The sequence below is a fragment of the Tubulanus polymorphus genome, chromosome 7 (genome assembly GCF_964204645.1).
Source record: "Tubulanus polymorphus chromosome 7, tnTubPoly1.2, whole genome shotgun sequence".
Taxonomy (NCBI): domain Eukaryota; kingdom Metazoa; phylum Nemertea; class Palaeonemertea; order Tubulaniformes; family Tubulanidae; genus Tubulanus; species Tubulanus polymorphus.
In genome coordinates, this window is record NC_134031.1 from 3,936,902 (window position 1) to 4,049,801 (window position 112,900).

Consider the following 112,900-nt stretch of genomic DNA (forward strand, 5'->3'; position numbering starts at 1 on the left):
GGCTATCATATAATTCCAGCATCCGTTCTTTTGATGTTAAACATTCTCATTAGTTACACGTTACTCAGTTTACGATGGAAAAGTGATGACTGTCAACAGCCGATAAAACGACAAGAAAAACTGATCAGTATTACTCTAATGGTTGTTTCGACTTTTTTTATTCTTTTCACTTTGCCACTAATATCGGGTATGATTTACGGACATTACGTTGTTCAAAATCCGCACCTAGTCACCAAACAGGACATGCAAAATTTGCTAGACCTTTTTTGGTTATGTTCATATGTTAATATATTCAATCATACATTAAATTTTCCGGTATATGTAATAAGGCTGCCATATTTTAGAGCGCATCTAAAGGCTATATTTTGTACGAAGTGTAGATTTGGGGTACCTGTTACCACCATAAAGACCGGTTGAATATCATGAATGATAATGAATTGATGGAAAGTGAAACTATTGTCCCACGAAATATGTCTACCATCAGATTTTTACATTCTTATAGTTGTTAGAAAACCGACAACCATAGAAAAGTAGTCAGTCACTTGTTTTTTTTTCTTTTAAGAAAATCAACGTGTGTAATTATATCTTGTTCATCCACACACACACACGCATATCGAAAAGAAAACAAAACCTGTCCCTGTGATGTTGCTATTGATAGTGTTTTGATGTAGGACTGCCTATTTTACATATTTTTATCAACTGTTAATACTAAACGATCACAACCGATTTTGAATTCGTAAACAATGAATAATTAGACTCAGTCACCTATTAACTTATCCCTCTTTGACTGTAGCATGATGACACCTAAATCGTTACGTTTTGAGTCATGATTTTAGATACAATTTTCAATAAGGATTAGTACGTCACATTGGAGTTGATAACTAGGTGGTTCAAAACTGCTGAAATCAAGAATACTGGGTTTCTTCCTAGAAATCTGCGAGCTTGGATAAAGAAACTTCTCGATGCATTACTGGACCATGTTGCGTGCTATGCCGCCCTGTCTTATATCTCTTACATGTTATAAGCCTCCATCGCGCGTTGTTGATAAAATGTATTCAATAGATCCGGTTGTGCGAACTCTTTTTGAAATTTCGCGTGATGAGCAATGCTCAAAGGTATCTATCATCCACTGATACATTTTATGTATCAAAATTCATTTTTTTGTACTTTACCTCGGCTCGATTTTGTAAGCGCTGTCTGATAGAGCGCAAGCGGATGCTCCGGGTATACTACAATATGTAACGTATTTCTAACAGGACACTTGCCACATCACAAGGTTAGGAAATAAACATACAGTATCTCCGCTGGTTGAGGTAACTGTATAAAATTTGTGCACTTCAGTGCGGGAGTACGCTTAATATTGGATTTTTGGACATCAAAAGTGCTCTTTTGGGACTTGACAAGTCGTTCAAAATTGGCATCTGGATCCACCCCTGCAAAATGTAAAAACAGAAATTACATTGTATTAGAAATACAGGGCCGGCCCATATCCGACGGCACGAGGCGTTGACCGCGCGAAGACTTTGCGCCCCATTTTTCATCTATTAACTTATCCCTCTTTGACTGTAGCATGATGACATCTAAATCGTTACGTTTTGAGTCATGATTTTAGACACAATTTTCAATAAGGATTAGTACGTCACATTGGAGTTGATAACTAGGTGGTTCAAAACTGCTGAAATCAAGAATACTGGGTTTCTTCCTAGAAATCTGCGAGCTTGGATAAAGAAACTTCTCGATGCATTACTGGACCATGTTGCGTGCTATGCCGCCCTGTCTTATATCTCTTACATGTTATAAGCCTCCATCGCGCGTTGTTGATAAAATGTATTCAATAGATCCGGTTGTGCGAACTCTTTTTGAAATTTCGCGTGATGAGCAATGCTCAAAGGTATCTATCATCCACTGATACATTTTATGTATCAAAATTCATTTTTTTGTACTTTACCTCGGCTCGATTTTGTAAGCGCTGTCTGATAGAGCGCAAGCGGATGCTCCGGGTATACTACAATATGTAACGTATTTCTAACAGGACACTTGCCACATCACAAGGTTAGGAAATAAACATACAGTATCTCCGCTGGTTGAGGTAACTGTATAAAATTTGTGCACTTCAGTGCGGGAGTACGCTTAATATTGGATTTTTGGACATCAAAGTGCTCTTTTGGGACTTGACAAGTCGTTCAAAATTGGCATCTGGATCCACCCCTGCAAAATGTAAAAACAGAAATTACATTGTATTAGAAATACAGGGCCTGCCCATATCCGACGGCACGAGGCGTTGACCGCGCGAAGACTTTGCGCCCCATTTTTCATGGGGTTCCACGAAGAAATCATTTCTAAGTGGTTGCATTTCGAATGGTCTGGAGATATTTGAAACCATAATTTTCCGGTATCATGATTCAGGTCGATTGTGTCACTTTATTCATGATTGTTGCGGACCATAATTTTCTCAGCGCGTCTGTTTCATAGTCGATCACAAATACGTTTTCAGGGATGGAAGCAGGCCTAGCTTAAGTTTTTGAATAACCTTCAGCAAAAAGAAAACATCATCGGAAAAATTATTGGCCGCCCGGCTCTGCTGGCCCTGAAATAAGGGACTTGGTTTTAGGCACGATCCCGTGTGATTTCCTAAAACGAAGACCTATACACGCAGGAAAACCCAAGGTCTTTATTGACTAGGATCTCTGATCCTCGTTTGAGGCATACCCACTGTATAGGAAAAAATTTTAGTCATCATAGATCAAATTTCCATGTTTGAAAATGAACGTGTACAACCAAGAATAAAACAATAAAGAAAAAAGAAAAAGAGACAATCTGTAACGTGACAAATACAATATATATTTGTCACTTTATAGATAGTATATCTTATTTCTATTTTTTCCCCAGTAAACATGGCGCAGTTCAGACGTTGAAAATACATCTTTTTACGACGTCGTGTGGATCTCATTTTCAGCATATGTAACACTTCTTCGTCGAGAAATTTGAAAATCGCGATTGAATCCGTGTCAAATACAATACAATACCTAAATTTCGCAATATTCAGAAAAATTGACTGATTAGCATCAATGAAGGCCAAGTGAAAAGTATCTAGGTTTCGCTGTTGCTGATTTCAGTCAGTGATATTTTAAAGTTAGTAAATATGATTCTGGTTCTAACACGATGTTGCTATTCTCCTCGTTGGCACTTTCATACTGGCTTTGTGGTTGTATTTGAGCATATTGCGTGCATGCGATGGAGACATCGGATATGTGCTGAGTCGTGTTTGTAGCAGCTGAACGCAATGAACAACAGTAGTACTGCTGCTGATGTTAGCCTTGCCACCCGCTTTCACGGACTGGATCATGTACGTGAAGCCACCGTTTTTCTGGAGCGATTTGTGTATCTGCCCATGCTCTTGTTTGGTTTGATCAATAATGCATTGATAGTGGTGGTTTTTTTGCGTCACCGCGAATTCACCAAACCAGGCATCATCTATCTTTGTTATCTGGCGTGCATCGACTGGTTGATTATATTTCTAAATGTTCTGTTCTGGTTTGATCGTGGTCTATCGTCTTATGGTTGGAACAGCTTTGACTTCGCTGGTTTGAACAACTTCACCTGTAAACTCACCTATTTTGTGTATTATTTTTGTTTATCTCTGTCCGCATTTGTGACAATGGCGATGACTTTTGAGCGATTCATTGCAATAAAATTCCCGTTATTCGCGAAACGTCATTTAGGCCGGACACGATCACGGCTTAAGTATTTAACTGGCTCGAGTTTATTTTTGGGTGTTCTAGAGATCCGAGAAATCTTCCTGTATGAAGTAGCTCCCGAGTTTGATACAGCAGGAAATAAATTAGTTTGTACTGAAAGTCGCTCAGTAGATTTAGATCTACTTTATGCCGTGACATTCATGGTTCCTCTTATTGTCTATTACATTATTCCAGCATCCGTTCTTTTGATGTTAAACATTCTCATTAGTTACACGTTACTCAGTTTACGATGGAAAAGTGATGACTGCCAGCAGCCGATAAAACGACAAGAAAAACTGATCAGTATTACTCTAATGGTTGTTTCGACAATTTTTATTCTTTTCACTTTGCCACTAATATCGGGTATGATTTACGGACATTACGTTGTTCAAAATCCACATCTAGTCACCAAACAGGACATGCATAATTTGCTAGACCTTTATTGGTTATGTTCGTATGTTAATATATTCAATCATACATTAAATTTTCCGATTTATGTAATAAGGCTGCCATACTTTAGAGCGCATCTAAAGGCTATATTTTGTACGAAGTGTAAATCAGAGGCACCGGTTAAGACTGGTTGAATATCTATATTCGAATTGATGAAAAGTGAAACTATTGTCCCACGAAATATCTCTTCCAACAGATTTACACTTTGGTAGAAAAACCCACAACAAAAGAGAAGTAGTCACTCACTTATCTTTTAGAAAATCAACGTGTGTAATTATTTCTTGTTCCATCACACAAACATCGCATATCGAAAAAGAAAAAGCTGCCCCCTGAGCATGATGACACTCGTCTCGTTCATGACTATGACTACAATTGTAATAGGGATTAGTACGTCAGATTGGAGTTGATAACTAGGTGGTGTTAAACTGCTGATGCTGGGTTTCCTCCTAGAAAAATACGCTCGTGTGCCCCTACCTTTACTGGCCCATGTTAAGTGTTATGGCTATACCCTGTCATAAGCCTCCATTGCGTGTTGTTGATGAAATTAATTCAAGGTTCAGTTTTGCGAACTCTCTTTAAAATTTCGCGTGATAAGCAATGCTCAAAGGTATGGAAACGAAAGAAATCCCACAATAACGAAGCTAAGATTGAAAAATTCTATATCAGAATGATTATATTTATATATAATGATTATTACGAAATGAAGTTATTTTTCTTGTGGGGTCTCAACACGACATCAGGGTGGCGTAGGCATGGTAACAATGTTCAAATTCAAGAAATTTCACAAAATGGAGGATTTTCTCTCTCATTCGACTGAATTAAAGGAGACTTTTGAGCAATCCTTCTAATTGGTACAGAACTGGAATAATATCGGATATTCAGTTGTTGTCCGCGATTTTTGACATTCTGTTAAGACATAAATGAGGTATGTACCCCAAAAAGTAAGCAAAATATCCCAGAAAAACAGGTCTCATCAATTAATAAATAGACATTGATTACTAAAAAAAGTAGATTGTGTTAGATCAGAAGAGTGGAGCAGCGTAATAAATGATTAATGTAACTTGATGAATGAGCAATGATATTTGTATTTTCCTACTTTTGATAAGATGTATCGCACTGTCTTAAGACTCAACAAAGTTTCTTGTATCTTGTATCTTGTGTTGCCTCAACTGGGATTCGAAGCCTCCCTTGACGGTGCACGGAATGCACTGTGCCCTGCTTCATTGTGGCGAACCGTCACCTGTATGCCGCAAAATGGCGTCTGTAAATACCCCGAACAGAATACTTGAAATTATCGAGCATTTGCCGCAATCTGACGACGTTATTTCAGACTTGCAACAATTGAAAATCGCAGTATCTAATACTTCAAACGGCTGTCTTAAAGATATCGTCAACAATACGTCGCTGAACTCGCTATATGAGCTGTTAGATTCGCAAAACAGGTAGAAAACTTGAAAAAGACCTGATCAATCTAAAAATCAGCATCATGACTAATCATTATTGACATTGTATTTTTCACTCTCCTTGGCGAACACTATTACAAATCCTGAGCAGTAGGAATCTGGGTAAAAGAGCAGATCCGCACCTCTCGTGATTGACGCAATCTACTGAATGACAGAATCCAGGTTAAATCTTGCCAGTGAAGATATAGGCCTATTATTAGAATTAACCAATGGCAATGTACTGAATTGCTGATGACATTTCGAATCTGAAACAATGATATTTAGTGTAATTGATTGAACTGTTTACGCGGAGAGCTGCGGATCTGCACTTTTACCGCAATCTGTAGCCTGTAGCCGTGAAGTACCCAATAGCGGTCATCCTTATTACCGAGATGACGTATTTTACCGAGATCAACCGAGATGAAATGAAATATAACATATTTATTTATTCCTTATCGATTTTAACAATTGAAATCATATTATATCGGTAATAAATGCCTGCTGGAGTCATATTTTACATATTTTGTCGGATATTTTTGTAGAAAAATAACTTAACTTTACCGAGATGAGATCGTCGATACAATCAAATTCAATGAAATTTTATTGCTAACCGAGTTTACGTATTTGAAGTCAAAATTTTTTTAAATAAAAAAAATATGTAAAATATGACTCTAGAAGGTATTTATTACTGATATAACATGATTAAGTGTACTCATACAACATGATTAAGTGCTAAAATCGATAAGGAATAAATAAATATGCTATATTTCATTTCATCTCGGTTCGTCTCGGTTCATCTCGGTAATAAGGATGACCCCCCAATAGCTTATCATTTTCATCAATTTTGTTTCAGCGAACAGGTCGAACTATGCTGTCAAGTTTTGTCTCATTTAATGTCATCGGTCGACGCGAGTGTTATACTCGTGCAGTATCAGAACGTATTATCAGATGGATTGAATCATAACGCACCATCAGTTCGCCTTCTCTGCATTCATCAGGTTAGTTGTTAATCACTATCAAGCAGGTTATTTCTGTTTCAGCTCGGAATATCTGTCATAGAAACTTAGTTTCTGACTTGTCAACCCGGGTCCTTTACTTAACCGAGTAGGTTGCATCCCGCAGAGAACGGGATAGAAATAAGATATAATCTAGGTCCTGGAAATCATATATGAACACAGTGGCCACTTACCTTGAAATCAGAGACATCGCTGAAATGTGTGTCTGTCACGATGACAAAATTGTTAGATAAGGTTTATTTCTATGAATCTAGGGACGAACAGTCCTACCAAATTATTAAGTGAAGGACCAGGGTTTCTATTTGTAAGTGTAATTAATCATCAGGGGCAGGTGGTGTAGTCACAGCTTAAGATTTAAGACCACTCTTGGACTGAAGCCACTAAATAGCAATGAGCCCCTGAAATACCGATATTTAAAAAACGTGTACATCAGTACTTGAGTGTTGTTGAATTGTTATATCCATGTCGTTTTATTCATGATGTTAGGTTACCTTTATCGTATTACAGCTACAAAGAGTTTGTGACGACGCGATTCAACAGATATCTTCATACAAGGATATCCTCAATAAAGTGATCAATCTTTTAGGAGATGATGTACTGTTAGTTGCCAAAGAAGTTAACAAACTGCTCAAACAGTGGTGTAAGTAGACAAAGTGCATGATCAGTTTAATCCAAATTTTTGATTCGATCCATTCATTGTTCCTAAAAATATCTAGCTTTTTGAAAAAAGGGGCACACGTCGAATATTGGGTCTCTACTTACACGCGTGTGTGGCCTGTGATGACAAATTATCAGCAAGTGCCGCAGGTGTAAGGAACCAGAAGCTGGGGTCCGCCTCAAGAAATTTTTAAAAAATTAGATGCAGTTAGGTACATTCTGAACACTGCTGGTTGAAATAAGGTATCAAATGTGCTCACAATTTCACCATTTTGCTGTCTGAAAATACTCATTTTTATCCCCACTGGATTTAATGAGGAATCTATGCTATGAGATTAATGTTCATATTAAAAAGTTGATTCAGCTGAACCAAGATCTGTCTCTAAAACATTCGAACCATTTTATCTTAGATTTCTAACTTGTAATGCTGTTGTTTTTGTTCTAGGTGGTAGCCGGGAAACCTTGGATATGTTGTTGAGTGGTCCGGTTTTTGAAACGATGAATTCATTGATGCAGAAATCGGATACTATTCGTTATCGGGTATATGAGGTATGAAATTCAATCATCTCTGAAATAGGGACATCTATTTCTTTTTCCGATTTATAGTACGGCAAACTAGTATTCAATTCCTTAATGATCCTTCAAAAAGTTGGAATTAACACATATTTTGAGCATGTTCGGATCCGCATGGATAAGCCGCTAAGATGAACATATGAGATAGACTTTACTGGAACCACAATAGCAATGCGATGTTTGAAAACGTGATGATAATCTGTATTTCCAACAATTTTTATAATCGTATATATGTTGATATCAGTTCAGTCTATATTGATAACATACTATGTGCATACTGAAATATTATCCTAGCCTACTAGTAGAAAATATTGAAAATTATTTAACCTTACAGCTGATAGTAGATTTGGCGAATGGATCCGAGAGTGCCATGCAGCAGTGTCAAGCCAGCGGCGTTCTGGATCTGTTGATCAATGAGATTTATAAGGATGATTTGCTCGTGCAGCTGAACTGTTTGGACCAGCTAACGGACATCGCAATGACAGAACACGGTCTGCAATTTCTTATCAAACAAGGCATCGTGTTGAAACTCGAACAAATGTTAGAAATACTCGAGACCGATCCGATGGTTTCATTCCTGCTGCCAGGTATGTTTAATCTCATTTGGAAGCTCTCAATCATCTGTCATCAGATATGTAGTTCCATACTGAATATAAAACCCCTGGATCCAGTTCCACAGTTGTGAGTTGAGTTAACTCTGAGTTAAGATTAGTTCATTTTCAGAGTTAACTTAGAGTCAAATCTTAACACAGAACTTCGGAACTGGGTCCTGGGTTTCATGAAGCAGTTTAAGCTTATTGTGGTTAAGTTTGTATTGTTGACCGCATGAAAAACATGAAGTAACCAATGGCAATTAAACTAAAAAGTTGACGAAATGAACCCTGAAATTCATTGTCATGAGTTCTATTACACCTTTACTGTGATGAAACCTAGATAGATTACGATTATTTCATTTTCAATGTTTCAACTAACAAGTGATCTGCAAAGGGGTAGACTAAAGTAGGCTACCACACTATGCTATATGTAGAATTTCAGCCTATATGCACGTTCGAGTAACTGGTAACTTGACTCAAGCATCAATGCATTATTATCATCATTAAATTTTGAAAACGGGTAACTCTGATGCAACAGTTTTTGGTACTGCTTTCGCTTTGAATTCAATTTTCTCGAAATCTCAAAATATTAAGATGGACTAACAACCTCACAGTGGCTTGACTGTGGAGCTGGCACTCCGGAGTTCTATAAATTGATCATGTTTTTATAGGTCTGATCAAATTTTTCGGTAACATGGCTCGACTTCACCCGAAAGAGATGTTCGACCAGTACGATCTGTTTTTGAAAACGGTGTTTTCCGTGCTCGATAGCAGTGATGTATCCTTGAGCATTGTCGCCATAGAAACTGTAGGATTCGTCGGTAGAACAGTTGAAGGGAAGAAAGCGCTTGAAGATCACGGTAAGGAGAGATATGGAATGGAAATGAGGAGGAACGTTTTTTCAGTGTACTGTACAGTCGGTATTTGTTGGGATGGATGAAATCCATGCGGTATTTCCTTCAATAAGGTCCCTGTAAAATAATACATTAGCCGGCTGTGCCCGAATACACAACTTTTCAGTAACTAGGCTGTGGCGCCCTCACTCGATCTTAAAGAGCTGGCATACAATGCTAGTTTGTTAATTTTCTCAACCAAACAACCTTTTCGAGTTGCTCAGCAGCCACTAGTCTATACATACATGTATATTTAGCCAAGCAGATGCGTTGTATTGATTGAGCGAATTTGCCGGTGAAAAACAACTCATCTGACCCTGATTGGTTTGATACATGGACTGGTGGGAACTATGGCCAGGGTTTGTGTTGTCGTGAGCTCTGGCGGGAGGCAATCAAACCTTGGATAGCGAAGATGAGATAAGCAAGCGTGGCATAAACTTAAAATGCCACCCCGATGTCGAAACCCTTGAGGTCAGGATAGTCAGTCCTATTCTTGTCCTAGACGAGGCTTATATAGCACTTATATCCAGCTGGGTTACTCTAGATAAATATACTGGTTGTTAGTTGATTTTATTACCCCTGCCTGTATAACTAACAGTGCGTCAGTCATCTCTCCATGGTAACATACGAGTGACTACTCAATGCTTAGGAGTCATCTCTCAGTACGGACACCCAAGGTTGTGAGGAAGAGTGCCTTGCCCAGGGACACTACAGTAATATGCGGGATTTGAACAGTCGATTGCTCTAACCCCACACCTCTTTAGCCCACATCTAATGACCTAGCTTGTGTATGGTTAACTTTTTAGGTGTGAACACATCAGTCGCCGTGCGTCGTCTGGGAGCGTTGATGAGAAACTCACCGCAGGAAATTCGCGGCCGTTGCATAACGTCGATCGCGAATCTCATACATCTCGAGTTCGAGGAGCAGACGCCGCATTTGCTGTCGCTCACCGAGTCGTGGTTCAACCAGATACAAAAACCGATGGAGTTCGTCGTGTCGATGACGACGCAGCCGTTCGAAGATCTACGCGCGCCGTTACTGACGCTGATTCGGTCGTTGGCGTCGTTGCCGTGGGGACAGCGCCGGATTAACGAGCATCCCGGATTCAACGAGTACTTGTTGAATCGGTCGACCGAATTCGACAAACGCGGCAAGGAGATGAAGTACGCGATCGTACGAACGTTGGTCGATTCGCCGACCGCGCAGGAAATATTTGGCAATCCGTTTTATCTGCGACTGCGCGAATACGCGAACGAAGGGGCGTTTTACGTACGAGCCGAAACGCAGGTGGCGCTCGAGTCGACATAGATTACGCAACGCGGTTTGATGCTTTTTAGAAGTTTTTATTCAGCGTAAAGAATCTTGTAGGCGCGCTGGGTGATTTCTCAGTCCCGCGAGATTTGAGTTCAGCTCATCTTGGTTGTTCGAATTTTTTAGTGTCGATGGAAAAGTCTCAACTATTCTGTCTGTTGGCACGAAGTGATTATACTATCGGTGTTACCTTAAGCTGCCAACTCGCTCTATACCAGTTACTGATAGCTGAACTTCCTTCATGAAAAAATCCTGGTCTGTTCAACTATTTTGTAGAGACTTAATATCTATAGGAAAATGTTATATTTTTAATATTGTATTTTGTAGTATATTTATGGTGGGGTAATTGTGACATGGTCATGTGTGAGGGGCCTTTCAGACTCCGAACTGATGATATAAACCCTTAACTCAATTACACGAAAGCGATTTGTGATAAACATTGAACAGTGCTGTGCATTACGACTTCTTGCATTATATCATATTAAGGACTACCCCAAAAAATGTGTGCAATGGGGGCCTATAGCTAAGCATACATTGACTGGCATATGTTATTCGGAGATAACTTGTTGCAAGGCAGTTTTCCGCCTCCGTGAGAACTGGCCACATACAATCTGAATCAGTTGCTGGAATCTTATCAATGTATATGAGCTTACAACTGTTAATATATTAAACGATCCCCTGTTGCGGTCTGTTATTTTTCGGCAACTGGTTCTTGGATTCGGTGATATCACCCGATCTGCACTCTCCATTATCTCAATAACAGACGGTCATGTGACTAAAACTAATCGAGATGATACGTGGCTTAGGGATGGCCTAGAATTATTTTGCCAGATAATAGATTCTGGTTGCTGTTGATGATTGCGCTGTGGATCTCGAGGCTGGCACGCTACAACTGCTTGAATTTCACCAGTTTTTTCATGATGCGTGCGGGGTTCTCGCGACTGATCCGATTAGTTGTTAGTCCGATGTATGCCTAGCTTCCCTCGGTGATGTTTGATTGGACTGTAAAAATTTCACAGAGTTGACCGCATACCGAGTCAACAATCGGTGAGACAAAACTACGGTTACCGAAGCGAATCTTCGTACAATTCATTTTACAATTCGTGCTCAGAGCTTCCTAGAGGAGTATTAAATCTTAACTGCTGCTGCTGGATAACTACTTGAATGAATGAAATATGGCTAGTAATTGACATTACTATGAACCATGATTTCAAATTTGAATCAAAATATTGTTGAACCAGCTTAATCCGGATTTTGGTCATATCTGGGCAAAATTTTCAATCCATTTGTTCTTTAATAAATATACAAGAAAATTACTTTTTACCCGGATTTCCCGTAAACCGGATGAATTTTGTTGGTCCTTAAATATCCGAATTAAGCGGATTCTACTGTACTGTCAATGTAGTAAATGAAAAATCTACAAGACTCTTCAACCGGAACCCTATAACCCTGAATCCATAAGTTTTTCAAATTTAGATGTAATTAATATCATACTAAAGTATCCATCTTATTGGAATCTGCCTTTTAAATTTTAGTCCCGTTAAATTTAGGTTGGTTGAAATGTTACATCCCTACAGCTCAATGAGTTGAAAAAACGCTTGATTATATTTTGGTATGAGAATAAAATTCCAAAATCGATGGTTTACAAACCTAATTCTAACAGACCGGTGGGGCCAATGGACACTAGCAAATATCCGAAGGGGGTGCTTCCAAGCAACAGATGGTTTTACTTGCATTTAGATATTTTATTAAATTAGATGATTTGAATAAACTTCGAAATTCATTTAGTTTAACATGCTCAATGATACAATATACCATTTCTGGTCTTCTAGATAAGTCTTTGTCGTATATTTGTCACTCGTTTGTATGGTATATGAATAAATATTGTTAAAATAATTGACATACAGGCGTTATTCTTATCATTACTGTATTTTCCAGCCAATTTTCTGTGGAGAAATTCATTCCGTGGTGAAACAGAAAAAACACGTCACAAAACATTTACACAAAATAACGTTTTTTCTGCTTTATTACATATATTACTATTATAACATAGAAAATAGAATTTCGAGATAAACAATATAGAACCAGTCGCCCGCTTTAAAAATTACAATCTTACTCTTAATCAACAAATTTTCATTCCAGCACAATTTGCCCCACAAAATGCAGCAACCAGAACAAGTCTTTTCCGTTTTTACTATAAATTGATCGAATGGGTACTCCAGCGGGAATATGTCATCACACCGGTAGCGTTTTACTGACAGTTGTAGACGCGGCTGAATAAAATATTTTTGTGAAGAATTTCATCCCCGTGTGTCCGCCTGGAATATAGCTGACCATATACCTGAAAATAGATATCGAAAGATAATGCATTTTCTATCAATACGAGACCTCGCAGTTATCACTTTTTAAGGGTGGAGACTTCTTATACATGTACCTATTTATCTATGAAATTATGTTAATGATCTTGTACATATTATAAGTAAATAAATCATTCAATCATCCAGATGAGAGCACAATTTCTTAGTGCTCCTGTCAGAGTCTGCCCCTGGATACGCCCCTGCCACTTGAGTTTGAAATCAAGACAATCGCTAAGAAATCATCCATGTTCCATACTTACCACACTAAGGAAATCATTTGAGCCACAGCAAATACAATCGTTAGAGCAGTTGACTTGTACTACAAAATTAGGATTAAAAAATTTTCAATTTTTTGCAAATATCCATTCATAGGGGCCTTTATGTAATAAGCAGTATGCTATGTAAGCTTGCACAGTTGCCTGTTTTTTGTATTCTGGAAATTTTAACATAATCAGGAGCCAGATCTACAGGTTCAAGTAAAAATGACGTGATGCCAGGGTCAAATACTATTAAAGTTACACATATAACTCCTCAGTTCCGAAAATACAGTGAAACCCGCTTAATTCCGATGATTTAAATCGGGTCCATTTACAGTCCACTTCATAAATGTATGTAAAATATGAGGTTTAAATTCACATTTTAAACCACATAAACCTGGTCAGTTTCATCGGTCCAAAGTGGTCTGAATTAAGCGGCTTTGACAGTAGTCATAATCAATTAGGTGTATAATCAACAATGCGTTCTAAAGAAACTTACCCATACAGAGAAATATATAGTCGCGAACATGGTGCCCAAATAAGCAGTTGTAAAAGCTATTCTTGGCCCCGATAATAAATGCTTCACATGATTCATTGGTCCCCACAGTAACGAAAAACTAGCGATTAGAAACAGACTTCCAAGTGTGTAGAGCAGTGCGAATTTCCTGGGTTTCACAACTACCATCGGCAAAAATAACCAGGCCTGTAAAAAATATAACATTAATTCTATAACTTTCATGTGATTTGCCATGATTCAATTGCAATTAAATGTTCATTGACTGACAAAGTTCCAGTTCGGCGAGTCAAACTTACCAAGACAAAACAGAACAGTCCAACCGCGATACAACCCATGAATCCTAATATTCTCTGTTTCTTTGACTGTCAAAGAGAAGATAAAATATTTGTTAGTTATAAGCCTAGAACATCATCGATACCATTGTTTAAAACATGCATTTATGTATTACGGTGCAATAAAGATTAAATTGAATTGAATTGTATAAAGAGTACGGCTTACCAGTGACGGTAAACAAGGATCCCGATTGGCTTCGTTAAACCAGCCATTAGTCCCGTCATGACTACTAGTAGAATTATCATCCTCAGGATTCGGGGGTTTCATGAAACTAGGGAGCCAAGTTCTGTTTCCATCTGTTTCCAATAAGGAAGACGTAGAACTCGTCGAGGATTTGTCATTTTTCTGCAAATATGCTTGCAATTTACTTCCAACACCGGCCATGATAACATCCACTTGAGGGTGGCTCCGAGAATATCCTAATAAAACTCCATGTAACCCAAACGGCGGGTGCCGGCGAGAGTCATTTTTTTCCGAGAGGAAAGGGAATGCTTCTCATCGAATAAAGACGGGATACTTCATCAAAAACCATTGGTAGACTATTTTTGGATATTTAAGTATTTAAATACATATCACCGAAACTAGAGCCGCCAAAATGCCCGCTGCGGTCACCGATTCGGTCCAACGAGTACAAGTCCATCCGTTTATATAAGCTTACGACCCGACAGATGATCGATGTAACTATACCTAACTGAAAAACTGAGATGTCTAGTACAGTGTATTGGCACACTCCAGTCGTTTTGTAGGCTTGTCCCGGGTTCGAAAACTTCGCACCGTCGTTTTGTCTTCACCAATACTATATACTAGTCAGAATTGAAATTCAATTACCCACATTTTTTCTGTTTAATCACTTGAATAAGAATTGTTGATTAGCTCAGCTAAACGTTTGATTGAGTTTTCTGACAAACCGGACACTCTACGTATTCGTCCCTTTCGTCAAAAATCCGACAAAATACTGATTTGAGTAGATTGGAGAACAACGGCATGATTTACCAAAACGCCACACAAAGCAAATGACATTAGGCGATTACTCTACTTCAAATAAAGAACAAAGATGTGGGGTTATAAATTTGTATATTTCATAAATAGTGTATTTCATCCACATTTTCTTCAGCAAGCACAATCATTCACCGTAAAGCTTGACTGGGTTTGATTGCTGCAAGTTAGTTATATTCGTTTTGATAATGATGACCTTCCGGTGACGACTTAGGACTTTCATGAATAACCATTCGATGAAAGATGTGGTCACGTGTTATTGGGCTGGTGTCGTCCGTACTGGAAACGCTCCCTTTGCGAACTCTAAAACTTCCGTGACGACGCCACAAAACGATTAACAACACAACTATGATAATTCCGACGAAACCTACAGCACCAGCTGAACTGTAAATGATAATGTTATTGCGTCGGTCCATTGATGCAATAACCTGACGATGAATATCCGCCGATTCAGATGTCTTTACTGTTACTGTCGTCGACGACACAATTTGCGAAGTCGATGACTCTAGTTTCTTATGAATTTGTTCAGTAAAATTTAGTACATCAGAATTCTGCGAAGTTGATGATGCACTTAATTCTATATTTTGAGAGGTTGTCATGTTAACGAGGTCCACGTCTGATATAGACGTCGTGGTATACGATTTTTGTTCTGAAGTTACCGATGTTGGCCTGACGACCATCGTCGTCATAGTTTGTTCAACTGTTGTAGTATTTATAGTTGTTGAAACTCCGTCAACGGAAATATCACCAGACGATTCAAACTCGACATCAGAGCCATTACTGAGAACATGAGATTTCGAAATATCTGAAAAAAGTTAATTCTTCTTATTCAGTACGTCAATATGATGATAATGTATTTACGGTATATCAGGCCCGTGCCTAGCTTTCTTGAGCGGCAGTTTTATTTCAAGAAAAAGGCACTTTTGACCGTGGAAAGGGGCACTTTTCACGGTAGATTTCAAATATGATTTTTTCAAGATTTCAAATATGATTTTTAGTACCTGAATAAACCATTTGAGAAAAGATAACCTTTCATTTTCGAAAAAAACATAAGAATTGTATCCATCCAAATTTCGAAAATCAGGACCCGAATTTTTGACAGTAACTTTTTGGAAGAGGACCTTCAAAATTCTAGGGGGTTCATTTGCTACCCCCAACCCCATCTCAGCACGGGCCTGTTTATTTTGAATGTTATTTGCTGATTAAATGGGTATTTTGGACGAACGCTATATTCATACTTACTAAGTCCTGGACAGGGTTTCAATTGGACATCATCAATTGCGATATCAGTAAACTTCGTGGTTCCTCTCACCGCTTCAAATACTATCTGAAATTTATATTCATCAATTAGGAGTAGAGAGTTGATGCTGGGCTGATTAATTTAGTGCGATATATGAAGGGTTACCTGGAATGATCTACGTAGAGGTTCGATCGCTATTTCTGCTCGATTCCAAACACGGCCCTGATTCCCACGTTTTGTGAATCGGCTATCCATATTGCTCGATCCAGATGTCTTGAGGTATACGTTCAGCTCACCCACTATCAGGAAAGAAGGTTTCATTTATTAGTAAAATCCAAGCCTTAACTTTCCGGTCATTATACGATATTTCAGGGGAGGGGGGGTGCACAGGTGGACTAATTTTGTGATCGTAGTAAAAGTATATAAATTCACTTACTTCCTACCTGTCCGTACATGTAGTACCAGAATTCAAAACATTGTCCACTAACGTTTGCCTCGTATATCGGAGACAACAGTCGAGTCTTTTGGCCATCGCGTCGTGGAAATGATGACTCGGCATATAGGTAACGACCTGATAATATAAACAGCATTATTGATATCGTCATATTGTATGGATATGGCCATTTGTTTTCTCGTCAGTTCTTCGATTGATGTTCTGAGTATCCAGCCTTTACGACGGGTTGGCATGTTTTTTTTTGGAATCTCAAAATAGGGATTGACCCTATTATCTATTTGGTCGGTATATTCTGTTTGATTTGGTGTCCTTACAGGCCAACCATACCTGCCGGGATCGAAACAGGGGGTTTGATTTTGAAATCAGGAATCGATACAGATATAGTTGTGTGATGCGGCGGTCGAATTTTACAGAATTCTTTGTTCAAATCGAAGTACAGTTTAATTGGGAAATTCGGTTCCGGTTCGTTCAAATAAACTTTTAACCAATCTGAACCGGTAAGTTACTGATTGGGGTTAATTTTGTTGGCTTCCTAATTAATATATCGATTTTGGAAAAAATTAATTACAAAGTTGAAGACGAAGTGTTTTATCATACGTACCATTCCGTCTTAAACCTTTCGTGTGATCAGCTGTTGGCCCAGTATTATCCGTGGACGTAGGACCGGTATTGACTGACCAATCGAAATCATCCGTCGAATCTTGCACCCAGCCACATGTATCATCGTCAAAATTACATTCCTCTTTGCTAGCTGAAACGGGATACGTTAGTTTTAATCAATAAGCAACTGTATCGTTAATACCATTGTTATTATCACGAATACCAGTACATCATGATAATTCATCGTACAAGTAACTCGCCAACGACACATTATTTGAGGAAGGAAATTCCAACATAACACATTTTGATTATATCATAATACAAATCAATAACTTCACGGAAAGTACCCTTACGCGTATGTAAGTTTCAAATTCGGATACTTTATCCGTGAAAGAACTTACATGCTACGCATTGCGGTATTGTCGCATTCCATTTGCGCGTGTTACAGTAGATAACTGCCGAGCCTTTCAGCTGCCCATTACCTTTACACGAAAACTTCGTCAAATATCCACCGAAGCCTGTAGCTTCGAGTCCAGGTGATGGTAGAACAGGAGGACATCCCGTGCCTGTAGAAATCAAAGATATACGCTAATTTTCCAACAATTCTATTTCAACAAATGACGAAATGAAAAAGTTTCATTAACGCGATCATTGATTCACCTGCGCAAATTGGAGGAGGTTTCGACCAGTTTCCATCCATACACACGGCAACTGCAGCTCCGATACGTTTCAGATTTCGCCTACAGTGAAAATATACCAACCGACCAGCATTTTTAACTCGCGTTCTACCACCTCGAACGCGTGGTTTTCTGCAACGGCGGCTACTGGTACCTGAATAAACAATTGAAGAAAGATATTTTGTAAAGAAACTTGACAAACAGTTTCAATCCATACGAATTATGTCTAATCACCAAATTTTACTTTCTCATTTTCTGCATGGTCAAAAAGAAATTCACTTTTAAATCCAATTTTGTAACTATGAATTCTGCAGAAACGTTCCCCTTACATGATATACTTCGTGGTATTAGTAATCATTCCATATAAAGTGACTTATAAGTCTAAATTGGGGCTGGGTACTATATCTATTCATACGCAAATAATATGTACTCCGTGTTACTTTAATGTAGATAAAAATTAGACAATAAAACGCAATAATCTGAACCCTTTTTAGTTGATACACATTGACTACTTACCAGAGGAAGTACCTGCCAGCAGCAAAATCATATGTAAAATGATAATTAACTGAATTAGAAACTTCATTTTTGCGAATATATAAGGCTTGCACGATTAAACGACTTTTCGGCTGGAAATCTCGGTGAGAACTAGCAAGTATATCTCCTTTAAGTTACTGCATCTTTAACTGTTAATATAACCGCACACAGATAAGAAATCATTGTCTTTTTCTCCAAAGAGCATAATGTTGAGTGTTAGTCCGTTATGATAAAACGGTCAGCTATATGATACGAACAGCGTTTATGAATTAGAGTGCTGTGAACTCCAACTCCGGATGCTGGCTCTTATCAGCTCAGGAGGAAACAGACTTTTGTTTTACTGGGTTATACAAATTTTCTCGCCAAGCGTTCATCGAAACATTTCGAGGGTGACTTTCCGGATAATACTCAAGGATAAAAGAAAACTGCTTAGTTAGAATTGCTTAATTATAATGGATATCGTTTTTGAGACAGTCAGCAGGTGTCATACACAGAAAAGTCATTACGTAAATACGATATATTCTCAAGGTAGATTATAACTGGACTATCTCTTAATAAATGATATTCAAAGTTTATTTGAAGGTTTTGGCATCTATCTTAAAATCCAATCTAATTAGAAACAAAAGTTCAGTCGGAAAAATGACTAATGTGAAAATTGCACGGCCGCAAATGAATATTCTAAATTCCTTACTTGAACAAAAGGGCACTGGCACATAATTCAATTATGCTAGAAAATACGAATCTTTATCATTGGACAAAAATATTTTCCGATGCCGTTGCTCTCGGCGAACTGATTCCCCGCGCTGGAGAAATCGCCAGAATTTTGGATTCGAACCGAATCGAATTCGCGCCACGGGTTTGCAGTCTGTGATCAATCCAATACGTCGATGCAGCTTAACAAAATGGCCGACATAAACAAATGGGTTGAAATTGCCAAAGAATGCAAATATTTGCCAGAAAATGACTTAAGAGTGAGTTATATACTCGTTGAAATAAATGAATAATAACTTCATATATAGCAGGCCAAGTTTAAATCTAAAAATTTGGTTGTTTATTGTTATTTAATTGCAAATCATCGAATTAAGTTTAGCGTTTTGGACGTTCCTTCCCCGAACTGGGGGTCCGAGAGTAGATAGAGAGGAAGCAATGCAATCATGACAATGCAAGTGACGTAACGTATTAAACGTAGGCAGCTTGGTCGGGCTATGTTTATAAAGCTAAACTTAAAATTGTTTTTCTTAACAAGTCTCATGTTGAACCCTCATCCGTGTTATGTACCCTGTGCTGTGGACGCAGGTAAGGCCAAGTCCAAGGCCAGGGGCAGGGTGTTTCCGAAACTAAAAGCTTATTGACTATACAACATCAGGCCCCATTCAATTCAAGTCCTGTTATTGTATTTGCAGAAAATTTGTGATTATGTTGCTGAATTATTACTTGAAGAATCAAATGTTCAACCAGTATCGACACCTGTAACAGTTTGTGGTGATATACATGGACAGGTAAGCATACTTATCACCCTCGGGCCTACATCTTTTTGGCCATTTATTGATATTGTGGGAACACCATTCTTCGGATATTCCAATGAATTCACGATGAATTAAATTTCTGTAATCAGCAATTCCAAATTTTGGCAGAAGGCTGAGGTCGGCAGCGGATGATGGAGGATTATCCCGCGCGAAGGATTTGCCCACTAAGCCATTTACCTAATTTTATTTCATTTCTTTTCTAGTTCTACGATCTGAAAGAATTATTTCAAACTGGTGGAGAAATTCCCGACACAAATTATATTTTTATGGTAAGAAAATTATTCCAAGATATTATGCTGGTTAATAGCCACAATTAAACACTCATTTCTGACAACGATATTGGTCGTTGTATTTTTTAGGGTGATTTCGTTGATAGAGGATATTACAGTTTGGAAACATTTACACTTTTGATGACTTTGAAAGCAAGGTAAGGGCTTCCAAAATCAGTTCCAATAATCAACTTTGTAAATCAATTTTATCGGAAATTTTGAAAATGTTTTCAGAAATGACCATTGTTGCTTACGTTGTTCTGTTCAGCCCTGAAATTTTCTTACTCCTCAGGTGGCCGGATAGAATTACTTTATTACGCGGCAATCATGAAAGTAGACAAATAACTCAAGTTTATGGATTTTATGGTAAGCTCATTGAAAAAACAATATGTATTATGATGGATTTTGACAATTGAAAGCAAATGCAGATACATGAAAAATGAGTTGAGTTCAAAAATTGATGCATTGATCATCAAGTTCCAATCCTTTTACAAAAGGATTGGAACTTGAACAAAAGGATTGCGGCACAAAACCTCTTCAGCAATTGTTTTAAAATGGTTCTTCTAATGTAGATGAATGTCAAACTAAATATGGAAACGCAAATGCCTGGAAATACTGTTGTCGAGTCTTCGATTTACTCACAGTTGCTGCGGTAAGTATCTTTATGGGTTTCTGCTTTCGTCTCATTCTTGGGCAATTTATTTCTAAGGTTCACCCTTAAATATGAAGTGAATAGTCAATCACACTGTAATAAGCCTTGCATTAGTTAATCTCGCCTTGATCACGTTATATTTCAGATAATTGATGAAAGTGTTTTGTGTGTTCACGGCGGTCTCTCTCCAGATATCAAGACCATCGACCAAATACGAACTATCGAACGCAATCAAGAAATTCCGCATAAAGGTGCTTTCTGTGGTATCCTTTTCTTCAAAATATGTGTACAATAGAATCTCCGTTTAGTGCGGATCATTTGGGACCAACAAAATTCATCCGGTTTATCGGAAATCCGGATTAAGAGTAGTTTTCTTGTATATTAATGAACAAATAGACTGCAAATATTGTCCGGATTAGACAAAATCCAGATTAAGCCAATCTGGATTAATAGGCCAGTCATGTGACTGGACAAAACTGGAATAATGGCGGCCAATTGTGGGTGACAAGAGTTTCAGTGAGGGGTCCGTTTATGTATATTAGGTCAAATGGTATTTTTAAGAATTTCACAAAAATTATGTCCTTCACTCGATGTTGTAAGATCTTGTATGGTCCGACCCGGAAGATGTCGAAAGTTGGGCGATAAGTCCTCGAGGAGCTGGCTGGCTGTTTGGTGCTAAAGTCACGAATGAGGTAAGTTTTCGTATCAATGTCTCATCAACTCTAGGGTTTGTGTGAGATTCTATGATCAGTTTGTGCTTTCCTGTATCCGGTTTATGATTCTATGACTTTTCACAATTTCAGTTTGTCCATATAAATAATATAAAACTGATATGCAGAGCTCACCAATTAGTACATGAAGGTATGTTTCTAGAGTTAGTATGTCCTATGATTGGCGGTTTGAACTAATAAAACTAATTAGTGCACCCAATGAACTAGCCAAAGTTAGATCTCAGTTAACTAAGAAGCTTCGTTTGCTAAAACTGGTCACACTTGGTAATATTAGGCTAAACAAAAATGATACCTTGTTTCTCCGCAGCGGCCGGGTCATTTTTGTAAGATATGATAAAATTTATAAACAGTTCATTTCTATAGCGGCCGGGTCTGTTATAGTTAAATTGATCACGATTTAAAAAAAAAGTAATGTATAGGGTAGATAGGCGGCCGGCCGGGTCAACATTTAAGCTCAGCAGAGCGGAGAAACAAGGTATCAATTTTTTTTAGCCTTAAGCTTGACGAATTTTCGGATATTAGCGATTCCAAATAGCCAGGCTCCATATAGTAGGCTCAACTCAAGTCGGATTTTCTGACTCAACCGAAGTCGGATCTTTTTGAACCATTGGCATTTGTTTGACTTAAGCAATATCTAAATTTGAAGATATATGAAATGTACAGTACAATATATATTTCATATACCGGGTCAGAAATAATGTTTTCTAAATACTATTTATTTGAGTCGGTATTCGAGTTGGTCAAATCCGTCTGGAGCAGTTGGCCTACCAGCACTTTACGAGGACCGTTATAGGGGATCATCATAATAAATCATATTACCCGTACTTTTTTTTAGGTTATAAATATATGTTTGAAGAGAAGCTAGTTACGGTATGGTCGGCTCCAAACTACTGTTATCGATGCGGCAATATAGCGGCAGTGTTAGCATTTAACGATGTCGATCATCGCGAAGCAAAACTTTTCAACGCTGTTCCGGATTCCGATCGCGTCATACCGCCAAGAACGACCACTCCATACTTTTTGTAATATTGTTAATTGATTATCATTAAAGATTTACTTTTAGAAAGCGATGAAAAAATTATTGCAGTTTCCTGTGCTTGCTGGTTAATTGTGTATCCCGACTATATTCTTCAGCAGATGGATCAGTAGGTTCTTGGCAACAATCATCAACCAGCAAAGGTCATCATGCCCAACGTTCTCGGGACCGTACCAGAAATTTTGGAAAAGTGTCCTTTTTGCAAATATTTTTCATATCGGATAGAAATTTAATATAGAATCCTTCACTTGGGACCGTGACAAGCATTTTGTTTTAGGCCTAACATAAGTTTTTGTTAGGGCATATCAGAAGAATTCGTTTATCAGATTGACTTACGGTAACTGCACTTTTTCAGGTTTCCCCAGAATTCAATTGCTAGGTACGACCCGCTTTCTATAATAAATTCAATCCATTTGAAACGAGTGTAAGACAAAGCAAAACGGGAAAATGGAGACGGACATTTCCTCAAGTGTTATCGTTATTCAAATAAATGGAAATGCTGACACAAGTATGATATGTATATATTTATACACAAGAAAATATACGAAAAAAGTTTTATAAACAAAGATCATTAAACCGAGTTATTCAAAGAATAATATTCAAATACGGCAGTCGCTACACTGTCTTTTTGTAGTTCAACCGAGGGCAGGGTTACGCGTGAAATCCCTGGAGAGCGACTGTTACGTCTCCGACAGCTGTATCTGTAATTGGTCGTGATTCAACCGACCACAACAAAGGGCTGAAATAAACTAAAAATAATATCGATGATTAATTGAAAACAACTAAAACAAAGGAAAACGATAATAATCCGAAACTCGCCGTCATACCACTAGTTACCAAAATGGAATAGTTTAAAAGCGAAATCCTGAATATTAAGTCACGCCGCATTGCGGATACGGATATTTACGAGATTATATAGTTTTGGTAGTCTAGTACCGTCGTTCCAAAATCAATAGGGAACCGTAACAACGACTCGTATTCAGAGTAATAGTTTTGGTTGCTCAATGCGGGCAGGAAGTGGCATGAAGGAAAGAGTTGACTATATCCTCCCCCCCCCCCCCCTAGTGACTATACATTACGTGTATCTAGCGCGGTCAGTTTTGTGGTAAGTTGCGTACAGATGTGTGAACACGGCGTCATCGGTGTAAGAACGACTTCTCTAGCGCCACTTCCTAATGTGTACCAAGACCCCGAAACGTCTTCTCTGTTCAGCTGGAAAGAAACATATTCGAGATACGAATATATACGATGTATTTCCAGGGGAGGCCACTTACCTGGAAATCGGGGAAAAGTCGGGGAATTTTCTTTTCTTTAAAAATGGGGAGTACAGGGATTTCCGTAAAGAGAAGCTTGAAATCAGGGATATGTGTTGACTACTAGATTGCGCGTAAAATCAAAAAGTCTTCGTCGAAGTCTTAAGTATTTGACTTTGTTAATTTAGTGGATCCTTAGCAGATCTAGATAACGTGAATGAGGGGATAGGAGAAAGGCAAGTGGCCACTATGCATGAATAAACATATTACATACATGCATATTATACATCGAAAGTCTGGACGCCATTGGAGCCAATATAAACAAGACGTTATAACGAATACTATATCAGAAAGCACTGAATTCCCATTGATTTAGAGTTTAAGACTGGCATTCGATCGTGGTTAGCGCCAAGTCGTGAGCACTTACATTAAAAGGATGACGTTGTAACGGGCATGGGCTGCGTAATTGACAAAAAAAACTTACTAAGGTGTAAGGCTTTGATTCGATGCTGTCTACAAAGATTTTTTTCTCTGGTAAAATCTCGATATCTGGATTGATGAGACGGGACTTCGGAAACATCCGTCTGAAAACATGGCTCGCTGACACGCCTATCGACTCCCTGTGAAATCGACACATTCTAGTTTATTGAATTTCCATCTCATTGAAAAATATGAAAATGCCAACCAATTACGTACCAGCTAGCATGGAAATGTTCATTTGCTATGATTTCGTTCTCCGTTAAAGAGAACAGTAACTGCAACGACTGAATGGTTCGGTTCGTCGAATAAACTGGTGCGTGCACGGCTTGTAAAAGGTGTTCTGGATGTTTACGATAAACTAATTGAAGTGCTGAGAATGACACCGACTGTTCCTGCGACTATACAATGCAAATATATATTTAAAAAAACGTGTTTCAACTTAAAAATGGTATAGATGCACTGAAAAGTTAAGGGCACAACCACAGATGGCCAATCATAATCGAGTCCGCGGCCCGTTGGTGTATTGACCAGGCACAAAATCAACCAGGTGTGTGGAAAACTTCTACTATGTAGTTCGAAGACCATGGACTCTAAAACATTTCTCGATCATCATTGTACAGGCTTTGGTTTGGACAGAGATTTTGGGTGCGTAGACATTTTTTTGTAGGCAAACGCAACTAACCTTGCGTAAAACGAGAGGGAATCCACTGCCCTCTATAAGCGTGAAACGGTCCCAACGTTTCTTATCTTTAGCGCGACCGTCTGCTTCAAATATCTGATGGAATCGGGTGCATTGGTCGCATAATTCTAACAGGTTCGTGTCAACCGATGGAACGTACAATGGATTGGATATCAAACAGCTTCTCTCCAATAAATCTAGCATACAATAGAAAAAAATGAAAATAAAAACAGATAATCGCAAAAATAAAAAGCATCTTTGTTTACAACAATTATACACATTAAACGGGGTACGGGAACATGCAGTTCTAAACTGTTTTTACAGAAGTAACTGTGGGTTTTATTCGTTAACTCTACACTGAGATTTACATCAGTTCACAGCAGTCATGCAGTTTTATCATAGATCTATCATTAAACTAGCTTTTGTAAAGACCTGCTTAAAACACATACCCGAAAGTGGTAAGAGTCCATGCAAAGGGAAAGTATGTCTTCGCAGGAATTTCGATGCCGAAATTGCAAGAGGTTGTATATGCTTCCTTGCGAATCTATCTACGTATGGATTTCCCGTACTTATCAAAGCGAATACAATCGAAACGACTAAAAGTCCAGCTCCAAGTAATAACATACATAACTAGAAAAACAGTTTTGGATAAAAAATAGATATTAAGCATTAAAAAAGATACATTTGATATATCATTTTAAATGCTTTTCTACAATGAAGGGAATCCTTGCACAACCCACAACTGCCACAGAATTCAACTACTTTCGGTTTTTGGATATTTTCTAAATATTTTTTTTTCTTATTTATTCTAAAATTGGGGCCCTTGCACTGAAAATTCTTTTAGCCGTGTTTGAAAATGTGGCTGAAGGTTAAACGGCTTTAAAAATGAAAGTAATTTCAAAACTGTGGGGTGTTGTCCGATGTTGTCTCCATACACCGTAAGGTGCTGCCGCTATACTCATCGTTAGCGGATTTTCCGTACACTAATATGAATCGACTCTGGCAATTAAACGTGGGATTCGCTACACCATTGCCAGAGGTGGTTTGGTGTAAGTGTATGAAAAATCCGCTAACGATGAACAAAGCGGCAGCACCTTATAGTGTTGCCGCAAGTACTAACAAGGCAGAACCTCCATCGGCAGCTGCTCCTCGGACTGATATTGTTAGTTAGTACTTCGAAAAAACCCGTGCCATTGACGTATCGTATCCTATATCGATCTCTTAATAAAATGAGATCTTAAAATAAATTGCTGTAAAATTTTACTAACTTTAATCAACCGGTTGATCTTCCTTGAAAGTCGTCTATAGTTCATTCCCCGAATAAGATCCGCATACGATCGTCTCGTGGTCAGTATTTGTAAACTATCCTCTACTGCTTGTCTTTGCAATATCGGTTCATATTTTTTCGTTAGTTCATCTAGGCTAGCGTAAAGCCTAGCTTCGTTAGGCGTCATTCTCGTAACTAATAGTATAGAATACTACAGTATGTATACTAGTGCCGGTGCTATTTAAGCGGGTGCTGGTTTTCCCATTACACTAGATAATAGTATTTAACCTGACCTACAAGTGTGTAAACACGAAGTTCCCTGAATGATATATCCGTAATTTTATAGTGACTAGATTATTCATCATCATGGGTATTGAAAAATAGCGTTGGCCTCGCGATGTACATTCCACAGTTATAATCAGTTCATTTCCAATTATATGGATATTGGGGCGTACTAAAACAACCTGCAACTCAGTAACCTGTTTGTGGTTTAGTTTCGGATATTTTCACAAACCACATTGGCACATGTATAAGCCAATCCGATTAACCAAAGGTTAGGTAACTAACTAGGGTAATCCCAAACGGGATCAACTGGACATCGAACTGTATGGAGAGCCATTGATCAGGATGGATGAGGTGACGGTCAACAAAAATTGAAATATCTAACATCCTGACTAAATGCAACGATACCTATTGAATTACAAATGTATGATCATTTATTATATAAATGCCTTGTAAATGATTCAAATTGAATTACGATCATTTATTACATAAATGCCTTGTAAACGAATCAAATTAATTTATGATCATTTATTAAATAAATGCCATATTGTAAATGTATTATAAATTTCGTTTTAAACTGAAAATAAGTTACTAACACCAAATAACTCTATTATTCTTCGAATCAAATTTAACTTTGCCAGATGCCAATAATTCCAATGCTTTCGGATACGCAATATGCTCTTTAGTTTTCACACGCTCTTGAAGCGAGTGGATATCATCATCCGGTTCGACTGGAGCCGCTTCTTGGACAATGATAGCGCCAGCATCGACCTCGTCCTGAAAATAACCCCAAATTAGGCTTTTCTTTTACAAAATATCGTGCTCATAGGTTAACGGTAAACGTCAAACAATCAAATAGATACAGTGAGGTCGAATATGGTGGTACTGTATCAATACTTACAGTTACAAAATGAACGGTGCAACCAGTAATTCGCACTCCAGCTTCGAGTACCATTTTATGAGCGTTGTGTCCTTTGAATGATGGCAATAATGACGGGTGGACATTTATCAAACTTCCCGTCCATTTCCTTGTAAATTCACCTAAATAAAACACAGCGCGAAAAATACATTAGACTCCATCCACTTCGATACGAAGCAACTCGGCAAACTTTCCCGAGTATTTCCTTACCGCTTAGAATACGCATAAATCCAGCCAAGCAAATCAATTGCACGCCAGATTTTCTTAAAGCGGCATCGACGGACAAATCAAAGTCCAAACGACTCTTGAAATCTTTATGGGAAATGACCTAGAACAACAAACGAGAACCATATTGACGGTTTAACTAAAGAATAACCTCACTGTTAGGACCAAGAAAATGATTTACGCATTGTAACAAATTTGGTGTTGTTAAGAACGTTATTATCTTCACTCGTTTTTTATAAATCTAAGTTCGGTATGGGTATTTGTTCCTTGGAAAATTATGGCATTGAGCATGGCATTGAATGGAAGGCGTTACAAGGGACTTTGATAGTTGGGAAACATTTTCGAGCCAAGTAAAGAAGAACATTTGAACATACATTTTCAAAATGTAACTACGTACTTTAGTGGGAATAGAAGCATCCTGGGCTCTTTTTAATCCTTTTGCATCAGCTCGGTTAGAAATAACGAGAACAATTTCCGCCACACTGTCGAGTTGAGGATTTTTCGTATGATCTATCAGAGCCTGCAAATTCGTACCTGAAAATCACCATTTGAAAGTACTGGCGCGTTAATCAAACAGAAGTAGTCACGGCAGAATGTAACAATAACAAAGTATAAACAATAATTTTAAAGGGTGCTGTTGTGGGCATTCCATAATGTTTCTACATTCTGAAATGTTGTGGCATGGTTTCATTAACTTTTTCAGATTAATTTAAATCTCAAATGAATGCATGTTGTTTTGGATCATAACAGCTGAAGAGCAGACATAAACTTAACTCCAATTCTAGGTATGAATTCTTGTTTAGGTACTCACCTGACCCAGATATCAGAACTCCAACTTTAACCTTATTCCTTGGAGTCGGATTTTGACTTGGCATACATGAATTGCTGGACACTGGACAATGTCGTCCCATTTCTTTTTCCAGGTTAGCTATACACACTTGTTCCCCATCTAAAAATTAGAATATGCAAGTAGTACTTGACAATCAAGAAAGAAATGTGCATTATAATAACTGGCATTAAGAACTGCCAAATTAATAGACAAAACATTTAATTTAGTAGTTTAATTTTAGTCTAATTAGTAGTCTAATTTTTGAAACTTTTAGGAAAATAACTTGTGCACTCACCAGCTGGATTTTCAAAGACCTTTCCAATGACCCACGCTTTTTCACCGGACTCCTTTACTTGGGATACAACTTGATTTGCCTCGTGTTTGGGACATATCAGGACGGCGCCGATACCACAATTAAATGTTCTGGCCATTTCACCGGGACTAATGTTACCCTAAAACACACACATCAAACAAATAAACTAGACGATGAACTAGTAATTTTCAGATGCAAATTCAGACACCGCATTCAACCGAGGAATACTTTAGACCATTCAATTTCTTCATTGGTAGTACCAAACAATCGAAAACAACAAGAACTAAATGGATCCTGCAGATTAGGCTCACTACAAACATAGCAACTTATCATTTCCAACTGATGAAACACTGATACCTAGTACCCTCCAAGAGGGTACTAGGTATTGTCTAGAAATCCATGCAGAAAACTCGAAGATTTCACTCTTATTCAATAAAAATTTGTTTTGCAACAATGATGAAACTAAAAGCGCAGCAACTTAAATTGATTTTCAGTATGCACTTTGGCCATACAACCATACGGCTAACTGTAGATACTTAGAATGGCCTGGAAATGCTTCTTTTTAAGTTTTCTCTCTGAAAGAATGAAGATTTACCTTTTTCATTAACCAGCCAAACAAAGGTGGTATTTGCCACGATGCGGCATCAATGCGAACACCAAAACATTTTGGAAGCACCCGAGGAATATTCTCAAATAATCCTCCACCCGTGATGTGTGCGTAGGCTTTCACCAGGCCAGATCGTAAAACTGGCAACAATGACTTCGAATAAATTTTCGTCGGAATTAAAAGCACATCACCTAAAAATGATATGACGAAATTGCATTAACAAATTGATAACTGTGCTTCCATATATGTCCTAGATTCAAATTTGGCTGGCATCGGCGGCTAGTGATAGCAATTCAATAAAATAACTGCAACTAAAATGACAAATCATTATTAGGCTCATAAGCTCTGAAAACAGATCAGTGGAATCAGACATATGCCAATGTAAGGATTTGGCCATTCCCAACCAACGCTTTATGGGACAAAAACCTCTGGTATGATAGAGGAAATGGAATAAACACAAAACACAAGACAAGAAACAGATTTTCAGAGAAACTAGAGAGAATACAGCAAAACCTAAAAACAAAGCTTGTTACCTATTGTTTTTCCCTCGGTGAACGGATATTCCATGTCGTAGTCGATACCTTGAAGACTCATGATTTTCCTCACTAAACTGAAACCGTTACTGTGAAGACCGCTGGATGCAACACCTATGATAACATCGTCTGGGGTGATGTCACCTATACGTGGCAATGTATGGTGTCTCTCCACAGCACCGACTGTAAATCCAGCCAAATCATAATCACCACTTTCATACATGCCAGGCATCTCGGCAGTTTCTCCACCTAAAATTCGCCGCGCGAAGGTAAATGGAGAAATTTCTTGGTCTAAAATCTTACAATCAATTAATTTATTTTTCATGAATCACAGAACCACATATCAACAAACGTTTCCAATAGCATATCTAATTACCCTTTTTTACAGGTTTTTTCTTTTTACGAAAATTTCCCAGATTTTTCTGATTCTGTGAGCTTTCCAGGTCATTGGCCACTGAACTACTAACTCGATCAACATGAAAAACTCACCTATAAGAGCGCAACCGGCAAGTTTACATCCTTCCGTAATTCCAGAAATGACACTTTTAGCCAATTCAACGTCAAGTTTACCACACGCAAAATAATCCAAGAAAAATAACGGTTCGGCACCATGAGCGAGGACATCGTTTACGCACATAGCGACTAAATCAATACCAACGGTATCGTGTTTATTGCATATCTTTGCAATCTAGAAAGAAGAAAGAAGGCACAAACATATCGTCCTGTGAGTTTTTTACAGGGGGTTTCATCAATTCTTAGATTCCTAACAACTGTTCAGTATTCTAAATGATTCATGCATGTACAGTTAATCTGCCGAAAAATGAAGAAACAAGCATTTCTGACATCAGGGTACAATGACCATAACCTCCATCCCTTAACAGACAAGGCTTTAAAGCAACTTAATATAACGTAGAGTGGAGCAATACCTTTAGTTTTGTACCAACTCCGTCAGTACCAGATACAAGTAAAGGTTCACGGTAACCGGCTGCTTTCAAATCAAACATCCCTCCGAACATACCGAGCTCAACCTGACAGCCTGATCTGGACGTCGAAGCTGCCATAGGCGCGATTGCCCGCACGAGATTATCCCCCGCCATTATGTCAACGCCTGCATCTTTATAGCTCAATTGGGAAAACCTAAAAATATATCGTATGTTGGCAATGTGTAAAACTAATATCAATTCAATCGTCAAAATTCTTCAACATAATCAGACATTTTTACCGCCATTACCATTCCAATGTGCATGTAGGTACTAGGTCTAATGAATTTCATTTGATACATTTTTCATATTTTGTTTTAATGAAATAGGCCCCGAGGATACAAAAACGGAAAAAGCATGAGACTGGCAATGTGTCATCAATTTGCGCGAAATAATCAAACTCAGTTGAATAGTCATCATTGTACAAGTCATCACTATTTTCTAGTCCAAATTCCTAAGTCTAAATTATAAGTCAGTGAATTTAGTCATAACTTCGAAAATGTCAGAATAGATTATGAAATCATTAACCGTGGGTTTTGTTTGCTTATCAGCCCTGAATACTGACATTAATTTCAAATTTCAAAGTGTAAGCCGTCATTTGGCATATCAACGGTCCCAGCTACGATGACTAACCATGAACACTATAAGTTCCGATACTTGCTAAACCAGGCAATATACGGTAAAAAGAAATTCAAGGATTCATTGCACTGAACTTTATTCAATACTAAAAAAATTCAAACATGCTTTATTGTCACATGCTATTGCGTTTATACATTGCTATACTCAGATATAAAAGTTTATACAAAACAGGGCTGCCAACCTCTGAAAAGGGCTATCAGTAACAAATTGGATTTTTCTCAATAACATTTCTTTAGAATATGAAAGAAAATGTTCAAATTGATCAGTGATAAACAGTAAGACTCTCAGTAACGTTTTTCATATTTCTGTAGCATCAAACAAAACAAATCAGTATTTCTCATTATAGAATAGTAACAAATACTGAAAATCAGTTGGCATCTATGCAGACATTCAGTCCTCAATCTAACATTTGCCGCCGGAAACCTGTATAAAAATCTTTATCCTCATTTTGAGAGGGAAAATGAGCCCGGATACGCGAAACAACGCAAGATGGTAAATTCATTCGATTTTTCCTGCCGCAGTAGTGCCCCAACCAACAAGTAAATTGTCTATACGCCATATCCCTGAATTTCTCGTCGATAGGTCCTTTAAATGCTTTTTTGCCATATTGCTGTTTGAAGTCAAACCAGACGACCTGCAACACCCACTCATTCATGCAAACAGAAGCAAATGCTTTGGTGTCGGCGATACATTTCGGAATGGCCTCACCATGCTCCTGGAATTGCTCTATTCGGTCGATTTCTGCCATTTTTTCTACAACAGCTTCATTTTCTTGGCAACAGCGACATTCTGGCTTCGTCGGAAATACCTTACAATTATTACAAGAGCAGCTGTAAAACAGAAAATAATCATTGTCATTTAGTTTTGAGAGATTAATATGTCATTAAAATCAATTGTTTGCCATAACTGGGACCTCTGCTGCGATTTTGGCCGATAATCGATATTTCAATTCTGCTTAAATTACATCATAAAATGATTATTAAACGCATGAGAAATCATTTGTACATTACGGCAATTTAACTAGGAATCGTTCATTTATTGGTTAAGCACGAAATTTGAATTTTCCATGTCCCTTTTGTACGCAAAATCGGAAATCTTTTACTTAAAGCATTATGATACGCAAAAGCACTTACTTCATCCCTCTCCCCTAATGCCTATTTAATAAATGAAAGATGCCCTAGAACATCATGCGTGGTACGAATGAAAATAAACAAATATTGAACCCACCACTCATGTAAGCTATCCGGCTTCAGCCTATCGAATGTCTCCTCCAGCGGAACCGGTGTCTCATCAGAGTCCGTTGCGAGCGGTTCAAACATATAAGGCTGCGGAACAAACAGTCCGTTGTTGAAAGTCATCTCCGGTCCATACATGTAAGGCCCGATATCGAGCACTTCATCTGAATCTCCGGATGTCGATGTCCAGAATTCTTCCTCGGAATCCGACACATCTGATGAGTCCGAGTCGGTATAACTACTATCCCGTGACTTATCCGATGAACTGCTATAAAAGTTATCGGAAGATTCTGTGTTGCAAGTTTTTATTGTTATTGACGTTTTGACGAAAAGCACCCGACATACAGTACTAATATCAAGCTTTCGAGGGCGCAACAAAGAGATGGTCTCACGTTTAGTCATAATTACCGCTACTGCTTTCAACTAGCATTGAACTGGATTTTTAGATTCCAGAACCCAAAATGGATCATACTTTTCGACTCAAGGGTTTTGTGTGCTTCTTATTGATAATAGATTTCTGAGAAAAGTTGATTTAATTCACCTCTAAATATAGAATTTATTGAACGCGGAAAATCAATTAACGAATAGCAAACGCTCAGATTGTATGATCAGAAAATTGTCAACAAGAGCGAGAGCTATTATGGGGAAAATATAGATACACTGAACTCATATGAATTCTTTTTCATAGCCCTTTCACACCCTAAACTGTTCAATTGGGAGTAAATTCCAATTTCTGAACATTGCACAGCGATGCGGTGTATAATGGAAATATCCCAATACATGTATAGTGCCTGCGGTGTACCATTAGTTGCTAAGATTTCCCAATCTTGGACGGTGTTACTATTTTCAATATTTTTTAACAATAAATATATGGATACATGGCACAGCAGGGTAGACACAATGGAAAAGTTATACACCGCATAGCGGGATTGATGCAATAAACAGGTTTAAACTTCCTCGTACTAGAAGTTGTTAAACTTCTAATTTTCATATCTGTCGATTTAACCTGTATAGGATTCAACTAGGAAACCTTTCAAAACAAATAATCATTTCAATGATACTCACTTCAAAGCGTGATGTCCGATGTCTTTCCGAAAGAATGAATTTTTAAACCGGATTCGGCCAGCCATAGTTTGGGACGTTTTTATTGTAGCAGTTAAATCATTGTCAACAGCAACGACAGTTAAAACCCGGCCACCAGATGTGACAAATTTACCTGTACCGTCTACAGTTGTGGCACCATGGTACAACAAAATATTCTGCCCACCTTTAAGTAGTTCATCGAAACCTGTAAAGAAAAGAAGCTTAACTTGAAAGTTCATCGACACTTGAAAAAAAACTATTGTATTGCTTTATATTGTCGACAATAATCAATATAAAATACGCAATATTAAGGATCAATGAAGTTATTTTCAATTTGAATATATCAATTATTGAAATGAATTGACCGGCAACCAGTCTAGCCCGATGTATTGATGAAATAGTGCACATCCTCTCAAAAATAATTATCAAAATTTATCAAAAATAAGACGGCATATTTATGACATAAAAACGTATGAATGCTCTGGACGGTACATGAACTATGATGAGCATTTTGAGATCTTTCAAACGACACAACTCCACCTATGAAGGACCACCCAAGGTACTAGAAATCATACAAAATTGATAACCTACCTGAAATTTCGAAACCCTTCTGGAATGAAGTGGGATAACCTCCGCTGACTAAAACAACTCCGACGGCAAAACGATCTTCATAAAATGTCGGCTTGTTACTTTCAAGCGTCCCGTTAATGCAGTGAGTCATAGTTTCATAAAGATCTGATGACAACATTGGCATAAGAACCTACAGTCAAAAAATATATGTCACATTAATCTAACTCTTCCATTTCCGGTAGGAGCAGCAGATATTGTATAAGGGGTGGCTGATTTTTAGAGGGGCGCATGTAAAAATGAAAGGGGTGGGCGCACATCTAAAACCTGTTGTGGAGAACACTGAAAGCAATTTTCACAATTTATCAAAATCATGACTTTAACTCAGTGCATTGAATTGCAAATACAAAATGGAACTAGAAAATAGAGTCATGATTGACAACTTATCCAGTGACCACTTAGGCGAATTTGACTTACGCCCCCAGTAATACTATGTAAATCCATTCATACAGACCTGCGTTTCTGGATCTCCAAATCGACAGTTGAATTCGAGTACTTTTGGCCCATTCTTCGTTCTCATGATCCCGGCGTACAGCACACCTACGTATTTATTTCCATCTTTATTCATTCCGTCGATAGTTGCCTGAACGACGTTCTTCTCGATCTCTAACAGTTCCGCTCGAGGCACGTGAGGGCACGGGCAGTAAGCTCCCATTCCACCGGTGTTCGGGCCTTTGTCACCGTCGCAAAGCCGTTTATGATCTTGCGCTGGTGGAAAGCAGGCATACGTCTTACCATCAGTAAATGCCAATACCTGTTAGAATTATTCAACTATTTATGTCAACAAAGGTTTCAGAGATAAGCAACTGTAAGGCAACTGCATAAATTATTTTCACATTGTTCCCACAGTTACAGGAAAAAAAAATTCCCCAAGTATTTCATGGGTGATTTTTCAATTTTTCCAAATGGACAACAGGGCCTTTATAAAAATGGACAGATACCATCATACTACATTTTAATGGTGACTGAGTGATAAAGGTGATTTTCAAGAGAAATTGCTGTTGAAAGTTGCCCTTGGCAAATGAAATGTAAACGAATTTCCCAATATATTCCCCTGACTAGAGGAAAATTTCTCAAATTCCCAAATATTTCCATACTGGGAATACTATTTCAAAATTCCCAAGTTTTTCCCAATTACCCGGTACTGTGGGAACCATGCTTCCAGAAAATTAGAACACCTGGCTAATATATGAATACGGATAAATGTCATGTGCGACAAATTTTGTTTCCATGATGGAAATTTTTCTACGTATTCATCTTACACGGATATTGTGTATACATATCTTATCGACTCGTACTTACAGATATTTCCTCTCCTTCTAATCGTTCTTCTATGACGACAGTATCACCAGCACTACCGAATTTCTTATCCTGAAATGATAAAAATCATACCATTATTCGTATCCTCGCCATATCTAACTCAGGGATCCATTCATTTATTACGTACGCATAAAATTTGAAATTTTCAACCCCCCCTCGCCCTCTGTACGCAAAATCAGCCATTTTTTCATATACATTAAGCATTACAGTACGCAATTGCACTGACCCCCCCTCCCCTAATGCGTACGTAATAAATGAATGCTTCACGCGTCACGCGTCGGATGAAGAAATAATACTAAATCCTAGTCCAAAGAAAATAAGCCTTATACTAGGTTTTGTAAAATAAAGATTTTGGAAATGTGTGATTTTTAGAGTTAGCTTTATCCAGCTTAAAATTAATTCACATTGAAAATCCAAAACTTCAATTGTTTGAACCAATTTTCATCGGCCAACAAAAATATACAGAACGCACATACCTGAAGTATAAGTTTGACTGCCTGACATGCTTCTTCTCTAGTTTCGGCAACAATAACCCCCTTACCGGCAGCAAGCCCACTTGCTTTTACGACTAACGCAGGATAATCAGCGCTGAAATGAAATACGTAACACTAAAATCTTTCATACCATCTTTTATTAGCCTATCCACAGGATGCATCTATAAACAAGGGTAATGTTTTTAAATGAATTCAAGGGTAATAGAAATACATGGGATAACTGGGACAAAAGCTGGGCTGAAGAACTCACCAATTTATGTGGTTGCAAGCTTCATCGGCATTAGAAAATGATTTCCAACGTGCAGTCGGAATCTTATATCTATCCATAAAATCTTTAGCAAATGCTTTGCTGGCTTCTAATCTTGCGGCTTGAACACATGGTCCAAAACAGTTAACACCTAAATAATGTCAGAAAGAAATTCAATTAGATGCAGTAATAAAACTAGAGCCAATGAGTAGATCATTGTCACTTCTAATCACTTAATCATAATCTTATTCTATTCAAAATACTCTCAAAATTATGAAAATGAAAAAAGTCAACAGAACGCCTCACCTCAATCTTAGGTTGGCCTTGAAATGATGGCAGTGAAAAAATCGAACTTACCACTTTTAAGAAGATGATCTGTAATGCCATTAGCCAATGGGTTCTCAGGACCCACGACAACAAGGTTGATGTGATTTTCCAAGCACCATGTTGATAAATTGTTGAAATCATTTGTATCAATACCTATAAAAGATGATTCTTTTCTCAGATGGATGAAGAAGATTGACCCAAAGGGTTAGAACATAGGAAATGAACAAAATTTTAACTCCAGATTGAAAGTTAGCCCACAGCCGTAGAGCTAGGCCCTAAGTTTTTAACATCCACTCAGGAATTCATGGGTACAAAGTTCATCAAACCCACCCAGGTTGGAGTTCAATGCTAGATTCCATTGCATCAATATTGTGGCATATGAAAGTGAAGAAATACTTGAATTCAAATTACTTTAATACCCCTACGGTACTTACAGATGTTACTGATGTTATTGGAACAATTCATTGTCCCTCCATTGCCCGGAGCTACATAAACATGTACAACTCTGTTAGATTTGATAAGGTTTACAGCGAGGGCATGTTCTCGTCCACCACTTCCGATAATGAGAACCTTTGCCATATCTGCGTATATAGTACTGATTTCAGGTTAGCTGTAAAAGTAGAAATATAACTATCAAGGCTATAAGCCCTCGATGCGAAAGTAGCCAGGATCCAGTTCCGCATACGCTGTATTTGTCAATTGAGGGAATTCTTAGTTAAGATTAGATCATTTTCTATGACTTGACTTCGAGTTAAATCTGAACACAGTGTAGTTAGTTACCCAGGCCCGGTTCCACTGTGAGTTAGAGTTAACTGTGAGATAAATCAATTCATTTTTGAGGATGTATCTCGAGTCAAATTCAACTGTAGAACTGGGATCCAGTTCCATGTGAATTAGAGTTAACTCTTGACTTAACATCAGTTCATTTTCAATTACTTAACTCTGAGTCAAATCTTAACACAAAACTGTGGAACTGGGATCCTAATCTTTGGTGGTAAGCACAGGGGCCTGACACAAAAAGTTTTTCACCCCAGTAGGCCTATATATAAAAACGACTTTTTATATATAGTACCTAGGATACCGGGGTCAAAAACTTTTTGTGTCAGGCCCCTGTGTTGGTGAGCTTTTATAATCGGATGGGCTTTTGCGAAAATATTCGATCGTGAAACTAAACCACAGACAGGCTACGTTGACACTGTGCGTGCTGGGGGAGACACAACAAGATTTTTTGTGGGCAATGTAGTAAAATGGATTGAAATCAATGTTTCCGTACAGCTGCCCAACCTATATCAGGTATGTAGCCTGATATGGAAACTGCCTGAGCTAGGCAACCGGACGTCCCTCTCTCCGTCCCCTTCTCTGGAAGCAATCTCAAAAATGTTTTTAGCCTAAAAAATTGGCGGTTTTTGTTATACGTGGCTGTGGTCGTGGAACTAAACAAAGTCACTGCTGACTAAGACACTTCGTGATCGTGGCCCCCCTTTTTGGTGTCACCATTGGCTGAGCTTCTATGTTATTTACCAGTTATTCTTTAGAATGCAGGACAGGTAAATTCAAAGCTTAGCGAAAGATTTCAGATTGTCCAGAAGGCCCCGCGAGCCACCATGTCATCAATACAATTCAACGACCGCTTTATTGGACAAATTTTGCATCACTAATTCTTTAATCAAAATGAAACGAATAGGAAATTTCTATATCATTTCATACCCGTGGGCTAGGGGAGTTTTACTGCCATATCGAAAATGTGGAATAAACGCCTAACCCTGGGATTCGACACTGCGCTTAATATGGATCCATACTGAACTTTCACCATTTTTAGAGGGCACCAGAAAATCGAAAAACCCAAGCATTTCAATATAATTCAATTATATTTTATTGATCCAAATATTGAAAGAGTACAATAAAAGGGATGAATTATTATTACAGGATCAGTGACCATTGAAAGGCTTGATACTTGATGTATGTTTCTAATATCCAGAGTTAAGTCAGTAAAATGACATTAATTAATCAATTTCCTGGATAGAGGTGATGTACATTGATCTCAATCACCAGGGACTTGTCACTGGTGAATGAATAAAACCAATATCAATGACCAAAATATCTCTGTATTATAAAAAAAAGATTTTTTTAATTATACAGGGATACTGGGGTTGGTCATTGGTACTGGTTTTATTCATTCACCAGTCAATTGTGACAACACCCTGTGATTCTGATCAATTCTGATCGATCAGAATGTACTTCTGAGCGCATACGAAGCAGATCCTTACTTATTCAGTGACCTGTCTGTGGTTTAATTTCATGATTGGATATTCTCACAAAAGCCCATCCCATTATAAAAACCACCATAGATCAGGTAACTAACAAATCCTTTACAGATATAAAACACTCAGCTTCATTGAAGTTACTCAGTAATTTTCTTTTCAAATTTTAAGTTCACAAAAAATGTGCTAGCTTATGATATTTCATATATGTTTTAATTCTGTCAGAACACTATGGAATGAATAAATCAGCACCAGTTTCATCGAGTACTGCGCCCTTCATATATGCAACAACACTCGGCCAAGAGAGACAAACTGCTGAAACATGTCACGAGATGTCTCATCCTGCTTTACATATAATATGCTAGTTTATCCATTCATGCTTGCGAAACTACCTTCAAATCAAGGCGTTTTCCGATCATTAGAACAACATCTGTCGAAACAATATCACATAGAAATAATTCTCACATTGCTTGATTTTCAATTTTGAGTTTTTTAATGATATCTGCACGGTCACACTTCCGTAGTGCTTGAGCGACCATTGAGACAGTAGCTTCTCCTCCCTCCCGTGTCTTCCTCCAAAGCAACAGCATTTGATAGGCCTGTTCTTTCGTATCACCGCGATAGTCCTCGCTGATACATTTTATATCGCTTTCATCAATTTTAAGGTAACGCCCTGAAAATGAAATTTGCTATGATTGTTAATTCAATGATTCTCACTTTCACTGAAGAAGGAGTTTTCAACGAATCGAGGAATTTTAGGGACCCTGTAATCTCGATTCGAGATTTTATACGTCGTACATAAATAAATAAATGATCCCTTAGTAAGGCCTACCTAAACGCTTCCAATCTATTCCGATTAGACCCTGAATCGCAAGAAGATCGTCTTGTTCTACTTCCTTAAAGCAGCCTGTAAACATTAAGCGGTCAAACTTTAGAGCATATTCATCACTTTCATATCCCAATTACGGTAGACTCCCCCTACTGTTTATCTTGGTAAACCATTAATTCAGTGGTTTTGTAAGCACATTTTTTCCTACACACTACCTTAACATGGTTTTTAATTCAGCAATTGCCTATGGTAATTGGATAAAAAAACCCTGGTCCAACTATATCAATAATTTCTCATTGCCTATATCCCAAAATTGAAGGAGTTTTAAAGTAGTTTCGAGCATTTTGCTCAAATTAAAGGAGTTTATTCAAGCACCTTTAAAAGCAATTTCTATTTAGAAGGAGATTTTAAGTAATCAAGGAGTTCAGCCGTAGGGACCCTGTTTTAGATCAATCAATACTTACAAAATATAGGGTCATCTTTCGGCAGTTTTTCCTCGGTGGATTTACATGGTCCTTTCGAATATTTGTTCGTTTTCGATTTACCCATATAGACCGTTGCAAAATTATTGTTTCCGATTTGAACATTCTTACATTTGTTGACATGAATAATTCCAGGCTTTAACGATGTGGCTGAAATAAAAACAAACAAAATAATCCAAAACCAATCCACGATTATACCCATCCTCTAAATTGCCTCCTGCCATGCTAACACCAACATACCCTTGCTGTAGACCCTTTATTTGTATACTAACACTACTCTTATTTTTCTGGGGGGGATTTGCTTAATACATAGACTGGTGGGCACCGAGCAGTAACGTCTCCGCCCAAGAAATCTTCGGTGGTGTATTAGGTCAATGAAGGGTCTGTAACCAGGGTTAAGTTGGTCTTAACTGAGATTTGTGCAAAGACCTGTCTCTGCAAAAGGCAAAATAGACCAACTTAGTGAAGACCAAAATAAATGGCTAAGACCAACAATTGACTTAAGTTGGTCTTAATTTTAAGCCACGACTATGCAACCGGGCCCAGGCTTTAAGTTGACGCAAGTTTCGGCGGACATAATCTTACCCTGGCAAGCAAGGATGGATGATACCGTATTCATAAAATGTATGAAAACACTGCTTGAAATGGTATAAAAAGGCACCTACCTATGGCCGTATTAAGAGAAAAGTTCATATTTGTTTCTACCGAACATCCATCCTGAAACGAACATCCATCCTGAAAATAGACAGGTTTATGAAATCTTAAATTCATGAATGATTACAAAACTTATTCATATCAAGTGAAAATACGGATTTCTTCATCCAGATCCGAATCAACTAAATATTTCGACATTAATGATTTGAGAACTAGAAAATTGCGACATTCCGAAAAGGTGTGGAATCATAAATATTACGAATAAAAAGGATCCAGTTTAACTGCAGTTGGGCTAAGTTGACAAAAACACAAATCTATAGACATACCGTCATTCATATGGCATAGCTCACCTCAGCTGCCATAGCACAGTTTGACAGTTGAGTAAGTACCTGCTGGCTTTGATCTTTTATATCATCATCATATTCAGTCTTTGATATTTCCATGGGTCTTTCATTTGTATCATCTGCGGACTCAGAAATTGCTAATTTATCAGACATCTGTAAAAAACAGCAAACCTAATTTATTTCTTGCCTTAATAAATAAGTGGTAATGATCGGATCGAAAAAAGGCAGGTGATTTTGCCAATGCAGCATTATTCCTGTTTAACACTATTTTGCCAATGGCTCGTTCTGATTGGCTAATTGACGCTGTGCATGTGGACTGAGGTGCGCGTATTAGAAAATCCAAGGAAAGTGTGGAGTAAATTACTAGCATAATGTCTTTCCACAAGACAACCGGGCTCACTGCAATCCAGTTGTAGGTTGTTACTACATATAGCCTCACCTTACCCTAACCCTAACCCTACCCAGACCCTTGAACCTCACCCTAACCCTAAGGTTATCCCTCGGAGACCCTGACCCTATTGAAACCCTAAACCTAAACCCAATATAATGATTTTATTGTTATGTCGTAATTTATATAGCCATTGGCAAAATAGCGTTTACTAAAATAATGCCGCATTGGCAAAATTGATAATATACACACTGTGACGACGTCAACTGAACTATCACTACCGTTCCTTTCCTTTCGGTTTTCCTACAAAAAATTAATGAATAATTTTTGAATGGAATTCATACGTTATAATAACGTAGTTTCCAAACCAAAACTTAAATTTGAACCTACCTCTGACCTCTAAAGAACCGATGCTTAAGTAACACGATTAATTACGGCCATTAATTACATCATTTGAGGAGAAAAGAGTGATAAGCTCTAAATTAAAAAAGAACACGGAAGTAAATAGCGAGGGGTTATTTCGTGTCCACCTGAGCCATTTGTTCAATTAAATTCAATCTTTATTGTACGTATTCTCAGTGGCCGGATTGAACACTGACAAATTGAAACTTCGGTTTACGATCGGTCTGCGATTAATTCGTCCCGGTTCCTGACGATCCGACATGATCGGGTTAAGTCGACTGAGCTAGTGGACCATCGAGTCTCCCCGTGTTCCTGTTTTGTACATGTATTTGTTTTAATCTTCTGCTTGCACAAAAACTTGGTGTAGTTTGGATCGGATTGATCGGATTGACTGATGGGCCGGGGCTTACAACAAATAGAGCGGCGCGGATATGTTGGCGCCAAGCAGGGCCAGGGGCGGATCCAGATGGGGGCACAGGGGCACGTGCGCCATTTTCCAACGGCAATTCTTTCAGGCTGAGTTTTTCCAGAGAAAGCAGCAGTCCACCGCCCAAGACGTAGCGCTATACACATCACTTGGCTTTATATCTAATCACGGAAATGGCATTAAAACGCACTGAAACTTCACAATCGGGACCCCTGTTTTGGCGGCTTTACGAGGACACAGGCACTTGCCCCTTTTTATTAGCAGCCCTTTTCACTGCCTTGTGCTTCGGCCAAAGTCTGAAAATGTAAATCCTCCTGCCATACTCCAGCCGACAAGAGTAAAATCTCGCAAGTGGTTGTCTATCAAACTGTGATACAGCATTGGCACTCTATACGACTCACTGGGCACTTCCGCAGTGTAAAGAAATAAATCTATTTCAACCTTTCAGCCTTTTTCGCTTGAGCAAATAAGTTACTTTCTCAAGCGTGTTTGAAAATAGACAAAAAGAGGAGATTAGTCTTATGTAACGGCAGATTTTTACTACCGGTACGTGTATTTGATACTGGAATTTTATACCATCGACAGATATGATTACTTCCAGAAATTGCAGAAGAAATTGCCAGTGGCCAGTTTTTAGTGGCAATGGTGAAGTTAATCTCTACGTATACATTTGCTGATGTCATAGTTTAGTAAGTAGGTGTAATTCACGGTTCTTGGGTAGCTTATATGATTAGCCGGTATTCAGATTCCTGGGTGCAGTGCCACAGTTCTGAGTTAAGATATGACTCTGAGTTAACTCATTAACTAACTCAACTCACAGTTAACTCTAACTAACAACTGTGGAACTGGGATCTGGTGTTGTGGATAGTCTTCACTCAAATAGAATGTCACAAACTTGGCAAAAAAACATGTTCCACCAAATTCTACCGCTGCTTTCCGTAGAATTATCTCAATATCTTCCGATGTCAATAACTGTTCGAATGCTACAAGAGACCAAAATAATTAAAAGCGATAAAGAATAATTTGGCATTTCACATCTTTTGGTTAATATGTCTATACCATTTTCCTTCTACCAGTCGTTTAAAAGCGTCGTTGATCTTTTCCAGTGGCATATGACCAGTTATGAACGGATCTATGTCAATGATTCCGGCAACGTACTCCTGGCTTAATCGTTTTATTCCATCGTGAACCTTGTATCCTAGAAATGAAGAGTGCTTATTATACCCTCTCTATTTGTTTGTGGTTTTATACATAAATCTAATAAGCATTCACAGGAAAAGGGATAAATGCGTACCTCCCAGAATAGCGGACATCAGAACTCGTCCTCCGAGCATATCCATAGTACAGATTTCTATTTTGTTATCATCTTGCGGTGGAACTCCAACTATCATTGTTACACCTACGCTAGGATCCGACGAGCGGAAAGCTGACTCCTATAGAAATATGTGTGCAAATAAGTGCATACAATATAACGAAGTTAAAACACTTAATAATTAAAATATAAAAAATGGTCGCGGTGGGGACTTACGATAACTTTCCTTGAACCGACACATTCAAATGTGAATTCACATCCACCATCCGTCATTTCTACTATGACGTCTTCGATTGGCCTGTCGTACTCATTCGGATTCAAATAATCAGTGGCTCCCAACGATTTAGCTGTACGTAAAAATAATCGACATACGTATCGACCATGAATAGGATTACTATACGTCCTTTGCTCACACAAGTATCATTATTCTATGGTTACCTATTGGGAATTTATCAGGATTGGTGTCAACTGCTATAATTCGATTGGCTCCGTTATTCCGACATCCCATCACCGCGGCCAAGCCGATGCCCCCTAAGCCAAACACCGCGCACGTTGAACCTGACGTCACAGCTGCTTTGTGGACAGCCGAAAAATAGCCGGTCATTATACAGCAACCAAAAATACAAACCTTTTCGAGAGGTAACTCATGTGGAACCTGAAAAAATACGCCAGTAAGCAATCGGCGTTTTACGCTTTTCGTCAAGGTACGAATTTGGATGTCGACCGAACTACCTTAGTAACCATAAATTTCGGAGATACGGTGTATTCCGTATACCCGGATACTCCCATGAAATGGTGTAAATCAGTGCCGCCACTACTAAATCGTGTTGAGCCATCTAGGAGATTTCCTTTCGAGGGCACATTGACCTCCTTCCTACGAAAATGAAAATGTTATCCTGCGACTTAAAAATAGACGACCTTGCCATAAAAGGGTCAAACTGGTTTTATCAATGACTAGGTTTGATTTGGTTTGCATTTGTTTAAAGGATTCATCACAGTTATTTCTTACGCATTCCTGCAGTTGAAATTCCCAGTTCCATTACAGACTTTACAATTTCGGCACTGTGCGATCGCAGTTAAGATAACATGATCGCCTGAAATGTTTTGAAATACATATCGATTTACACTTTTCATTTCTTGCTGCCCTGTTTTGTTTTTGGAACCGGACCGAGGACTGTATTCAGTTCATTCCACGTAATGCGGATAACCGAGACGTATACGTACCTTCCTGAACCTCGGTTACTCCTTCTCCGCAACTTTCTACCACACCAGATACTTCGTGGCCAAGTATTATCGGCAGTTGTCCGCTAATATCTCCGAGCGATCCAGATGCATAATTACAGTCACTGTGACACACTCCACACGATATCACCTTTGATAATAAGAATAACTAAAACTAAGGCTACTACTACTACTAATAACAATAATGATAATAATGATAATGATAATGATAAGGACAATGATAATGATAATGATGATGATAATGATGATGATAATGATAATGATACGCCATTTTTCTGTGATGGTGTGCGTAGAAGTGGATTCCTGTAAACTTTACCTTGATTCGCACCTCCCCAGATTTCGGTGGGGCGACCTGGATCTCTTCAATAACCAGTGGTTCACCATATTTCTGACAAACTGCCGCCTTGCAAGTTATTATCTACAATGTATTCGGTATTTGCACATTGAAGGAAGTATTGTCATAGAAATCAAGCATTTTCCACTTGTCGATGGACTTATATAGCATAAATTCAAAATATGAACAAGGCGTTATCATTCCAGTCATATTCATATTAAAAGATCATCGATCAAAACTATCAATCTCAAAAGAAACGGATTGTTTTTTGCGATACAGCCCATTTGCGTCGAATCAAACTTCCAAAAGATCCAGGGAAGATATGACTTTTTAGTTCTAAATGTACATACTTCGCACAAGAGTCCCGTACACTTCTTATTAAGTAAAATAAAAAGATGAACCAACTAGCACATTCGTTTCAAAAGTAAAATTGAATATCCTATACTTTGATCAATCGATTCAAAATATTCGTTTGAAAATACAAACCTTTCCAACGGTCGACATTTTGTCGAATACTTCTGCGACCTCGCCGAATAAAACGCCCCAGTGAAATACTGGTTCCGCACAATGAGAATCTCGTCGAAAAAGAACGTAATTCATGTCATGACAAATACCGAGTACGAGGTATTTTTGGTTCACATGTCAAAGGATGGGAATTAATGGCTGTGTGTACAGTGTTTTATGCTGCTCTATAAATGCTATAATAATCATATCAGTATTTATTTCGCCATGCATACAAATTCACGTCGGTGCATCGCGACCTCGGGTTTGAGGCAAAAATTATTTATTAGGCTAACAAAAGCATTTATTTTTTGCTTATCTATGCAAAAACATTTTTAAAAAGTTGTGTAAACAAATACTGTTATTCTTCTCAATTTTAGTGGCATGATGCTACATGTACCGCAACATATTAGTTACCTTGAATACGATATCTTCGCGAAAACAATTTAGTATTTTTTTCATGTACATGCACTACTATGTTTATAGGGTGTGCTTTGTAAGTCAATGACGACGAAGAGCCCGAGACTAATTCACAAATTTCTAAATGCTGGATCCCATTGCGACCTTACCCCATTTCATCAATAGTCTGAAAATTTGGAAGATATGTCGACCGATGGTACAAACCGATTCGGCAGTCATCATAGTACAAATATCTGCTAGATAATGTGGAGTATATGGATTTTGATGGAAGGCGTTGTGTCACCAGAATTTGTGGTTACTAAGGTAACTAATTGAAATTTCCATATTGAACTAAATACTTTCGATTCAAAACGTTTTTATTTATCAGTTTTTCGATGGTTAAATCCATGATTTAACGCAAAATAAATTCAAACATTCGACGCAGCGATGCCGAAAACGTAACGGTCGGTGAATAACGATTACAATTACGATTACGATTACGATTTTATTTACACTCCAACCATTTCCATGGTATATGGAGGAAAACTATTACACATTTATATACAAATATTTACAAAACAACATTGAAGTGGTTAAAATTTAGAGAATGAAAACGTAACGAAATATATATACATCAACTATTTACAATACTATATATACTATTGGAGGGATCTATATACATCTAAGCCGGTCTTAATGAATTTAGCTAAGTTGACCGTTGGGTTTTTCAGAATATCAAGGGTATTAAAGGTATTCAAATTCAAAAAGTTTTTGCGTTGTTCGTTAAGTAAGGTACAGTCAAACAGAAAATGGGATTCGTCACCTAAAGTATTACAAGTGGGGCATATTCTATCGGCTCTGTCTAAATGAAGGTTTGAAAATTTGTTCACAGGTAAAATACAGGACCCGACCCTAAATTCAAATAAACTAGTTCCTTAGTCATCACCAAGTTCTATTATATACTTCTCTAACCTTATATCATTTTTATATTGCCTAAAGTTAGTGTATATCGGATTAGTATTTATGGCAGAACCGAGTTGCGTAGCAGCGCCGCGGTGCGGAATAGTACGCCGACTCCCCATTAATACAGGTACCAGATGAGTAACCCCTCGAGAAGGTTAGCATTTGAGGTTACTTTATACAATGGCAGGTAACTTTTCTTTTGTCAACAAAGCAGCTGTAACGTCAGGTTCAATGTGCGAGATATTTGGCCTCTGATGGCTGCGGTGATGAGATGTCGGACAGTAAATAACGATGCCTGATCGCGGCCAATTTGCCCCGGCCCAAATCGTTCCCGTGTAATCGCGGATTAGATTTATAGGAAAGAAAAAGATTAAACCCTTAGGTTATTAGATTATTAAGCGTTCTCTCTCCCTCAATCCTGTTGCTCAGTTGATCCAATTATATATAGCGGGCCACTAGAAAAGATCTGCGTACCTTGGAGTTATAATTTGACAAATAACACTTCAAAGATCAACCAAGCTTTTAACTAATTCCATGAAGGAAGTAGTAGAACACGGTGAAGATTTCTATAGAGAGTCACAAAGAGTATCTGTATATGAACGATGGATTTTATTTCTTATAGCATTCGAACTGTGATCGACATAGGAAAGTATTAAGAATTCGGTCAGAATATTTTACAGTATAAACGAGTTGGCGGAATTGAATTGGTCTTAAAATCCTTTTAGCACATCATTTTGTTCCATCGAATAAACTAACGTTATATTTCATGAAATATTCTTTATCTAAAAACATTTATTATAATCTCTTAATTTCGTGAATATAGAACATCGAATACGAAATACACTAAATACAGAGCCAATTATTTCAATGGATTCTCCAGATTCTAACAACTACAATATATTTTAGGCCCCATACAACAATTCAAGTAGATTTGTGACTGAACTGGCTCGTCATGAGAGATATTAACATAGCCATTGTATACGATTCTTGAAACAGAGGTCTTTGCACTTCGTAGCCGCCAGAGTTTGGCCTTCCTTACAGGATCGTACACATATTTGTCTTTTTGTCCGTGTCGTCGTCCAGATACAATGATCGATATTTCATAAGTCCCAACGGACGGCGTTTATTTAGGGCCAAGCCTAAGCATTTTACTTTGCGATAAAATTGGTAACATCCATCGAGTTCTTCTAGCGCCGTTTGCGGGATGAATTTCACGAAGATGTCGCAGACAGTGATACCTAACTTGGCTGACGAGGCCGTGGACTCAAACCCCCATCCGTAAACTGTCCTGCGCATATTGCTGAAGGCATCCCACGTCAAGTACAGGTCGATCTTATTCGCCACCACGTATATTTTCGGCATTTCCCTCACGCTCAGAATTCTGTCTTTAATAGTTTGAACTTTGTCCAACGACAACTGATCGCCGATGACACACACTAGTATGAAAACGTCAATGGCTTCGAGATGGGTTTCATCAAGATGTTCGGCGCTGATTTCGACGATATTGATTGTAAAACGCGAATGATGACCTACCTCGCACGCATGACTGCTTCTACCAATTGTTGGACGGTACGAATCAGAAAACTCATCACGCATAAAGCGGCAAATAAGGCTGCTTTTTCCGACGCCTGCCGCACCTAAGAACGCAACTTGCAACGGTTTTCCACGGTTCGACATCGTTTACTGTTGAGATATTTCTCGGATCGCGCTGGAGATGAGTTGCAGCACAGCTTTATGCGCCGATACTTCCCTTCACTTCGGTTTAAATAAGCGCCGCAAATGAAAGCTAAGTAGTCGCGAAATACGTAGAGCCAATCACAGCTTGTCTTCGTTATTCGTACGTTATTGGTAGACGCTTTTATTCCCCTTTTCGAAGAACTACTACGGCATCAATATATTTATGTATATACGTAAGCATATCAAAGTATTTGTTTCACTCTAATCCCTATACGATTCACAAACTAATAACTAACGCTCTTCGGACAAAACGTTCATAAAACAGCAGATTGAATAACCTTCACCTCAAGACCACCCGATTGATGTATCTTTAACTTGGATTCAGTGTGCCATTGTCAAACGCACCGAGTTATCCGGAGGATTCCTGTTAGGAGGTTTCGTTTATTGAAAGGTCGTACGGGTAACGCTGAACGAAGCCAGGATATTCTTCTCGGTGTAGCATTAACCCGTTGCGACTTATTTCACCCATAAGTTGACCGTGATCGAGAACGGCAGCAGGCGACCATCCGGTTTCTGATTCACATATGCTTGTCGGTCCATCACCCGGAAACCAATGCCCTAATCCATGCGCCATTGTATCTGAAAGACAGATAGAAATCGAAAATTATGATATACTGGTAGATTAGATTAAAAACAATATTTTCGTAGATACAACGACTGTGAAATAAAGGAACTCCGATCTAAATGGAACGAAGCACCATTCAGTAAATATGTTACGAAGAAAACATGATCGACTGGCTAAGGAATGCTCCGGGAGTGTTATGATTAACGCTTCAGTGCCTTCGGAATGGTTTTCCGTCACCAATGGCTGCATTTGACAAGAGTTAATTACACAAATCGGTAATCCGCTAGGTTAAATCCCAGATTCCGTGCCTAATTAGCCTACAACAAAACCACGAATAGAAACTACGCACCGTCATGCTTTTGAAATATGGCTTCGTTGACGACCATTACATCATTTGCATGTTTGCCGGTGTGAGTGGCGAAGCTGTAAGAGGTCCAACGACGGCTGGCGTCCCGTTTCAGGCGTTTTTCTTTCGCACGTCGATTTTGAAACCAAACCTATCAAACATAACATAACATAATCAATTTTCAATGAGATGTGGTTCATTAATCATTTCAATATCTATGATTCTTCATTCCCTGATTGACTAAGAACGATTCTCTGTGTTCGCGATGAATGCCCAAATCGGACAACGACAACGACAACACGAATACGAATACGAATATGGATACGATAACTCCATGGTATACGGAGGAAAAAACAGTATTTAAAATCAATCACAAGAATGGAAATAAAAGCATTTCAAAACTAAACAGACGGACCACACACTTATATATATCTTACAAACTGATCAGTTTGATTACTCTAAGTATGTAATGTACCGTATACAATACACTACTGGAGGGATCTATGTACATCTAGACCTCTTTTGATGAATTTAGCTAGTTTTGAAATTGGATTCTTTAATACAACAACGTTCCGAAAGGTAGTGTTCATAGAATTCGGTAAGTAAGCTATAATCAAATATGTAATGTAGTTCATCTCCTAAAACGTTGCATGCGTGGCAGAATCTATCGGTTCTTGATAGAGGAAGGTTTGATAAGCTATTTAGAGGTAAAATGTAAGACCCAATTCTGAATAAATTGGTCATCAAGCTGATGAACATAGTTTCAACGTGTCAATTGTTTTGAGAATGTCACCGAGTGTGAACTAAAAACGCCTTGATCTACCTTCACTCTAAAAATAGGTGTAACATCAAAAATGAAAAAAAAAAACGACAAAGCAAAACTGAGAACTGAAAAACGTGAGGGATGGGTTAGGACAAAACCTGGATGGATTATTCCAGTTCCACATAGTTACTGGATGGATAAACCTCCACCCCTCTCTAATCTATTACGTCGGTACAACAACATATCTGCATGCCGTACTTGAACGACCCTCATATCGAGCCCGGTTTCCGAACTGAGTTGTTCTCGAACGTGACGCGCCGGTTTTGGAGTAGATGTGTATGCTGCTTTTAACATGTCCAACTGTTTTGCCGTGATAGTCGTCCTCGGGCGTTTATTGGACGATTCGCTATCGGAAGACGAGGCTATATTCGGAAAGTTTAAAAGACGATGATTTTAATTTATTGGCACAAATTATTGTTGACAAAAATATCCGGCGCTCAATCATTGAAATGATAACTCATTACGCAGTTTTCTGGTTTTTGGTAACAATGAATGGCTCTGCGGGCCCTTCATTGAAATGACCGCCTCGCAAAACATAATGCTTGATGGCACTAAACTCATATTTTTGTACAACTTGTCGTAGCACTCAGTGACTCTTCACATCATCCTAAGAAGATTAACTTATTTATTTTTCTGCGGATGGTTTAGTCTCTGATGTGTTAATTAACAGTCCAAGATGTTGCGTCAGTGTTACCATGGAGGAACGAACTGGCATGTCCGGGCGTCATCGGGGAGGTTGAAGAAAACATCCCACGTGAAAGCCATGCACGTGTGACACGAGAATTCCATACATGAACACTTAAATTACTTAAAGATTGCCTCCGAGGATCGGAAATTACAATCCCGCACTGGAGACAACTCGATTGATGTGGATCACGCTGACCTCATTACTCAGTTAAACCTCCCGTCCGAAAGCCAAATAGTTCGGGTTTATTCGACCGCAAATAAGTCGAGCATAAGGGCTATTTTCACTCTTTGTGGAACCCGCTTTATAGAAGCGCATGAAAATGTAATCTACAATGAAATTTTTGAAATATGCTGCTACGTGATTTAATTTCTTCGGAACTTATAGGACTAGATGAAATTTTTAAATGTCATAAATTTTCTAATACCAGGCCATTAAATCAGTGAATAATCATGTATGAGGCCGTGTAGCTGCTGAATTTTCATGTTCATACTAAACACAGTTTCTCACGACAACGCGTACCACGCTCTTGCGATAAACGGCTGGCCGAAAACCGTTCGTGAAAATCAGGTTTTCTAGTATTCAAGAGAAGTTCCATTCGTGTGAAACTAAGTTTCGTGAATGAAATTGCTATCCAATGTATCCACTATGTCATGGAAAATTACCTTTATCTTTGGCCTCCTCGTAATCAAACTTACACCACAGCTGTTGATTATCTGTTAGGTAAAATTCATCACCCGTTTGTAATTGTCTTTGGCACAATTGACACGAAAAACAGTTAAGATGAAACACTAGATCCTGAACACGGCGCACAACTTCCGTCGGGGCGATACCTTTCTCACAACACGGACATTTTGTACCATAAACGCTGGAAATCATTATAAACATCATATTTGTTAATATCATATTCATACAACATAGGAAAATACTATGTGCGTTATATTACCTTACTTTAAAGTAATGAGCTTGTATACTATAAGATTATGATATAATTGGTTGTTTCCGAGACCAATAATAGAACCATAAACATATCAATTTGGATTTACAGCAGAATAAACTTTATATACATTAGAAAGAACGATAGCCATAAGAGTCTCCTTGCTTTTTATTATGTTTTTAAATGTCGATTTTAGTTCCTTTTGTGAATTTTTAGAAATTCTAGGTCTATTGCGCTATCAAATTTCAATACACTGAAAATAAGAATTTTTTCAATATATATGCTTAGATAAAATGTAGTAGAAGTAGAATACATTATAAACTAATATATACAAAATGTCATAAATATAACATCGCAAAGACAATGAAATGCCAGCATGTGTAAAATAAAGTCGATTATTCATTTGCGGTATATATAATACTTAAATGACTTACTCGAAAAAGTCCATCGGACAATAAACTTTGTTTTCTTTGGTGTAACATTTCTCGTTTAGCGGGATAGAACAAACGTCGCAGCGAAGACAGGTCGCGTGCCATGGTTTATCGGCAACCCTCAGAATAAACTTATCAGTTATGGCCCGTTGACAACCGGTACATATAATTATACCTAAAGGAGAACGGTAATACGATATAATTTTTATCAATTCTACTACGAAAAATGAGATTGAAAAATTGAAAAGGCAAATACTCATACTGCCCTAAAACACCCCATTAACAAATTACATCATATACATGCATCATGATTTTACTTGGTGTACGATATTGCTTCATTTCGGATACCTCTCTAAAGTCTAAATATTCCAGAAACGATTATCTTCATATTCGCGATACAACCTATAATTCTCTTTGATAGTTCTTTCATGATTTTTTAAGTGGCGTACGGAGATTGCTTGATTTTAGATACCTTTCCAAAGTCCAAATATTCCAAAAATTATTATCTCCATATTCGCGATACAACCTATAATTCTATTTGATAGTTCTTTCATAATCTCCCTCTTTGAGATCTTAGCACTTACGAGCAAAATTTTGACGAACTGAAAGAAAGCTTTTTTATTCATTTTTCCTACCTGCTTTTAGTTCTTGTTCGTTTAATTGTGACGGCGGTAAAGAACCAGATTCACCCAACGAAACCATCGTTGATAATCGGGGTATTTTTCGCTCATTTCCCTCCTTCTTTAGCGCACTTGGTCCCATCTGTTTATCGTATGAAATAGATTCAGATACCGAATCAACTTTCTAAATCACTTTTTAAATCACTTAATTTTATCCTTCGCGTTAAATCCACTTCTTCAAATTTATGATCGGAAAGAAGCTGTAATGTAGAGATATTCGACTCTCGCTTTAAGGGGCTCCTTTCTGTTCAATGTCAGAGTTGAAATGAAGCTCTTTTGGAGATTTGACAGAATGTGTTGTGTTGTGAAGTTGTTGGCCCAGACAGTTAAATTACCGCGCTGAACGGAGGCACTTAGACCGTCTGAGTTATTAGGTATTAACCGAATCCAATCATACCAACACCGAAGTGATTAAGTTATTGTTTGGTTAACCAATAGTGCTTGGATTAAGAGAGCTTTGTTGATCTGTTAAGCCTCGGGGGCCCGTGTTAATCGTGTCACATTGTCAAAGTCATCTTGTGTATGCCCTATAGTCGCATTACTTCGCAACTTTAATTCGATTGCGGCAAATTCTTGTGCCGATTGGAATTTCGATCCAGGAGTAACCGTTCAACAAATTCCGCGCTCATCCATGGGTGAATAATGCCCTATTTTCCATAGCTGACGTAGTAGAATTGATAAATCTTGATAAGGTTGTATAATAAGTATATATTTATACACGTTTGTATTATAAAAACGAGACTACAACAAGAGAACATTGCAAAGACAAGATGAAAGGCCGAAGGGCCCGTTTATGAAACGAACTCATTTGTATATGGATCATTCTGAGCACCCGGAACAACCCCTGCGGGTATTCACCATGACGTCACGAAGTCGACGTTACACAGGACGCATATTTTCTGATCTTGAAATTGACTGTGTTATTTATTTGATTGGGGGATTGCGTTTGATTTGTTTTGATTAGTGTCCCTTACAAACCCATCACCCCCGCCGGGAACTTAGCAGGGGGGTTTGATTCCGAAATCGGACATCGAAGTACATTTTATAGCTGTGTGATTGGCGGTCGAAAATACTGAGTTTTATTAAGTACATAATTGGAATTTTAGCTCCACAAAACGTTTATTAGCATTCAATACTAATTGAACCACGTTTATCAATACGCAATGAGTTATATCTCACGCACACGTAAACAGATTTAACAAAATAGGACGTGAATGTATTATCTGTGCATCAACACGTGACATCTCATGGCATTTAATCGTATAATCCCATCGAATAATGCTCCATAATCCAACAAAGATGATAAGGAATTCAGTATAAATACCAACAAATAAACATCGATAGCGTAGTAGTTCTGGTTTTGTGTTTCGACATGTGGGTTTACAGCGTTTTATTTTCTTTCTTGTGCTTTCCGACACTTGCAGTCTCGTCTCAGGTTTGTATACAATGTTAGCACTTGCGGCCGAATAAGGACCATTCAAATTTCAGGCCTATGAATGGTATACACCGAAATACGTTCTCAGTTTCAAATTTCCCGTTTTTTTCGTTACATTTCATCAGCAAGTTAGCAGTGAGGAAATGGAACGGTACAAAGGTGTGTAAATATTTGAGCTGTAATAACCTTATTTGTTATAAATGCTCATTTTCTTTTCAATTTCTAGCTTACTCATTAACTTTCCTTAAATCTACGAAATTCATCAATTCTCATTCCTTTCCCTTTGTTCCTATTCATCTTGGGTGCTCGCAACAACGGCATTTAGGCTTTGCTTGACCCACACAAAAGCTGCTTTTCTTTTATTCTTTCTTTTTTTAATAGTTGTGCTTGTTGAAAAATTGTAGAATTTATTGTTTGTTTGTCTTTTTCTCTCAATCTCTGTATAGAGCCTGTCATATGCTTTCCGTGAAATAAATTTGAACTTGAACTAGAACTGTTTGTCGATATATTGTACCGTTTATCTCTTTACACTGATCATACGAGAATGCTCCTGCGAATGTTTTTAATTTTTCGTTTAGATGAATGGCCGGAGGAGTTTTCAGGAAAATTCGAAGGTGACATCCTTCTGGACGATTCCAACACGGTAAGACATCCATATATTCCAATGACGTATGGATAGATACCCTCAGATGGACTAACCGTCGGTTTTGTCACTTGGATGTCATGGATTCTAATAAAATTAGTTTTGGGTCCGGCCGGTTTAAGCATGGACTCTAAAACAAACGGTCCATGGTTTTTTAAGTAAAAATTCACTTCAAAAAGTCTTTTTCAATGAATGTATGAACTTGAGGGGCTTTTGAGAGGCGATTTGATTCACGTTTTCTATTTATAAAAAAGCATTTATTGATGCAATAATTTTCGTTCTAAATTCTATTTCACACATATATAATACTTCTTCAGTTTTATTTTTCTTCAAATTAATTTCAGTTTAGAAATCATCTGTTCAACGCCAGAAAATGGACAAACAACACCGTCGTCTATGATGCGAGTCGCATGCGTAAGCGTTCATACCAGTACTCATAACAGAGGTCCGGCTAACAGCCTACTCGTCGTTAATCAATGAATCGTTCTGTCATATCCTTTCCAGCTCCCTGGGCCCAGAAGAAAATTCGTAAAGTTTTGAACAACCTAGAGATGAAAGTAGGTAATGGTTGCGTGCGATTCGTCGAGAGAACTGGTAATGAGAGAAATTACGTGCGCGTTATCAGCGGAACGGGGTAATTTTCAAGGTTTTGGAATTCTGCCGAATAAAATGTTTCATATGTTGCTCACAGACTATACACGCGTCCACCCAACAAATATGATGTAATAACATAATTCATATGATCATTGATGGCGTTCTGACACGTTGAAGATCACTAATTTCCCCCAAATTGTAATGTATGTATGAAGCTTTGTTAATCGGAAATTTGTGCCAGAGAATCATAAAAAATGTACTGCTTTTCCCTTATACGCATCCTTTTTGCACAGTGCACCAAGGAACATTGCACATTCTGCACTGGAACATAAAATATCTGATGTTACTTTCCTTTTTAGTTGTTATTCTTATGTTGGAATGACCGGTGCTTACGGTGGACAAGTGTTGTCATTGAACCTGGCCACTTGCCTTAGAGAGGCTACGATTCAACACGAGTTTCTTCACGTACTCGGTTTTGCTCATGAACATAATCGCGCCGATCGTGACCAATATATCAAAATTAATTGGAACAACATCAAACCATGCAAGTAAAAATAATCAATCACGCTCATGTAATTTACGTTCTGTCGATTACAAAAATGATACTTGGACGTACTAGTACTCAATATAACAATGTATCAGAATTTACATCGATACAAAATAGCGATGATAGCGAATGAACAACACGAAGGATTTTAACATCTATCGTATTTCATGAGATCGAGGATCACTTTATTTTCAGCGCAAAGACTGAGTTTCCAAATACAGAACATCCATAACCTCATGTCTAACTACACATACGGCTCTCTCATGCAGTACGGTAGATATGCATTTAGGTTCGTAGTCTCGAGAAGCTAAACATCTTGGACAGTTCAAGACTTCATTTCATTTTATGAGGTTTTATGAGGTTTCTCGCATTAACATGTTGTTATTCAAATGTGTATTTTGTTCATTCTAGCGCGAACGGCGGAATGACGATGGAGCCGTTAAAGCAGGGGGCGAAATTGGGAGGTCGCAGGCTACATCAAGTCGACATTCTGCGAATACGTACTCTGTATAAGTGTCCAGGTGGTATAGTAAATCCTGGTACGTAATTGCAAGTGGAACTGTAAAATTGCGTTTAATCCAGATTATTAAGGTGGAGCCAAAATTAAGACATTCAACATCGGTATTTAATGAATTTGTTTTCCACGCGCAGCCAGATATCTATTTCCATATAGCCAGCATTGATATCGACACTTACCTTGAGTTAGAAATACTGTTCATGTAGGCCTATGAGTCAAATTATTCTCAGGGTTGAATTATTGGTTCGCGGGCTTCCGCGAGAGCCTCCCTTACTGTCAGTGTGTATCTGACGTTCGGCGACTTAGCTTCGTTAATAGTGGGTCGGTCTTGATGAAACTTGGGTACAATGTTAGCACGGGGTCTAGTTGTGCAGTGCGCCACATAGTGGCAGAACTAAAAACTCTGTTTTCAGTGACACGACCTTGAAGATGACCTCGTAACTGAGGAACAGGCTTTAAATTTAAGAAATTGTCTTGACAAAATTCAGCTATTGGCCATAGATACAACATATCCAAAATGCAATGGTGACTAACGCATGGTAATCGAGTTTGAGTTCGAGTTCGAGCCTGAGCCTGAGAACCGTTGTCGCCTATGGCTTTTTCTTTCGTTGAAGTGTCTTCGACGGGTCCTGTCCTATATATTTTTTGTCATCATTTCAGATTGCGTCGATAGAGTCAGCAACTGCGCTGCGTGGACAAATCGCTGCAACGATTGGACGGTGGCATATTACATGAAAACTAACTGCAAGAAAACTTGTGATTTCTGTTAATCGATCTTCAATGAGAAAGAAACCTTAAATTAAAAAATTGAAAACTAAAATTGTGAAATTAAAACTTATATAGATAACAGGGTTCGTATTTTAAGTTTGGGGTGAATAGTAGCTCAGAACTCCCAGGTACTAGATATGAAATAGAAAGAAAAGTTATTGGAATATTGGACGATCTACGCTACCCCCAAACCTCAAATACGAGCCTCTTTCATATAAATATATGGTAAATAAACGGTATTGCAACTTAAAAACGAGTGATGCAGATTTTCACAAACTTTGTCATTTCAAACTTAAATTTTTTCCGGTTTTTTAGGACTTCATTCATAGCAATGCCTGGTCATGAATATGTTTCGTCGTCGCAGCGGGATGCGACTATATGTTGGGCATATCTTGTAACACTCGCTGGGAGAGGTAGATCGTTGTGCTGACGTCACATGAGTAGCACTCAATGTCACTGCCATGCATCGGTAACTTAACCGAGGAACGCCAACGAATCAAGAAGATGCTTTTGTTCGCGATATGTCATCAAATTTGCCCGTATATTAATAACGAAGATTACCCATCCCATTTAATGTCCCTAGAAACGGCACGGGTAACTACCGCTTGTCTCTTGCCCTCCACATTCTCGGCAAAGGAACTTTCACATTCGAACAGGGAAAATAATTCTGCCTACGCAACATTTGGGGTAAGCTTATTTACACTGCGATGATGCTTTTTGTGTGGTGAAATACCAGATATTTTAGATGCAAATTTCTCGACAATCGATTCATTAGAAGATTTTTCGTCCCATAGATTCGCTCAAGAAATTAATTTCATCTGAAAACAATAACGATTTCGATCCAATGTGTAATTCGATTATGATTATTAACATTGATATATGCAGTATCAATAAATTGGGAAATTGCATTCATTTTCAAATCGAGAAAATATGTTATATAATTGATATCTAGTTTTCTATGCACAAGTCTCATTTTACTATCTAATTATTTTACAAATCAAACGACAATGGTATTTGTGTACGAATTGATTCGTACAACTATTATGGACGTATAAACTAGTTTAGTTTTTTCCGGGCATTTCTCCGTGTCGTGTGTATTCGATTCGGCCTTTGCCAGATTAGACCCTGGCCAATCACTTACACTGTTATCGAATACGGGTGAATTTCTGTTTGACACTGGTCAAATTTGGCTCGATAAAAAACATCGAACCACGCCAGTGCCAAATATGGGCACGAGTATCATCACGAATCATTTCGTGTGAATACTAAATGGTTCTTGAAGTAACTCACTTCGCTTTCTACATCATAGTCTTGATAGTATTTTAGTACCGGGTAAGTGGTTTGCTTGTGAACGCGCTCTCGTATTAGCCACTGGTCAAATATGACTTGGGTCTAATCCGGGCAAGTTTGACCCGGGCCAAAATACCTTGTGATCGTGGCTGTGTACTGATATATCTTTTTTACGCGAGGTCAGATGAACACCGAGGAATTCAGACAATATGGAAAAGAAATGGTTGATTACATTTGCGACTATATGGAAAATATCCATACGCGACGCGTTACACCGGACGTGCAGCCCGGTTACCTACGTCAGATTTTGCCATCACGCGCACCTAAAAAGGGCGAAGATTGGACTGAAATTATGAAAGATGTCGAAAGGGCCATTATGCCTGGGGTAATAATTTAATTATCAAGCACAACTAATTTTGGTAGCACGAAAAGAACCTTTTAACAGTGACCGTATAAAACATTTGGTGTTCGTCCTGGGATGTTGATTGGATTGAATTTTTTCTAATAGATAACCCACTGGCAACATCCACGGTTCCACGCTTATTTCCCAGCCGGTAACGCCTACCCGTCAATGCTCGGAGATATGCTATCAGACGCTATCGGGTGCGTCGGATTCTCATGGGTAAGTCTGCACGTGGACCAACGTCAACGATACATTTTTTCATCATCAAACACTTCAATTGTGGAAATTATTCCCCTTAAGTGATATAGACTTTTATCGTATTCCCATTTTAAAAAAGTTAACCCCGTACTGATAATTGATATATCAATCATCGATTGGCCGGTTACCTACTAAATGCGATGGAAAAGTAATGATATATGTATAGCATACTCTTAACAGAAGAGATATTTCCAGTTACCTCTTTGGGGGAAAGACTAACAGACCAAACGAACTTCCATTCCAGGAATTAGCACTATAAAATGGACGTGGAAATTAGTTAAGATAACTTTGTTCACACCTTTTGAGTTCCACGTGGAGTTGAGAGAAGAATATTACATCCTAACAACGTCATCATACGCGTTAATGAGTGTAAGGGAAGGTGGTGCGTGGTTGACGGATTGGTTGATCTCCGGGCTAAAACCGATCGATCGTCGGCGAATTTGAACCGGCGCAAGTTATTAATTTTGAAGGCTCGGTTTTGTGTTAGTGACAGCGAGGCTACTAGACACGATGGCTTATCTTAATTGCATATGGTCGGGTTGAGATAGCAAATCAATTTGAACATCATATGGTGCTATATAATGTCGTGGTTGATACGGGGCGTAAGCCGACGCACTTTTGAAAGTCTGATTTCTAGCCTAAGACGCATAACCTCTTCAAAACGAAAATCAATTATGAATACGTAATCATTCATTAAGCATGCAAATTCGCTAAATGGGATAAGACTCACTGATCATTGGGTAACATTTTTTCAAGGGACAACCATAAGCCATAGTAACAAAAAATGAAAATCATTCCAATCAGTTTATCAGTTTAGCACCATAATGCAGGTATAATCAGGTATCAGCTCCTAAACGATTTTTGGCATCCACTAATAATCCGAAGATGCGAAGTATGATACATTCAGTTATCATATAATCGCAATTATCTTGAGTACAAGTTTTTTTTTCAAATCCTTAAAATATTTTATTATTTATTTATTCAGGTGTGTTGTGATATCTTGCGTGGGTGGTTTCCTGGCCCCGACGCCTCCCTATAGCATACGAAAAGTCGTGATATCCCCCGTTGGTATAGTGACGTTTGCAAATCTGATTGCATGCACGTCATCCACGCGCAAATCTACAGTTATTTATAAGCGTCGTTATAAAACTGTGTAAAAAAGATCGGCGACGGCCCCTGATATTAAATCATTAATAATCGTCTGGAATGTTCCTCCCAAAATGAGAATGAGTAGAAGAGCAAGATTTAATATCTTTCGCGGAAAGGAATGTCTGTGTGAAACAAAGCTCCGCGAAGAACTGCAATTATCTGAAGACCAAAGGCTCGACATTCCTATGTAAAACATGTTTATTAATTTTCTTAATCTAGCTCGTGCAAGAATCAGTTGGGGAGCAAATTGAACGACGAAGCTTGAATACTGTCATCACGACTTTTAACTATTCTATTTGGCACACGCATTCATTTACAGTAGTTTGTATATTTATATATATATATATATCTACGTTCAAATTGTTTCCTATAATGATTTAATTTCAGGCAGCAAGTCCCGCATGTACGGAACTGGAATGTCTCGTGTTAGACTGGTTGGGTAAATATGTACAAAATCATGATGACAATACAAAATTTCCACGGGTTATCAGGATTCGTTTGTGGTGAAAGTGGTACAAATTTGATTAATAAAAGACCATCTCTTGTTGTGGAAATTCTCTAAAATTTAATATATATAGCGGCCATATATATATATAGGATCATTTTTTGGGTTTTGGCCGAAAGATCATATGAACTTAAACGATTAGATAGCTTAATCAGATGCCACGATTATGTTTAGATCCCGTTTAGAGATCCCGTCTTATTTTTTTCACTAATGAATGAAATTTCTATTTGTAGGCAAGATGATTTGCCTCCCGCCGATGTTCCTCCACGAAAACGGCGTCGGTGGTGGTGTCATTCAGGTAAAGTGTTCGTGAGTCGTCGATAGTCTTAGCGCAGGAAATCATAAAGGAATATCAATGCAAACCAAAACGGATTGGGAATGCTCCACAAATAGTTAGTCGTCCTTTCCCACAATCCAAATCATCTTATCTTTCAAGATGTTAGGACTTATGTCAGGGTTTAATGTGTTGGTATTACGATTTTTCCTTTGGGTAGCGTCTTTTAACCAGTCCGTGAAATTTTTAAGTTCGCATTTTCTTATTTAGAATTCGCCAAACGGTCTACGGAATTGTACAGCTATCTCTATTGCTATTTCAGGGATCTGCAAGTGATTGTGTTTTACTTGCTCTACTGGCGGCTAGACACGCAGCTTTGAAGAACCTAAACAACCAATACCCGTTCGTCGACGATGGCATACTTCTCTCAAAACTGGTGGCATACTGTTCAGTTTTAGTAGGTTTTATTTCTCAAGATGCAGTTCGCATGCAATTTTCGTAGTCGCCCTTATCGCATCAGTCAGTTCATTGCGAGGTTAATTTACGTGTTCACATTTGACTGACTAAGGCGTTGGCCATTTACCCTCGAAAAGTATCAGCGGCCCTTCCAACGTGACCCATACCACGTCAAATAATTTTTGTATTTGAAATAGAAGTATTTTGGCTATTGCAGGCACATTCGTGTGTTGAGAAAGCCGGCATGATAGGTCTGGTGAAAATGAGACAATTGGATACCGATGACAACTATTCATTAAGAGGACATCGACTTGTTAGAGCAATAGAGGTCGGTGTTTCTAACTTACGAATCAACTATTTTCAGAATTTAGAGAAATTTTCGATATCAAAGTGATTGGTGACATGACGATTTATTTTCTAGGAAGATAGAAAATTGGGTTTAATTCCGTTCTTTGTAAGTATACACTAATGACTATAAGAAGTAGCCGAAATGGCCAAACTTTACTGGGAAAATGTTCAATATAAAACGTTTCATATTCAGGTGGTCTCAACGATTGGTACAACTGCGTGTTGCTCATTTGACAATCTGGGAGAAATAGGTCCGATATGTATCAAGGAGAATATATGGTTACACGTTGATGGCGCCTACGCCGGCAGTGCGCTCATTTGTCCAGAATTTCAACCGCTATTGAAAGGAATTGAGGTTCGTGTAATTAAGGCTCATGCGTCAGAAAATAAGGAATGGAATGGTTTTTCTCGGAGTAATCATTTGTCAAATGATTACTCCGAGGTTTCTGGAAGCATAAAAATAAGACTGTGCTGTACGCCTTTAGTATCACACTCAAGGAATATTCAAACCCTTCAGCCATGTGTGGCACCACCAGGAAAGGAACACGAACGCAACAGTATTTTGTATATATTCAAAAACCGAAAATCTATATCCCCGTAATTCAGTTCTATATTCCAGACTAAATTCTCGCATAGTATGATTTTTACTTCTGGTTATTCATTACATTGACAGAGTTTTATCTGCCAAGTTACACGATAAACGTTATTATGGAAGGTAACAATTGAAGGATAGCCTAACTAGATCAGATATGGCCAGTATTTCCCGACAATCCCCAATTGAGAGTTCTCAATTTCATTCTGCAACTTAATAGACACTGTATTATGTCACCGATTTGGAGAATTTGTATCACTTTAAATCGCTTTATAATCTTACTGATCATTTATGTGTTCTTGTGTTCCATCCAGTACGCTAGTTCAATCAATATGAATCCCAACAAATGGCTTTTGACGAACTTCGACTGCTCAGCTTTTTGGTAAGTTAACCTGACTATGAATAATAATGTAATCAACGTTTGTCAAATGAGATGATTTCAGGAATACTTAGCACTGAAAGTCAAAGTACGCATCATATATTATTAGCTTATTGTTTTCTATGTATAGGGTAAAGGACCGCGATGCCCTAACCACGGCGTTAACCGTCGATCCACTTTATCTACAACATCATCATGGAGGTAAAATACGTCACAATGCATTTTATCTGAGAACCTTAAACTCGATTATAACATTTGATTTTATTCGCTTCAGAAAGAGCTGTGGATTACAGGGTAGGGATTTTATCTTTTCTTCCTATCATACGTGATTCAGCCGTTTCAATCGTGTTTTGTCAGTGTGACTGAACCCCACTTTGGATATACAGCTATTATGGCTCTGCTCAGGCTCATGTCATCTGTATGTGTACCTCATTATAATGTTACTGTAATATTACTGATGGTGACAAATAAACTACTACTATACTAGTGAATCATTATTAACCTCATCCAGAGCACAGTGTCTTCGGTTTCAATCGAAAGAAATCTTCATGCAAAATTCTAAATTCGTAAATCTTCTCTTTAAGCACTGGGGTATCCCTTTGAGTCGTCGATTCAGGGCTTTGAAACTATGGTTTGTCATTAGAAACTACGGTGTAGAAGGACTTCAAAATTATATCCGCGAGGTAATTGAAAATATCCGTAATCTTTCAGCGACAAAAAGAGTATTCACCTGTAAGACAATTGTTGGTATCAATGATTTCAGCACTGTCGATTGGCAAAAAGGTTCGAAGCTTTAGTGCGAACGGACAAACGGTTTGAAGTGATCGGTAAAGTTACTATGGGCCTCGTGTGTTTCAGAATTAAGGTATGCTGTTTTCAATATTAAGACATTTATTGTTTTATTATTTTGATATGACAACCATAACAACCGCTTTGGATAATTTGTCATCAGCCTTATTTGAAATATTCTTAAAAGATGGGGTTTGAGAAATATTTGACGTGTAGGTTTCACCCTAGTGAAGTATTAAATTTTCATGCACGTTGACTGGCATTCAATGACAACACTAAAACGAATACGATTAGGACGATTGATCCCTCCCTTGCTGTGGTAGTAGATTAGATATCTACCGCATCGTGGGATGGTCAAGTCGTCCTAGCCTAATACACTAAAGAAAGAGGAATGCCCTCTAAACAATTGATAATCACGCAGGTTTTGATAGTTTAATGCGATTGAAAGGGTCGATTATGATGTTCTGTTGAAAACTTTATATTTGATCGTTTGGGTACAACAGGACCCGATGAATAGAACTGGCATGCATGAAATCCCATTACATATGAATATCTGAAAACAAATAAAGCATTCAGGAATCAAAACGATGCGAAATTTCAGTCGCAAATGGTCTCTAGTAAGAAACAGAACATTGGACTCCATGGAGTACATGTTTGATGTACAAGTTAATTCTCGTTGGGGAATTTGATAAAGATTCTAATTTTCTAGCTCTATCAGAAAGTTCATTTTGCCATGATTTCTGTATTGATTACTGGTATAAATGTTCGTTGAAATAAAGAATGCATCTGTTTTCTAGGGGTCAAACAGCATCACTCAATGTTTACTGCGGTCTGTAAACGACTCCGGAAAGATTCACGTCGTTCCGGCGCAAGTCAACGATGTTTACTTCATCCGGTTTGCCGTCTGCGCCCAGAAAGCTACAGACGACGACATCACATTCGCCTGGGACACAATTCGCGAAGAGGCCGACAGCATTATCGACCAAGACTCGTCGGAATTCGAAAAGGGCTCATTGACTGAAGCAGACGATAGCGTGTTCAGTCTGTCCGATGATTTCGATCTAAACGGTAAGGATTTCAGTGAGCCGAACAGTCCTGTTATGGAGCCGATACGAGCCTTACAAGCCACCAGCGAAACAAACATGGCAAAACTCAGACGTCAAGCCTTCCTGAAAATGGTTTCAGACCCTAAATGTTACAACCCAACGGTTCTCAAAAGGCTGGCTTTCCAAGATAGAAGTCGAAGTTTATCGTATGATTGTATGGGGTATTCTAATCGTGGTCGAGACGCCGGTACTCCTCTATAGTGTGGGCATTCGTTTCCACTGACGAGTGCCTTACAACCACAGATATATAAACGAAAATTAAATCATATCGCATATTTTATAGTTGATAGATTCGTAATTGATAGTAATTGATGTTAAGATGAGGTTTTGCTTGTTAAATGTTCATTCAGGTTATCATTAACTAATCGTCGTTGTGTGAGGAATTCAAAAATGTCCATTACAGAATGCTGGAATCATAGTCACGAAAGAGTAGTTTTTATATCAATCTCACGATACAAACTTTATTTACAAATTATATCCATGTTAGAATGTGTACAGAAAAAAAGTGACGATGAAAAAATAAAAGGCGTATCTTCATAACAAACAGATTTTCGTACCTTGTTTTTTCAGGTTCGTCTTTAAAATTCTACCAGTTCTTCTTGCACCCCAAGTATGCCTGGTGCGTCAACAACCGCGCAAGAATTCCTATCAAACGAAAGAAGCCCAGTATAAAGGAGGAAAAACTATACAAAGAAAGCTAGGCCGTTATCATAGTTGTCCACTGTTCGGGGTGCGTTTGGAATTTGTCTAGGCTCACACCTGCCACTCCATAATGTACAGAAATCTTCATCAGTATTATACAGATTATCACGGTACTGAGAAGCTGAGCATATAATTCTTGTTTTGGTCGAAATATCAAATTCATTGACAAAAACAAAATGGACATTAACACGTATACCAAATACTTAGAAATTACGAACAACACTCTCAAAGAAATATCAGTCAACCAAAAGCTTATCGAAGACTCAAAAACTGACTCGTTCTTGTTACTTATTCTTTGTCCAGATGCATCGTATATTTACAACATGAAAAATTGATTGAAGACGGGGTATACTGTACTTATTGGCAGCAAATAGAAGTGGAAGCTTTAGTTCTCAATTGTTTAATCACCAAGGCGTGGAAATTTCTGACTTCAAAATAGTTGTTCGTTGTTCGTTTAAGTGATATTTGTCTAACTACGCATCTGGTTATATTCTACTAGTCAAATATTATGGTCGAATGTCACCACACAAATACAAATGTGCATTATTCTATTGTCGTTATTAAAATGGTGAACGAAAAAAACTCGTTTTAGTAGATGCATTCGGGAGCTGAAATCAATGTTTTTCTTGCGAGTCGACAATCGTACGACCACGAGAGAAATCGGACTAATCGGACGCCGAAAAGAAAATACATTCTACATTTTCTAGAGTAGTACCAGACATTGTTATACCATCCATCAATAGAAAGAAAAACATTCCACATTTTCATCGATCCGATGAGAAAATTTTGCCTTAATTAGAAATCTCCCCAAAAAGCCATAAATAAATCCGCTTGAGTCGTAGTTTGGACGATTAATATGTTGACGACTTATTCAAACTGCAGAAAATGAAAATTGCAACTCGAAAATGACAAGAACGACTTATTAATGATGCGACTCAAGCACGTTTGACTTTATGATTTCGTCATTTAACCTTCGCATTTTTGCTCTTGCTCCATGGAACATTCCTACGTACGTTGTGGATGTTATTCAACAGATGTCTTAAATGGTCACGATGACGCAATGTCCCGAGAAGATATCGCACTCACACCTTTATTTGATTGAGATAATAGCTAAAATAGCAATAACACGTGAATAGGTGGCAATTTGCGAGACGCGCTAATAAAAAGTATCTCATGTTCATAATGTTTCTGTAGTTCCTATTCCGCATGAATTCAATGACGATGAACGCAATTTTAAAGGACATAAATTCAAGCTGATTCCAGATGATTATTGGTTATGATCAGGCAAAAGTGTATTTAAAGCGGCTGATGTTGAGTTACTACGGAACGGGCAGCCAACTGAAGACAAAGACAGAATATTTTTCTAGGTGGATGGTAAGTGGTATGACTTCGTCGTTATTTTTACAAAAAGTTGACAACAATTCAGATTTACCTTAAACTTTTCCTTGAAACTTGGCCCCGGACTCAAATCACGCTATTTTAAAATTCTGCCGCGTGAATCAAACCACGTTCTGATACCATTTTGTCTAAAACAACCAATATAACAACTTTGCATCACTCTAGATACCTCTTTTTAGGCTTTTTATGGTAGAAATTGTTCTATATACGGTGTTTGTTGCATATTTCCAGTTAACTATGTTCAATATCATTTCGTTGAGTATGCTTCTTGCCTCCGTATCAGGACATGGTAAGTCACATTTTGTGAATGTGAAAAGTTTGTTGGCTTTGGTAACGAATATCTTAATGACAAACCCTCTTTCAATAACAGCATTCATGCAGCATGGGTGGGGATGGAATCCAATGATGCTACGGAAGCAACAACCAATGACAAAAGTTGAAAAATGTAGGTTTAGTAATGTGGATGAATTTCTATCTTCATGAAGGAATTGACAGCCATATGAATAATTATTGATTAACTTTTTCAGGTTTCATATATGAACGACCTTGTAGACTAAGCACCGGACAGTGGTTCAGCGAAGGTGAAACGTGTTTCTTTGTGGGTCAGGATGCTAAAACATTTGACGATGCTGCAAGTGCATGTAAAGCTCAGACAGATGACGCCCATCTAGCTATCATAGACAACCCTTTACAAAACAGAGCAATAGCCGGTGAGTTTTATTTTAAGTCAATGAGTTATCTAAAGTCCATTTGATATGAATAGACAATCAACCTATTTGCACATGTACAATATAAGCCAACTGGCTTTCCCTAATTCCTCGCATAATTAATTGGTCTCAGTTTTTCTTGAATTATGTATCGATATGTAAACTTTTATGAAAATGAAAATCATATCATATCGTATCAATCCTTAGAATGTGTCTATATTCTCTAATCGTTTTCACGATAGCTGCTCTGAGGGCGTTCGGTATTGAATCGGCGATATTCGGATATCATTACCAGGAACAGGATCAGATATACGCTTATGGTGTAAGCTTACGTTAATTTACAATATTTTTCAATTCCGCTTTTACCTTCCATAACTTAGATAATTTGATCTTAACAATAAAGAAAGTGCACTGCTTTTACTTGTTTATTCATCAGGAAAATGACTTTACGAACTGGTACGACTCTGAACCTACTGACAGTAAGTACCATACATAACGAAGTAGCACCAATTCTTCATATATTCACAGACGTCTTTTCAATGAAGGTGGTGATAAGGGATGCGTGAGAATGTCCGAAGATCGTCCATACAATTGGTACGTTACGAGCTGCACTAATGTCGGTCCTTATATATGCGAAAGGCCCGGTAAGTCGGATGGGGAATATCACGGATAACGAACACGTTATTCACTGCAAACAAAATAATGTTCCATGTTCATCCCGTATAAAACCCACATGAATTCAAAAAATATGCGTACATCGGTTTCTTATAATAAATTACGTCTTAACCGCCTAAAACAAAAATCCTTTGTTTCCCGGTACGAGAATTATCTGTTTTTCCTACACGAGAAAACAGGTTGTTTTAAGTTTAATGTGTAAATTGATGTCGATGAAATAGTTTAATGGACTAACAGGACAGAATTTAGAAATTCGTAATAAACAGATTACTGAAGATAGCAACAAAATGTTTGTCTATTTCAGCCACACTCACGGATGCTCAAGGTAAAGACATTAAAAATGAATGATATTTTTGTGGAAGGGGAAACATACACGTATTACAAAATCTAGAAGAAAATTGAAAAAGTGAAAAGGGATTATTGTTGTTGGTTTTACTTTAATATATTTCGAAAGTCTTTAATGGAGGGGGCGGGCGAATCTTCGAATACAATTTAGAAAGTGTAACTTTTGTAAAATAGTGATAGATAGAAAAATCCATCGTGTCAATCACACAGGAATTAAGACTAATACATGCTATAATGAAAAAATACATGTAACACGAATCGTGAATTCAATGCATTTTGTGTACACGATTAGTGACATGCGATGGATGGGAAAGATATGGTAATAAGATGTTGAAGCAATTCAAAGAGGAAGATACACGACAGGATGCATCGGATAAATGTAAAGAAAACAACGGAAAATTAGCAGAAATACGTAGTTGGGATGAGCAAAAGTTTGTCGCAAGTAAGTTCCGGCAGTCGAAATACGAAAGTCGTAGTCGAAATACGAAACTGTTTGAATTTGGCAATCAAAATAGACGCTATATTGCGCTTTTGATCTAAAATTCTATTTCGATTTAAGAAGTGTAGTTACTATGCAGCGAATGAGATTACTGTTTTCTTTAGAAAATGCATTTAAATAAAGTATTTATGCTAGTAAATCATAATTTTGACACCAGGATGATAGATATAAATGGACCCAAATTTTGAATGTTAAGCAGAGTCTAGAACAAGCTCTCTGGTGCAGAATGAGAAATATTTTATAAGCTGCAGTGGACAAAACATAAAAGATTGCTGAAATATTGAACGCTCTATAATAAATTCTTTTAAAATAATAAAGACTTTTACTTGAATCCTACTGGTTGATCTGATACGGAAAGTACATCAAAATGAGTGTTGTTACAGATATTAAAAAATCTTATCTCATTTTATTCCATAGAGCTTTTAAGGACAGATAATGATCCCTACATCGGTTATCGTCGAACTGACTACGATTCATCACCGACTCTGATCTGGAACGTAAGTTTTCAATGGATTATTCTTCTGATACAAAAAGTCGGACCGCAATTTTTGGTATTTTCTTCATACACTTTCCATATCGATTTAGAAAAACGAATAGAATTTTCCCTTGAAAGATGATAAATTCATAGGCTATGCCCAATTCTTAACTTAGTCATGCTGATTAACACGCTATTATCTTACGTTACGCTTTTAGTCATTGTTCAAAAACCTTTTATCATATTGATAGATAGCCCAGCTGGCTGCTTTAGGAAAGTTTTCATTCAATTAACTGTTCAAAATGACGTCTTTTTTATCTTCTGAGTTATACATGTACATGCTTAAGTATACATTATGAAGGCTTATACTTATGAAGGCTAAGTTGGTCGCATATTTTGTACTATGTTTATCCTAGGAACTGCGGGTCATGCTTGTATCGGTACTCTTTTCTACTAAGCCGTAAAAGACAAAATGTCTATCTTCAGCATTGTGAGAGCTACAGCGGCGTTGTCTTGCAGTCGTCTCTTGCGAAAGTGCACAGATTTTGAATGATTTCTCGCAAACTAAGCTTACGATTCAATTCCCACAATTCAACGACCAACTCCCCATAGCTCATAATCTTCGTTCATTCTTCCATAACGCCAACTGTCAAATTATCACCTACACTGCTTTTATATCATAGATTGTAAATATTTCACAATGTCATTTATTGATCGTTCTGTTTCATTTGAAGGATAATGATGTCTTTACGAACTGGGGTCCGGGAGGTGAGGTTACCCCTACAGTGGCAGCTGGGGAGAAATACTGCACCGCTATCAACAACGATGGCAGCTGGAAAGTGGTAGAATGCGCTCAGACCGCTCTTCCATTTATCTGTTCAACGAAAATCTAAACAATTCGTTGGAAACGTGGATGAATTCTGTGAAATTTTATACGTAATCAGAAATAAAATTCCTTTATTTGAATACAGAAATCTTCTCCAATCGTCGAGGTACACGAATTGTGGATCTGACATTTTTGTAAAGGTGTGGTTAATCGGGCATGCAGACATATTCAGCCGTATACTGAAACAAGGATAATGAAGAAAAGAAATATTGCCAAGAGAGTTTAATGTGTTCCTTAAAAATGCCATAGCGAATATTTTTGCATAGAAAAAAGAATAGCAATAACAATTTAAAACTTGCGCGCACGTGTTGCCAACTATTTCTATTGTCGGAATCCGTATCTCCTTGTTAGAATATGTGAATAAACATCAATTTCACGTGTACGAAATGTCGATGATAACAATTTCAGATTGAGAAATATAAATTAAAGCTGATTTCGCATTCAGTCATCATCTGAAAAAGGTATATATAAAGCAGCTGTTCAATTGCTGTAAGAAAAGGCAACTGAAGACAAACATACAATTATTTTTCTAGGTAAATGATGAGTGGTAGGATTACCTCGTTATATATATGCGAATTTTATTATTTCTTCAACAAGTCATGGAACTCAAAGGTTAGTTTAAGTTGACCAGTGGATCACTGACATGGTGACTATCAAAGCTGCATTTATATCATGGTATCTGTGCTAGGTTATTGGAACTTTTGAGGAACTGACCACAGACAACCGTCCGATAAATGCCGTGGCAACAAGTTTGAATGTCAGTATCAACTGGTTATCTCAAACCAACTTTTGCGCAAGGTACCTGGCGGTCATGAATTAAAGTAAATTTACTGGTTCAATTTCAATTGATGATATATAACTGGAAGTACCAAAGTCTGGACGGGCATCACTGTTTTATCACCCTACATGAGTTTATTCCACGCGAATTGAAAGTAATGGACTTTTTTATATAAAACATTAGATTTCTGATAGGAATCAGTGTACTGCCATTTTTCCCAAAAATCGCCAATCTACGAACTCAATATAATTGCACGATGTCCCGTTTCATAGGTCAACATACACTTCCAAAATTAGCAATTATGCTGTATAGTGTCCCTATCTTGCATATTTACAGCTACGTTACTATGATTATTACCGTATTGTTGAGCATTCTTCTTACCTCCGTATCAGGACATGGTAAGTCACATTTGTACAATTTACGAACATATGTTGACCTTTGTATGATTATCTTTATCTATGAAAAATGTCCTCAATCGTAGGATACATGCCATTTGGATGGGGATGGAATCCGATGATGCGACAGCAACCGATGACAAAAGTCGAAAAATGTAGGTTTAGAAAGAACGAGAATAAAGTGACCAGTTAATTTCTATATTTATGAAGGAATGGACAGCATTATGACTTATGATTTGTTTGACTATTTTCAGGTTTCATATATGAACGACCTTGTATACTCAGCACTGGACAGTGGTTCAGCGAAGGCGATACCTGTTTCTTTGTGGGTGAAGATGCTAAAAAATTTGACGAAGCCGCAAGTGCGTGTAAAGCTCAGACTATTGATGCCCATTTAGCTAAACAACCCTTTACAAAATAGGGCAATAGCCGGTGAGTCTTTAAGTTAATGAGATAAGTCCATTTGATATGAGTAGACTAACCAATCTGCACGTCATAGAAGAAAAACATCTTAGAATGTGTCTATCTCCTCCAATCGTTTTCAAAATAGCTGCTCTGAAGGCGTTCGGTATTGAATCGGCGATATTCGGATATCATTACCAGGAACAGGATCAGATATACGCTTATGGTGTAAGCTTACGTTGATTTACAATATTTTTCAATTCCGCTTTTACCTATATGTAATCCATAGCTTAGATAATGTTATAATGTTGTCATCAAAGAGAAAGCAAATTTTACCGTCATTATACTTATTCATTCATCAGGAAAATGACTTTACGAACTGGTACTGGAATGGCGAACCTTCTAACAGTGAGTACCACACATAACGAAGTAGAACCAATTCTTCATGTATCGTCAAAACCGTGACACATTCCTATTAATTTTAGATAATGATGAGGGATGTGTGATTATGTCGGTCGATCGTCCATTTTACTGGTGGGATCGGCCCTGTACTGATTCCTTTCCTTATTTATGCGAAAGACCCGGTAAGTGAGATAAGCAACATTCAGTGTCACCACGCAATGGTGAACGGATGTTTCATATACTTTCTGTATAGGAATCACATGAAATGAGTGGATAGCGGTTACTTATAATGGATTCTTTCACGGAAAAAAAGAATATTCTAAGACAGTTTGATTTTGGAATTGATGTTGTACAGGACAGGGTTTAGAAATTCGTAAAAAAAACGGATTACCGAAGATAATAATAATAATAATAATATTTATTTACAGTCCGTTACATAAAATATCTCAACAGACTTTACAAATTGACAATAACATAAGACAATTGACAGATATATAAAATATTACCCAATAAAATAGATATTTAATTTCAAACGGTTGCTTCAAGTAAAATCATTTGTAGTGCTGATTAAATAGGTGCGTTTTCAATTGCGAGGTAAAACTATTAAGGGAAGATAAATCGCGCATCGACTGTGGCAAAGCATTCCAAAGGCGGGGGGCTACCACCGCAAAAGCTCGAGAGCCATAAAATTCTTGGCGGTATCTCGGTTCAAATAATTTAGTTGCCACGGTCGAGCGCGTGTGTCTGGAAGGTGTAAGAGTGGTTAAAACAGACGAAAGATAGGCTGGTACTTGGTCATGCAAAATTTTAAAAGTTAACAGGAGAATTTTGTATTCAATGCGCGATTGAACAGGGAGCCAATGTAGTTCATACAGTATAGGAGTGATATGCTCGTGCTTCTTAGTTAGAGTGACTAGGCGTGCGGCAGAATTTTGAAGCATTTGTAGGCGAGAAATATAACAATTCGGAAGACCGTAGAGAAGACTATTACAGTAATCTAATTTGGAAGATATAAAAGCGTGAATCAATCTTTCGGTGCTAGTGCGATCTAAAAACTTGCGTATTTTACCAATGCGATGCAGGGAGTAAGAAATCGATCTACAGACGTAAGATATATGACAAGACATGGTAAAATTATGATCGAAATAAAAGCCAAGATCTCTGACTGACTGACAAGTAGCTATACTGTCATCTCCTATTCTAATACTTGATAGCTTGTCTCCCTTACGAAATTTTGACGTAAAATGTATAACCTCTGTCTTACTATCATTAAAAACAAGTCTATTGCACTTCAACCATTCCTTTATTTCGTCAACACACTTCTCAACTCTTGATTTAGAAGCTGCACAACTCTTGCAGACGAAATAAATCTGGGTATCATCGGCATATAACATTAAGTCGAGTTTATGTTTAATAATAATTTCTTCGATTGGTGCAAGATATAAACTGAAAAGTGTAGGGCCTAGTACACTCCCTTGAGGTACACCACACATGAGTTTAACATTTTGAGATGACGATCTGTCAATCACAACACGCTGATACCTATTTTCTAAATATGACCTAAACCATTCTAAAGGAACATCTTTCACTCAATACCGATTCTGTAATCTATTCAATAGAATACCGTGATCTATGGTGTCAAAAGCCGCAGTTAGATCTAATAAGACGAGCACTACTTCATCGTGATTATCAAGAGCTAACAAAATATCATTGTGTACTTTTTAAACTGCCGTTTCGGTGCTATGGAACTTCCTATAGGCAGACTGAAATGTTGAGAAGAGGTTATTATCAGATAAATACTGACTCAAATCATTCAATACATGCCGCTCTATAGCTTTACTGATAAAAGGTAGATTAGAGACAGGTCGATAGTTACATAAAACATTTGAATTAAGACCTGGCTTTTTCAACAATGGCCTGACTGTTGCTATTTTGAAAGAGTCAGGAACTGTGCCCTCAGTGAGGGACAAGTTAAAAATATCGACTAACTTTGGTAAAACTTCAGGTAAACATTGTTTTAGAAAAGTAGTGGGAATCGGATCAATTGAACATGACTTATTGGTCATTGAAGTGATAATGTCGTTGAGAGACTTTTCAGTAACCGTACTAAAACTATTGAAGGAATGACCAAGATCTATAAAAGGAAACCGAGGGAGTGGTACATCAATAAAAGAATCACATAGTTTGCCAATTTTCACAACAAAAAAATCAGAAAATCGATTAGCCAGTTCTTTGGGATTGCTGTACTCTGGCAGCGCGGAAATTACAGACTTCTTATCACTTGTCCATTCATCGACAAGGGTGAATAACTTTCTCTGATCGTTTCAGTCTGCTATCCGACTGCGATGATAGGATCTTGAGGCTTCATGCAACAAACTATGGTACTCAATCCGATTGGCATGATAAATCTGTTTATCGACCTCTAATTTAGATGAGATCCACTTCCGTTCGTGGCTACGTAAAACACGCCTAGCAGCCTGGAGATAACGGAATGTTGGTCTATTTCAGCCACACTCACGGATCCTAAAGGTAAAAACATAAAAATGAATGATATTTTTGTGGAGGGGTATACAAACGAATATATTACGAATTTTAAAGAAAATTGAAAACGCGCAAAAGGATTATTTTTGTTGGTTTAATTAAACAAGATTTCTTTAGTGCAAGGGGGGGTATTCTTCAATACACGTAACGAAAGTCGTTAATGCAATGCATTTTGTGTACTTGATTAGAGACATGCGATGGATGGGAGAGATATGGTAATAAGATGTTCAAGCATTTCACAGACGAAGTTACAAGACAAGTTGCATCTGATAAATGTAAAGAAAACAACGGAAAAATAGCAGAAATACGTAGTTGGCATGAGCAAAAATTTGTCGCGAGTAAGTTCTGTCGGTGAGGTAATTTGTGTACTTCAATTACGAATTGAAATGATTGGGTCATTCGGACTCGTAGTTCAAATACCGGCCTGCTTAAATTTGTCAATCAAAATAGGCGCTACATTGCGTATTATCGGTTAATCAATACTCGATACTGGTACTCGAATGATCGGCTAAATCTTACTGCTTACGAAACCTAATCTAAAATGCAATTTTGATTTATGATTTGTAATTTCTATGGAGTGAATAATATTACTGTTTTCTCAAATAGGAAGTGTTTTCGTTGCCATCATCTATCCTCGTAACATTTAGGATATTAAAGTTTTATTTCTTTTTTTCCATAGCTGTTTTAAGGTCATCATTAAAATCTTTCATCGGTTATCATCGAGTTGACTTCGATACTTCACCGACTCTGATCTGGAACGTAAGTTTTGCAATGGATTATTCTTCTGATACAAAAGTCAGATCACTTGGGACCGTATTACCGTAAGGTTTTGGTATTTTCTTTGTATGATTTACATACCGATTTAAAAATGATGAATGATATTTCTCCTCGATAAATTAGAATTCCATGCGATAGTAAGTTTAAAACCCACTACCCCACAAAATCTAAAAGATAAAAATCGAATTTCATTTATCAAGAATTAACATTAGAATGCACGACTGTGAGATTGTTGACATTCGCAATGTCATTTATTGATTGCTGTATTTCATTTGAAGGATGGTGATGTCTTTACGAACTGGGGTCCGGGAGGTGAGGTTGCCCCAGCAGTGGCAGCTGCGGAGAAATACTGCACCGCTATTAACAATGATGGCAGCTGGAAAGTGGTAGAATGCGCTCAGACCGCTCATCCATTTATCTGTTCGAAGAAAAACTGAGCAATTCGTTAGAAATATACATGCATTTTGTGAAATTTCATATGTATTATCAGTAATAAAATACCTTTACTTGAATGCAGAAATCTTCTCCAATTGTTTTTGTATTTTGTGGCTCAGACATTTTTGTAAAATATTCGTCCAGATAATTGGTAGCTTAGTCGGACACTATGCACAATTCAGACATATCCAATCATATACTGCAGCACGGACATTCAAGAAAAGAAGCGTTGAAAATTCCAAAATAATTTACGCAAGGTGTTAGAAAACTATAACCTATGTTACAGTTTTGCAGAGCGATTCACGACACGTTCACAAATCCCTCCTCTCCCACGGGTGACAAGTGCCCTATTTTGACATTCTTAGTCTCCCAGGTGACGAAAGTATTTGGATACTCAGAGACTGTAGATTTGCCCCCATTTGGATATTCTAGTGGGTTCTGACGATTTACCCGGTCCTGAGTGTTTGGTTCGGCGGCGCTTGGCTCTGGTAGTATAGCCTACGCGTGCACTGATAGCTCACGATCACACGGGGACGGTTTGGCCCTGGCCGAATTGGCACGGATCAGGCCAAATTTGGTCCGACTGAAAACATCGGACCAGGCCCGAGTTGATTTTTAGCGCGAGACAAATGATTGCGTTTGAATTGTAACTGGTTCCGGAAATGACTCACTTTGCTTTGTATGAGCTTTGTTTAGTATGGAGCAAGTGGTTTACGTATGAGTGCGCTCTCAAATAGGGCACGGGCCAAATTTGGCTCAGGCCTGACTCATGCCAGTTTGGTCCGTGTGATCGTAGCTTATATCACTAGCTTAACTTTACTTTATTTGATAAACTCTTGGTCTTAATACAGAGACAATCACTTGCTACGATCACCTTTATGTGGTTTGTTATGATAAGTTGATTCAAAAGTTTCGTTGAAATCACTAGATAAATTCTGTTTTTATTGCTGTTTTAATTATGAATATGAATATACGGATATAGTACATTATTCCTCGGGCATGTACACCCCTGCCATTTTACCTCTGGCATTAAACCGTATACCCAAGCTGCATCGTTGATGACGAAAATTTTGTTGAGACTGAAATTGTTGTGGCATATGTCCCACATTTGTTCTCTTTTTATGGATAATTTCTGGGCTGAACTCGTCATTTCTCAGTTCATTGTGGATATTCAGAAATAAACAGATGCTTCAAATGCTCAATTTAACGGCCGGTCAATTATAATAAAGTGAAGCGCGAAGATATTTCACCCACATTTTTTTCTTGAATAGAATAGAGAATGGCAATAACAATTTAAAAAGCTGCACGTGTTGATAACATTTTTATTGTCTGATTTCCGTATCTCCTTGTTAGAATACGTGAATAAACATCAATTTCACGTGAACGAAATGACGATAAAAACAATTTTAGATTGAGAATATGAATTTCAGCTGATTCCGCATTTAGTCATCATCTGAAAAAGGTATATATAAAGCAGCTGTTCAGTTGCTGTAAGAAGAGGCAGCCAACCGCAGACAAACACAAATATTTGTGCCAAGTAAATGATAAGTGGTCGTTATATATATGCGAATTTCATCGTATCTTCAACGAGTGTCGGAAATCAAAGGTTAGTTTAAGTTGACCAGTGGATTTCGGACATGGTGGTGACTATTAAAAAAACATTTATCATCATGGTATTTGTGCCAGGTTATTGGAACTTTTGAGCAACTGACCACAGATAACCAACCGATGAATGCCGTGGTAACAGTTTTTATTGTCAGCATCAACCTCAAACCAACTTTTGAGCGAGGTCCCTGCTGTTTATAGCGTTTAAATCAAAGCCAATCTCCTTGTTCATTTTCATTACTTACTAATTACTTACTTAATCTTTCATTAGTTATCATAACACGATTAATTCTAAATGGACCTTTTAGCATGGAACTACAACCGCGCCATTTTGAAACTACATGTATGCTAAATGTTTGTCAAATAAACTGTGAACTGTATACCCGAGGCTGCCACAGTAAAACATTAAATAATTTCTGATAGGAATCAAATCAGTCTACTGCCATCTAGTAAATTAGTATAAATGCACATGTCACGTTTCATAGCCCTTCATACACTTCCAAAATTTGCAATTATACTATGTAGTGTCCCTATCTTGCATATTACAGCTACGTTACTATGATTATTACCATATTGTTGAGCATTCTTCTTCCCTCCGTATCAGGACATGGTATGTCACAATTTTACATATTATTACGATTTTACGAACATTGGCTTTTGTGTGATTATAGATTGGATATCAAAAATACCCTCTTTCAATGATAGGATACATGCCGTATGGATGGGGATGGAATCCGATGATGCGACAGCAGCCGATGACAAAAGTTGAACAATGTATGATAAGAAAAAAAGCGAGGATAAGTGACAAGCTAATTTCTAGATTTTCATTAAGAAATGCATGGATATGGATAATTACTGATTAACTTTTCAGGTTTAGTGTACGAACGGCCTTGTAGACTCAGCACCGGACAGTGGTTCAGCGAAGGCGATACCTGTTTCTTTGTGGGTGAAGATGCTAAAAAATCCGACGAAGCCGCGAGTGCATGTAAAGCTCAGACTATTGATGCCCATTTAGCTATCATAAACAACCCTTTACAAAATAGGGCAATAGCCGGTGAGTTTAGAATTAATGATATTGCAATATAAGTAAACAATATTATATACCGGTAACCTATCTGCACATAGAAAAATCCTTAGAATGTGTCTATATTCTCTAATCGTTTTCTTAATAGCTGCTCTGAGGGCGTTCGGTATTGAATCGGCGATATTCGGATATCATTACCAGGAAAAGGATCAGATATACGCTTATGGTGTAAGCTTACGTTGATTTATGATATTTCCCAATTCCGCTTTCATCTATATGTAATCCATACCTTAGATAATGTGATTTGCTATAATGTTGTCAATAACCATAAAGAAAGTTTATCGTTATACTTATTTATTCATCAGGAAAATGACTTTACGAACTGGTACGACCAGGGAGAACCTTCTAACGGTAAGTACCATACATAACGAAGTAGAACCAATTCTTCATATGTTGTCAAAATCGTGATGCATTCTTATTAATTCTAGGGAATGATGAGGGATGTGTGATTATGTCTTACCCTCTCCCATTCTTCTGGTGGGATCGAAGCTGCACTGATACCCATCCTTTTATATGCGAAAGACCCGGTAAGTCGGATGACGAACATCGCGGATAACGTGCACGTTATTCAGTGTGTGCGGACAACCCCGCTCTTACATTGTTAAATGCGAAAATGGCGCGGTAAGGCGCAATATGTGGCGTCTTGGCCGCGGATGAAATTAGTGACCACACTCATCCCATCGAGGTAGATAATGATTCTGGGGGGTACGTAGTGTGATCACGCAATGGTAAAGGGATGTTTCATTTACTGTTCGTATAAGAATGTTATGTATTCAAGAAATGTGCGGATAGCGGTTACTTATAAATGATTCAGTCTCGAGGCCTAAGACGAAAACACTATGTTTTCTTGTGTGTGAATATTCTGTTTTTCTTTCACGAGAAAACAGAATATTCTATGTTTGATTTTGTAATTGATGTTGATGAAATAGAATAACAGGACAGGGTTTAGAAATTAGTAATAATCAGATTACTGAATATAACGGAATGTTTGTCTATTTCAGCCACACTCACGGATCCTAAAGGTAATCATGTATTTGAAAATCATTGATATTTTTGTTGAATGAAGGGTACACACACGTATTGCAAAAATGAAATGAAAATGGGCAAAAGGATTACGGTTGTATGTTTATGATTTCATTAGTCGTTACATATATCGTAGAGAGGGCTTGGATATCTTCGATACGATTTAGAAAGTATCTCTTCCGTAAGATGATGGTTGATAGATAAGTCTATCGCGTCGGTCATATGTGATTACATCAAAACTAAATCGTTTATTCCATTTAACTATTAGTGACATGCGATGGGTGGCGAAGATATGGTAATAAGATGTTCAAGCAATTCACCGAAAAAGTTGTACGACAAGTTGCAGCGGATAAATGTAAAGCAATCAACGGAAAATTAGCAGAAATACGTAGTTGGGACGAGCAAAGATTTGTCGGAGGTAAGTTCCGTCGGTGAGGTAATTTGAGATAAAATGATAATACAATAGCATACTGAAGTTATGACAATGTCATAATGAGTCCAAATACAAAAATGTTTATATTTGAAAATCAAAATAGGCACCAGGTTTTTTGTTTTAATCAATACTCGATACTGGTACACCGAGTTATCGGCTATCTTACTACATGCGAAACCTAATCTAAAATCCATTTACTTCCTATGAGGAAGTAAATTCGGAACATTTCGAATCATCGAACATATTGAAATTGTATCTAATTTTTCCATAGAACTTTCGAGGTCATCATCGAAATCTTACATCGGTTTTCATCGAATTGACTTCGATACTTCACCAACCTTTATCTGGAACGTAAGTATTCAATAGATTATTCTTCTGATATATACAAAAAGTCGGATCACGGGACCGTTATATTAGTCCGAGTTGTCGTATCTCCGGAACGTATTTCTGGAACGGTATAGTTTTCAATGGATTTTTTCTTCTGATACAAAAATGGAAAATTATGAATACGTTCACAATGTCATTTATTGATTGATGTGTTTCATTTGAAGGATGGTGATGTCTTTACGAACTGGGGTCCGGGAGGTGAGGTTGCCCCAGCAGTGGCAGCTGCGGAGAAATACTGCACCGCTATTAACAATGATGGCAGCTGGAAAGTGGTAGAATGCGCTCAGACCGCTCATCCATTTATCTGCTCGAAGAAAAACTAAGCAATTCATTCGAAAAATATAGAAGCATTTTGTGAAATTTACTATGTAATGAGAATAGAATTCTTTTATTTGAATGCAGAAATCTTCAGATCGTATACATCTTTGTAGTCTACGAGCCCTCATTTAAACACGATACCCATAGGCCTACACATTGTTTGATGTTTAAACTAACGTCTTTGTGGTTCGAAATTTAGGGGAGTAAAAAATCAAATATTAAAGAAGAAGTCAAGAAAAAATAGCGATTTTTCTTTTAATAGCGAATTTTTCTATCTGACAAAAATGAGAGGTTAAACCAAATACCTAATAAAAATTAGCGAGCCGTTCGGTCAAAAGGACGGCCTACATCGACTGGCCGCAGTACCTGGGGGAGGCCTAACTAATAGTACCTATTCAAAAACTCCTGATTATGGCCCCTGTGAGCTCAAGGAAACATTTTCGGATTTAACGTTATTTTCTCGTTATCTGTGGGATTTTCTACATGGCACCAGTCTTATCACACTTTTAGTATGTTTCATTCTGTTTGAAGAAACCAACTGACGCGGGCGATCGTGGAGTCCCATTTTCATATTGTAAGACATTTTCCGCGCCCGCACTCCGCAGATAGAAAAGAAGACTAAGAAGAACAATTTTCCTGGACGTTCTGACGAAAAGAGAACTTGAACCAAACATGTTTTCGTATTTTGGAGTCGTGGAGAAAAATAAAGGTAGCAAAAAATAGCTTTAGTAGCGCTACTTATCCGTCCGCAGCGAATAACATAAGTCGATTCCGTGTCTCCCTCGATATGGATGCCCTGGTTGGCGTAATGTCGGAACTTGGAATAGTCGGAGCTACCCCTTTCTTTAGCCGCCTGTAGGTGGTGGTAAAGTCGAGAACTGTCAAAACTGCGAAGTTTCGTTTCATCATCCCATCGCACGATTATTTTATTTTCCAAGTCAGAACTGCTCTCACAAACGTTGTCGCGATTAACAGAATTGTTAAGGCCCCACTGGGGTGGTGTCAGAAAGGGCCTTCTTGGAAGTGGTGGCAACAGGTCTTCCACTACTGCTGCTGCGGGCATGGCGAGATTAGTAAACTACGCGAGGCGAGTCGTCCAGAATTTTGTCGATCGAGCGCCGCCACTAATTAATAAAGTCGGCAGAGGAGGCCAGCAAAATTTTCGTCATGAATTTCAACACTCACGACCCGTTGCCCAGCCGACGAAATTTTCGCACGTGTATCAGAAATTTGCACGAAAATCGATGGCATCCGAGCTACGCCGCAAGTATGTTCCCGCCGGGCTCGCCGGTTCAATTTTCAGAGCCGGATTACGCCCAATAACGGCTTTCGGATTCGTTGGAGTTGCATTGGCTGGAACTGATACTGGTTGGCACAGACGCACAACCGAACAGGAAGATATCTGTAATATCATACAGGTACGTATTACAAAACTTGATAGAAAATTTTCAAAGAATAAAATGATCCAAGTTTAACATTTCCATGGCATCTATCATGTATCGCGGTGTTTAATCCACCCATCCTATTGCCCCAACCCCACAATGGGTTTCATCCATGTAAAGTTAATTATAGATTCAGTTAAAATCCCTGCTTAAGATGACAGGACCTGTTTAGATATCGATCTAACGATACACTGTACTGTGAGGTAGATGCAATATGGTAGTGCATCCATCATACATTGCACTGTGGTGTAATTTTCAAATTTTTATGGCAATATCAGGTCGGACTGAAAGGGTTACGCTAAAAATGCTGAGGTACTGGAAAGCACTCTTATGCTGTGATTTTTAAAATTCTACATTTCCAGGACATTTTCAAGCGTCACGATTCTTCTTTGGAAACTGAATCGCAATTATCTGACGGAGCACGGCCCGCGAAAGTTGAGGACTTCGATTTCGGCAACATCATCGGTAAAGGTTGTAACGCAGTCGTTCACGAGGCAAAGCTCAACAGGACACTCGATGAGTCGGATGAAGATGGCGTTCTCGATCTACCGCCAGTTGAGTTCAGCGTAGAAGAAGATATCGCAGAAAACGAAGATAGCTTCGTTGTCTTAGATGATGGTTTTCTGGTTGACGGGCGTGATAGCGAGGACAGCTTTATCGTACTGGATGATAGCGACGATCTACCAGAGAAAGATGATGTAAAACCTAAAACTTCTGATGATGAAAATGGATTTTTGGATGACGATTGCGATGACAGCTTTATAATACTGAATGATACTAGTAATGATAGTATTGTTCCAACGGAGTTGTCTTCGAATGAATCGACGAATCATTCATTCTACGGCGATGAAGGGCAATTATCAGGTAGGACACTGACCTGATTCAAAAAGCTTGCTGAAAAATGGTTCCTCATTTAGATGATAAGTAGCTTTTGGCAAAACGGTCTGTTTTCCAGATAAAAAAGAAGCACCAGATTTTCGTCCTTCGGGAAATTTCGATCTAGCTGTGAAGATTATTTTCAACTACGAGGCCGAATCATGTTGGAATGATATCGTGGCCAGTTTCGAGAAAGAGGCCCTTCCGGTTCGCGCTATTGATTCGAGACTGGAAGAAATGTGGCACAACAGGTGAGGATAAGTCATTATTCGAAACATGATCATGATCATCTGAAGATATACTTCAGGCCAGGGGTGGATTTAAGAGGAAGGTGCACACCCCAACTTGTCAAGTTATTTTATGGGAAAATGAAAAATATTTCACTGATAACTACAGGTTAAATCCATTTTCTCGTTCTCTGTATTTCCAAAAATGTTTTCCGATGAGCTTTCTTTGAATTAGACCCTGGATCCGCCCCTGCACTTCACATGAATGTTTCTAACTAATCAGTGCGTATTTGATATACATTTTTACAGGCATCGGTGTAAAATGAAACGTTTACCGCCACATCCGAATATCGTTGCCATGCCGATGATGTTCGTCGACGACGTGCCTCTTTTGAACGGAGCCGAATCGGAATATCCGCTTGCGTTGCCTGTAAAACTTAATCCGGACGGATACGGCAGAAATCAGACTATGTTTCTCGTCATGAAAAAGTATGTACAGATTGTTAGTCAAGACATAATAGACATGGTATGGGTTGCCTCGAGAATATTCTAATCACATTATTTAGAGCCTTTATTATCCCTACTGTTTGGCGTTGATTATATAAACTTTGTTTACATAATCAACCGATTCAAAATGCCTGTTGTGTTAACTTTGTTTCTGGTTATTATGTGTAATGGATTTGTCTAGGAAATATGCCGGGAAACGACGAAGTATGATTTTGAATTGTAGGTACGATTACACATTGCGGGAGTATCTAGCCAATCATGATTTGGATTATGAACAATCAACATTTCTATTCGCTCAGCTGCTTGAAGGGCTACTTCACCTGCACAAACACCGGGTGGCGCATCGAGACCTCAAAAGTAATAATGTTCTGATTCACCGTCAGAAAGGTTTGTTTTTCGAAATTTCATTGAAAGAAATATGGAACTAAGATAGTTGCTAAGGTTAATACTTTACGGTTTTCATGGACTTGTTTTGTAGACGAAGCTGAGTTAGTTATCTGTGATTTTGGTAGTTGTTTATCGGAAGGTCGGTTGAAGATACCATACAATTCTTCGGAAGTTAGTAAAGGTGGAAATGCAGCACTTATGGCTCCCGAGGTAGGTTAACATGGTGACTACTCTCTTTCGACTTGGATCTTTACCAGAGAAATTTGATAGCAGCTTATATGAAAGAGAATATCGGGTACCAAACTTTTTAGATTTAATACCCCAAAACTGTTTTGTTAATCAATTAGTAGAGCTGAAGGGAGGGCTTCCTGGTATTTGTTTCATTAGAATAGTGACATCGCATGTACTCACATGGTTGACTTTTTCATTTTTGGATCCATGTACCGGTATCTCCTTGGATGAAATCAATGTATTTCTATGCAGTCCCTCTGTAGTTATGTCTATGGATTATGCTGTAGATTGCCAAAGCAGAGCCTGGACCGAAGTCTTTTCTCGACTATGACAAAGCTGATGTTTGGGCGGCTGGAACATTGGCGTACGAGATTTACGGCTTACCAAACCCGATCTACCGTAAACTGTCTAATAAAACATGCAAGACAACCGACCTGCCAGATTTACCAGGTAGACCAACATTGCCATGAATGATGAATTCTCTTATGAGGTCTATACTCGTTACTGAAAATATGTTTTCATGGATTTAAGATACAGTTCCGGAAATTGTGAAAAAAGTGATAAACCTTATGCTACAGCCAGAACCAGAACAGGTTCGTAGAATGGAACAACTTGAGATATTTTCTAAAACTCAGTTTACAGCATAAGACTACCCGATGTACCAACAGTAGTCTCTCAACTTCCCATGAAAAATCCCTGCTAAATAGGCTACATTAAACTCTCATTGAATGAAGCCAGTTACGATTTACATCAATAGGCTACAATATTTTGTATTCCATACTATAAATGGACTTCAAAATGTCAAGGTTATGACATAGTTCACCATTGGTATTAATTCAGTATCAATCTACAGCTCTGCCTGGACCCAGACCTCTCAGACATGCAATACATCGTTCCAATTATATTTTGGCAAGGCTTCAGCACTTCACATTACCTCAGATATTTTTGATTGAAAATGAACGTACTACTACGTAATTTTATCACCACACTTACAAACAGTGATTGCCAGGCTGCAGATTTGATACCTCTGTTACAGGTTTTAAATAGCTTGCATTTGATTTCAGCGTGTTTCACCCCTGCAAGCTGTGAACATGTTACAAATCATTTTATGGGGACCGGACTCATGGCGAAAACCCGGAGCCGAACCACCGACCCGTACTGAAATTTTAAGCTGGTTAATGATCCTCGCGGCGGACGCTATCATGTCGAGGTTACGTTCATCTGGTTGTATCGTGAAGAACTCAGTCGGTTATCAACTCAAACAGCTCTTCCTGATGAGAGCAGATATCGTAGATATCACAGAGGCTGTTTACCTTTTACAAGACGAGGATTGAAGAAATGTCTCCGAGAAACTATCACTATAAATCTGTCACAATGTTAAACATTGTTTGGATGTGCTTTACTAGGATTCTCTACTTGTTTCGGGTCTGTGTTAGTTCATGTAAAAACTTTTAAGTTTCTTCTGCTTTTAAAAATTGAAAATACAGTCAATTTTTTATTGGCTGTTTTTCTGGAGGTTGACTATTTAATTTCAATTGAGTAAAGTTAGAATTGGTCTATGAAACTGACCCCCAGAATGTAGATCAATATAAATTGGTTGAAAATGAATTATTATTATACCTGGGGAATATTTGGAAATAAAATTTAAATATATGCTTGCGATTGATATAAGTTTTCTTTCTTTGTACTTTTGATTACAACTGGATTCTATTATGATATAGTCAACCCTCAATAATACTGCCCCAAACCAGTTAACGGAACATCATTATTCAGTCCTGGAACCAGTCAAAATTAAATCCTTCGTCATAGATCCGTCATTCAGGAGAAATTACCAAGCACTTGTGGGCACGATTTGAAGAGATAATGGGAGAAAAAAATAATCAATACATAGAAATAATGTAAATAACATTTTATTAATCACTATTAAATGGCAAGAATAAAATGACAAAATACCACTAGCACCATAAGTATTGATATTTATTTTCAGCAGTCTAATTCTAATCAAATTGTTATTTTATGATAATTCATAAGTACGTACCTTTCATACCAGTAATAAACACCATTCAATACGTGATTTAAGATACATTTAAAAAACATAGATTCAATATAAGTGCATTAACGCACGATATTATTAGCAACTTTCAGTATTTTATCTAGATCTTTCAAAATAATATGTACAGTAAATCTTTAATAGAAAAACAAGATACAATTTTAGCAGATGAAAAGAAATGAACCAGATATTACGAGAATACCAAAAATGTCAGCAGTTTCAACCAGAAAGGCAACAAATATGGCATAAATGCAGATATACGTTAAGTATAATTATATTTAAAGGAAGAGCAAGTTATAACCTGCACCAATGATATGAGCAAGTCAGGTTAAAATAGTTCTTAACCAGTGCGCTGTAAAAGAAAGATCTAGGGGACATGATCATCATGATCATTAGCTCAGTGCTCAACTTCGAGACGGCTAACGCTTGTTCTTGGCTCCAAGGTCCATTTTTGTCCGATCTACTAACTTTAGTAAGTCTTATAAACAAATTTGGACTGGACCATGGGCTATGCTTCTGGATTCAGTTTAGCTTAATAGCTTCTTTGGTGAGAATGAGTTTTTTCATCTAAACACCTGAGAAAGGCCAAGTCGAATGTGCTCGGTTGAGTAGAACTGGGTTTATCATTTTGATTCGCTTTTCTGAGAACAACCAAATTCAACAAACACCACTTCAAAACACTTGCCTTCTCTAAGAAACTAGATCTCACATACACAAGTACCAGACTTGACTATAAATATGTTCTTTTAGATTAAACCGTTCCTTTTCTTACAATGGCTACTGATCAACCTTTGAGTTAGCTGCATTAGGAGAATTATTTTCAGTGGTTATTTCCTTTTCTATAAAATCTTCTTTTTCAGTCACTATCTGTTGTTCGCTGCGGTCTCCATTTACATCGGCCATTGTCGGCAATTTCAATTCTTTCAAATTTTCAATAACAGTTTTGTCGGGCGGGGAACACTGGTCCGTAGATAATCTACAGCTATCTGTTTCATTAACGCTAGAATTTGTAGCATCTGCTTTGCATTCCACAGTGGTTTGGTTGTCATCTGTAGCAGGATTTTTATGACTGATCACTTGGCACGGATTTACAACTGACAAAGATGGTAAAGCAGGAACATTGCATATCAATTCATCTGAAAAGGAAATTGCCGGATCAAGATAATAAGATAATCTTTGAGATGGTGATAGCGCATAGTTTCTTAAGTGGACCATATAGAGTTAATTTAACTTCAGTAATGGATTTGGGGGGTCAAGAAACGGGAGATCAGAAATCTGTTTATAGATAATTCATTATATCAGGTATTATCAAATTTCAGGGGAAAAAATGGTCGTCATAAGCAATGAATATGATGTAGCCCAGGTCCAAAACTTAAGCCCGTAAAAATTTTAGATTTCGTTGATTTGATAAACACTAACCGGTCGTTGTTTCCAGTTCGAGTTCATGCATCAGTTGAGAAAGTTTCTGAGCTTTACGCACTTCATTTTGATGAATAATCGTGTACAAATGTTCGGTTAATTCCTCTTTCAATTCGGACGCTTTATGAAGTTCCAACTTGGCGGTAATGAATTCACATTCCGCCTTTTCATAATGTTTCCTACGTGGATGATAGAAATTAACATAAAACAATAGATTTTGTATGAACATAAGGCGAGTATACCGTGATTGAATCGAAAGAGAAACTTAACTGTGCATGTAAAAATTCTCGACAGGCTCCTTCAATTTTATCTCTCAGTATTTTGACATCGACGCTCAGCAGTGAGTCTAAATGAGTGAGCTCTTTCTGAATGTGACACAGTTTCGTACTTTCTTTTTTAGCTTTCGCTCGCCTTGAAAAATAGAAATAACAAATACCGGGGTATTGATGTGATAAAAGACAATCGTGAGATCAGCAACATTGAGATGGTAACACAGGCAAAAATCCCCAAAGTTAATATCCACCAAGGTGAAAATCCCACAAAATTCAGTTCTTCGTATCAAATAGTATTTAGTGGTGATGCCAAACATCAAACTTGAATGGACTGAAATTTATGATCTCTGCTAAGGAGGTTACTGGTATGTTTCACTGTCCATTTGTATGTAAACGAAATTCTGTGAAGATTATAGGCTAAGTTAAGCTGGATCAAGGGTATGATGAATCCCATACCTTTCCGCCAAAGCAATCATCAACTTTTCCTTATTCTTTTTGTTCAATTCTTCCATCACTTTTTGTTGTTGTTGGAACTTTTCAAGTTTCGATAGCTCTTTTCTGCAATAGCACATGGGGAAACAATTCAATAGGTTGACGAGAGTAGATTTCCCGCAATAAAAACGAATAATTCTTACTCTCGGACATCGTCGTCTGCACATACTAATGATTCCGATTCTTCATCTTCTGTCTTTATGTTCTCTTGTTTTTTCGTTGAATCGTCGTTGCTTTCTTCTGTTATTTTGCTGCATTCTTCGATCCAATAAATAGAAAGAGAAGGGGCTGCTAACCCAACGATTTCTGTGGGCCCTAGGACCAGTTATATCTATTAAGTTAGGTGAGTGTGATTTGAACTAGCGTTATAGTTGAGTTAGTACATGGAAGATATAATCAAATGGTCCATTGCAATAGTTCTGGTACTCAGGTGTTCTAGTGATAGTGGTAATTGGGCTTTAATTGTAATTGGCCTTTTGGATCCACAGGGGTTCTTATTTGAAGTTTGCTGGTGAACTGTAGCTTAGTTAACTTAGGGGGTGAACTTAGATCAGCCAATATCCCATCATCTGTACATCATCCAGTAACACAGCCAGGGACCCTGGCAGTGTTACTGGATGATGTACTAGTGGGCTACAGTTCAACCCAAAACTTCAAGTACCTGTGTTTGGATCAAATGCGGTAGGCCCTAGTTATGTTTTAACTCTGAACTGTGAGAAATTTGTTCCTGAAAATAAGCATACCATTAGCAGGACTATTCTTGTAGCTTTCTATTACACTTTCACAAGTAATGCTGGTAGCAATGTTTTGATTGCAAGCTGTTGTTGATGATGGCCACTGTTTACTTTTCATATCTGTTGTGGATTTTCGCTTTATTTGAGACACGTTCAAGTCTTTTTGTCTTTGCAGCTTAACTGAAATTTAAAAATTTTTCTCATCATTTATATTGGATTATTATCTACATTTTCATGTTGGATTAAATATTATTGGCATAATATCAAAATTATCCCTATTCTTGTGTTCGGTTTAGCCGATAGATGGCGGAATGGTAAACAAGACAAGAAGAACATGTTTTCGTATTCTTATAGCTTTAACGCACAAATACAACCTTGCTGATTACACTTTTACTTTAGAAAATTTAATTATCCGCAATATAAGTGCGGTTGAAAGTATCTTACCTGGTCGGGAGGACTTAAATTTTCTCAATTCTTCGTCGGAAAAACCTCGCCAAGAACTCCACGAAGCCATTTTCGAGTCTCCGGTTTACAATACCGGTGTGTGGTGTGCACCTTGAATAATTTCTTTCTGTTTGTTTACGTTTATTGATGCTTCTATTATTCTTTCTATATACTTCATGTAAATCGTTACGATTCTGTTTTGCTAATTAACCGCGATCGTGCTAGTTTACTTGCTGTGTTAACTCGAATATTAGTAAAAGTAAAATTGAGTTCCAAAACGTGGGTATGGTATTCGATTTTGAAATCGATCCCTCGCGAATGACATTTAATCGGAATCAACCCTCGATTCATTCATCCATGACAGCTTAGCTGTCACTGAGTGTAACTATTGTTAGTTGCGACGCGTACTTATGGGACTGGCGCCTGGTGGAATCGCTTCGACTTACCTGACGTGAAATTATCTCTTGAAATGTTGTGGTAGGTATCGACGATTCCATAGAATTTCATTCGATTTTTCTAGGCTACGACTGCTACGTATATCGAGGCGATCGCCGATCGATTTTTCGTACCGTCGCCGTCGGCATAACTCATTTTTTTGTCAATCGAGGAGCTCAGCAGGGGGTTGCAGGCTCTGGGTCTCTGATCTGCATGATGATCAGCAGACTTCCAGTGATCAGCTAAGGCGTTTTTATCTAGAGGTCGATTTATCATCAAATCGATTTACCAGTTCAGTTGATTCTACGCATTTCTTGATTTTTCAAATTGGGATTTAGCAAAATCAGTCTGTGCGTCTTTTTTCAAATGATTACTCAAATTGATTTGATAAATCAGGTAAATCACTCGTGATTTGGTTGATTTTTGGAGAGTCAAGATGCCGGAAAAGAATCAGTATTGAGTCGCCCAGCACTCCATAGAGGTTACAAATCCGCGTGAATTGATTCAACTGCAAATCAGCCACCATCAGGCGATGTGGATTTGTTAATCAAAAGCGATTTTCTTAGTTTAAAAAAGCTGTTTGTTCAGCATGTTTAGTTACCTATCATTGGTGGAAAGATTTTGTAATCGGATGTAGCTTATGAAAATATCCGATCTAAAACTAAACCGTAGACAGGTTACTTGCTTAACTAAAGTCTGTTTCGACTTGACTTGAGAGCACATCACGTGGCCTAGCTCGGTCAGTTTTGGTGGTGGTACATACCTGATAAAAGTCTTATTAGGACCAGAGAGGACTGGCGTTTCAAAAGTTATCAAATCGAATCGAACACTGTATTCCACATGAGTATTCGGTATGTAGTGGGACAATTTTTTCTTCTAAGTCCAGCACTTGCAGTGCTCGATTGATAAAGTCGATCACAACGAGTTAACTGGGATAATGCCGGGTTGGCAAGATATTCGCCGCCCCCTGGCTTTATTAATAGAACAATGCTAAATTGGTAAGATATCCATAATTTCCTACAAGTTATTTCGAATGAATTTTTTTTCAGCTGAAGTTCTGTTCTACTATGCAAAGAAATCGCTCAGGAATTCGGATTCATCTTCAACGACGAATGATAGGATCTTGACAGAAGAGAACGGGAAACATTAGAAAGACTGCTGACAGACGGACGGCCGCTCGAGAGCTGACAAGAGCGTTTTTATCGTTCGTATTATTTTATTGTGATCTGACCGTCGTAGATATTACCGAAACTCGAAACGAAATTCGTTAAAATGATGCAACAAACGATACCGGTTTTATTTCGCGTTCGAATCGACACGCAACCGAACGAGGTCGTCTGCGTCGTCGGAGATTGCGACGAGTTGGGCAACTGGGATCCTCATTGCGCGGTCGAACTCGGTCGCGACCATCGCTCGCATCAAAGGTAGGCCGAATATTCTTTGTTTCGATAGATTGAATAAGATTTGTTATGACTATTTGAACGGACTCGAAAATCCAGCAACAAGTCACAGGACGAACGATATTGCATTTCATAGAAGACCGATTTATTCTGTTGTACTGGTAACAATGAACTTTTAATTGTCGCGACGTCAACTATCCACTGGTTGACTCTAACCAACTTATAAGCAAATGACCCCTAGTTGTTATTCATAGCCTTTTAATGATCTCCTAGGCCCGGTTTATATAGACTGGTATTACACATTTAACTCGGGGGCTAACTCAATTGAAAATGAATTTAGTTAGCCCGAGGTTAAAGGCAACGCGTAGTCTATAAAACCGGTCCCTGGTTTTATAGTCAATTCCTATTTTCGCCTCTTTATAGCCTAAAAGCACCCAGTAGGACTACCATTATTTAACACGGACGTCGAATATTATGCTGGCGTGTTGCCAAAGATGGAATAATGCTATTAACCTCTATGATCACCAGTAATCATTGATGAGATATCTGTCCTAGTTTAGCCATACATATATCTCCTAATACATTTTAGCTATTGCAATTAACTGAACCGTCCTTGTTTGTATTATGGGGGGAATAAATTCTAAAATGTAACCAGGGCCCAGTTTCACGAAAGAGTTAATCTCAAATTTTTGGTGTAATTGCCATTGGTTACTTCATGTTTTCAATGAGGACAACAATTCAAACTTAACCGTTTTAGGCTTAAACTTTTTCGTGAAACTGGGCCCAGGGCCCAGTTTCACAAAAGAGTTTAACTCAAATTTTTGGTGTAATTGCCATTGGTTACTTCATGTTTTCAATGAGGACAATAATTAAAAACTAAACCGTTTTAGGCTTAAACTTTTTCGTAAGACTGGGCCCTGGCATTTCTCTTGCACTTCTCAAAACTAACAAGCCAATAAATACTGTAGAACCAAAATTCATGTAAAGCATAAATCATGACCTTAATTAAAGACTTGTTTTTAGATACTCAATCAGGTTCGTCACTGGTTGGTTAGAGTGCACAGGTGAACAAACACCTTTGTAATAATGCAATTTCATTTGTCACTATAGCATTTATCCACCAGTTAACTTTAAGTGTAGCTTAATATGAGCAACTGGCCTCTGGGCCCAGTTTCACGAAAGAGTTAAACTCAAATTTTTGGTGTAATTGCCATTGGTTACTTCGTGTTTTCAATGCGGACAACAATTCAAACTTAACCGTTTTAGGCTTAAAATTTTTCCTGAAACTGGGCCCTGATCCGGATTTTAATGAGTGTGAATTAAAGACGACCATTTGTTTATGTCGTTGTTTTTTTCAATCTCATTCAGCGAGATCTGGTCGCGAGAAATCCGCGTGAAATCGGCCGACATCAAGTATCGATACTTCACGTGTTTCCTCAAGCAACCGGATAACGAAGACGATAAACAGGTCGATGTTATGATTACGCGATGGGAGACGAATATTCGTCCTCGACGATTCCACGCATTTGGTGAGTGAATGAAATAATACAGCGTGCCCACGCTTACCCATCCCCTCCCTCGGCAGGGATTCGAACCTGATCGCATCGCTAGACTCAGCCACGGCACGAAACCCTGTCGCACTAGACCAGGGGCCGGTCGCATAGTCATGGTTTAGACTAACACCAGTCTAAGACCAACTTAGTTCTATAGCCTATTTAACAACTTAAGACAAGTCTTAAGATTTAAGATCGCTTTTGGACATAAGTCACGACAACTGTGCAACTGGCCCCAGGTGTGCAGGTTTGCTTGCAGCACCAATCAGATTGCGCGTTGTATAATTGCCGAGACGCTAAATAATTACTGGAAAAACCCAGGCTAGAATTAAACGGGATATCTAATTCTTTGCGGGTCAATGAAAACAATATGCACGTCAGGGAAATGGCCACCCTATAATAGTTATCGCAAAATCAAGGAGTCCTTGACATGAATTTGATATTATGTAACAAAATTGGTTGTGTTTTGAAGTTGAAATGTAGATAGCGTGACGACACTCGTGATTTATTTGCATGCGATATTTTTTCCGAAGTCTTGTGCAATTGAACAGAAGATTATCTAGAATTTTTGCGTGCAAGATTGATTTCTTGGAAATGTAAACATATACATACGTGGTGCTCATGACTATGATAAGAGATTAAGACTAAAGTGCTATATGGTGATGATCCTTTGATAACATGAAAATGAAACTTTTTTCGAATTCAAAATATTAGAACAATACACAAATTTCGTTTCCCCTATTGATGATGGGATGGGGGAGAGGACAATTTATGAATAAATTCTGTTGCTATCAGGATTCAGGAGCCCTATTTAGGGATTGATAAAGACCAGTTCGGTCTGCCTTCCTCTGAATCATTATTCAGAAACTTGTGCGTGCGTATTATCATTTACTGGTATCTTCGCCAAGTTTTGCTATGATTCTTCTGATGAGTACCTGTATCTATTCGTGTTTTACTTACTGTATCTGGTCGGTTGTTTTTTCAGGTATCGCCGGAAATTCATCTGACTACGAACAGGAAAGCGGAGCTGCTATATTTGGTCGTTATGGTAAGCGATTTTAGGAAGTTAAGCTTAGATAAGGAATTGAAAGTCAATTCGATGGCACCCAGTTGCTGAGTTGCTGGCTTATATTCTAATCTGAATTGTAAAATAGCGAAAATAACAAAATCTTTGATTATTGATTTTTCCTTAATCGAAAAAATCAATGCTTTGTTCCGGATGTTTCATGCTGAAAAAAAAAAAATTGAATCTTCGAAAGTGTTTGGACATTTAAAATCTCTTGATTCGTATGTTCTGTGAACCTGGATTTTGAAGCTAGATTTTTCTGAAAAAAAAAAAATAGACGGACGGCAGAAGATCGGCAAAGGATGGTTGACCGGGCAAACTGAAATACAGCTGAGACTTTATAACAATCCGATCGTGATGTGGAAACAGAGTCGAAAACGTCAGCGTTATCAAGTGGCTTGTAAAACCATGGATCTGCGTTATACTGACGTGAGTAATAAGACCCTTCCGACTGACTATTGTTTTGTTACAGAGAAGACGAATCGTTATATCAGGTCGTAGGATCAAATGAGTCGATTCTTATAGAATGGTTTGTGAGAGGTATTTGGTTGATATCAAATTCTGCCATGCACCTCGTCATGAAACCATATATTTGTGGTTAATCAGGAAACCATATACATATTGTTTATCTAGATTCAGCCTTTATATTTTGATAATATCTGATGGGCCTATGTGTTGCTATTTTTTTCTGCTGACAATTGTCGAAGTTCAAAAGACAGGTTTTTGTTAATTGCGCCGTTGAATCGCTGAGATTTGATCGGCAGCTTGAGTTGAGCCGTGATCATGGTGAACATGCTGTTTAGATTGAAATTTCAATGAAATTTATAAATCGAATCACGATTCATGAGTGACTTTTTAAAAGTCAGTACAGCGATCAGTCGTGTACCAGTAATCACTTGTGCACGCTCTTAATATAGAATTCACTTATGTTCATACAGGATTAGGCTGCACCGATCATTGCACCAAGGCTACACTTGAATTAAGTTTGGTATTTTCAGCTTAACTCGCTGGCCCTAAATTCCATCGATGTCAAACTTGTTTAGCTACAATGCTACAGATATAGATAGCACTTTTAACGTGAACAGACTTTTCATTTCGAACTGCAAATTGAAAACGAATTAAAATCAGCTGATTATTTGCGATATGGCCTCAGCTCCGCGCCGAAATTAGACGATCTTATCGATCGGTAGTTCTTATACGCACAGCTTTATCTTCGTGATACTTGAACAGAACAATACGAGATATCAATGATAATCGGTGCATTGTGTCAGAAAGCACGGTGCACTTATTCCTGTTAATTCCAGTCGCCAAAAATGTACAGGTCTTATCTAATTACGCTAGATAAACTTTAGACATGTACAGATCAAATATATACATCGTTTATTTCATTGTTTACTGTCAAAAAAGCCAATCGGCCAGTGTACAGACAGCCTCATAGTATAGATATTTAGTTTCCTTTGTGATGTAGGTGCTTTAAGTACGTGCCTCCCTGAAATTGTACTTTATGAGTGTACCACTGTAAAATCAAACCTATTTAATATCTCATCTAATTTTAGAATTTTCTATGAAATAAGTTTTTCTCGTGTTGAAATTTTTTGCACATCCTGAATGTATTGTGTGGTATGGATGGCAGCATCATGGCTATAGATTGAGACTCCTCGGTCGAATGAGGAACAAATTGATGTTTCACTTGTGTTGATGTAATTTTGATCCTGCAATAATGCATTGTTTGTATTGTATATAGAGGCTTTTTGGTGTGTCATCTGGTTGATACCTGACAACATTTCTCAAGTCAAGTAATTTTGATGCGTTGTTTGTATTGTATATAGACGCTTTTTGGGTGTGCCGCCTAGCGCCTCTAAAAACGCTGTTTTCCAGCGACATTTCCTTGAAGATGACCTCATAAATGAGGAACGGGGTCGAAATTTAAAAAAGTGTCTTGACAAAATCTAGCCATTGGCCATAGCCTAGATACATTTCAAAATGCAATGGGAGCTAAAACACAATTTCGGAGTTTGTGCTTGAGTCCGAGAATCGTTGTCGCCTAATGGCTTTTCATTGCCTTATATGTACTTATTGGATTCCAGGTATCTATGGAACTGGATGATGAAGACAGTCATGATCAGATACTATCTCCACGAACCGAGCAAAATGTTCAAATCTCTGTAAGTTTCATCAATTTTAGATCACAATGCCGTCATCACTGGGGGCAGCATTTGTTTATTCCTTCATCGAACGCTTTTTTTTCGTCGTTTAGGTCCTGAATTCAGATTTCAACGAGGATCTAGTGACTCCGAGAACGGCTCCGCAATTCGGTACTTTGTACAACGAAGGAGATTTCTTCATATTCAAGGCTCAATCGTTTGAACCGGATAATATGGTTAGTATTATTAAATCCCGAGTCTTGTTTTTTGCGAGGAGGTTAGGCGTGAATTATCGGTTTTTCGTGGGAAATCAAAACAAATAAAGCCCAAAGCTGACTGTTATAACACTTTAATCAAGATTTTCCTTGAAATTCAGGGATTTACGTTTAACTTCTATGAAGAAAGCGCCGAAGGCTCGACCGATCCTCCGAGGCATGTCGGATACGCTTACGTTCTTCCCATTAATATGAAAGACACTCAAAACATTCGCTCGATACCGATTCACGGAGTCAGACATAAACCTATCGGACAGTTAACTGGTATGTAAAAAGAAAAAAGCTTTAAAACCAATTTGCGACTGTGAAAGCAATGCATTTGTGACAACTGAATGCAGAGGGGCATCATAATACATTAGTCTCTGCCTTACTAACAGGGGTGGCCACTGGAATTCAGGGAAAAGTCTGGGAATTTTCTTTAGAATAGTCGGGGAACTTAGTAAAAAAGCTTAAAGTCAGGGAAATTTGTTGAGACAAAGTTTCTGTTTATGTCCTATGTATTTGACTGTGTTGATTGATCGGAATCTTAGCAGATTTAGCGTCAGGGAAAACAACCTACATGTCAGGGAAAAGTCGGAGAAAAAGCAAGTCAGATAAAAGTGGCCACAAACAAAAGTTTCCTGAGTGGGATATTGAAAAAGCGTGATTTTGTATTTCATTACTTTTTCTAGTCGACTATCTCAAAATCAAACCGCTAAAAGATGTAGATCTGAGAAACGATATGAGCGTAACTTACGCTAAACACTGGAAACAACGGCCGTCATTGGAGGTCGGACACAGAGGAATGGGAAGTTCGTACAGTAAAGAGTAAGTTTCGCAATCGATTTTATCCGCCGTTTGTATCAGATCGAAAATTCGTGGGCGTTATTCTAAATTAAGAACAAAAATCAGAAATCTTTTCACTGTTACTTGAATAGTGATCAAATTAGAAATCGAAATAATGATAGAGTTTCTGTCGAAATGCAGAAACTCTTATTTAGGGGAAAATTCTTGCAGGATTACTAATATAATTGATATGGTTTTATAGCAAGTGGTGTGGGCGAGTGGTTAGAGCGTTTGACTCTGGGAAGCCAAGTTGTGGGTTCGAACCCCGTACATTACCCAGACACTTATCCTCAATGCCTCTAGTCACCGAGGAGTAAATGGGTACCTGGTCCGATAAGAGTGCCTAACAGCTGCTCGGATGTTACTTCTCCCCGAGGAGAGATGACTGATAAATGGTTAGAGTTATAGGCCGGGGATAATGATACCAATTTCACAGTGGAAAGGGTGCTATAGAAATTGAATTACTATTATTATTACATTGCAAACTGTGCTTCACATCAAATACTCATAATAAGATAGCTGTGGAATTATTCGCGTTAAGCTTTTAAGCTTATTCGAACATTTCAACACGTAAATGTTCATTCCATTTTTGGCGGCAGATGTTGCGCGCGGTACGTTTTCTAACGTAAAAGATTTTTATTCTCAACAGCTCTTTTCATAATTGCTTTCGCTTGTTATCGAACCGGCTGCTGCGTATGACTCAATGAAATTGAATATTGCGACTTGAATAAGCATGCCAATGCATTGATATTTGAATGAAATGATTTGAATTTTTGAACGATGAAAGGATAGGCAAGTATCATGAAACTAAAGGCCTGTATCATTATTCTTGTATCGTTAGAATCTCTTGATAAAGAATGTCTACTGTCTCAATTGATGCAAGATATAGAGTTTCGACATTTTTGTGTGGGTACCATCAAATTGTGCTTCGTAAACATCCCGGCTAGACTACAGTGAAAGTATTGCTGTAATTACTACTGCTGTGTTTTTTTTTTGAGAGAAGGGGTCTCGTAAGGAGCGCCCCCTGTTTATCATCAACCATGCGTTATTATTGTTGTCTTGCAGATGTGCAGCAGTCACTGAAAATACGGTAGCGTCACTGAATGCGGCTGGTGGCCACGTAGGTGCCTCGTAAAAAAAACTTCACAGACGCATTCAAATTAACGCTTTTTAAGCGGACAGTTTGGATGCGTTCGACGCGGTCTGTTATCTTAACATTATCTGGTTACTACTGGGGTCCCTGTTCCACAGTTGCGAATTAAGATTTGACTCAAAGTTAACTCATTGAAAATGAACTAATTTAATTCAAACTCTAACTCACAACTGTGCAACTGGATCTGGATTACGCTTGGCTACGGTTATGGTTGATCACCAAAAAACGATCATAACAGATATCTGATTTGCTTATGATATAATCGTAATATATGCGAGTGAGATCTGCACCTCAGTAGTCTCGAGCCAATTGGTTCAAATTCAGTGGCTGGGTTTGGATTATTGATGTGTTGTTGATTTCGAAAGTAACCCAGTTGTAAGACAGTTGTCTATAGAATTCTAATTTGTGATGATAGATTACATTATCATCGAAGTTTCAGTAGACTCCGCTTGCCTCCAATCTTGTCAAACGAATAAATTTCTCCTAGACAAGCGAATTCTGGAGCAGGTGCAGCGACAATGAGTCATCGTCCTATAAGTCGGGGTAGGAAAACTTTTGATAGAATTTTCGCGGGTATTTTCGCTTCTGTGGCTAGTGGACTAGTCTACTGTGCTCAGGTGATATCGAGAACCAGATAATGTTAATTCAGATCATTGTTATAAGTAAGATAATTAAGGCTAATGGTTATTCTGAACTTCTATGATTTAACTGTGAATGTTCTGCCCGTCTTTTGTCCAGAACTACAAAATACCTGAAGGGATTGCCAATTGCCGATTGCTAGTTGTTGATGTCAAATGCCTGCTGTTTGCCTATTGCCAGTTGCATCGGGCCATTCTGCACATACCTAGATATACCAGTCATATGATCCAAAATTGATTCTAGTCCAATTGAAAATAATGATAGCCTAAAAATAAACCTTGGCTTATCAGGTCTAACTACTCCCATTATCAATACTTTCTAAAAAGTTTAGGTTTAGGAACATCAACAAAGAGGGCTTTCTGTGTCTTTCAAAATCCATCAGTACCATCAAAATCCATCAGAGAAAGAGGGCCAGAAATATATGCATCGACAACTAGCAATCGGTATGCCCCTTCAGTTATTCCGTACAGCATAGCAGTTTTAATTAATTCCTCACCTCTCCGGAGCTATTTGTTTTGATTGAAGAACAGCGACATCTATCGGATATCTGGCAAATGAAATAACACGAACGGTGAAGACGTACAAAATGGACAGTGAAAAAAACTGAAATGCTTGGATTCAAATACAGGCTGAAAACCTTAGATGGTTGACAACACCTGTGAATTACCGGGTATCTAGGAAGCTATCAAATTGTTCGTCCGAGATTCCGATTTGAAAACTCGAAAAATCAAAAATTGATATGGTTTCCTTGCGTTGAAATGCTTGAATAATCAATTGTGTGGTTAACCATTGCGATAACAATGCTTTGAACGACATCGATGCGTCGCATTAGGAATTCAATTTCGAATCTCTATTTTCACATGACTCACCTCCTCCACCACCTCCCACTCTCTCGGATAAAGTTCACCATCCCCACCGTTTCTTTGTTTCAGTGTTTTCTTATTCCGTACACGGTCTTTCACATTATCTTCGTATGTTTATTTACAGGGCGCGGATTACGTTGAATTCGATGTGCAGCTCAGCGCCGATTTCCATCCCGTTATTTATCACGATTTTGAAGTGTGTTTGACGCTCAGAGGAAAGGTACGTACGTCTCGTTGAAATCCCTTCAGGTGATGACAATCATTTTGACTTCGTTTATTAGGTGCAAATCGCTTCAGAAAACAATATATTCCCCCATCAAGTAGTGGTACATTGTAAAAAAAAAAACCAACAAACTACTGTAGACTTCGCTCAAGTCGGATCTTTTGGCACCGTAAAAATGTGTGGAGTAGGATGTTATGTATTTCATATGTAGTTTCGCAAAAATATTTCAACAAACATCTGAGTTGAACGGTTATCCGAGTCGATCGGATCCGACTTGGGCGGAGTCTACTGTACTCGCTGGACTGCTCGACCACTTGTTAATTAGAATTTTTTTTTCATCAAATCTTCGCTGTTGCTTCGTTTGTTGCATGTGCATGAAAGCAGTACCTCTTCACAGTGCATCATGTTTTATACGTTCTCTGTTTTCTATTTGCCGCAGAAAAAGAAAGACGAACTTCAATTGTTTAAACTTCCCGTGAAGTCGTTGACTTTAGATCAGCTTCATCAGTTGCAAGTGAACCATGTTACCGCTTTAGATAAGGAAAATGGTGAGTACGCGAACACAAAATTCAGTCGTGTCTTCCCTTGAAGACCCTCTAGTCATGTCTACCCTTGAGTGAAACCAGAAAGTATAACCAATTCCGTATTTTAGCGACAAAAATTGGTTGCGTTTTTTTTTTACATTCGCACTAGCGGTCTGTCAATCTGTCAAAACTAAATCGGTGTTTATGCCTTGTTCAGTAACTACTGGACTAGTTTAGTTTTGTACCGTCGTTAAAATTGAAGCGCTGAACCGCTTGTGTTTGATATCATCGATTGATAAGATTCCTCATTTCAGATTACGATGATCATCAAATCTTGCAACGACAAATCATCCCGAAAGTCTATTTTAGGCTTATTATTTTTCAGATTTGCATAAAGAGGACGAAGATCCGCTGGAGCACCAACCATTCCCGACGCTGCAGACGTGTTTGGAACAGATCGATCCTCATACCGGATTCAATGTTGAAATTAAATATCCAATGGCCTTAGTGGTAATTAGATTCTATTGTGAAATTAGTGTGTCAGCCGAAATTCTATAACAGGGCGGCCACTGACCTGGAAAACTTAGACAGGGAATCAGAAAAATCTAGAAAAAATCAGGGTAACCTTCAGGAATTTGACAAATTTTACAAAAATCCTGGAAAACTCAGGGATTTTGGATATGCTATTGACCATGCAAATTTCCCTTATCAATACATGATTTATAAACACAATGAATAAATTGTTACATATTTAACCAAGAAATTCCTCATATTAACGCAGGGAATGTGTTTGTGTTATAACGGAGGTTAATGTGTCAACCAAAATTCTATAACACGGTGGCCACTGACCTAGAAACCTGGAAAATTAGGAATCAGAAAATCAGGGAAAACTTGGGGAATTTGACTGGGAATTTGGATATGCTATCGACCAGGCAAATTTTCTTCATCAATACATATTATAAAAATAATGAATGAATTGTTACATTTTAAACCAAGAAATTCCGCATATTTACTAAGCGAGTTTTGTGTGGAAAACTCATGGAAAACTTGGGGATTTTGTAAATTATTGAAAAATGTTTATTTTCATATGAACTAAATGGTTTTTTTTTGTTCATTTTTAGGACGGAACGCATGAGCAAAGTCCGTTCTTTGATCAAAACTTGTACGTCGATATAATATTGACGACGCTGCTGAGATACGCCGGTAACAGACGAATCATTTTCTCCTGTTTCGAACCTGATATCTGCGCGATGTAAGTAACACCGATCTAAAACTGAAATAAACGTGAACAAATTAACATTAATGCTATACGGTATAAGCGTTACCATATGAAAGATCATCGAACTCTTTTTAACCAATATTTTCGTCGAAAAAGGATCCTTAGAATGCCTCGTCAAAATGAGTCCAGTCACCTCACTTTTCACATTGTTGGCAACATTTCTTGAATATAAGATTTTTCTCCTTGGAAGGAAAAAAACCGGCATAAGTGAATTCAAATCTATTTTCTGATAAAGGATTGAAATCGTTTGAGTTGGAAAATGATGTTGCTTTTTAATATGCATGTTTTAAGTTAATTGTTCTTCTACGCCTTGGAAACTCTTAGTTATTTTTCTCTTAGTACATTTATGAAATTTCCACGCGGCAGTTAAGATCACAGCAACAACGATAAAACTTCAATTTAGGATTCATCAATTTTCAGAAGTTTACGGAGATAGAGAGTCAAAGCCCCTGTGCCCAGTTTTATAGACAGGTATTACCTTTAACCCGGGGGCTAGCTAAATTGAAAATGAATTAAGTTAGCCCTCGGGTTAAAGGTAATACTGGTCTGTAAAACCAGTCCCTGGAAATTAGGATTGTCTTCTTAAAATCGGGAACCGTGCGACTATCATACCTCCTGCTTTGATGAATCCTCAATCTAATCAATCGTTTATTATCGCTGTGTGGTTCGTGTTTCAGTCTTCTGTCAGTTAAATCGTTAACATTTTAGGCTACGGTTAAAACAGAATCGTTACCCGGTGCAGATTCTGACTAATGGCTGGAGAAAACGTGTGGACTTGAGAACGTCGAGTCCATTGATGGCAGCTCAGACTGCCCTGGTTTATGATTGTCTGGTGAGAGACGTATTCGCTTACTCTATCTGTTCTGTGTCATTATTTTCATTTGTTCGTCTGGAAAAAAAAACCAATTTACAGAATGAAGAACTACGGGGGCCGATACGGAACAGTTTTAACTTTAAACCGGGTATCTCTCACGGTTAAACCTTTCCTGAAAATGGCCCCTGTTGAAAAGAAATTTTGCTCGAGTTTCGTACAATTTTAAAGATGAAATTAACTAAAACTGAAAATCTCTTGGCTTATCGATTCAGCAGAGTTGAAGGAAAATTTGTTTTGGATTTCGGACTCTCGACACGCATTAACCCAACCCAGTGCAACTTGCCTGTGGCAATCTAAGCGAACTGATTTGGAACGAGGTTGTGTACAGCATGTTCCAGTTCATTTCCCTTAGTTACTATCTCTTTTCTGAATTGTTTTTGTGTGTTGCACATATTATGTTTTGCTGTGAGAATATCCCTGCTTTGCTTCATTGATGATATGCATTTTGAAACACCAGTACTTACAAAATATTAGTTGCACGCATTTCTCAACTGTGTTCTATGTTCTCATGTCACTCATTCACTAACCCTCTGCAAACTACCGGTAATCAATGACTTACAGGCACCGGTTCCACAGTAGATAGACTGTTGAGTCATCGAAATATTTACTCTCCACGCTTAGCGTTAACATTTAGTTGTAACATTTCATTAGTGTTGAAATGAGTCGAACTAAACCACGGAAGTAAAACTGGCAACTGACATGAATCAAAAGTATTTTTTCTAAAGTTGCTTACAATTTGTCTGGGTGAAGATGAAACTTTTGGTATTCAGTATTGATGAGGCATTCAGTCGATCCTTGAAGGTGCACATCATCGATGTTTTATTTGTTTAACTAACGAATAGAATTTTCTTTAAATCCGAAATCTTTACTAGGCTTCGCCTGAAACAGAATAAGTATCCAGTACAGTTTTTGACATCTGGCCAAACAAATAAATGGACATTCTATCAATGTCTGTTGACTCGATCTGTGGAATACGCTGCCTCATACAGTCTATCCCAAGACTTCATGGTATGTTTAACAAATCGACCATGGCATTATTTGTTAATGATGACATTGTTTTGATGCATTTGGGAGGGGCTATTTTGATGTTATCCTACTAAACATCCTCATGTTCGTACGCTCAACTCAACATTGTTTTGATGCATTAGGGCGAGGGTATTTTGATGTTATCCTACTAAACATCCTCATGTTCGTACGCTCAACTCACTTCTCTGATTTACAATACAACGAACAGGAAGGTGATGTTTATGTTTAAAATCTTTTCATGTATGTCATCAGGCATCCTCCCCGACAGGGATTCAAAGCTGATGGCATCTATACTCACCATTGTATGAAACTTGGTTTCGTGCTGTGGCTGAGTTGAGCAATACCATCAGGTTCGAATCCCTGCCAAAGTAAATACTGATCAGAACAAATCTAGAAATGATACTATGTAAATGATATAGTGTAACCACTACCTCCACTAAAACACTCCTACATTGAATTATTGGTACATATAACCAAAATCTTTCAGCAAAGCCTAAATCTAATCTAATAATCTGCATTCATTTACCTAGATTTTGTCTTTTATTGAAGGGAATCAATGTGAATTCGGAAGTTTTGCTGAATCGTTTGCACATGATTCAGAGAATAAAGGATCTAGGCTTAGTCCTGTTTATTTGGGGAGACGAACTAAACGATCCGGCGGTCATAAAGATGTTCAAGAATGAAGGCGCGGATGGTGTTATATATGACAGGTAACGCCAAAAAATACATGATGATGATCATAGAACATCCCTTTCCGCACACATTCCGAGTACATTCATTATTATTTAACCCGTCCACCCTCTTTAACATCGACACCTTCTTCCTACCCAGTCTTCCTTACATCATTTGCCAACAGAACCCTCACTGCTGATTGTTGTCGAGCCTCTTTCCTCGTAAACCGCTCGCTCTTTCTAACCTGTCCCACCAACATCTTGTTACCCAGCATCTGGCCTTAACTATTAACAACTTGCTGCTCTGAATAGCGAACTCCCTTACTACACAGCCTTCCAAAAACCTGTCTACTACACAGCCTTCCAAAAACCCCTCCTTATGACCGGGATATAAACAGCTTGCTGCCCTGACTAGCAAACCCCTCCTCGTTAGCCAGCTATCCTCAGGTGACCAACAATCTCCCTGCCTAACTTCCCTGCTATAACTCAAACTATGAAGACATGAATTCACGCGCATAGAAATACTCTATTTCTCTTTTCTCTCATTTCATTGTAGAATATCCGAATTCAAAACCAGCGACAACATCTTCAAAATGGAACACGAAGCGAAATTACAATTATTGGCACAAATGGGCGTATTGACTAACGGCTCATCTACATCAGCCGAAACAGTAGTCAATAGTCGTAAACTGACTCACAGCCAGTCGGAAGAATTATCATTCGTACGAACCAGCACACTGTATTAAACACACCCCCATCGTACGAGTTTATTTATTGATGTAAATATTTCTGTGAAATTTCGCTTTCAAGTTCGAAACGAGCCGATAATACGTACTTGGATTATTATCGGCACTCTGTGTATAGAGACATTTCTAAATATTTTTGACACTAGTACAGTGGAGGTTTAACGGGGGTAACAAAAAAAACTTTGGAAATATTGACTCAAAATGAGAAAGTTTGTTTTACAGTAGTAGACTCCTCTTAACCCATTCAGTGTGTCTACACCGCAGTGCGGTGTATAAATCAGTGATAGATTTTGCTAGTACACCGCACTGCGGTGTATTGATGTTATTAGTAATTAGTTTTTATCTCTACTGAAAAATGGCAGCACCCGTCAAACATAGAGAAATACTAGTAACTAACGATACACCTCGGCGTGGTGTAGACGCACTTAAATGGTATTCCCGTTATTCAACACACTAGGGTGGAATTTTTTAAAATTTTCAAATTATCTCCAGCACTATAGGGTATTGATTAGTCAGCAATAAAAGGGTTAAATGAAATGCTTTCAAGTCGAACACAAATCTTAGAACCATTGCAACAGAATGGAAATTGAATTCCATTGTCTAACTGGTAACTTAAACAGAAATGACTGGTCCAAATTGATTCGAGTTAAGAGGAGGCAACGTATTTCATAGATTGTAGGTACAGTAGTTTTTGCCATTGGTATTTCACCGACCGGCCGCATCTAATCGAGGGTTACCGTAACGGGTTCGAATGGTGGTGGCATGAGTTTCTCGCTCTAGGCTCTCTCGCCGTAAGAGGTGATAAGAAACCTTGAAATTATTATTAATCGAAAATAGGAATGAATGATGCTCTTCGAGTTATAGGGGATAAAATGAATGTATGTGTATGATATATTATCAGATATTGTGAAATACAGTAGAATCCCCTGCTGGCAAATATTCTAGAGTAGTTTGGGCAAAATGAGTTGTCGTCAAATTAACTGGAGTTGAATAATTTTGAATATTTCTATTTCGCATAATCCGAAGCAGTTGGCTCCGTGGCAAACGGAGACTACTTCATTAGTGAATGATGAATATGTCTGGTCTTGTAGAGTTAATCTTAACTAAACTAGTTTCTTCTGTACATTGATACTGGTAATGATGAAATACCAGTTCGGTATAGCACAGACCATCCTCCCCCGGCAGGGATTCGAACCTGGATGGCATCGAGATTGCCACGGCACGAAACCCTGCCATAATGGACCGTGTGCGCAGATACATGCACAGTTCAGATGATGTGATTTTTAGCCAATCAGAAATCACGTTTTATTTTAGCCCGGGTTTTCCCATTTATAGTTCTTCCTTGAAACGATTATACAACGGGCAATATGATTGGTGCCGCCAGTTTTCGTTCGGAAAGCTGCGCATGTAACTGCGCACCCGGTCTACTGATGCAGGGGTTTGTGCCGTGGCTGAGTGTAGCGATGCCATCAGGTTCGAGTCCCTGCAGAGGGAGGATGAGCACAGACGTGCAACATCCATCGGTTACGGCGACTGCGGATTTCTGTTCCCCTGATGATTGTTAATACGAGTTTCTAATGCAATTACAACTGATAAATTGATAATTGTGGCATTTTCCATGAAAAAATGTCGTCCTTATTTAGAGGGATTTGATGAATAGAGGCAGTTGACTATTTTTTCACATAATGCGCCGAGCCCCGGAGGTGACGTGGTGAAAAGTTCATATTTTTTTCGCGGGAATGAAAATCTATAGTATCCGTAGGAACAAATTTTGTTTGAAGATCCTATTGCGAAAGACAGTTTAGCCCTATCACTTAGACAGACATTCTTTGTACAGCTTAGATTTCGTTGGTTGCATGTATTTTGTAATATACAGTCGAACCTCATTACAACGAACTTCTGGGGACCTGAAAATAATGTTTGTTATAAACGAAATTCTCGGTGCGTGATAACTGATAAATCTGAGGTCGTTATAACGAGGTTCCGCTGTAGCGTGTTATTTATTGTTGCTGTGCAACATTGACTTGTTAATCTACGTATTCTACTCAGTATTTCAATTCGGATTGATAATCGAGCTAGTTGTATGTACAAATGTATTAAGAGTTTGAAATCTCTTCGGAATGACGTCTCGAGCCGATAACATCTAGCCGTTCAAATACAGTAAAAACCCTTTTAATGCCACTGTTGGGACCAATGTAAAGTGTGAGGTTGAAAGGAATTTTACGTTATAATGAATGATATTTTCATCGTATAATTGGGTTAGATTGAGCAATTTTTTTCTCTGAAAAACGATCAGTGGCATTAAAAAGTATGTACATGTATTGTTAGAAAATATGTCACATATGAGTTTTTTTCAATAGTACATTATTTATTTACGTTTTTAATCTATCTACACTATCGGTTATGGGTTTCAATACAATGTATTGGGAAGTTATGTCCATCTGAATGTTTATATTAGAGAATTACAGATTTGATAACTTGAAATACTTTCCCTGTTTAGTGCCCTGTGTGCCTGTGTGGTTATTGCTTTGTGTGTTAATAAAAGTGTTTATGAAATTAATGAATTATATGCGTTTTAGTGGTCTTTCTTTTGCAAATTGAATCTTTCCTCTCTCCTCCCTTTCTGCATGCTCACCTATTCACCAAATCACCTACGGGTATTAGATTGTGAGAGGACCATCGATTATGGAATTGAATTTTGCCACCGAATTGGATACATTGACCTGAACCTAATCTTGAATCGAAGGAAGATTCAGCTGCAATCCTAATGTGGAGCCTAATGTGACCGTTGATTCTCGACTGCATTTTAGTTCCTTAAAATTATTCATTCTGGTGTAATTTTTAATTCGTTCTTTTAACTATTTTGAACCGTACAACGCTCATCCTCTCTGCTCTCTTCAGTCAACCATTTTCAGATTTTTTTGGAAAACGTTTTACTTCCCTGATGTCAGCTCCCTCCGAACTGCACAGCGAAATATATACGATTCTAAGGTTAATGGGTAGATTAGCCTTCCATAGCGTAAGCGAGACTGACCAATGAGAGCGGCGAATATCGTATTTTTCTAGAAATAAAAATCCCAGTTCTTGCCGCCTTTATCACGTGCGATACGATTTCACATCGAACGTGTCAATGTGACATTTTGAAATCCCCTTTACTAAAAGTTCTTCTTATTAGAAAATCTGAAAACTATCTAGATACAGTGAAACCAAAAACGTAGTGGAGTTTCGTTAGATTGAACGGCGTGTGTTCGATGTCCAATGAAACAGGACGTTGCACGCAAAACTCTGTCGACGTTCAGTACAAGACGCATCAATGTTTAAGCGGATCATCTGAGTTTATTTTTTGACTTCTGAAACATCTTTTAAATCATGAATGATTCACATAAAATTATGTATCTCTAATTATTAGTACATGTACATTATTTTATATTAATCATTTGCTTCAAAGTTATGTAAAATAGGTTTTTATCTTTTAGCAGATTGACCAATACCACCCTTAAAACAGTTGTGAAATTGATTAACAATGGTTTGCGGTTCAATGATATTTTCGCCTCCGATGTTCGCGAGACATTCGTCTGTTTGGAACGAACACATTCCCGGATTGAAATGTCCTTCGAGCGTCGTGAACGAACCAGCGTCGAAAGTCGTCTGTTTTATCGGAACCAGTTGTTCTTCTTCAAATTTGTGTCCATCCGTGCATTCGATTTCCAATCTAGCTCTCACTTCATTCTTATCAAGTTTATATTCGCTGACCGTACCGAACATCAAAGTTGCCCCGGGTCCGCGATATTCTGTCCATTGCCCCTGTCCAGTACCGCTTGAAACCGTTTTCGAATTAGACGTCGATACGCTGGTTGTTTTCGACTTACCGAATGAAGCTCCGATACCCATAGATATACTGGCTCCGACAAAAAGGAGATCCATGCTTTCGGTATGCTTCACTTCAATTTTGTTTTCGAACATGAACGTAGAGCCACGCGTTATAGTAAGCGCTAGAGTTTCCTTTACATCTTTCGTTGAGGACATGGTCAACCTGTTATTGGTGCCATTTCTACAGTTGTGAGAAGATGAAACCCCGATCACGCGCATGCCAGATAGTTGTGTATGCGCTTCGTCGAGAATCGTCATTCTTTTAGCGATACAGATCGCGTATCTGCATATATGAATACTCCACATTCGATCACTACAAAAGATGAATTGAATTCGATTACGTGGGCATTTTGAACGAAATATTTCAACAACAACAAAAAATCTGTTACGCTTACTTCTTCCAATCATCGAAAACGCTCTCTAAACCTCGAATACCAATTCCCGGATCGGCAACATAGTCCAACTCACCATCGTACTTGTTCCAGTATCCAGTATTTGAACATTTAGTCGCTTCTTTCGTTATCAACTAGAAAACGGTATATCTTATACATTTCGACTATTTTCCTAAACATTAATGGTTGACAGACATGGCTCTTCGCGAAATTGTTATCAACATTTCGTAATGTTAATAGCTATATAGTTTATCGCTTATTAGTGTATAGGGTTTGTAGCTTTATAGTTGTATTTATCTAAAGTTGTAACCCTATGTAGCATACAGGGCTTAGACATTCATTTACATTCAGATTTAGGACATTTGAGTATTTCTGGTTATGATGATCATACATTACAACATCTAAACTTCCATATCCTGTCCTCCTTCCCATTATCATGGATGCTCCACACTCCAGTTAAAAGACCGTCATCACGACACGTGAAATTGATGGGTCGTTTGTAGTCATTCACTAATTTGCTCAGCGTACAATCGTTTCCCACGTATCCGCTATTTTCGCATTCAAAATGCCACATTCGATCTTCTGTGTCATCATCGTGTATACTATGAACTCGACTAATGTGGGCGCCCGCTGGGCACGAGAAATCAACATCTGCATCGAAAGTGTTCACCCAGTCAGTTGCTGACACAACCCAGCTATACGAAACTAACCCAAATGATAATATCTGCAAAATGCCCTAGAATAAAGAAGCAATGGAAAGTTAGTCGAATACAGCAGAGTGTTCAATGTTCGTTCGTGTTTGAAACTAAAATCGAAAAAGTTGCTATCATTTTTGTACCGAATTGATGAAGATGTCCATATACTTGAGAAAGAAAATATATATGTTTGCATAAACATTTTAGAAATAATACATCCCACTCTATCATTTAGTATACGTATAAATATATTGATACCTACCATTGGTAGTTCTGTTCTGCAGTTTACCAGTTGGTAGATAACGGTCAAAAACTATAATTCACGGCACTGATAGAACTAAAAATGATGGTATATAACATGTTCAAAACATCGCCTAAGATACACGGAGTTTCTGTTCCATATACGAGGCGTGACCAAGTTCGGTGAATGCCTCTTGGATTGTAGGAACGATTGACATATTTCGACGATATATATTGCGAAAAATACGCTTCAGCTTTTTGAAGGAAAAAAACTTTGAGGAAACGCGGACAGACTGTGCATAAGTTGAGTACTGCAGAAGCGTCATCACAGTCTCTTACAAGATCTCTATTCATCATCCACGTATAAAGTCTTTACTTACATGTTCTACATGTTTGAATATCATACTACCTGCATTGGAAGTTAAACATGACTTACCTCAAAGCTCCTAACATCAGAATCTAAAATGTCTCATCGCTCTCACATTTGGAAGGATATATAGAATTGCAAACAACTTAACACCTGCCGATCGAAGATGAAAACGATAAATTTACCACCGGTTCCTATCGATTAACATCCTATCACCTGCGTTCATATTTCTAACTGCGCAATTTAATTTCCTAAAGTCACAGAATTATTTGAAATTCTAGAAAAAAATATGTAGAAGTAGTAATT

The 112,900-nt window shown here is 38.1% G+C and overlaps 17 protein-coding genes across 22 annotated transcripts; 8 read left to right on the forward strand and 9 right to left on the reverse strand.

The window, feature by feature from the left end:
* Positions 1-5,441: 5,441 nt before the first annotated feature.
* LOC141908947 (26S proteasome non-ATPase regulatory subunit 5-like) lies at positions 5,442-12,568 on the forward strand. Its single transcript, XM_074799251.1, has 7 exons — positions 5,442-5,629; positions 6,483-6,627; positions 7,153-7,285; positions 7,748-7,851; positions 8,210-8,462; positions 9,140-9,328; positions 10,168-12,568. Exons 1-7 carry the CDS (start codon positions 5,442-5,444, stop codon positions 10,668-10,670), a joined length of 1,515 nt encoding a protein of 504 aa, XP_074655352.1. The 3' UTR covers positions 10,671-12,568.
* Positions 12,569-12,697: 129 nt separating this feature from the next.
* On the reverse strand, positions 12,698-14,530 carry LOC141908825 (uncharacterized). The gene is made up of 5 exons (XM_074799042.1): positions 14,303-14,530; positions 14,101-14,166; positions 13,787-13,990; positions 13,291-13,349; positions 12,698-13,014 (listed from the first exon to the last, which is right to left on the reverse strand). The coding sequence occupies exons 1-5, from the start codon at positions 14,519-14,521 to the stop codon at positions 12,909-12,911; spliced, it is 654 nt and encodes a 217-aa protein (XP_074655143.1). The 5' UTR covers positions 14,522-14,530; the 3' UTR covers positions 12,698-12,908.
* Positions 14,531-15,204: 674 nt separating this feature from the next.
* On the reverse strand, positions 15,205-18,794 carry LOC141908954 (uncharacterized). The gene is made up of 8 exons (XM_074799261.1): positions 18,621-18,794; positions 18,088-18,258; positions 17,829-17,993; positions 17,429-17,578; positions 16,810-16,944; positions 16,539-16,672; positions 16,376-16,460; positions 15,205-15,938 (listed from the first exon to the last, which is right to left on the reverse strand). Exons 1-8 carry the CDS (start codon positions 18,685-18,687, stop codon positions 15,301-15,303), a joined length of 1,545 nt encoding a protein of 514 aa, XP_074655362.1. The 5' UTR covers positions 18,688-18,794; the 3' UTR covers positions 15,205-15,300.
* A 740-nt stretch (positions 18,795-19,534) lies between these two features.
* Positions 19,535-22,884, forward strand: LOC141908113 (serine/threonine-protein phosphatase 6 catalytic subunit). Its single transcript, XM_074797959.1, has 10 exons — positions 19,535-19,609; positions 20,042-20,137; positions 20,368-20,433; positions 20,524-20,591; positions 20,726-20,799; positions 21,006-21,085; positions 21,231-21,348; positions 21,686-21,777; positions 21,889-21,946; positions 22,652-22,884. Exons 1-10 carry the CDS (start codon positions 19,541-19,543, stop codon positions 22,840-22,842), a joined length of 912 nt encoding a protein of 303 aa, XP_074654060.1. The 5' UTR covers positions 19,535-19,540; the 3' UTR covers positions 22,843-22,884.
* Positions 22,885-23,384: 500 nt separating this feature from the next.
* On the reverse strand, positions 23,385-26,757 carry LOC141908900 (uncharacterized). 2 transcript variants are annotated; one of them, XM_074799175.1, is made up of 7 exons: positions 26,533-26,757; positions 25,714-25,894; positions 25,268-25,461; positions 24,802-24,983; positions 24,590-24,725; positions 23,932-24,064; positions 23,385-23,601 (listed from the first exon to the last, which is right to left on the reverse strand). In XM_074799175.1, the coding sequence occupies exons 1-7, from the start codon at positions 26,716-26,718 to the stop codon at positions 23,504-23,506; spliced, it is 1,110 nt and encodes a 369-aa protein (XP_074655276.1). In that variant the 5' UTR covers positions 26,719-26,757; the 3' UTR covers positions 23,385-23,503. The 2 variants fall into 2 exon arrangements, with proteins under 2 accessions (XP_074655276.1, XP_074655277.1); XM_074799176.1 differs by having other exon boundaries at positions 23,420-23,601; positions 23,927-24,064.
* Positions 26,758-27,265: 508 nt separating this feature from the next.
* On the reverse strand, positions 27,266-38,806 carry LOC141908307 (trifunctional purine biosynthetic protein adenosine-3-like). The gene is made up of 19 exons (XM_074798297.1): positions 38,713-38,806; positions 37,626-37,801; positions 37,222-37,344; positions 36,868-37,015; positions 36,600-36,711; positions 36,106-36,174; positions 35,258-35,557; positions 34,768-34,936; positions 34,159-34,381; positions 31,166-31,376; positions 30,729-30,927; positions 30,240-30,488; positions 29,695-29,897; positions 29,082-29,238; positions 28,769-28,906; positions 28,355-28,491; positions 27,943-28,060; positions 27,715-27,854; positions 27,266-27,590 (listed from the first exon to the last, which is right to left on the reverse strand). Exons 2-19 carry the CDS (start codon positions 37,768-37,770, stop codon positions 27,405-27,407), a joined length of 3,027 nt encoding a protein of 1,008 aa, XP_074654398.1. The 5' UTR covers positions 37,771-37,801; positions 38,713-38,806; the 3' UTR covers positions 27,266-27,404.
* A 272-nt stretch (positions 38,807-39,078) lies between these two features.
* Positions 39,079-42,657, reverse strand: LOC141908454 (receptor-interacting serine/threonine-protein kinase 1-like). 2 transcript variants are annotated; one of them, XM_074798507.1, is made up of 7 exons: positions 42,540-42,657; positions 42,402-42,452; positions 41,807-41,914; positions 41,429-41,498; positions 40,746-40,913; positions 40,285-40,359; positions 39,079-40,125 (listed from the first exon to the last, which is right to left on the reverse strand). In XM_074798507.1, exons 3-7 carry the CDS (start codon positions 41,912-41,914, stop codon positions 39,914-39,916), a joined length of 633 nt encoding a protein of 210 aa, XP_074654608.1. In that variant the 5' UTR covers positions 42,402-42,452; positions 42,540-42,657; the 3' UTR covers positions 39,079-39,913. The 2 variants fall into 2 exon arrangements, with proteins under 2 accessions (XP_074654608.1, XP_074654609.1); XM_074798508.1 differs by having other exon boundaries at positions 41,744-41,914.
* Positions 42,658-43,497: 840 nt separating this feature from the next.
* LOC141908334 (alcohol dehydrogenase 1-like) lies at positions 43,498-46,490 on the reverse strand. The gene is made up of 10 exons (XM_074798342.1): positions 46,353-46,490; positions 45,849-45,950; positions 45,515-45,662; positions 45,300-45,384; positions 45,023-45,164; positions 44,729-44,945; positions 44,507-44,637; positions 44,273-44,411; positions 44,038-44,176; positions 43,498-43,961 (listed from the first exon to the last, which is right to left on the reverse strand). Exons 1-10 carry the CDS (start codon positions 46,464-46,466, stop codon positions 43,928-43,930), a joined length of 1,251 nt encoding a protein of 416 aa, XP_074654443.1. The 5' UTR covers positions 46,467-46,490; the 3' UTR covers positions 43,498-43,927.
* Positions 46,491-48,764: 2,274 nt separating this feature from the next.
* On the reverse strand, positions 48,765-57,963 carry LOC141908515 (LIM/homeobox protein Lhx3-like). Its single transcript, XM_074798609.1, has 8 exons — positions 57,849-57,963; positions 53,889-54,015; positions 53,257-53,428; positions 52,551-52,753; positions 51,399-51,562; positions 50,381-50,528; positions 49,913-50,045; positions 48,765-49,281 (listed from the first exon to the last, which is right to left on the reverse strand). The coding sequence occupies exons 2-8, from the start codon at positions 54,013-54,015 to the stop codon at positions 48,765-48,767; spliced, it is 1,464 nt and encodes a 487-aa protein (XP_074654710.1). The 5' UTR covers positions 57,849-57,963.
* On the forward strand, positions 55,512-58,696 carry LOC141908517 (hatching enzyme 1.2-like). Its single transcript, XM_074798611.1, has 8 exons — positions 55,512-55,527; positions 55,947-56,011; positions 56,356-56,425; positions 56,516-56,645; positions 56,965-57,149; positions 57,348-57,441; positions 57,564-57,691; positions 58,330-58,696. Exons 1-8 carry the CDS (start codon positions 55,512-55,514, stop codon positions 58,437-58,439), a joined length of 798 nt encoding a protein of 265 aa, XP_074654712.1. The 3' UTR covers positions 58,440-58,696.
* Positions 58,697-59,911: 1,215 nt separating this feature from the next.
* Positions 59,912-66,360, forward strand: LOC141908205 (aromatic-L-amino-acid decarboxylase-like). Its single transcript, XM_074798118.1, has 14 exons — positions 59,912-60,112; positions 60,236-60,349; positions 61,925-61,976; positions 62,276-62,340; positions 62,639-62,773; positions 62,990-63,100; positions 63,194-63,226; positions 63,314-63,475; positions 64,027-64,094; positions 64,222-64,292; positions 64,366-64,385; positions 64,676-64,774; positions 64,855-64,956; positions 65,678-66,360. The coding sequence occupies exons 1-14, from the start codon at positions 59,912-59,914 to the stop codon at positions 66,185-66,187; spliced, it is 1,743 nt and encodes a 580-aa protein (XP_074654219.1). The 3' UTR covers positions 66,188-66,360.
* A 13,190-nt stretch (positions 66,361-79,550) lies between these two features.
* LOC141908518 (uncharacterized) lies at positions 79,551-80,541 on the forward strand. Its single transcript, XM_074798613.1, has 5 exons — positions 79,551-79,618; positions 79,714-79,782; positions 79,880-80,062; positions 80,181-80,260; positions 80,521-80,541. Exons 1-5 carry the CDS (start codon positions 79,567-79,569, stop codon positions 80,539-80,541), a joined length of 405 nt encoding a protein of 134 aa, XP_074654714.1. The 5' UTR covers positions 79,551-79,566.
* Positions 80,542-80,699: 158 nt separating this feature from the next.
* On the forward strand, positions 80,700-82,332 carry LOC141909068 (brevican core protein-like). Of its 2 annotated transcripts, none has more exons than XM_074799407.1 (5): positions 80,700-80,797; positions 81,094-81,114; positions 81,384-81,533; positions 81,820-81,899; positions 82,100-82,332. In XM_074799407.1, exons 1-5 carry the CDS (start codon positions 80,785-80,787, stop codon positions 82,256-82,258), a joined length of 423 nt encoding a protein of 140 aa, XP_074655508.1. In that variant the 5' UTR covers positions 80,700-80,784; the 3' UTR covers positions 82,259-82,332. The 2 variants fall into 2 exon arrangements, with proteins under 2 accessions (XP_074655508.1, XP_074655509.1); XM_074799408.1 differs by having other exon boundaries at positions 80,712-80,777.
* Positions 82,333-83,121: 789 nt separating this feature from the next.
* Positions 83,122-87,595, forward strand: LOC141908614 (serine/threonine-protein kinase Pink1, mitochondrial-like). The gene is made up of 9 exons (XM_074798716.1): positions 83,122-83,671; positions 84,058-84,559; positions 84,651-84,822; positions 85,108-85,287; positions 85,529-85,692; positions 85,784-85,902; positions 86,211-86,373; positions 86,455-86,516; positions 86,988-87,595. The coding sequence occupies exons 1-9, from the start codon at positions 83,315-83,317 to the stop codon at positions 87,255-87,257; spliced, it is 1,989 nt and encodes a 662-aa protein (XP_074654817.1). The 5' UTR covers positions 83,122-83,314; the 3' UTR covers positions 87,258-87,595.
* A 263-nt stretch (positions 87,596-87,858) lies between these two features.
* LOC141908615 (uncharacterized) lies at positions 87,859-91,406 on the reverse strand. Its single transcript, XM_074798717.1, has 7 exons — positions 91,335-91,406; positions 90,900-91,070; positions 90,300-90,414; positions 90,121-90,222; positions 89,663-89,803; positions 89,393-89,571; positions 87,859-89,109 (listed from the first exon to the last, which is right to left on the reverse strand). The coding sequence occupies exons 1-7, from the start codon at positions 91,402-91,404 to the stop codon at positions 88,751-88,753; spliced, it is 1,137 nt and encodes a 378-aa protein (XP_074654818.1). The 5' UTR covers positions 91,405-91,406; the 3' UTR covers positions 87,859-88,750.
* A 267-nt stretch (positions 91,407-91,673) lies between these two features.
* Positions 91,674-109,571, forward strand: LOC141909386 (glycerophosphocholine phosphodiesterase GPCPD1-like). 3 transcript variants are annotated; one of them, XM_074799840.1, is made up of 17 exons: positions 91,674-91,811; positions 92,819-93,193; positions 94,538-94,698; positions 95,708-95,770; positions 96,066-96,217; positions 97,876-97,953; positions 98,046-98,168; positions 98,309-98,471; positions 98,879-99,014; positions 100,098-100,152; positions 101,812-101,907; positions 102,350-102,458; positions 102,820-102,944; positions 103,556-103,686; positions 104,422-104,545; positions 106,163-106,323; positions 106,841-109,571. In XM_074799840.1, the coding sequence occupies exons 2-17, from the start codon at positions 93,042-93,044 to the stop codon at positions 107,028-107,030; spliced, it is 2,019 nt and encodes a 672-aa protein (XP_074655941.1). In that variant the 5' UTR covers positions 91,674-91,811; positions 92,819-93,041; the 3' UTR covers positions 107,031-109,571. The 3 variants fall into 3 exon arrangements, with proteins under 3 accessions (XP_074655941.1, XP_074655940.1, XP_074655942.1); XM_074799839.1 differs by lacking the exon at positions 104,422-104,545 and adding an exon at positions 105,460-105,595; XM_074799841.1 differs by lacking the exons at positions 106,163-106,323; positions 106,841-109,571 and adding an exon at positions 104,800-104,916.
* A 924-nt stretch (positions 109,572-110,495) lies between these two features.
* LOC141908521 (uncharacterized) lies at positions 110,496-111,866 on the reverse strand. The gene is made up of 3 exons (XM_074798616.1): positions 111,684-111,866; positions 111,296-111,426; positions 110,496-111,213 (listed from the first exon to the last, which is right to left on the reverse strand). Exons 1-3 carry the CDS (start codon positions 111,864-111,866, stop codon positions 110,496-110,498), a joined length of 1,032 nt encoding a protein of 343 aa, XP_074654717.1.
* Positions 111,867-112,900: the final 1,034 nt, after the last annotated feature.

What these genes read in the sequence shown, in the direction of transcription:
- LOC141908954 (XM_074799261.1), bottom strand. Translation starts at nt 18,687, where the DNA reads ATGAAGTTTCTAATTCAGTTAATTATCATTTTACATATGATTTTGCTG. An exon ending in AATACCGCAATGCGTAGCAT is followed by an intron (nt 17,579 to 17,828) that starts GTAAGTTCTTTC and finishes ATCCCGTTTCAG; the next exon opens with CTAGCAAAGAGGAATGTAAT. An exon ending in GAAAGGTTTAAGACGGAATG is followed by an intron (nt 16,945 to 17,428) that starts GTACGTATGATA and finishes TTATATTATCAG; the next exon opens with GTCGTTACCTATATGCCGAG.
- LOC141908454 (XM_074798507.1), bottom strand. Translation starts at nt 41,914, where the DNA reads ATGTCTGATAAATTAGCAATTTCTGAGTCCGCAGATGATACAAATGAA. An exon ending in TTCTCTTAATACGGCCATAG is followed by an intron (nt 40,914 to 41,428) that starts GTAGGTGCCTTT and finishes TTTTTATTTCAG; the next exon opens with CCACATCGTTAAAGCCTGGA. An exon ending in GAAAGATGACCCTATATTTT is followed by an intron (nt 40,360 to 40,745) that starts GTAAGTATTGAT and finishes TAATGTTTACAG; the next exon opens with GCTGCTTTAAGGAAGTAGAA.
- LOC141908615 (XM_074798717.1), bottom strand. Translation starts at nt 91,404, where the DNA reads ATGGCTTCGTGGAGTTCTTGGCGAGGTTTTTCCGACGAAGAATTGAGA. An exon ending in ATTTAAGTCCTCCCGACCAG is followed by an intron (nt 91,071 to 91,334) that starts GTAAGATACTTT and finishes TTTAAATTTCAG; the next exon opens with TTAAGCTGCAAAGACAAAAA. An exon ending in CGAACTGGAAACAACGACCG is followed by an intron (nt 89,110 to 89,392) that starts GTTAGTGTTTAT and finishes TTTCCTTTTCAG; the next exon opens with ATGAATTGATATGCAATGTT.
- LOC141908825 (XM_074799042.1), bottom strand. Translation starts at nt 14,521, where the DNA reads ATGGCCGGTGTTGGAAGTAAATTGCAAGCATATTTGCAGAAAAATGAC. An exon ending in CTATATATTTCTCTGTATGG is followed by an intron (nt 13,350 to 13,786) that starts GTAAGTTTCTTT and finishes CTAATTTTGTAG; the next exon opens with TACAAGTCAACTGCTCTAAC. An exon ending in CAAATGATTTCCTTAGTGTG is followed by an intron (nt 13,015 to 13,290) that starts GTAAGTATGGAA and finishes ATCTATTTTCAG; the next exon opens with GTATATGGTCAGCTATATTC.
- LOC141908205 (XM_074798118.1), top strand. Translation starts at nt 59,912, where the DNA reads ATGAACACCGAGGAATTCAGACAATATGGAAAAGAAATGGTTGATTAC. An exon ending in TCGGTGGTGGTGTCATTCAG is followed by an intron (nt 62,341 to 62,638) that starts GTAAAGTGTTCG and finishes TTGCTATTTCAG; the next exon opens with GGATCTGCAAGTGATTGTGT. An exon ending in TTCGACTGCTCAGCTTTTTG is followed by an intron (nt 64,095 to 64,221) that starts GTAAGTTAACCT and finishes TTCTATGTATAG; the next exon opens with GGTAAAGGACCGCGATGCCC.
- LOC141908614 (XM_074798716.1), top strand. Translation starts at nt 83,315, where the DNA reads ATGGCGAGATTAGTAAACTACGCGAGGCGAGTCGTCCAGAATTTTGTC. An exon ending in CAGCACTTATGGCTCCCGAG is followed by an intron (nt 85,903 to 86,210) that starts GTAGGTTAACAT and finishes ATTATGCTGTAG; the next exon opens with ATTGCCAAAGCAGAGCCTGG. An exon ending in CGACCTGCCAGATTTACCAG is followed by an intron (nt 86,374 to 86,454) that starts GTAGACCAACAT and finishes CATGGATTTAAG; the next exon opens with ATACAGTTCCGGAAATTGTG.
- LOC141908334 (XM_074798342.1), bottom strand. Translation starts at nt 46,466, where the DNA reads ATGAATTACGTTCTTTTTCGACGAGATTCTCATTGTGCGGAACCAGTA. An exon ending in AAATGTCGACCGTTGGAAAG is followed by an intron (nt 45,951 to 46,352) that starts GTTTGTATTTTC and finishes AATACATTGTAG; the next exon opens with ATAATAACTTGCAAGGCGGC. An exon ending in CGACTGGTAGAAGGAAAATG is followed by an intron (nt 43,962 to 44,037) that starts GTATAGACATAT and finishes GGTCTCTTGTAG; the next exon opens with CATTCGAACAGTTATTGACA.
- LOC141909386 (XM_074799839.1), top strand. Translation starts at nt 93,042, where the DNA reads ATGATGCAACAAACGATACCGGTTTTATTTCGCGTTCGAATCGACACG. An exon ending in CGTTTGAACCGGATAATATG is followed by an intron (nt 98,169 to 98,308) that starts GTTAGTATTATT and finishes CTTGAAATTCAG; the next exon opens with GGATTTACGTTTAACTTCTA. An exon ending in GTCTATCCCAAGACTTCATG is followed by an intron (nt 105,596 to 106,162) that starts GTATGTTTAACA and finishes CTTTTATTGAAG; the next exon opens with GGAATCAATGTGAATTCGGA.
- LOC141908515 (XM_074798609.1), bottom strand. Translation starts at nt 54,015, where the DNA reads ATGGGACCAAGTGCGCTAAAGAAGGAGGGAAATGAGCGAAAAATACCC. An exon ending in TGTCCGATGGACTTTTTCGA is followed by an intron (nt 52,754 to 53,256) that starts GTAAGTCATTTA and finishes AATGATTTCCAG; the next exon opens with CGTTTATGGTACAAAATGTC. An exon ending in GGTGAAATAAGTCGCAACGG is followed by an intron (nt 49,282 to 49,912) that starts GTTAATGCTACA and finishes AACAATTGGTAG; the next exon opens with AAGCAGTCATGCGTGCGAGG.
- LOC141908307 (XM_074798297.1), bottom strand. Translation starts at nt 37,770, where the DNA reads ATGGCAAAGGTTCTCATTATCGGAAGTGGTGGACGAGAACATGCCCTC. An exon ending in TAGAAGGAGAGGAAATATCT is followed by an intron (nt 35,558 to 36,105) that starts GTAAGTACGAGT and finishes TAATTCTAACAG; the next exon opens with GTATTGGCATTTACTGATGG. An exon ending in ATTTATGCGTATTCTAAGCG is followed by an intron (nt 27,855 to 27,942) that starts GTAAGGAAATAC and finishes TGTTTTATTTAG; the next exon opens with GTGAATTTACAAGGAAATGG.
- LOC141908521 (XM_074798616.1), bottom strand. Translation starts at nt 111,866, where the DNA reads ATGTGGCATTTTGAATGCGAAAATAGCGGATACGTGGGAAACGATTGT. An exon ending in GGAAGTTTAGATGTTGTAAT is followed by an intron (nt 111,427 to 111,683) that starts GTATGATCATCA and finishes ACCGTTTTCTAG; the next exon opens with TTGATAACGAAAGAAGCGAC. An exon ending in GTTTTCGATGATTGGAAGAA is followed by an intron (nt 111,214 to 111,295) that starts GTAAGCGTAACA and finishes CATCTTTTGTAG; the next exon opens with TGATCGAATGTGGAGTATTC.
- LOC141908947 (XM_074799251.1), top strand. Translation starts at nt 5,442, where the DNA reads ATGGCGTCTGTAAATACCCCGAACAGAATACTTGAAATTATCGAGCAT. An exon ending in CAAACTGCTCAAACAGTGGT is followed by an intron (nt 7,286 to 7,747) that starts GTAAGTAGACAA and finishes TTTTTGTTCTAG; the next exon opens with GTGGTAGCCGGGAAACCTTG. An exon ending in TTCGTTATCGGGTATATGAG is followed by an intron (nt 7,852 to 8,209) that starts GTATGAAATTCA and finishes TTAACCTTACAG; the next exon opens with CTGATAGTAGATTTGGCGAA.
- LOC141908518 (XM_074798613.1), top strand. Translation starts at nt 79,567, where the DNA reads ATGATTATTACCATATTGTTGAGCATTCTTCTTCCCTCCGTATCAGGA. An exon ending in GATGACAAAAGTTGAACAAT is followed by an intron (nt 79,783 to 79,879) that starts GTATGATAAGAA and finishes TTAACTTTTCAG; the next exon opens with GTTTAGTGTACGAACGGCCT. An exon ending in ACAAAATAGGGCAATAGCCG is followed by an intron (nt 80,063 to 80,180) that starts GTGAGTTTAGAA and finishes TTTTCTTAATAG; the next exon opens with CTGCTCTGAGGGCGTTCGGT.
- LOC141908517 (XM_074798611.1), top strand. An exon ending in CGCGTTATCAGCGGAACGGG is followed by an intron (nt 56,646 to 56,964) that starts GTAATTTTCAAG and finishes TTTCCTTTTTAG; the next exon opens with TTGTTATTCTTATGTTGGAA. An exon ending in TACGGTAGATATGCATTTAG is followed by an intron (nt 57,442 to 57,563) that starts GTTCGTAGTCTC and finishes TGTTCATTCTAG; the next exon opens with CGCGAACGGCGGAATGACGA.
- LOC141908113 (XM_074797959.1), top strand. Translation starts at nt 19,541, where the DNA reads ATGGCCGACATAAACAAATGGGTTGAAATTGCCAAAGAATGCAAATAT. An exon ending in GTGGTGATATACATGGACAG is followed by an intron (nt 20,138 to 20,367) that starts GTAAGCATACTT and finishes TTTCTTTTCTAG; the next exon opens with TTCTACGATCTGAAAGAATT. An exon ending in GCATAAAGGTGCTTTCTGTG is followed by an intron (nt 21,349 to 21,685) that starts GTATCCTTTTCT and finishes CGATGTTGTAAG; the next exon opens with ATCTTGTATGGTCCGACCCG.
- LOC141908900 (XM_074799175.1), bottom strand. Translation starts at nt 26,718, where the DNA reads ATGACGCCTAACGAAGCTAGGCTTTACGCTAGCCTAGATGAACTAACG. An exon ending in AGATCAACCGGTTGATTAAA is followed by an intron (nt 25,895 to 26,532) that starts GTTAGTAAAATT and finishes CTGTTTTTCTAG; the next exon opens with TTATGTATGTTATTACTTGG. An exon ending in ACTGACCGCGCTAGATACAC is followed by an intron (nt 23,602 to 23,931) that starts GTAATGTATAGT and finishes TATTATTTTTAG; the next exon opens with TTTATTTCAGCCCTTTGTTG.
- LOC141909068 (XM_074799407.1), top strand. An exon ending in CACACTCACGGATCCTAAAG is followed by an intron (nt 81,115 to 81,383) that starts GTAATCATGTAT and finishes TTTAACTATTAG; the next exon opens with TGACATGCGATGGGTGGCGA. An exon ending in CGAGCAAAGATTTGTCGGAG is followed by an intron (nt 81,534 to 81,819) that starts GTAAGTTCCGTC and finishes ATTTTTCCATAG; the next exon opens with AACTTTCGAGGTCATCATCG.